This window comes from Acomys russatus, chromosome 19 (assembly GCF_903995435.1).
Source record: "Acomys russatus chromosome 19, mAcoRus1.1, whole genome shotgun sequence".
In the NCBI taxonomy this organism is placed as follows: domain Eukaryota; kingdom Metazoa; phylum Chordata; class Mammalia; order Rodentia; family Muridae; genus Acomys; species Acomys russatus.
In genome coordinates this window covers 46,413,918-46,555,287 of record NC_067155.1, presented here as the reverse complement: position 1 = coordinate 46,555,287, position 141,370 = coordinate 46,413,918, and the positions used below count along the sequence as shown (strand labels likewise).

At 47.6% G+C, this 141,370-nt stretch overlaps 4 protein-coding genes and 1 long non-coding RNA gene across 6 annotated transcripts in view; 4 read left to right on the top strand and 1 right to left on the bottom strand.

Annotated features, from left to right (window-relative positions):
• Positions 1 to 13,792, top strand: part of Rabgef1 (RAB guanine nucleotide exchange factor 1) — a 24,810-nt gene extending 11,018 nt beyond the window's left edge. For both annotated transcript variants that reach the window (XM_051161369.1, XM_051161368.1), the window contains exons 4-8: positions 5,266 to 5,347; positions 6,436 to 6,568; positions 8,793 to 8,884; positions 11,139 to 11,395; positions 12,618 to 13,792. In XM_051161369.1, the coding sequence (XP_051017326.1) occupies positions 5,266 to 5,347; positions 6,436 to 6,568; positions 8,793 to 8,884; positions 11,139 to 11,395; positions 12,618 to 13,016 (963 nt within the window). In that variant the 3' untranslated portion in view covers positions 13,017 to 13,792. The remainder of the gene's footprint in view (positions 1 to 5,265; positions 5,348 to 6,435; positions 6,569 to 8,792; positions 8,885 to 11,138; positions 11,396 to 12,617) is intronic.
• Positions 13,793 to 28,293: 14,501 nt separating this feature from the next.
• Tmem248 (transmembrane protein 248) lies at positions 28,294 to 37,126 on the top strand. The gene is made up of 6 exons (XM_051161375.1): positions 28,294 to 28,494; positions 30,832 to 31,117; positions 33,665 to 33,815; positions 34,927 to 35,110; positions 35,701 to 35,844; positions 36,587 to 37,126. The coding sequence occupies exons 1-6, from the start codon at positions 28,336 to 28,338 to the stop codon at positions 36,605 to 36,607; spliced, it is 945 nt and encodes a 314-aa protein (XP_051017332.1). The 5' UTR covers positions 28,294 to 28,335; the 3' UTR covers positions 36,608 to 37,126.
• On the top strand, positions 30,098 to 30,825 carry LOC127202677 (uncharacterized). The gene is made up of 3 exons (XR_007832353.1): positions 30,098 to 30,481; positions 30,531 to 30,630; positions 30,681 to 30,825. It is a non-coding gene; the product is annotated as an uncharacterized LOC127202677 (long non-coding RNA).
• Positions 37,127 to 41,214: 4,088 nt separating the features above from the next.
• Sbds (SBDS ribosome maturation factor) lies at positions 41,215 to 48,276 on the bottom strand. The gene is made up of 5 exons (XM_051161379.1): positions 48,013 to 48,276; positions 47,057 to 47,186; positions 44,403 to 44,603; positions 43,114 to 43,278; positions 41,215 to 41,928 (listed from the first exon to the last, which is right to left on the bottom strand). The coding sequence occupies exons 1-5, from the start codon at positions 48,138 to 48,140 to the stop codon at positions 41,800 to 41,802; spliced, it is 753 nt and encodes a 250-aa protein (XP_051017336.1). The 5' UTR covers positions 48,141 to 48,276; the 3' UTR covers positions 41,215 to 41,799.
• A 1,659-nt stretch (positions 48,277 to 49,935) lies between these two features.
• Positions 49,936 to 125,494, top strand: LOC127202676 (S-adenosyl-L-methionine-dependent tRNA 4-demethylwyosine synthase TYW1). Its single transcript, XM_051161382.1, has 16 exons — positions 49,936 to 50,014; positions 51,571 to 51,701; positions 55,516 to 55,638; positions 60,152 to 60,253; positions 61,125 to 61,319; positions 62,744 to 63,025; positions 66,593 to 66,715; positions 68,405 to 68,522; positions 70,168 to 70,220; positions 74,219 to 74,337; positions 75,719 to 75,828; positions 87,052 to 87,229; positions 88,555 to 88,690; positions 110,312 to 110,422; positions 119,521 to 119,688; positions 125,146 to 125,494. The coding sequence occupies exons 1-16, from the start codon at positions 50,011 to 50,013 to the stop codon at positions 125,365 to 125,367; spliced, it is 2,175 nt and encodes a 724-aa protein (XP_051017339.1). The 5' UTR covers positions 49,936 to 50,010; the 3' UTR covers positions 125,368 to 125,494.
• The last annotated feature ends 15,876 nt before the right edge of the window (positions 125,495 to 141,370 follow it).

Sequence of the window (141,370 nt, the reverse complement as noted above, 5' to 3'; positions counted from 1 at the left end):
TCAGTGGTATAGAGAGCTCGCCCAGGGCACAAGAGGTCCTAGGTTCAATGCCAGTACTGTGAAAAGAAAGTGGAGAAGGCCACCTGCCAGTGTGGTACATGTCTTTAAACCCAGCCCTCAGGAGGCAGGCAGGTCTCTAAGATCGAGGCTGGCCAGAGCTACACAGAGAAACCCTGTCTCAGAATAAAAAGATAAAAGAAAGAAAGAAAAAGAAAAAGAGGAGGAAAAGGAGAAAAGAAAAATATCACCCCCCCCAAAAGCCAAGTTAACTCTAACCCCAAAAGAAGAAAGAAAGAAAGCAGGGAAGGGGCTGTGTGTTTTTCTCAAAGGATGAAGTTCTGAGTTTAGACTCCACCACCTGAACAAAGACAAACAGCAAAAAGGAGGACAGTGGAGGAGCGTTGCCAAAGAAGCCAGGACTCACAGTGCTTGGTTTCTTTGTTTTTGTTTGTATAAAATTATTTGAACAAAAGAGACTTACTATAAAGAGTTATCTCAAGATGGCTCAGCAGTTACGAGTAAGCCAGTCCTACTCTTTCTGAGGACTGAAAAGTTCAGTTCACAACATCCATGTTGGGGAATTCGCAACTGCTGGTAACTCTAGCTCCAGAGAGTCCAGTGCCCTCTTCTGGCCTCTGCTAGCTCTACACTCATACACATGCCCCTCTGCATACATATTTGTGCACATAATTTAAAGTAAAATAAAATATAGCCAGGTGTGATGGCGCACCCTTTAATTCCAGTACCTGAGAGACAGAGACAGGCAGATTCCTGAGGACAGCCTGGTCTACAGAGTGAGTTCCAAAAGCCAGGGCTATAGAGAGAAACCCTCTCTTTTTTAAAAAAAGGCTTCAGTTAGATGGAATACTGGCTGTGGGTTCAGCAGTATGCATAGTCACCTGTTTAGTGCGGTACCTGTAGTATCCCTTTGTCACCTGACAGAGCTTCATGTCTCAAGAATAATCTTATTTTTTTTCAAATTATTTTTATTTTATTATTTAATGTATATGGCTATTTTGCCTGTATATATGTCTGTGTACCTAGTGCCTTCAGGGCCCACTGAGGTCAGAAGAGATCATTGGTTCCTCCAGAACTGGGGTTAGAGACAGTTGTGAGCTGCTATGGGTAGGTATTGGCAATTGAACCTGGGTCCTCTGGAAAAGCAGCCAGTGCTCTAACCACTGAGCTGTCCCTCTAGCCTGTCAAGAGTCATTTTAAAACATGGTGGAAAGCTGGGATTGTGGCACACACCTTTAATCTCTGCACTTAGGAAGGAGAGGCAGAAGAATTGCATCTCTGTGAGTTGGAGACTAGCCTGATCTACATGAGTTACAAGCCAGCCAGAGCTGCACAGTGAGAACTTGTCTCAAAAAGACAAAAGCAAAGGCATGGAGGAAATCCAAAGAGACAATAGAAAACCGTGTTCTCTAATTTAATGAGGTCCACAGCTTGGTGAAGAATTGTTTTTTTCAAGTCTGTTTATATGAAAGCATGTTTAAACCATGCTATTAGACCGGCTGTGTTGATGTAAGCCTGTATTTTAAACACTTGGGAGGCTGAGGTGAGAGGATTACTTGAGCTCACAAATTTGAGACCAGCTTGGACAAAATAATGAGAGCCTGTCTCAAAACCAAAAATCAAAGTAGGTATGGTGTCATGTAGTTTTAACCTCACCACTTACAAAGCAGATGACAGTGAGCTAGAGGCCAGCCTGGGCTATCCTGTGAGGTATAGGACAGCTTGGACTAAAGAGTGTAAACTACACTTACATGTCCTTTTTCTGAAAGGGTTAACCCCTGTATCTTCACTATCCTCGGCATACATTTCCTGTAGTCTGTTAGTAAAACTCGTGTTTATTTATTTATTTATTGTTTTGTTTTTTGAGACAGGGTTCTCTGTATAGCCTTGGCTGTCCTGGACTCACTTTGTAGACCAGGCTGGCTTGAACTCACAGATTTCCACCTGCCTCTGCCTCCCAAGTGCTGGGATTAAAGGCATGTGCCACCACTGCCCGGCCCAAAGTTTATTTTTAAATCAAACTAATCTTCTGAGCTTCTTGATTCAGGTTTTCTTCTGGGTGCTTGCTTTTGTTGCTGCTTTTTAAGGCAGCAGCTTATGCGGCCTTAGACTTGCTATACAGCTGGAGATGAGTTTGAACCTGGGATCATCCTCCCTTCACCTCATTGTTCAATTCAACTTTTAATTTTGTTATTTAGAGGTTTTATTTTATGTGTATGGGTGTTGTGGCTGCATGGTGGTCTGTGTACCACTTGCTTGACTAGTGTTGCCACAGATCAGAAGAGGGCATTGGATCCCCTGGAACTAGAGTTATAGATAGTTATGAACAACCATGTCGGTGGTGGGAACTGAACCCAGGCCCCTCAAAAGAACAGCCAGTGATCTTTACCACTGAGCCATCTCTAGGCCTATAATTCAGGGTTTAGAACACAGTTCCCATAAGGCTGGAGAGCTGGCTCAGTGGTTAGGAGGGCTTACTGATCTTGTAGAGGGCCCAGGTTCAGTTCTCAGCACTCATGGCTTGGCTGCTCACCACTGTTGGTGGACCTGACACCTTTTGTTTTTTTGCTTCTGAGTGCACCAGCCATGCATGTTGTGCACATGCATATGTGCAGGCAAAGACAAATACTAAATCCTTAAAAAAAAAACAAAAAAAAAAACCCCAATTTCTATATGAGCAGCTACTGTGCTGCCTCATTCTCCTTACTAAGAAAGTGGTCACATGTAACATAGGACTTTTGTCTGTTTGTTGTTGTTAGTTTTGTTTGCTTGGACAGCCTTTTTATTAAATCTGCTACTGCCAGGCATGGTGGCTCATGCCTTGGAAGCACTTGGAAGCCAGAGGCAGAGGGAGCTCTGAGTTCTAGCGTAGTGTGGCGTACATATGGAGTTCCAGGATAGCCTGGGCTACATAAAGAGACTATCTCAAAGAACAAAACAAGGGGCTGGAGAGATGGCTCAGGCGTTAAGAGCACTGAGGTTCAGGTCCCAGCACCCACATGGCAGCTCACAACTCTCTGTAGCTCCCGTTCTGACACCCTCACACAGACGTGCATGCAGGCAAACACCAGTGCACATAAAGTAAAAACAGAAACCAGCTGTTGCTGATGAGTTTGTATTAGTTTACAGCTTGCCTTGTGCTATTGCTTATAGAAGGTGTTTTTCTGTGTTTAGGTGGAGAGATTATAGTTTAACGTGTGGCTGCGTCTTCATTATCTTATGCTTTCCCAGAATAAATAGGAAGATAACGGCCCTCCTGTACTTCAAAAACATTTTACTGAACACTTCACTTTTTCTTTTTTGTTTTGTTTTGTTTTTTTGAGACAGGATTTCTCTGTAGCCCTGGCTGTCCTGAACTCACTTGTAGACCAGGCTGGCCTTGAACTCATAAAGATTCACCTGCCTCTGCCTCCAAGTACTGGGATTAAAGGCATGTGCCACCATGCCTGGCTGAACACTTCACTCTTAATGTATTTATTTATTTTTGAGTCAAGGTCTTGTGTAGCCTACACTGACCTTGAACTCCTGATTCTCCTGCCTCTACCTCCCAGTGCTGAATCACTCATGTACAGCCCTGGTTTACACTGTGCTGGGGACCAGTCCCAGGACTGTTTGTGTTCTAGTTGAGTCCTCTACCCACTGGGGCACATGGCCAGCACCCGCTTCACTATTCTAAACCTAATAGTAGTTTGCCCTATCTGGTCACTGTTAGAAACCAGAAGATGTGTCTGGAACAAACTCCTCACAACAGGCTTTAACTCCTTTTTTTATTTTTTATTTATTTTTAAATTTTTAAATTTTTTTTCGAGACATGGTTTCTCTGTGTAGCCTTGGCCATCCTGGACTCACTTTGTAGACCAGGCTGGCCTTGAACTCACAGTGATCCGCCTGCCTCTGCCTCCCGAGTGCTGGGATTAAAGGTGTGCGCCACCACACCCGGCTCCAGGCTTTAACTCTTGAGGAAGCTGAGAGGAAGTAGCACAGACATAGTTTCAAAATTAGAAGCAGTGTGGTCTCACTGACATGCAGAAGCTGAAAAAGTCAATGTTGGAGTAGAGTGCAGAACAGTGTCTCCAAAGTGTTGGGCAGCGAGGCAGAGGGGTGAGGAAAGGAGGCCAGGCACTAGGGAGTACTTAGATAGCTTAAACCTCCCAGGTTCTTCTTCTTTTAAATTTAGGTTTTTAGGGGGCTGGAGAGATGGCTCAGAGGTTAAGAGCACTGACTGCTCTTCCAAAGGTCATGAGTTCAATTCCCAGCAACCACATGGTGGCTCACAACCATCTCTTCTGGCCTGCAGGCAGAATGCTGTATACATAATAAATAAATAAATCTTTTTAAAAAATAAATTTAGGTTTTAAAAAAAAGTGTGTGTGTGTGTGTGTGTGTGTGTGTGTGTACGCATGCGCGCATGTAGGTTCCCAAAGAGGTCAGCAGAGGGTATGGGAATACAAGAGCTGTCCCTACAAGCTGTTGTGAGTCACTTGGTGTTGGTACTAGAACTTAATCTTGTCCTCTGGAAGAGCAGCTGGTGTTCTTAGCATCTGAGCTGTCTCTCTAGCCTCTCTGATGTTCTTAAGCACAGTAGCAAAACTATGGTTGTTGACAGTTAACGGTTTACTTGTAAAATTACAAGTGGAGAGGAGCTTGGGTGTTCCTGCTACAGCACAGTGGCAGTCTAGGACCACATGCTGGGTGCCTCGGACTGTTGGCCCCACCTTGTATAGATGCACAACTATACCCATGAATTTATTTGATTTTTGGTTTTTCGAGACAGGGTTTCTCTGTGTACCCTTGGCTGTCCTGGACTCACTTTGTAGACCAGGCTGGCTTCGAACTCACAGCGATCCGCCTGCCTCTGCCTCCTGAGTGCTGGGATTAAAGGCATGTGCCACCACGCCCGGCTCTTGTTTTATTTTTTAAGGACAGGGTTTCTCTGTAGTTCTGGCTGTCCTGGAACTTGCCGTGTAGACTGGCCTACACAGCAAGACCCTGTCATGAAAAATTAACAATGGTAACAATGGTGGTGATGATAATGTAAATGAAATAAATGGAGTGTGTACAAATTATATGTACATGCAGTGAAATGTAATGATCATGAGGAGTAGGTTTTTTATCTTGTAGAATATTTGTAAATTGTAAATGCTTTTAGAATCCACTCAATGCAAGGAGTGTGTTTTAGAAACTTGTTTAAATTTAGTGCTCTCAAGTTTTTCAGCTGTTTACCTGTCTCTTGTTTGTTGATTCCAGGATTTAAGCATTGAGGAACAGTCAGAGTGTGCTCAGGATTTTTACCAGAATGTGGCTGACAGAATGCAGACTCGTGGGAAAGGTACTGTGTTGTCAGCCAGCTGTTACGGGGCAGCTGGTCACAGCTCATTAGCTGTGCTCACCTCCTCTTATTGGCTGGCTGGTGCCCATGCCATCTTGCCAAAGTACTGAACTGACATTGGCAGCTGCCCCATACCTAGCAACGCCTTTGAATGCCCCCCCTATGTCTGACCAGGGAAGTCAGGTAGTATTTTGAGTGATGTAATATCTATATTTTGGGTAAAGTGAGGAAGATCAGGAAGGTTTCTATGTGAATTCCCCACCTTGGATCTACCATTTTGGCCATCATTGTTTATGATGACATAACCCTAAGAGAGTTGGAGGCAGAAAACAATTGAGACCCACTGACTTTGAGCTTTGGGTTTGCAGAGATTCTCCGGGACTGGCCTTCTGTTGGCACTATACTGTAGAATGTGTTTTGCGTATGTATGATGTCCATGTGTGTGCTTCAGAGAGAACATGGGAGCTTTTTGGGAAACCCCAGAAGAGTGGAGATTTGCACACTTGGCAGCCTTGGGAACGCCAAGTGTTTTGCCAGTGTAGCAATAGAGAGAGAGAGACCCACAAGGAAGTCTTCCCACTTGGCAGGGCATACACCTGTTAGGTTCCAGTGAAACAGCTTAGCCGATAGCTGGGATTCTGTAAGGTGTAGTTTAAAAGTTGTGAACCACCATGCCTGGTGTATACAGTCCTAGGGTATATATGCGCGCTCAGCAAGCGCTCTACTAATTGGGCCACATCCCCAGCCAAATAGATGGGAAATTCTTTGTTTGTTTGTTTGTTTGGTTTTTTGAGACAGAGTTTTCCTGTGTATCAGCTCTAGCTGTCCTGGAACTCTCTATAGACCAGGCTGGCCTCGAACTCACGAGACCCACCTGCCTCTGCCTCCCAAGTGCTGAGATTAAAGGCGAGCGCCACCATGCCCGGCCTAAATGTGAAGTTTTAATGTGATGTTTGTAGTTTCTTTACTGGGTATGTTTACAGAAATTGTAATAGTCATCATCATCATCATATGCTGTGTGGGACATACTATAGAAAGCCTTGATCTGAAACCCTCCTCTTGAGCTCCTGCCCATCTGTGTACCCCAGTGCCTCCAGAGAAAGTGGAGAAGATAATGGATCAGATCGAGAAGTACATCATGACCCGTCTCTATAAATTCGTGTTCTGCCCAGAGACTACTGATGATGAGAAGAAAGATCTCGCCATTCAAAAGAGGATCAGGTGGTTGCCGTGCCTGTCTTTCCTTTCTCTAGAGTGGAATGATAGCGTGTGGGCAGTAGTGTGTGTGAGCCTCCGTGGGCTTCTCAGCCCGGCTCACGGTAGCCTGCTTCTCTGTCTGACCACAGTTGACTGGAGATAGGACCCGTGTTGGGTATGTGAGATATGCTAGATCACGTTTCAAGGCACCCGAGAACTTGATTTCTTATTTCCTTGTGTTGTCAGGCGGGCAACTGTGACTGTCCCTTTTGGGCAATGGATGTCGTCTTTCCTCCTTCCTGCCCTGCTGGGTGCATTCCCCAGGCATCCCAGCAGGCACATGTTTGCTACGCTGAACAGATGGTGATTGCTGACCCTTTCTTAGGGAATTGGCACAGTGAACTCAGACCCTGAATTCAGTGGCAGTGGGATACTTAGTAACATGCCACCTGTATCAGTTACTTTTTCACTGTTGTGGCAAAATACTTGACAGAAACAACTGAAGAGAGGAATTATTTTGGGTTGGGGTTTAGGAGAGCATATAGCTCATCATGCTGGGGACGGCAGGGCTGTGGCAGGGACATGCAGCTGGGGCTCCCTCTGACTCCCTGGATCAGGAAACCTCTTCTTCTCTCTTTATCCTTTCCAGACTTACTTCATGTGTACATGTATGTGCCTGAGTGTGTGTTATGTGTTCCATAAAGATGAAAGGCGCAGCAATGCAAAGTTTTGGGCATTTGTCAAACGCTCTTTTAAATGATGCTGTGATACAAATAGGAGAGTTGACAGTTGATGGGGCGGAGTTGGTGGAGAGAAGCCATCCAGGAGGGTCAGATTGGCAAGTGCTTGGGATATGTGTAGGTTATGAGGATTAGAGTAGTTTATTTTAGTTTATTGTTAGAGTAGTAGCAGTTTAGATTCTGCCCAGTGTAGTGCTTGCAGCTTTGAATTACGTTTCAGTCTCTTTGTGTCAGTTATTGGCATCCTAGGCCGAACAGATACAATTAGCTGTAACAGTTCCATGTGCACACAGGAGCCCATGGAGGTCAGAAAAGGCATTGGGTCCCTTGGATCTGGAGTTAAAGATGGTTTTGAGCCTCCATGTGGGTGCTGGGAACTGGACTCAGGTCCTCTACAAGAATAGATTGTAGCCAGGCATGGTGGCAACACGCCTGTAATTCCAGCACACAAGGAGGTAGAGGCAAGCAGATCTTTGTGAGTTCCAGGCCAACCTGGTCTATGGAGCAAGTCCAGGAAAGCTAAAGCTACACAAAGAAACCCTGTCTGGGAAAAACAAACAAACAAAAACAAACAAACAAACAAAAAGATGGTGCTCTTAAGCTCTGATCCATCATCTTTCCAGCCTCTTTCCTTTGTCTTTTGAGACAAGAGTTTCATGTAGTTGTGGTTAGCCTTGATCTCCTGATCTTCTTGTCGCATGCTGGATCACAGGGGTGCCCACCTTTATTAGCGAGTCCCTATCCTGTGAGTGGGGCCACTGGAATTTAGGGTAGATCTTATCTCCTTAGTTAATGTGCTCTAACTGCCTTCAGTGGTGAGGCCAGAGGTGTCCTCTAGGGGATTCTACATCAAAAGATTAGCCATCACCTCACCCAAGTGTGACAACAGCTCCAAGTCTGACTCCTAGGTATAGTCTGGAGGCCCCTGTGTCCTTCCCTGGGGAACCCCAAATGAAGTCTAGTACATGGAGCTGCGGCACCAGAAATGACACCGGGCAGATTCACAACAGAGTCCAAGGCCAGGGCCTGGAACTTAGATGATGTTAGATTGAGTGGTAGGTTGAGAGCATTAGCCATGCTGATAGAAAACTCAGCAGCAGAGGCCAGCATAAGGTCAGGGTGAGCCAGGGCGTGACTCAGGTTGTGGGGACGTACGTCATCATCCTCAGAGGCCCCCGCGTATCTTCAACATGGAAGGAAGGCAGGGTGTAACAGTGCAGGACGAGCTGTGGTCTATGAGGACAACAAATAGCAGATTGTCAGTCTTCACAGCAGAGTCTCCTTTGAGCTAAGAGGTTCTGTCCTCTGTTGTGATAGGTACAGAAGCCGAGTGGCATTTTAGGGCTTTATTTCCTAGTGTCAGCTAAGCTCCTTGTATGGTCAAGAATCGTGTGCTTGAACTAGGAGTTGCCTAGTAAGGCAATGGTACCCCTGTTTTCCTTTGATTGAAGGAAGCTCCTGTCTACCTTCTGTTCTTGATCTCTTCCTGACCACCCCTCTCTCTGCAGGGCTCTGCACTGGGTGACACCTCAGATGCTCTGTGTCCCTGTCAATGAGGAAATCCCTGAAGTGTCTGACATGGTGGTGAAAGCGATCACAGGTCAGTGGGGCTGAGAGCTTTACATCTGATGGTCTCCATAGGTTAACATGCTGCTGCAATACAACCCATAGCAAAGCCCTTAACAGCTCTCCTCCCTTCCCTCCTCCCTTCCCCCTTCCCTTCCCTCCTCCTTTCTTTTGTTCATTCACTTAAGACAGGATCTCATTATGTAACCCTGGTTAGCTCGGAACTTGCTGTGGAAGACCAGGCTGACTTCAAACTCAGAGCTGTCTGCCTCTGCCTCTGCTTTCCTGAGTGCTGGGGGCTACACACTATAGCAAGTAAACTCCTTTTCCCCTTCTTGTTTTGTGATCAAGTTCTCTCTGTCTCTCCTTCTCCCTCATTTAAAATTTTTTTCTTTTTCTTTTATTTTATTAATTTATTCTTATTACATCTCAATGAAAAAAATTTTTTTAATTTTTTTTTCTGAGACAGGCCTTCTCTGTGTAGTCCTAGCTGTCCTGGAACTTGCTTTGTAGACCAGACTGGCCTCGAACTCATAGAGATCTGCCTGCCTCTGCCTCCTGAGTGCTGGGATTAAAGGTGTGCGCCACCACTGCCCCACTAAGTTTTCTCTTTTTTACCTGAACTACTTTTGACATATTTATAAAATTATATGTTTACTTTATGTGCATTGGCGTTTTGCTGGCATTATATCTATGGAGGGTGTCAGATCCTGGAGTTACAGACAGCTCTGAGCTGTCATGTGGGTACTGGGAATTAAACCTGCGTCCTTTGGAAGAACATCTAGAGTTCTTAACTGCCGGGCCATTGCTCCAGCCCCTGCTTTTGATATTTAAAAAAAAAATGACTTATTTATTTTTATTTTATGTTCTTGTTTGTTTGCTTGTTTGTTTGTTTGTTTGTTTTTTGAGACAGGGTTTCTCTGTGTCACCCTGGCTGTTCTGGTCTCACTTTGTAAACCAGGCTGGCCTTGAACTCACAGTGATCCACCTGCCTCTGCCTCCTGAATGCTGGGATTAAAGGTGTGCGCCACCACGCCCAGTTACTTTTATTTTATGTGCATTGGTGTTTTGCCTGCATGTATGTCTGTGTGACTTAGGTTACAGACAGTTGTGGACTGCCATGGAAATGTTGGGAACTGAGCCATGGTCCTCTGGAAGAGGATCCAGTGTTCTTAACTGCTGAGCCATCTCTTCAGACCCATGCTTTTGATATATTTTTAAAGTGACATTTCTTTTTTATGTATCCTTCCTATCTATCTATCTATCTATCTATCTATCTATCTATCTATCTATCTATATCTATCTGTCTATGTATCTATGTATAGGGGCCACATACTAGTTGTTGAGTGTGAGGACAAAGGACACTTGTGGGAGTCAGTGCTCTCCTCCCACATTGTGTACCACAGGGCTCAGACTCAGGCTGTCTGGTGTGGCAAGTACTCTTACATACCAACCCATCTTGCTTGTCATTATTTGATCATTGAGCTCAACTAAGGTCAAATACAGCTAGAAATGACAGTGACTACTATTCTTCTCCACTCCAGTCAGCTCTTCTGGCTTTTATGTCTAAGAAAGGGCTTGTCAGTAGTCATATCCCTAAGAAGCAGTGTGCACAGCGAAGACTTTCCAACCTGACTTTAGAGGTATATTAGGAGAGGCGAGTGATGGGCTCAGCTGACTAAGCCTTCTGTTCCCTCCAGTACTGCATTAATTACCTGGGTGTGGTGGTGCATCCTTGCTACATAGGGAACTTGGGGCCAGCCTAGGCTATAAATATAAGCCTCAGTTGCAAAGATAAAAACAAAAAAAGCAAGCAAAAAGAAACAGTGAAACACTTTTTAAAGCCTTGCTACCTCTTCCATTGAGCTCGGGCAACTTGCCCATGGGCTTCTTTCCCACTGTGCCTTCTGCTCTCCACACGATCTTGGATAGTCAGGCAGCAGCACCTCTGATGCTTGCTGACCCACATTGGAGACTGATGGTCTACGACTGGCATGCCTGGTTCATGCCAGTGCTCTGTACGCATGAATCTGTCTTTACTGCTCTGAGGATCTGAGTTCCTCCCATACTAAGTTAACTGCTGGAGGAGTGTGTAGTGGGGACACCTCTGAATCCTAAAGGATTAAAAACACTTAGTCCGGCGCTGCCCTCCCCCTGTTTAAGATGGTCTCGTGCTGTAGCTCTGCTTTAGCGTCCTATGCTGGGATGCCAGGTGTGTAGCACCTGCCTGTCCAGTTGCTTCTCATGTGGTAACTGCCTTGCGGTGGCACTGTCCCTCTTCTACACAGACATCATTGAGATGGACTCAAAGCGTGTGCCTCGGGACAAGTTAGCCTGCATCACAAGATGCAGCAAGCACATCTTCAATGCCATCAAGATTACCAAGAATGAGCCAGCCTCCGCCGATGACTTCCTGCCCACCCTCATCTACATCGTCCTGAAGGGCAACCCCCCTCGCCTGCAGTCCAACATCCAGTACGTCACTCGCTTCTGCAACCCCAGCCGGCTCATGACAGGCGAGGATGGCTACTACTTCACCAACCTGGTAAGATGTGACTCCCGAAGGCAGGAAGAAGACCTGGGAGGGGACTTACCTGAGGGACGTGACAGGTTAGTTTCGGGTCTGTGACAGCTTAGGGCCCCTGAGGATGCGTGTCTCTCAGAGTGGAGGTCTAGGCACAGTCTACCTCGCTGCACTTCTCCAGGAGTCACAGTCATTCAAAGCAGACCATCATCTCTTTGAGGAGCTGAGGTCTGAGGAGAGCATGCTGCCCGGCTCCTGCCGCTTGTTTGCCATCAGCATCACTACAGCCCGTGTGATCCGCAGCAAGGAGGGACCAGCTGGTTCCAGTGCTGCTGCCTTCAGCGTTGCCACCGACACGAGTGGGGGATATTGGGAAAGGGAAGTTCACTAGATGTGGAAGCTGTCAGAGTTTTGAATAAATGTTTCTCATGTAGTAAGTAAGTTGAGCTAGGGTGAGTTCAAGGCAGGTAACAGACCTATGAATGCTCATAGTTAGGGGCAGCTGGGACTAAAGAGACAGCTGGGAGAGATGACAGAGAAGACAGACTGCAGATTAGAGGGCAGAGTCCACTGAGGGACAAGGACGAAGTGGAGCTGTGAAACCACTGGACCAAATTCTGAAACAAAGAGAAAATCTAGTTTCCAGAAAACTGGGCATGTTAGTACATGCCAGCAAGGGAGAGGATGAGGCGGGTAGATCAAAAGCTTTCGTTACATAGCGAGTCCCTGGCTTAAAAAGAGAGCAAGCCAGGCTTGGTGTCCATGCCTATAATCTCAGGACTCTGGAAGCAGAAGTACGAGGACCTAGAACATCAGGAACTCAAGATCATTCTTGGCTGCGTGGTTTAGGGCTAGCCTGGGCTACCAGTTGTCTCAAAGACACAAGAAAGGGCTGGGATATAGCTTGTGGCGGAACACTTGTCTAGCATGCACAAGGTTCTGGGTTCAGACCCCAGTACTGGGAATGGGGAAAGACAAGAATCTCTCTGTAAGCCAGGCATGGTGGCGCACGCATTTAATCCCAGCAGTCTGGGAGGCAGAGGCAGGAAGAACACTGAGTTTGAGGCTAGGCTGGTCTACAAATCAGGCTAGGGCAGCCAAGGCTACACAGAGAAACCCTATCTCAGAATGAATGAATGAATGAATGAATGATGAATACATAAATTAACTAATTAAAGAAGAAAAAGGGAGTCTACATTCACCTTTCTGCCCTGGCTACCACGCTGCTCTCTTTCCTCTGCAGTGCTGTGCTGTGGCTTTCATCGAGAAACTAGATGCTCAGTCTTTGAATTTAAGTCAGGAGGATTTTGACCGATACATGTCTGGCCAGACTTCCCCTCGGAAGCAGGCGTCTGAGAGCTGGTCCCCCGAGGCCTGCTTAGGTGTGCAGCAAATGTATAAGAACCTGGACCTCCTATCTCAGCTGAACGAACGGCAGGAAAGGATCATAAATGAAGCCAAGAAACTTGAAAAAGACTTAATAGACTGGACGGATGGAATTGCCAAGGAGGTTCAGGACATTGTTGAGAAGTACCCACTTGAGATTAAGCCCACAAACCCACCATTAGCAGCCATCGACTCTGAAAATGTGGAGAGTGACAAGCTCCCGCCCCCTCTGCAGCCTCAGGTGTACGCAGGATGATGTCCTGCTCAGCGCTATAGTTATGTGGGGCCAATTCAGGGAGCTGCTACGTTCAGGTCTGGAGTATGAATTAACTGCTTAAAATTTCAAAGTATTTTTAAGGTACAGTTTTAGGGATTGATTTTTTTGTTTTGTTTTTTCTTTTTTCTTTTTTTCTAGCAGGGGAAGCTTAGTAAATAATAATGAACTATTTATTTGAGTTGGTGAAGTAGGTTTGTGTGAATTCCTGTGGATCTTTTATGTCCTCCCTGATTTTCTCCTGGGCTTCCTCTGTGGTTGACACTGTTGCTGGTTTTGAGAAATCCTGCCTTTTAAAGGATAAAGCAGACGCTACAAAGTCTATGTTGAAATGAATTCTATGTTCCCACACTTCCAGTGTGAAATAATTTTGTAATTGTAAAGATAGAAGATAATGTTAATAAGTAAATATGTAAAATTGTAAATATGTAAAAAAAAATAAGGCTGAGGGAGGGATGGTGTCTGCGTGCATGGTATTTCATGTGCTGATTTTTTTCTTTTTAGGTAAAAATGAAATATATTGAATGTTTGTCTTTAGCACCATTTTCTTTGGTTTGTTCCACTAAAATAATTGGGCTTCACCTTTAACATTATGTTAGCGCTAACTACCCTAACTCCGAGGTCCTTTCAGGTACTTGTTATGAAGTTGTGACACCAATTTTTAGGTCACATAAGTATTGTTCTGGGATTGGGAAGGTGGCTTAGTCTGTAAAGTCCTTTCCACACTAGCGTGAGGACCTGAATTCAATGTCCAGCACCCCTGTAAAGTCCTTTCCACACTAGCGTGAGGACCTGAATTCAATGTCCAGCACCCATGTCAAAACCTCACCATGGTGACAGGCCATGGCTACAGGCACTGCTGGGTGGCAGAGACAGGCAGGCTCCTGGGGCTAGCTGAGTAGCAAGCTTTGCCTTACCTTACCATTGGCTTTCAGGTCCCAGTGAGAGACCCTGTCTAAACAAACAAGACAAATGGCTCTTGAGAAATGACCCCCAAGGTTGACCTCTGTCCTTCACATGCCCACATATGTGCCTGGGCACCTCTACACACACATAAGCACACAGAGTTGCTAGTTAGTACGGTTGACTTTGAACTGTGCTTGTAGCATCCTTTCTCTTATTCATCCAATAAACTTCCTCACCGGTTGTGGGGGTTGTTGCTTTTTCAATTTGTTTTGGCTTTTTTATCCTTGGTTGTTTGAGGCAGTCTGTTGCTATGTAACCCAAGCTGGCCTCAAACTTCTCATCCTTCTACCTCAGCCTGTTGGGATTGATGGGTATGCACTACCACAGCTCAGACAAATCATTACCAAATTCTGTGATACAAACACCTGGGTAGAATCAATAGGTTATGTAAACCTCTCTTAGAACTTTCAACCTCAGAACTGACATTGGTGGCCTGAGATTTAGTTGTGATGGCAAGACTGCCCTGTCCATTGTGGGACACTGAGTAGCATTTCTGCTTTCTGTATCCAGTAGATGCCAGCAGCGCCCCACCCCCACCCCCAGTGCTTGTAGGAAAATGGTTGTCATTCGTGTGTAGTGACACATGCGTATGATCCTGGTACTCAGGAGGTGGAGGCAGGAGGATCAGGAGTTCACGTCATCCTTATACACATAGTGAGTCTGAGCCTAGCTTGGGTTGTAGAGATCCTGCCTCAAAGAAAGAAAGAACAAATAAACTTGTGTCTGGACATTTATCAAATGTCTCGTGTGGGGCAGAGCTAGCCTCTGCTAAGAATCACCAGTCTCTTGTCAGCAAGGGGGTTATGCTCCTGCTAGTTAACATGCTGTAACCAAAGACTGTTGCATTGATTATATAGTGTAATGCTACTTAATGCCTCCCTCAGGGAGGCCCTGCAGTGGAGAAACTTCTCTGACCCTGTGCAACTTCTTATAACCAGATCATACCGTGGATGGATGACTCTCCTACATGGTTAGCAGCACCCTTGTGAAATTAGGAGTTCCTCAGGACACAATTCCTGAACAATATCATGACATTCAAGTAGCTGAGAAAGGCTCTCTTCCTTTCTCAACATATTTTCCTAAACGTTTACTGTAAAATACGTAGTATAATAATTTTGGAATAAAACTAGGCCAAGTATATAATTTAAAAATATTTATTTTGTTTTTAATTATGCATATGTCTTTGTGTGTGCAGCACATGTGTGTACAGGTACTTGTGGAGGCCAGAGTTGGAGGCAGTTGGTACGAGCCGCCTGATGTAGATCCTGGGACTCAATCTCAGGTTCTCTGCAAGAACAGTATGCACTGTTAACTGTTGAGCCATCTCTCCAGCGTGAGATATAAAACTTTAGTGCTTTACTTAGGCTGATATTAAATATACAGAACCTGACACATCAACTGTCACTAAAGACAGTGAACAGCTGAATCAGCTGTCCCCAAGTTTACCCAGAAGGCAGTGAATTAGAGTCAGATGCCAGCGAAGGGGCTGAGGAGATGGCTTAGTAGGTGAAATGCTAGCTTAGCAAGCATGAGACCCTCTGATTAGTCCACAGAATCCGTGTTAACATCCTGCGATGGAGGTGCGTCCTTGTAATCTCAGCTTTGAGGAGGTGGAGACAGAAGGGTCCCTGGGCTCACTGGCCAGCCAGCCTGGTCTCCTTGGACAGTTTCAGGCCAGCGGGAGACATTGTCTAACTTCAAAAAACAAGGTGGGTAGCATTTGCCCAGAGGCACTAATTCAGGGTAAATCTCTGGCTTCTGCGCACACATACAACCCATCGGGATCTTCTTTCCCAATAACGGGGGCCCAGGTAATTCCAGTGGCTAGCACACCTTCCTTTTCTTTATTTTCTCTACAATCTAGGTGCTAATCCAGGTCCACATAAGTCTTTAAAATTTCCTGGACACATTCAGTTCATTTAGTGTACATTGTTGAATAGAATAATCATATCAAAGTTGGCGGGGGAGGGGCAGAAGATCAAGAGTTCAAGGTCACTTTGATTCCCAGCACTGTATAAGCAAACAGAAAAATAGTTCAGAGTCAGCCTCGGTTACATGGCCGACCTAGGCTCCAGAACACCTTGTGTCAAAAAACTAAGAGTCAGGTGTGGCGGTGCACGCCTTTAATCCCAGCACTCAGGAGACAGAGGCAGGTGGATCTCTGTGAGTTTGGGGACAGCCTGGTCTACAAAGTGAGTCCAGGACAGCCAAGGACAAGAGAAACCCTGTCTGAAACAAACAACCAACCCTAAAATACCCATCAGCCCCTCACAAAAGCATATTTGGGAGTTTCTTGTAGGTAGTTTCTTGTTCCCTGCGTTTCTGTGGATATGTTGTTGGCCCAGTGTTTGTGATAACGATCCCCTGCCTCAGGTAGAGGGTTGTTATTTATCTGAAGTCAGCATCAGGACAGTGGCCAGAGATTCTGTTTTCTGAACAAGAAAGTGTGGTATTTATGTACTATGAATGTGATTGGAATCAAGTGTTGGGGAAGATGTCCATATCAATAAAGTTTCATGATCCATCCTTCTTCCAAATAGGGTGATGTTTGGTTCCTTACCATAAGCGTACATATAATTACTCATTTGATAAAGGTGGGTCGGGAGGTTTGAAGACAGCCATTGAAGCCTGGTGTTAGTTTTACGTTGCTGTGACAGAAGACCCAACATAACAGCTCGTGGGAGGGAAAGACAGTTTCAGACAGCCTCAGTCTGTTGTGGCAACATGAACATATAGTGAGGCTCCTTACATGGTGGCAGACCAGGAAGCAGCATCTGGAAGTGCTGACCTATAAACCCCACAGCTGTCTCCTAGTGACCCGCTTCCACCCCCATCACCAAGAGGCTCCATGGTCTCTTCAAATGTCTGCATCAACCAGGTAGCAAGTGCTCACACACATCAATCAGCCGTGTGGACATTTCACATTGGTACCTTTCCTCTCACCTGCTGGCTTCTATATGACTACAACTACTAGAGCAGTTTTGGGGCCCTACTAGGCCCACTGGAGAGGTACCCCAACTGTCTCATCTAATGCCCCTACTGACCTAGAAGAAGCCTGGATGTTCACTGCCCCAACTCCATGATAGCAGTTGGGATGACCTCTTCAGAAGGGGTAGGGGGTGAAAAAAACAGGAGGTAGGTAGGATTTGACTAGGCAGTTTAAGACAACACGATCCCGAAGAAGAAAAGTAACCAGTTTCTCCCTTAACTAAAAGCCAGATGCCCTTGGCAGAAGCAGCCTTACCAGGGGTCAGAGATGCCAAGACTCTGTGATCTGGTTCTTTTTTTTTTTTTTTTTTTAAGGGTTATTTATCTATTTTATGTATATGAGTGCTCTGTCTTCATGCACACCAGAAGAGGGATTCAGAGTCTCATTACAGATAGTTGTGAGCTACTATGTGGTTGCTGGGAACTGAACTCAGGACTTCTGGAAGAGCAGCCAGTGCTCTTATAACCACTGAGCCATCTCTCCAGTCCTCTGATCTGGTTCTTAAATGTTCCTAAGATTCTGTTGTTAAAACTTCTTTCTGGGCCGGGCGTGGTGGTGCACGCCTTTAACCCCAGCACTCGGGAGGCAGAGGCAGGCGGATCGCTGTGAGTTCGAGGCCAGCCTGGTCTACAAAGTGAATCCAGGATGGCCAAGGCTACACAGAGAAACCCTGTCTCAAAAAAAACAAAAACAAAAACAAAAACAAAAACAAAAAAACAAAAAACTTCTTTCTGGGAGGAGAGGTAAAGCTCTGTCTGTCTCTAAGGTCTTAATGACAAACCAAGCCAGAATTCCACCAAAGTCCAGTGTTGCCAATGAATTCATTGGGCTTTCTTACAGACTATAGATGAGGGGCCACTAACAGGCTATGGGCACACCTGGAAAGCCTTGCCCAGAAGGGATGAGGGCTCCCATAACCACATAGATGAAGCCCTCACCCAACACCCCAACATGTGGGGAACTGAAGAAGCTCCGAGTACATGTGTATATAGCCATGAGGTCCTGAGTGTGCACGTGGGCACGGCTGTATCAAGGACCAGTGCCTCAGACCCATGGGAATTTGGCAAAGCCTTTCCCCTGGGGTGAGGCTCAGAGGGATGGCAGAGCCTTCCTCTGGTCCATGAATGTGGACAGTATGTGCAAATATGAATGCTATGAAGGATTGGTTAGAGTGTGCAAAAGTGTGCAAAAGGCTCTTAGCAACAGTAGCTTCATCCTCCCAGATGCTAACAGCCCAAGACTGTTTGACTATAGACACCTGAGACTAGCTAATGCCTCCTTCTGTCCCTGTACCTAATAAAGGCACTATGGTCCTGAGTTATTGCTGAAGTTCGGACCACCCCATCAGAGTGCCCACGGCCTATGCTTTTTGTACATGTATTTCTTTTCTTCCCTATTTGCTTTTAGTCAAGTCCCAGAAATGTTGGGTGTTGCCAGCTCTCGTCTTTTCTGGTGCAGGCATGTGTGTGAGTGCTTTGTGTGTATGCGAGCATGTGTGTTAGGGTAGGGTACAAACTTTCAACAAGCCCATCTGGGATGCTGTTTTGCAAGGCAGGGCATAGCCAAATGCTCAAAGATGGCAGTTTCTTGGTTACTCATAACAGGTTAGCTCTTCAGAAGAGGAAGAGTTTCAGTGGCAGGTAAGATTTGTTAACAGAAAACTTCTGGTCTAGAGAACAGAGTCTCTGGCCTCGGTGGACCTAACATTCCATATGGGCCTGGTCAATTGCCTTGCTAAAGGACCATCCCTCAGAAGGCAGGCTTACCTTAAGCCATGCTAAAGAGAGATGGAGCAATTAATTCTTGGTCTTAGGGCCCTCTTCCAGAAGCTCATTGAGACCGCTGTCACCAAATAGTCCCATTCATTTGTCATAATAATTTACTGTTCATAAAACTTAGTCTGGAAAACTTAGTCTGGAGCCAGGCGTGGTGGCGCACGCCTTTAATCCCAGCACTCGGGAGGTAGAGGCAGGCAGATTGCTGTGAGTTCGAGGCCAGCCTGGTCTACAAAGCAAGTCCAGGACAGCCAAGGATACACAGAGAAACCCTGTCTCGAAAAAAAAAAAAAAAAAAAAAAAACCAAAAACTTAGTCTGCATTTTCTGGCTGAATTTAAAGAAAAAAATGTAGAATGGAAGAATTGTGAGGTGTCCCCTCCACCCCCCATCAAAGGCCAGTATTCCATAAACTGTCTTGTTTTTGGTTGGTTGGTTTGTTAGGTGTTTTTGAGACAGTTTTTGTTTGTTTGTTTGTTTGTTTGTTTTTGTTTCTGTTTTAGTAGCCCTGGCTGTCCTGGATGCACTCTGTAGACCAGGTTGGCCTCAAACTCACAGAGATGCGCTTGCCTCTGCCTCCCTGAGTGCTGGGATTACAGGTGTGTGCCACTGGCCCTGACACAGGGACTTTTTCTACACAGCCCTGGCTGTCCTACAACTCACTACCTGGTGAAGCCAGGCTAGTCTTGAACTCACAGAGATCTGCTTGCCTTTGGCTCAAGAGTGCTGGGAGTAAAGGCATGCAAATCAGAAAATGTCAAGGTATCCAAGAAAATTGCCTGCTCAGACCCAGGTAAGAAATGCATGATGGCAAAGTACTCTTTGGTGGCTAGGTTACACTGGAGGCTGGATAAGGGTGAAACACAACACCGGCTTGAAGTGAATGCAGGGTCATAGCTCCACAGCTGTCCTGGGAGACTTCATATAGCTTTCTGGAAGTTTTGGTTGGGGGGATGGTACCAACTTGTCTGTTTGCAAAAAGTACCCAACATAAGACACCACCCAGAGAGGGAATCAGTGTGCGCTGGGCAAAGCATAGAATTTAGAGTGCAAAGAACCTCCATTAAGCCGGGCGTGGTGGCGCATGCCTTTAATCCCAGCACTCGGGAGGCAGAGGCAGGCGGATCGCCGTGAGTTCGAGGCCAACCTGGTCTACAAAGTGAGTCCAGGACAGTCAAGGCTACACAGAGAAACCCTGTCTCGAAAAACCAAAAAAAAAAAAAAAAAAAAAAAAAAGAACCTCCATTAAGTGGACCTTTGGATTGGCTATTGGATGTAAGAAACCCCTTTCTGGCTGGGCGGTGGTGGCACTCGCCTTTAATCCCAGCAGGCGGATCTGTGAGTTCAAGGCCAGTCTGGTCTACAAAGCGAGTCCAGGATGGCCAGGGCTACACAGAGAAACCCTGTTTCAAAAAACAAAAAAACAGCTGGGCGTGGTGGCGCACGCCTTTAATCCCAGCACTCAGGAGGCAGAGGCAGGCGGATCGCTGTGAGTTCAAGGCCAGCCTGGTCTACAAAGTGAGTCCAGGATGGCCAAGGCTACACAGAGAAACCCTGTCTCGAAAAACCAAAAAAAAAAAAAAAAAAAAAAAAAAAAGAAAGAAAGAAAGAAACCCCTTCCTTAGATTTTGCCAACAGGCCTTGTCTAGAAAGAAACACATTCTGCGTCTAAGCACCCTGACCCTTGGCATACTCAGGACAGAAGGAAACAGCCCGTACAATAGGCTTTCCAGCTCGAGGAAACTGGAATGTGCCGTATCTTAAGGCTTTTCTGCTAATATGTTACGCAGCCTCCTCTGTGAAGGACACTCATTCGGTGCAGAAGAGCGCTCTGACCCCTGACACTCTAGGGACACATGGAAACGATCTTTACAACAGGCGATCCTTTTGTTAAGATGTACAGGCTTGTTCCCATATGATTTTCTTCCCGTACTTCCTTGTCTTTGTTCTCCCTGATAATAATCAAGAGAAACATTGGATTTCCTCATAAACATGGTCTGATGACTATGGTGTCTATGTACACTTGCCCTGGAGACACCCTGGATCTCCAGAGATTCTCGCATGAGCCACCATGCTTGCGTTGTTGCCTGGGTCTTAATGGCTGTTTCACTGTTGCCAACCCTGCTCTTCTTTGAGATAGAGTATTTCCTGCTTTTAGCCTGGCATGGTGGCGCATGCCTTTAATTCCAAGCACTTGGGAGGCAGAGGCAGGTGGGTCACTGTGAGTTCAAAGCCAGCCTGGTCTACAAAGCGAGTCCAGGACATCCAGAGTTATACAGAGAAACTCTGTCTCAAGTCCCCCCCCCAGCACCCCCCCTGCAAAGACTAATCATCTGCTTAAGACTTCTTTTCTTCTATGCTTGTTATCTGCCCCCCTCTCCTGATTTCCTTGCGTCCTGGGTACCCTTGCTTTTTGTTTTTAGTTTCTAGTGACAGTGACATAGACAGGCTACAGAAAAAGAATAGGCTGATGTCATCCCATTTTTTTTTTAGCTTTTTTTTTTTTTTTTTTTTGTGTGTGTTCTATATTTGTCTTAGTAACTTCTATTGCTGCGAAGAGACACCATGAGCAGGGAAACTTATAAAAGAAAGTATTTAATGGGGGTGTGCTTACAGCATTCAAACATATGGGGCCTATGGGGGCCGTTCTCAATCAAACCACTACAACATTTGCTAGATTATAGCTATTAAAGAAAAAAAAATAGTGTTGACAGTCAGCCCATGGAAAGGATACCGGAGACCCTCTGCTTCAAAATGTAGCTCTTAGTAGTTACTCCAGTGCTTTAGCTTTAAGCTTCCTTAGCTGAGTTCTGTGTGAGGGCACAAACATGAATTTGATGACGTTTTACTGTGCGTTTCTGCCGTTTTCTATCTGCTACTTGCACTCACTCACAACCAAAAGCATAGCAGTGGTCACTCATTCTCTGGATGGTCCGAGGAACGCGCACACATTGCAGTGTGCACACACAGACAGACATGCACAGGCACAGATCTTGGTCTTATGCTTTCTATAACGCTTAACCTGGGAAGTAACAGAGCCCCTGTAGTTTAACAGTATGTACACTGATAATATTTGCCCTGCTTGCATGTGACCTTGAGGGGCTGGGGAAACAGGAAGTACGGTTCCACATATGCATCTATGGAGAAGCCATCGTCCATTCAGAGTGAGGACTTTTCAGGGCTGCTTTGGGGTCGGTTGTCACCCCCACTTCTGTCAGTCACCCCTCACCCATACTCTGTAAGTAAACCAGATAAACCTCCTGGCTCCCCAGGGTAAAGGGGTGAAATTGAGCTTTGGCTTTTTACTGAGACCATAGGAGAAGAGGATAAATACTGTGCAGTCTTCACCCAAGGAGAACATTCCCACAACAGATGCCAAATCTTTTTGTTAACGTTCCCATATCTCATAGTGTGAAGAAAGCAGGCAGTTGGCAGTGGCCCATACCTTCCATCCCAGCACTTGGGTGGCAGAGGCCTGTGGATCTTTTTGAGTTTGAGACCAGCAAAGGTTACATAGTGAGTTTTAAGCCAGCCAGGGATGCCTAACAAGACCTTATCTCCACCCCACCCCCCCACCCCCCAAGACAGTGTTTCTCTGTTTAGCGCTAGCTGTCCTCACTCTGTAGAACAGGCTGGTCTGGAACTCAAGATATCTGCCTGCCTCTACATCCTGTTAGTGCTGGAATCAAAGGCATGCGCTACCACTGCCCAGCGACATTGTCTTAAAAAAACAAAACAAACAAAACAAAACAAAGCAAAAAGACAAGGCTGGACAAGTTGGTATGTATAACTGATCTTCCAGATTTTCAATAACCATACATAGAGGCCTATATTAATGTGGTTTACAGAGAGGAGGGTTGTTTTTACCTTTCCGTTGCTGTGCTAAAACACCATGGCCAAGGCAATTTGTAGTAAAGAGGTTATTTTGGTTTACGGTTCCTGAGGGTTAGAGCCTGTGATAGCTGGGGAGCCTGGCAGCAATTGGCAGGCATGACGGCTGGAGCCGCAAGCTGAGAGCTGGGACCAGCTGCTTTGGTGCGCTTGCTAGCTTGGTTTGGGTCATGGTACAGTCTTATTTGCAAAAATGAATTGCCTTGTGGGGTTACTTTCATTTTGTTTCTGTGTTTCTTCGTGCAACACTGATTTTTTTTTTTTTTAATTTGATTTTATTTAAAAAGCCACTTCCTCAGCCTCCAAGGGCTGGGGTATGGTTGTATCACCATACACACCAAGACATACTGATGCACTCCTGGACGAAGCAAAACAAGCTCACCGCAATCCGCGAACGCGAGTGATAACATTTCACGCAGCGCCACATTCCCATAACCTTCATCTATTAGCTAAACGAAGACACGCCCCCTCCCTCCCCCCCCGCCCCCCCGCCTCCGCGACCAATTCTGTCCCTGCCGCGCTGCCGTCGCGCGCGGGGTCAGGGGTCACGGCGGCGTTAGTGGTGACGTGGTTTTCTGCCTTCACCCGGAAAGCCCGGCGTTCGCAGCGCGCGGGGCCGGCGTCGCGTCGGCGCGCTCTGGCCAGTCTTCGGGTCGTCTCGGCCCCGAGGAGCCGCTCGCCGTCTCCGGAGCGGCGGGGAGGATGGTGCGGGGCAGCCCGGGGCCCGCCGCGCGCCGCCGCCAGTGAACAGGGCCTGGCCGCGGGAGTCCGCGGAGCCGCCGGTCTGTGGGGCGGTGAGTGGGGGACCGGGTCGGGATCGCGGGCGACCCGGAGCTCGCGGCTGTGCAGGCCGGGACGGTACCCAGGCTCCTCGGTCACCTCAGCTCCGCTCAACCTCCATCTTTAAGCTGGCCCCGGCCTGCTCCATCCTCCGGAGGCCTGAGGCCTGCGGAATCCCGAGCCAGGAGCCAGGGCTTAGTATTATTATTATTATTATTATTAGGTCGTCCGGATACGGCTGGGTGGAAATGCTAGCGTCCTTTGCAGTTTTGGGAGGGGCGTGGGGGGGGGGGAAGGCAAGATCAGTTTTGAAAGATTTTTAAGATGATGTGTTTGTGTCTTGTTTGTGCACGTGAGTGACAAATACCCACAGAATCCAGAAGAGGGCGTTGTAACGCTAGAACTAGGAGTAACAGGCCATTGTTCGATGATGCGGACGCTGAGGACCTAACTCTGGTCCTCTGGAATAGCAGGTGTTCTTACCGCCCCCCCCCCCCCCAGCCATCTCTCCAACCTCCGTTTGTGTGAGTGATTTCTGTGTGTGTGTGTATGTGTGTGTGCGCACGCGCAGGGTTAATTTTTTGACTTTGGGTGGTGGTGATAGCTCTCCCCGTGGAGAGGTGAGAGGGAGCCACCCATCTATACCAACCCAAAACGGAGTAGTGGAATTCTGTGCGTTGTGATTTTATGTGTATCTGAAACAAGGTCGGCCCGGGCTGGCTGGGAATTGGCTATGTAGGGCAAGGTTCACCCCTCAACCACTGATCTTCCAGTTTCAGCCTAGTTCAGGTGTGTGCTGCAGTGCCGAGGCTTGCCAGTGTAATAACGGTATTGTTTTGGTTTGAATCTTCTGGAAACTGGAGCTGGGGGTCTCATGCAACCCTGGCTAGTCCAGACTTACTCTGTAGCTGAAGCTGACCTGGTCCCAGACCTCTCCTGGTGCAGGCATGGCAGATGTGCACCACAGTGCTGGTTAAGCCTGGCAAAAATAGGATGTTTTGAGATAGCCTCACTGTGAAGTTAGTTCAGCCTAGCCTCTAACTCTCTGTGTAGCCTGAAGTTGTGATCCTCCTGCCTCAGCCTCATATTAAGTGTTGGGGAGCTAGGTGTATAGCCCCAGGCCCTGTTCAAAATCAGAATAGTGGTCACCTGTGTGGCAAGGCTGGTAAATACTTAGACATGGGCAGATTCTTACTTGTTTTCATAGGTTAATACGACAGATCAAGGAATGATTTCTGAGCCGGGCGTGGTGGCGCACGCCTTTAATCCCAGCACTCAGGAGGCAGAGGCAGGTGGATCGCTGTGAGTTTGAGGCCAGCCTGGTCTACAAAGTGAGTCCAGGATGGCCAAGGCTACACAGAGAAACCCTGTCTCGAAAAACCAAAAAAAAAAAAAAAAAAAAAAAAAAGGAATGATTTCCACATACCGTAAGGCATGCCGCTCCAGTTCTCTGTCTGGGTCCAGGTGTGGGGTTTAACATTACAGAAATAAACTAAAGCCACATCACAGTTCTGGAACCGCCGCAGGCTGCTGTCCTTTGTCTAAACATTCTCAGGAGCGCATCATCTTATGACACCGTGCTTCCTTTTGACCCTTCTTCCCTTTCTTGTCTGGTCCTGATGGGAGCAGGGAGGCAGTAGAGCACAGTGCAGGGATCATGGGCCTACAGGATGGTTTTTGTCAGTATAGAAAGTCTAGAATTCCAATTATAGGCCAGACCTGGTGGCATATGCCTATAATCCTAGACCCTTGTGAGCTGTCACTGAGGGTGCTGGGATCCTGACCCTTGTCCCCTGGATGATCAGCTGAGCCTTCTTTCCATAGTCACAAAGCTTGATCTTAATTGTGTTTATTAAAGTAAGTGTCTAGAATGACGTAGCTGGTGTGTCTATGGCATGTGGAAATGGTGGTGTGTCTGCAGCATGTGGAAATGGTGGTGTGTCTGCGGCGTGTGGAAATGGTGGTGTGTCTGTGGCGTGTGGAAATGGTGGTGTGTCTGTGGCGTGTGGAAATGGTGGTGTGTCTGCGGCGTGTGGAAATGGTGGTGTGTCTGCAGCGTGTGGAAATGGTGGTGTGTCTGCGGCATGTGGAAATGGTGGTGTGTCTGCAGCGTGTGGAAATGGTGGTGTGTCTGCAGCGTGTGGAAATGGTGGTGTGTCTGCGGCATGTGGAAATGGTGGTGTGTCTGCGGCGTGTGGAAATGGTGGTGTGTCTGCGGCATGTGGAAATGCATTGGCTTGAGTTCCTCTTACTGGCCCTGGTATTGTGTGGTAGTGCAGTGAATGAGAATCCACCTCTGCCACTTACATGTTCGCTTGTATCTTTATATATTACCTAACCTGTTTTGACCAGATTTCTGTAAGATAGGGATACAGATACAAATACTCACCTAGCAGTGCTGGAGAGATTAAAATACCCATCCAATATATGCTAAGCAGTTATTGGTGCACAGTGCAAGGCATATATTTACTTATTTTCTCCTACCTATAATCTAGCAAATGTTGTAGTGGTGGTGTAGCATTGGCTGTCCTGGAACTTGTTCTGTAGACTAGGCTGGCCTCAAACTGACATGTGTTACCACTGCCTGGCAAGGCAGGTTTGTTTTTGAGAGCCTGGAGCCAGCCTAATGTTTCAGACATCCAGGCTACATAGGAATTGTTTCAAGAATTCAGACAAACAAACAAACTGATCTGTCTGTCTGTCTGTCTGTCTTCTCTCTCTCTCTCTCTCTCTCTCTCTCTCTCTCTCTCTCTCTCTCTCTCTCTCTCTCTCTCTTTCTCTCTTTCTCTCTGCCTGCCTCTGCCTCTCAAGTGCTGGGGTTATGGGTATGAGCTTTTCTTTCTCGTTTCTGAATGCATAGAAAAACAGAGTAAAGTAGCACATATATTACCAGAGTAGTTTTCAAAAGTCCTGATCAGGAGCTGGGGTATAGCACTGTTGTTTAGCCTTTGTGAGACTGTGTTCTTCCCCCAAACACCAGGACAAACTCTTCGATCCTCCATCATACCAAAATTAAACAGTGCAGTCAGCATGAAAAAGATTCATCAGATTATTTATGTTAAAAGATTAAAAGGCAAAAATTAATTGGTTAGACATTGCAGATAAGATATTCATTGAAATGTAGTATTTGGCTGAATTCAATAGATAAATGGCAAACAAGAGGCCTTGCGCTAAATCCCCAGAACCAAGGGGGAAAATGCCAGGCATGGTAGCATATGTGTATAGTTGGAGCACTTGGGAGGGAAGCTCAACGTTCAAGGCTAGCTTGGAATACAGAATAAGAAATAACATTAAAGTGAAACTCTGGGAAACTTCTAAGAAAGAATAAGCACTTCCTTACACTAAGCACTTCCTTACACTTAAGAGGTCTTCTGTTGTCGTTAGGGTTTCTGTTGCTGTGATGAAATACCATGATCAAAAGTAACTTGGGGCTGGGTGTGGTGGCGCACGCCTTTAATCCCAGCACTCGGGAGGCAGAGGCAGGCGGATCGCTGTGAGTTTGAGGCCAGCCTGGTCTACAAAGCGAGTCCAGGGCAGCCAGGGCTACACAGAGAGACCATGTCTCGGGGAGGCGGGGGGAGTAACTTGGGGACAAAAGGCTTTATTTAGCTTACATTTCCAGATTGCTGTTCATCTCAAAGGAACTCAAATAGGGCAGGAGCCTGGAGGCAGGAGCTGAGGCAGAGGCCATGGAGGAGGACTGTTTACTGGATTGCTCTTCATAGTTTGCTCAGTCTGGCTTCTTCCAACACCCAGGGCCACCAACCCAGGGGTGCACAGCCCATAGTGAGCTGGGCCCTCCCACATTAATCAACAGTCAAGAAAATGCACTGCAGGTTTGCTCACTGGCCAATGTAATGGGGACATTTTCTCAATTGAGGCTCTCTCTTCTAAAAGAACTGTAGTTCTGCCAAGTTGACATACAGCTAGCCAGCACAGCTTCCCATCAGAAGCCTATGTTTAGTCCTAGATTCTATAGTGGGGTATCATGAAGTATTTTTGTTCAAGTCAGAGGTGAGGCAAGAATGTTATTACAGCTACTGCTGTTGATATTTCATTGAAGGAGTAAGAAAAGAAAAAGATATAAGGATTCGAAAGAAGTACTGCTAATTCTCTTGTTCTCAAACAGTGTCATTATCTACATGACACCCAAGAGAGGTCACAACCAGCTTGGTTAGAATGTAAAGTGTATGCAGAGTGTGTAGGACCAACAGAAATGGAGGGCTTGTGTGTATGTGGGGGTGGGGTGTAGCTCACGGGTAGAGCACCTGCTGAGCCCTTACAAGGCAGATCAGTAGGTAGAAGTCTCATATTTGTATGAACTGAAATGTACTATGTGTGTAAGGGAGTCTCCTGTAGCCCAGCCTGGTCATGCGTGGCCAAGAATAAACTTGAACTCATGATCTTTTTGCCTCTATCTCTCAAGTACTGGCCTTAGATGTGTGCCACCATGCCTGTTTTGTCCAGTGCTGGTCACGGGACCCAAAGATTCGTGTATGCTAGCCAGGCACTTTACCAACTGAGTGAACAGTTCTACCCTTCCCCTCCACTTTCTCTCTCTCTCCTGTCCTCTCCCTCCCTCCCTCTCTTTCCCTCCCTCTCTCTCCCTGTCTCTCTCTTTCTTCCTTATTTATTTATTTGACTGTGTCTCATATATTTCAGGCTGGCTTTGTCTGTAGCTGAGGATGAGCTTTGACTCCTGGTCTCCTGTCTCCTGAGGTCACGGGTGTGCACCACCACACCTGGCTCCTTCTAGTCTTTTAAATGAACTCAATGAGTGGATGTTTTCTCAGCTTTTTGTCTCACAGTGTATGAGAGTGACGGGAGTGCTAGAGCTCCCCAGGACAGACAGGCCACCACTCACCTGCTGGCTTCACTGCAGGTCGCAGCTGGTGAGAAGCATGCTCTGCATTAACCCCCTGGAGAACCTGAAGCTGTACATCAGCAGCCGGCCGCCCCTGGTGGTTTTCATGATCAGTGTCAGCGCCATGGCCATCGCTTTCCTCACCCTGGGCTATTTCTTCAAGATCAAGGAGATTAAGTCCCCAGAAATGGCTGAGGTACAGTATGCTCCTAATTTCTACTTGTGCTGGATGGCCCTTGGAGAGAAGTGGGGGGGAGGGCAGCTCTTTTATTTATTTTGAGGCCTCACTCTGCGGTGCAGGCCACTCTGAAACTTACTGTGTCTTGGTTGACCTGCAATTTGAAGTGTCTTCTTGCCTCAGCTTCCTGCATGCCGGGATTCTGTGCTGTGTACACCACACCTGGAAGGGGTTTGTTTGTTTGGTTTTTGAGACAGGGTCTTGTGTAGTCCAGCTGGCCTCTACCTTTCAAGTATACACAGATATATCCAGCAAAAGACACATATTTGCACAGAATTTCCTGTCCTTTTCTCTGTGTCTGGCTTTGTTAGGGAATATTTAGATAGTTGTTTTAGGTAATACTATGTGTTGGCTCATGTAGGCTGCTTCAGTAGAGAAACATACATTTGGGAGAGTGTATCTATATATAAAACCAACAAGGTTGGAGAGGGCTGGGTGTGGTAGTGCACTCCTGTGATCCCCGCCCTGGGGAGACCGAGGCAGGAGGAGTGTGAGGTCAAGGCTGTCCTGGACGTGTGGTTAGACCTTGTCTCCAGAGAGGGAGACGGTGAGCTAGAGAGCTCAGTTCTTCTGGTGCTCTCTTACAGTAGTGTTCTAAAACTGTGACTGGGACATGTAAGGACACATGCTACCTTTCTGTTTCTCATCTGTACTGATGGCATTCCTTAGCTGAGGGACCCTATTAGCTAGGAAACTAGGGCCCAGGTAGAAGTGGTCAGGGCATGGAGAAGGAGAAGAGGAGTGAGAGCAGTCTGTGGTGACATGTGTGTGAAGAATGGTGATGAACCCATAACCGTGTATGCTAACCTAACATATAAAATTTATTCCTAAGTCCTAAAGAGAGCTAAAGTACACCTTTATATCCATACTTCTTTATTATATTTCTGATTGGCTTATTTGTTTATTTCTAGTGTCTCACTATGCTCTCCAGGGTGGCTTCTCCTGCCTAAGTGCTGGGATTAGATATTTGCATCACCATGCCTGCTTTTTAAAAAAAATTTGTATGTGTGTTTTGCCTGCATGTGTGCCTGTGTCCCACATGCATGCAATGCCCTCAGAGGCCAGAAGAGAGTATTAGACTCCCTGGAATTGGAGGTACAGACAGCTGTGAGCTCTCACACATGAATGTGGTGCACAGCCATAAAAGTAGAGAAACAAACACTCATATATAAATAGAAATACATAAATATTAAAATGAAAAACTGAAGACAAGCTGTTAAATGAATGCGAGTTAGTGATTTTAATGTGTCACCCACCCCTTCTATACAAGCCCCCCAACCTTTCCCCTTCAAAACAGTGTCCTCTGTGTAGCCCTGACTGTTCTGGAACTTACTGTGTAGATCAGGTTGGTCTTGAATTCAAAGGTCCACCTGAGTGTGCACCACCACTGCGCAGCTGATTCCTTTTTTTAAAAGTTTATATGTATGAGGGTTTTCCTGCGTGTACCTATGTACACTATGTGCTCGAGTAGAACAGAAAGGGTACCGGATGCTCTGACCCTGGAGTTGGTGGTGAGCCACTGTCGGTGCTGTGTGTATTGGGAAGTGAACATCGTTTCTTTACAGGAGCAGCTGCTGTTCACTGCTGAGTCGTCTTGACAGCCCTCACCGCCTTTTCTTGTTCTGCATTTATTTACTTTTTTCTTAAATGGATGGATGTTTTGCTCACATGTCTGTGCACCATGTGTGTGTAGTGTCAGAAAGGGGTTTCCACTCCCTTGGGACTACAGTGACAGTTAGCGGTAACTGCCATGTGGGTGCTGGGGATCCCTAGAATGGTGATCTTATCTACTGAGCTATATCTCCAGCCCCCCAAGATCCCTTTTTGAGTTTGACATTGGGCTAGTTGATTTTTCTCTTAATTACAAGATGCTGACTGCTCAGCCACTGTAGCAGGTGCAGTTCAGGTTACCAGGGCAACATAATTCTATCACACTGTTCTGCAGGTGCAGCTCAGGTACCAGGGCAACATAATTCTATCACACTGTTCTGTAGGTGCAGTTCAGGTTACCAGGGCAACATAATTCTATCACACTGTTCTGTAGGTGCAGTTCAGGTTACCAGGGCAACATAATTCTATCATACTGTTCTGCAGGTGCAGCTCAGGTTACCAGGGCAACATAATTCTATCATGCTGTTCTGCAGGTGCAGGATGCTGCTGTGTTGTGATTTGAGATGGCCAACTTCAAGTCACTCTCTTCCTCTCGTGCTGTGTAGTAGTCAAAGGTCACGGCTCTTTCTGCATTGGAGATTCTGGGACCTCATCTCTCTCTCTCTCTGTTTTATTTTGCTGAAGGATTGGAATACTTTCCTGCTGCGGTTTAATGACTTGGACTTGTGTGTATCAGAAAACGAGACACTGAAGCATCTCTCCAATGACACCACGACCCCCGAGAGCACCATGACCATTGGGCAGGCCAGATCGTCCACCCAGCCGCCCCAGTCCCTGGAGGAGTCAGGCCCTATCAATATCTCAGTGGCCATTACCTTGACCCTGGATCCTCTCAGGCCCTTTGGAGGATATTCTCGAAATGTTACACACCTGTACTCCACCATTCTTGGCCATCAGATTGGACTCTCAGGTGTGTGTCAGCTACTTGCAGAGTTGTTAGGCAGCAACTGCGGTAGGTTCAGTGTTCTAGGTTTTCACATGTTTCTCCTCTTGAGACTTGAACTTCATGAAGTCAAGAAGGAACGGTTGCTGTGCATCTTCACTCAGTCGGGTCTCCAGGAATCTCACACAGTCTCTTAGGGTTGTTAAGTCTAGGGAGTCAGGAATTATACTCAGTTTGCCTGTAAGGGAGTCAGCAGTCCAGCCTCATGTTGTTCAAGACACGGTGTGTACATTTATGAATAGGTGTATTGTGCTGGGGTTTGTGATGCATTGTCATTGTTATTGTGTGTGTGTGTGTGTGTGTGTGTGTGTGTACATGTGCTACTGTGAACATGTAGAAGTCTGAGGTCAATTCTCGGTAAATGATTTTCTATATGTAGGTTCTTAGGATTAATCTTAGGTCATCAACAGGCTGATTTGCCCTTGACCCGCTTAGCTGTTGTGCAGGGGATTTTTAATTTTGTTTGTGATGCTGAAATTTGAACCAGGGGCTCATGCATGTGAAAAAACATGCTCTCTCAGGCCTGAACAATTTTTTTTAACTTAAAAGATTTAAAATTAATTATTTTATTATGTTACATAGATGGTAAGTTGCTTACTTGTATGTGTGGCTAATGCACCATGTATATGCCTGGTGCCATGGGGGCCAGAGAGCAGAGGGTCCCCTTAGCACTGTTGCTACAGACAGTTGTGAGCTGCCTGGAGGTGCTGTGAATTGACTCTGGGGTCTCCTTACCCACTGAGCCATCTCTCCAGCCCCAGGTCTGCATATTTAGCAGTGTGCTAGCTTGTAGGAAGAACTAGAAAAAGCCTCAGACCTGGTCCCTTGGAATTTGGGAATTATAGAAGAAGCAAAAATACCAGGAATTGGGCTGGAGGTATAACTCAGTGGCTGGGGCTTGCCTAGCATTTGTAGTTCCCAGTGCTGAGAAAGATAAACAACAACCAAAGTCTATATACTGCCTAGTTTTACCTCAGCCTGACACAAGCTAGAGTCGTCTGTCAAGAGGAAACAGTAATTGAGAAAATGCTCCCCCTAGATTGGCCTGTGGGTAAGCCTGTGGATTTTTTTCCCCTTGTGATTGATAGTTGATGTGGGAGGGTACCAGCTTATTGTGGGTGATATTACTCCTGAGCTGGTGAGCCTGGGTACTAACAAAAAACAAGCTGAGCAAGCCATGAGGAGCAAGCCAGTAAGCAGCACTCCTCCATGGCCTCTGCATCAGTTCCTGTCTCCAGGTTCCTGCCCTGTTTGAGGTCCTGCCCTGGCTTCCCTGAATGGTGAAGTATGCCTTGAGAGATACAAACAAACTAGCCCTTTCCTCAAGTTGCCTTTTTTTCATAGTGTTTTATCACAGCAGTGAAAAGCTAGTTAAGACAGTTCATCATGAATTAACACATATCAGGTGCTTAAAATAGTTCCTGGCAGAGAGGAAATGCTACTTAGGGCCTTGTTAAGTGAATTAGTTACTTTTCTCTTGCTGTGTTAAAACACCATGATCAAAGCAACTTAGAAAGTAATTGGGCTAATGGTTGTAGAGGTTTGAGTTTATGATAGCTGATGGGTGAGCAAAGGCATGGCTGCAGGTGGCTGGAGCAGCAGCTGAGAACTCAAAACTTGACCCACAAGCAGGGGATGGTGAGCACACTGGGAGTGCCAGAGGCTTTTTAAGCTTTAAAGCCCACCCTGTACACACCTCTTAATCCTTCCCAAATAGTTGTACCAACTGGGGACTAGTATCCAAACATTTGAGCCTATGGGGAGCATTACAAAAAATAAATACCATGGAGTATGGACATGCCTGTTTGTATGTGCTAAGCCTGGACACAGTAGACATGGTTTAAGAGGACATGAAAGTAAAAGCTGGGAGAAGCTGGAAAGCTTTGTTCATACTAAAGGCTGGTTGGGCATTGCAAGGATAACCTTTGGTTCTTTGGTTCCCAAAAGCCTTTGTGTAGAAAAGTCCATAAGATGCTAGTGGGGTCCTGCTTGCCTTTGGCTGTTAAGAGTGGAAAGTTGGTGCCATGAGAGTAAGAATACATATCACTCCTGTGTGTTCCAGGATGTAAACAGCCTTTTCCCCTTACGACTTTAGAGCATCTTGATTTAGTACAAGCTTCAGTTTGTAGTCCTGAGACCGTGTCTAAGTCTGGTCGACCCTCTGCTTCTCCTTGTGTGTGTGCAGAGATGCTTGTGTCACATTTCACAGGATACTGGACGTTCTGAGTGAGCAACATTAGTACAGAAAATCACTTCGCTCAAGTTGTCTATCTCTGTTCCTGCCTGGGCTCTGGCATGGCTCCCTAGCGCTGACTGGAAGATAGACTTTTGTGAGGCACTTTGTGGCTGTGTCATCTCAGTGTTCAGATCAGGACTGTGGCTTTCAGAAATCCCATAGGGCAGATATGCAGGCCAGTGGGTGCCTGTTGAGTTTGCCTTGAGACTCATTGGAATACCAGCAAACAGTCTGAATTTTTGCCTGTGTCCACCAATAAACTGCTAATTCTTTTGCAGGCAGGGAAGCCCACGAGGAGGTCAACATCACCTTTACTCTCCCCGCTGCCTGGAACGCTGATGACTGTGCCCTCCATGGCCACTGTGAGCAGGTGGTGTTCACAGCATGCATGACCCTCACAGCTGCCCCTGGAGTCTTCCCTGTCACTGTGTAAGTGTCCTGCATTTGTGGAGGCCAAGAGGACAATTGGCAGGAGTCACTTCTCCCCTGCTGTGTGGGTTCCAGGCACTGAACTCAGGTCGCTAGGCTTGGTGGCAAGCACATTTACCTTCTGAGCCATCTCGTTGTCTTCCAGGATTATTTCGTTTAATTTGAAATTCTAACTTCTCCATATACAACTGTGCTGGATTGGGGTAGAGTGTTTGTTTAGCATTCGTCAAGTCCTGGGTTCCATTTCCCATACAGAAAACTGAGCATGGTGGAGCTGTAGTCCCAGCACTGGAAGGGTGGTGGTGGGAGGATCAGAAAGTCAGGGCATCTTCCTCTATATAATGAGGTTAGGGCTAGCCTGGGGTACATATGAGACCCTGTCTCAATAAAACAAAACCAGAAAGAAGCTGTGCCCCCAACCTACTGCTTCAGTAAGATAGTGAACCATGATGCTGTGGCCACTTTCCAGCCCACCTTTCCTACTAAAAGAGTCATGTGTTGGAAAAGGGCGACCTGTAATTAAAGCTGTCTAAAGTAAAGATTCTCTTCATCTCCGTGACCCAGAATTAATTTTTATTTTGCTTTTTTACAGATGTATTTTTATTGCTTTAAGTTGTATGTATTTGTAGGGGGATATAATACATTAGTACAGTTATTTTACTTTTTAGATTTTGGGGGAATTTGTTTTAAGATGGTCTCGTGTAGCCTAGCTTGGTGTCAAACACTATACAGCAGAAAGTTGGCTTAGAACTCCTGATCTTCCTGCCTCAGGTCCTGGAGTTAGAGGTGTGTAGCCCCATATTTGGTTCCTATTGTGCGTGTTTAAAAAAACCAAGAACGGCACAGCGGTTGGATGTGTGGGCTCCCACCTGCAGTTCCCCACTCCTAGGCCAGCCTCTGCTGTATAGTGAGATCCTGTCTCAGAACACGAGTGATAACAAACAACCCCAAACGTAAGGGCACTTGTCCCAGAGAAATGTGATAATTGTTCAAAACATCTTATTTCTCCTTTCCTCATGTTGCTCTGTTCAGTGTTGCCGGGCGCTGTGTGTGGAGGGAGCCCAAATAAATGTTTCAGGTCACCGAGCTGGTCTCTTCCTCTCCCCTGTAGTCAGCCACCTCACTGTGTCCCCGACACATACAGCAATGCCACACTCTGGTACAAGATCTTCACAACCGCCAGAGATGCCAACACAAAATATGCTCAAGACTACAATCCTTTCTGGTGTTACAAGGGTGCCATCGGAAAAGTCTACCACGCTTTAAATCCCAAACTCACCGTTATTGTTCCAGATGTAAGTGCACTTGGTGGGGTGTGCTCGCTGTGCAGGGGAAGAGTGCTGCAGAGGGAGGATAGCAGACAGCTGCTTTCTGGGATCATGAGGACATGTCGCGAGAACAGGGCTCTGGCAGGTGGGGTGCAGAGGTTGCACAGAAGCTCCATGTCTTCCCATTATGAGAGCTAGTTTGGTGGTTTTGGAAACAAATGGAGGGACTGTGCCTGCTCAAGCTTAAGAATTAGCATTGGGGGTGCTGGAGATGTAACTCAGAGTTGAAGCACTTGTTTAGTGTGTGTGTGTGTGTGTGTGTGTGTGTGTGCATAAGACCATGGGTTCAATTTTTTTCCCCCCGAGACAGGGTGTCTCTGTGAAGCCTTGGCTGTCCTGAACTCACTTTGTAGACCAGACTGGCCTGGAGCTCACAGTGATCCTTCTGCCTCTGCCTCCCGAGTGCTGGCATTAAAGGTGTGCACCACCACGCCTGGGCCATGGGTTCAGTTCTTAGCACCACAAATGATGAAGTTGCTGCAGGCATGGAGGCTGATGTTTGAAAAGTTGTCAGTGACTGACTGCATGTGTCTGGCTTCCTGTTTTTTGTTCACTAGGACGACCGCTCTTTAATAAACCTGCACCTCATGCACACCAGTTACTTCCTTTTTGTGATGGTGATAACGATGTTTTGCTACGCAGTCATCAAAGGCAGGCCCAGCAAATTGCGTCAGAGCAATCCTGAGTTTTGTCCTGAGAAGGTGAGCAGTGGGAGGGTCTGGCTACCTCTGGCAACAGGCCTTTCTTCAGGGTGCCTCTCTGCTCCAGGGCTGTTGTCAGCACTGGAGTCATGCAGTAGAGTGCGTACCAGGGCAGTTAACTTGTCGCTAGGGATGTGGCTTGGTTAGTGGGATGCTTGCCTTGCAAACATGAGGCCATGCTTCAGTCTGCAGCACTGCCTAACCCAGTGGTCGTGCATGCCTGAATTCCAGTACTTGGGAGGTTGAGGCAGGAGGATCATGAGTTTGAGGTCATCCTTAGTCCATAGGGAGTTTTTGGCTCTCCTAGGCTACATGAATCCTTGTCTTAAAAAACCAAATCCAAGGCTAGCACACCTTTAATTCCAGTTCTCAGGAGGCAGAGGCAAAGGAATCCATGAGTTCAAAGCCAGCCTGGTGGTCTATATGGAGTGTTTTAAGCTAGCAAGAGCTACATAATCCTCAAGACCCTGTCTCCAAAATGAATGATTAAGTGAAGAAAGGAATGAATAAATGAGTAAATAAAATGGCTAACTTTCCTAGCGTAAGTGGTTTTGCAGATTGGCAGCTGCTTACAGACTGCGGGGTTGGTTCATCCCTCCCTGAGGTGAGGTGGTTTCCTTAAGGTCTTGTGAAGTCCCTTGCCAAAAGAGAGTAGTTGTTGATAGTCAGCATGCCCGTGTGCTGTCAGACTAGGTGCCAGCAGCTCCCCGTTTGACTCAGTTGTCTGCTTGCTCTCTTGTAGGTGGCTTTGGCTGATGCCTAGTACCACAGCTCCCATTTTCTGAGAGCCCGAGAGCCATGATCGTTGCCTGCTGAACGGCCCGAGCCTGGCCACTCTGTGAATACACGATCTTGCAATGTTGGGTTATTCCAGCCAAAGACATTTCAAGTGCCTGTAACTGATTTGTACATATTTATAAACATTGATCTGGAAATTGGTCCTGTGATGCACGTGCTTTGCCCTGGATGCAGCCTGGACCCGTCACCCTCATTGGGGGGCAGGAGGGCACGGACATGGGGTTCTCCCATGTAGGGCCGGGGGGTGTGGTGGTCTTGCCGGAGCTGAGCAGGTCATGTTCCAGCCCTAGTCGGGCAGAGGTTTGCTGTGGTCCTTGTGTCAGCCCGGCGAGTTCAGTGGTAGAAGCCATTTGCACCTTTGTTAGGACACTGCATTTCAGAAGCCACCATTCCCTCTGTGGCTCTTACATGTCTGTGGCTTACTGACCATAGTAGCAGCAGTAATACCTTTTCAGTTTGCTTGCAAAGAAACTTTTTTTTTTTTTTTAAGAAAAAATAGTCACATTTTACTATTCCCCTAGCTAAGACAGACATGTTCTTCCATCCTAGGCAAAAGTGAGCGAGGTAGAGAAGACATTTCACTTGTTCACCGGCAGCTAGGAACCGAGTGCTCTGCTGCTGTCTGCTCCTCCTGTAGAGAAGTGACTGGCTTCAGAAGTAGCTGTGTAGTAGAGGCACAGGGCACAGTGAGGGCTAACTTCACAAGGCAGGGCATGCTACTGAAAGAACGAATGCAGGTTTGGTCTAACAGTCACAAACAAGCCTTTGTTTTAAAGGAAATGTGTGTTTCAAAAAAAATTTTTTTTCTGCACTTATTTTGTACAGCACACATCTCCAGAAGGAAAACGACCATTATGACAGGTGTAATATGGAAAGGATGCTGGGGAGATCTGAAGGAAGGCATGAGGGTCTGATGGCTGTTCACTGAGCAAAACCAGAAACATTTTACTTAGGACATTTTTGATCATTTGGTTCCTCTGTCCCTTTGCCCTCGTTTCCATTGAAAAAGTCACTTACGATCTCTTCCACTTGTTTTTTGTTTTCTGTCAGCACCTGCCTTAACAGTTTCCATGCAGTGTTCTCTAAAGCAGTGTTCCAGACTTGCTGGGTGTGGAAGCTTAGCCTTCTGGAGGCTGAGACAGGAGAATCTTGAGTTCAAAGCTAGCCTGGGCTACATACTGATACACCATCTCTTAAAACAAGGAAAAATGCTTACGTATGTCAGCACTTTTGTTCCCTAAATGTAGGTCTGTAGTCTGTCTCAATTGGACTTAACTTGCTGTGTTCTGAAACTTACTAGCCTAGAGAATTTTACCTCAGACACTCTTAAATGAAAAAAAAAATTTTTTTAATTGAAGATTGTTAAAGTAATCACTGTAGTTATGTGATGCACTAGGGTTGGTTTTTTGTTTGTTTTTAAACCAGTGGTCAGTTGCTTACAAGACGGCGAATGTGTGAATTTAATTTAGTCTCCCCTGAGACTTTGAGACCCTTGTCAGGCAGGATGGTGTAAATGTGCCCTGGGGACCATCAGGCTTCAGATTCCGCTGCTACTGAGTAATAAAACCCAGTGGAGTAAGACCAGTAAGAAGGGTCACTTTCCCTGGTCTGCTCACCCAGCTGTGCTCCTCGGTCACCCTTGTCTTGATGACAGGCAGTGGCTGGGATCTGTAGTGGGCGGAAGGAAGACCACCACAAGGCCTGGGGAGAGGAAGTGCCAAAAATGCTTGGGACATGACTCACCCTGAGGCCAGATACATACCATAAAACCAGTGTTCGATGTAGCAGGTACACGGAGGATGGCTGGGGAAGGAGGCTGTGGTGGAGCTTATGGGCCTGACATCTGGGCCTGGTCCTCAGCCGCTCCTTGCTGGTAACCCTCAGGATTGGAATGGCAGACTGGGCCACTGGAGACCTCTGACCCCAGCAGCACTGGCTTGTCCTCAGGTGTCTCAGGCTGGGGCTGCAGTCAGAAGTCAGTGACTTCTAGTGAAATGGCTGTTTCAGATCATATTGATCTCTTTCCTTTTGTCCTTTCACCGTATGGTATGACTTGAATCAGTTTTGATTCTCTTTGTAAGTTCTCACCGTTTGGAACCTGGTGTTTCTGTTGTGTTCTTGGCAGTGCCTAGGCACCCAGCCTCCTGTGTCCTGACCCTCCTGCAGGCACTGTGGGACTCTAGGGCAGCAGGTCCATCTCCCGTCCCTTGCTGCATGATGGTCACTAGCTGATCTGTGATGGCGTCCCTCCCTCATTGATTTTCTGTGTTTGAAGTATGTGCATATGTGCTTTACAGAATAAAAGATCTGGATTGACTTGGTTTGTCGTCTTTCCTCCAGCCTGATAGGTGGTGTTTGAACAAAAAGTGCAGGCAAGGAGCACGTCCAGGGTTTGCAGGTTATTTTAAAGTAGTCCCTGCCATGAAGATGAAGGGTGACCAGTGTTTCCTACTCAGGTGACCTCAACAAATCTATGTGTCTTTGTCCAAAGGGTATAAAACCTTGTGCCGTGTGAGACCAATGACCTGACCAAAACTCTACCAGAAGACATTAGCAAGAGCCAGGGCTGTGGCTCAGTGGGAGAGCTGTTGCTGCGAATGCCCCAGTGGGGGCTGGGGGGATGTGGAACAGGTTTCTGGGATTCTCAGCGCACAGGATACATGCCAATTACGTAAGTCCTTAGTGTGCCCTTAGCCACTATTAACAACAGTAGGCTATGGGCTGGATAGCTCAGTGCTTAGGAGCTCTTGTTTTGTTGAGACAGGGTTTCTCTGTAGCCCTGCTTTCCCAGACTTGCTTTGTAGATCCACCTACCTCTGCCTCCCCAGGGTTGAGATTTAAGTCTAGTGCTTGGCGCGCTCTTGATTTTCCTTACAGGGACTTGAGTTCAATTTCTAGCAACCACATTGGGTTCATGGCTGTAACCCAGCTCCAGGGGATTTAGACGCCCTCTTTTAGCTGTGGAGCAAGTGTGTGCATGTGCACAGTTTCTTATTGGAAGCAGTAGCCCACTGTGCAGATCAGGCCAGACCCAAAGTGCAGGTCCTGTCTTTGCCTTCTTCCTTTCTGCTGGAACACTGTGCTTGGAATGCTTTGTGCTCCTACCATTTTCTTGTGTGTTCATCCTTATCTCTTGAAACGGGTCCTTGGAAAAATAAACACATCTCCCCTTAGTATCATAAGGAGATCTTGCCTTAGAGCTGACTTGGTGGTTAGGTATTGTTTTGTTTCCTCACACTCAGGAAAGCAACGATTACCAGAAACGAGAAGTGACCGCTATGCTGTGGTGATGCCCCCTGTGGTCTCAGCACTGAGGATAGTGAGGTAGGACCAAGGATTCAAGGCCAGGCTGGGCTACACAAGTCTTGTCTTAAAAAAAAAAAAAGTTGTAGTCGGGCATGGTCGTGTATACATTACCTCAGAGGCAGGTGAATCTCTTGAGTTCCAGGCCAGCCTGGTCTACAAAGTTGAGTCCAGTACAGCCAGGCTACACAGAGAAACCCTCTAAAAACTAGGTCTCACTATGTAGCCTAGGTGGCCAGAACACTTAAGTAGATCAGGCTGCCTGCCAAATCAGAGATTGGGTCTATCCCTGTCTCCTGAGTGCTGGGATTAAAGCCATGTGCCGCCATGCCTGCCCCCGTCCCCCAAGTTACATTTATCACTGTGTGTGTGTGTGTGTGTGTGTGTGTGGTGGTGGGTGGGTTCATGTATGCCACAGTGCATGAATGGAAGTTACAACTGGCAGAAGTCAACTGTTCTCACCTACCATGTGGGTCCTGGGGGTAGGACTCAGGTCATTACGGGGGTATGGGCCTGAGAACCTAATTAAAAACAAAAACTCAGAAAGAAACACCCTATTTGTGAAAGCTGGCCTTTTGCCTCTGAAAACTAAATTTCTTGTGCTATGTTAGTTGGTTATAGATGAATTAACTCTAAAAACAGGGGTTGGGCATGGGCTTATAATCCCAGTATTCAGGAGGCTGAGGCAGGAGTATGAATTCTGAATGGGAAGGAAAAAAAAATTAAAAGCAAACCCAAAACTGTTGAAGTGTTTGGACATCTATTTATTAATTTATTTGAAACAAGGTTTCTCTCTGAAGCCCAGGCTGTCCTGGAGCTCACTCTGTAACTAGGCTGGCTTGAACTCAGAGCTAGGATTAAAGACCTTTGTTTGATTAAGACCCTCAAAACACAAAGAAACCAATTAACACCCCCTACCCTAAATTGTGATGGCTAGTCAACTTGACAGGATGGGAGCAAACCTCTGGTCACATCTGTGAGTCTCCAGATTGGGTTTGCCATCTATGGGCTGGGCTCCTGGACTGACTAGAAAGGGAGCCACATTCACCTCTCTGCTTCCTGACTGCAGGTGCACTATGACCAGCCAGCTGCGTCATGATGCTGCCACCATGCCATATCTGCTACGATGGACAGTGACTCCTCAAACTGTCAGCCAAAGTAAAACCTCCCCTTAAGATTGTTTTCAGGCATTTCATCACATCAGTGAGAATAGTACTTTACACAAAAAACAGTACAATAAGGAGGCTGTCTAGAAATGCAAGACAGAGCTTAATAAAAATAAGTTTTATTGATTATGTATAATTTTAGCTATACTAACATATATTATAAACTTTTAAGAATTAGTATTAAATGACTTTATATATTTTACCAAGAATAATCTAAGTCAGTTGTGGTACCATGTTTGTTGAAAATTATAAATTCAAATTCTCCCTAGTCATTATACATGTAAATGTAGGGAACTGGGAAGTCCTCTCTGAGTGCACACCTTAGACCTGGGCTTCCTTATGCAGAAACACCACTTCTTCCCAGCAGCACTCCCCTTAGCAGACCGCTCTCCAGGCATCTGCACACATGGCTCTACCTTCTTATCCACAACGCTGTCTCTGCTCTTCCCTTTGGAACTAGAAAGGCAGACATAGCAGTGAAGAGCTGTTCTGTTCTGGACTCTGTATTTTGGGCTTTTTGTTTTTGCTGGAAACCCTGATTTACAACAAACACTCAGGTACCTAGGCAAATGTTTATCACAAGACATAAGTGGCACGTTGCTTGAGCAGGGCTCTGGCAGATCACAGAAACAGACTGCTGCTGGGAACAGACGTCCGCTGCGTGCTCCAGCTGAGGAGCAGGAGGGGGTCATTCGAACTTCTCATCTCCTTCCTCCACGTCCTTCAGACTGAGCACTTCCAGAGACCCCTTGCCTTTGGTTTCCTTCTTTATTAGCTCATCAATTTCTCTGAAGCAGCCTGGGTCGATGAGGCATACCTGCAGTGATTAACACAGCTGGTTTCCAAGGGCAGCTGGCTAACAGCATGGAGTAAGCGCAGTTGTAATGCCCAGGGCGGGGCGATGGCTGTGTGCCAGGTCTGCTCACACGGTGGAGGCCAGGGCAGCAGGCTGGGTCTGGAGTTTGGCCTTTGGGAAAGGCACTCCGCCCTGTTTGAGGACTCAGTCACCTGGTTGGTGCTGCAGCTCAGTGAGAGCCAGCGCTGCCTAGCACTAAGACCCTGGGTTCAATCCCTATTCAAGACATATCCAGATCCCCCAGCTGCTTTATACATATGGGGCCCTCCAGGCTGAAATCAAACATTAGAATTTTACACGTGAGGGACAGTCACTTCCACCTGTGAAACAGAGTTAGATGCTGACTGTGTCACAGGCTGTCTCTCTCCGAGGGAGCCACCTGTGACTCAGCAGCAAAGCCTCTCACCACTGATGCTTAAAATATGTTCTGGGATACAGAAAGCTGGTAACTTCTAGCCTCAAGTTTACTGTGCAGGTGCGGATGACCTTGAACTCAAGATCCTCCTGCCTCTACTTCTGGAGTGCTAGGATGCTCCGCTTTTATTATTAGTTGCCTCAAAATAGAAGACCCAGTATAAAGTACTTAAAAGAAAGCGAACATGGCTAATGTAATTCTATTATGAATTTGACTACAAAGCAAGTAAGAAAATCTTGTGACTGCTTAACTGCAGTGTCCTCCTACTTATACCTTTGTTTGTCTCACCTACAACTTCTAAATAGTATTATATGGCTTAACTATGACATGTCCCCAACAGGCTCCTGTGTTCAAAGTTTTATCCCCAGCTGGTGGTGCTATTTTGCCCAGCCTGGGACCTTTAGGAGGTGAGGTCTGCGTGGAGGAAGTGATCTCAGGGGCCTGTCTCTGCAGGGGCACACCTGGTCTCCAGTTCCCCCATGCCCTCTCCTTCCTCTTCTGCCCAATTGAGGCCAAGCAGTCATGGACTGAATCCTCTCAGACTGAGCCAAAAATAAACCTTTCATCTGTTCTCTCAAGTAGTTGGGCTTGGGTCATAGCTATGCAAAAGTAATAAATACAGTGTTTAGGATCAGAAAATAAGCTAGTCTGGTAGAATGAAGCCAAGAACGTGGTAAGGTTATAACCCTGGGGGCTAGGCTGCCGCTCGCTCCCCGCCTCCATCATTTTACCATCTCCAGCTGCTGGCTGTAGTCCTCGCTCTCCACCACCTTCACCAGCGGTTTCAGCTTCTCCTTCAGCTTCTTTCCCTCATTGACTGGCAGGATGAAGCGCAAGCGCATGTGGGCTCGCTCTATCTTTATCTTCTCTTTCAGCTGCTTTATCACCTCCAGAGCCTGTCGGGACATAATGTGGAGTGCTTGTCAGTCATCTTTGTGCTGCACTAACTCATGCCCACAGGGACAAACCAGTCTCCCCACTGCTGCATCTTGCCAATCGCTTCATGGCTAAGACACAAAGCAATCCTAGAAAAACCTAGAAGAAGATGTGAAATGAAAATAAAATAATTCTTCACTGTGGAAGAAAGCACTGTCAAAAGCTGGGAATGTAGTTTAGTGGTAAAGCATTTCCCTGGCATGCATGAGGGCCTGGGCTCCGCCCTCAGCACTATAAACCGTTGAGAAAACGTGGGGCGTGGTGATTACATTTGCAAACACATGTGAACTTCTCTAGAACAGACAAAATGTCTTCCCAGCTCTGTTGGAAAATTTCAGAGATTTCTGTCAAGAGATTTCTAAGCCCACTCTAAGCTGTGTGTGTACCTAGAGGACCTGAGCCACATCTGAGTTGTATTAATTCTACAACAGTGTGAGACCAGAGACATGTTCCGTGGGAAACTGGACCAGAGCATCCCACAAGCCACCTAGAAGGAGCTTCCCCACTTTGTGTGCACCTCTGCCTGAGGAACTGTCATTGGGTGACGCACGCTTTTAATCCCAGCACTTGGGAGGCAGAGGCAGGTGGATCCCTGTGAGTTCAAGGCCAGCCTGGTCTACAAAGCGAGTCCAGGACAGCCAAGGCTACATACACAGAGAAACCTTGTCTCGGAAAAAAAAAGTGACTTGACTTTCTGGGACAGGGCCTCAGCCTCCCAAGTGCTTGAAATACAGGCATTCAGCAGCACTTCCGGCCTGAGAGGGCGGAGTTGTCTGAAATATGTCATCAATAGGAATAGTCAAGAGTTCACGTGACTCAAAATCCAGGTTTTGTCTTTAAAAGGTTTTGGTTGGACAGGGAATGAGAGTTCTGTGTACATTTGTGTTTCATCACAAAAAAGAGGCAGGGCTAAGGCTGTGGCTCAGCTGGTAGAGTGCTTGCCCGGTGTGCAGAAAGCCCTGGTCCCACCTCCAGCACAACAGCCAGGCTTAGAAGCATATGCTTCCGACCCGAGAGCAGGAGGCAGGAGCGTCAGACGTTTCCATGGCCACACGCTCTGATGATGTCACCGCCGAGCACCCACCTGCTGCTTAGTGCTCTTGTTGGGCTTCACGGAATAGTGGATGTCCTTCATAGCCCTCTCGATGAGGATGACGGTGTAGGGCCTCTTGGTTTCCGGGTTGACACACTTGTCTGCAACAATGGTTGCAATATCCCTAAACATCTGCTCCAGCTGCGTGTGCCGTTCTTTATCCGACACTTGAACCTCTCCTTTAGTCAAAATCTAAGTGGCAGAGCATACAGAAAGTGCCCGTCAGTTTTAGTTAACTTCTTTACTATACAGATCTAGTAAGCAGGGGGGAAATGCAGTTGGGTAACTGCGGCTGCTAACGCAGAACCACGTGCTGCCTAAAAGGAGTCCCACGGTCAGGCTTCCTGAGGGCCAGGCAGAGAAAGCCCACTTAGAGCAGCAGCTCTCAGCCTGTGGGCCGAGAGCCCTCTGGGGGCCGCGTATCAGATATTTACCTTACGGGTCATAACAGTAGCAAAAGTACAGTTATGCAGTAGCTACGAAAATAATTCTATGGTTGGGGGTCACCACAACATGAGGACCTGTATTAAAGAATTAGGAAGGTTGGGTATAGCTATAGCGCATGCCTTGCAGGCTACTAAAGTTACTGGGTTGAAGTCTCAGAACCGCCACCACCACAAAACAAAACCAAAAAACCACAGGCAGGTGCGGTGACACACGCCTTTAATCCCAGCACTCAGGAGTCAGAGACAGGTGGGTCTCAATGACGTTGAGGCCAGCCTGGTCTATAAAGCAAATTGCAGGCCAGCCAGAGCTATACAGTAAGATTTTGCTTTAAAAAAAATCATCTGGGGTTGGGGTGGAATGGGGAATAACGGTAAGGTAAATGAGGCAGGTGATTTGTTAGAAAAGTTAATTTCTAAAGTTTGATTAAAAAAAAAAAATATCCACATGCTGGATATGGCAGCACCCTTTGTCTCCAAAAACAAATCTAGGAGTTTGTCCTATTCCAGGATTGGTACTCTACTCATTGTTAAGATGGAGAACCAGAGCCAGGTGGTGGTGGCGCATGCTGTTAATCCCAGCACCCAGGAGGCAGAGGCAGGTGGATCTCTCTCAATGAGGCTAGCCTGGTCTACAGAGCAAGTTCTCGGAAAGCCAGAGCTACAGAGAACAGAGAACTCCTGTCCCCCCCCCCCAAACAAAACAAGCTGGGCATGGTGGCGGATCTCTGTGAGTTCGAGGCCAGCCTGGTCTACAGAGCAGGTCTATGACAGCCAAGGCTACACAGAGGAACCCTGTCTCTAAAAAAACAAAAAAACCTCAAAAACCAAACCTAAAAAAAGCCAACAGCAACAAAACAAAGATGGCAAATCAGGCAGTCATGTGGCTCCTAAGGACGTGCTGAAGGATGGGTCCAGTGTTAAGGCCTTAAAGAAGTGTGCAACTTTCAATGCCTCAAGTTGGCAGAATATTTACTGCTTCCCCAGCCTTACCTAAAACGGACAGAAATACTCTGGGAACCATCAACAGAGTTACAGAAAAGCCACTGAAGACTGAGAAAACAACGACTCTCGCTGTGAAAAAGTTCGTAGAGGAAAATGCTCAGGCACAGAGCCCTGCTCCTGCTTCCGAGGATGCCTGGCCAGGAACACAAAGTTCTTTCCCGTCAACCCTCTACATCTGTTCAGTTTCAACCTGCTTAAAGAGGACCAGACTCCCGATCTCCCCGTGAGTGGGGGAAGGCTCAGGATCCAGAACAGAGGGAGGACTTGACAAGCTCCTGCACCTGTGCCCCCTCTCCTGTGAAGATGCTCTTTGCACCACAGGAATCTACTTCCCAGCAGCGTCCTCCCAACATACCCTCCACCTTGGATCTTGAATGACTGGTATTTCTTGGAATAAAAACAGCATTAAAAAAAAAATCTCAAGTTTGTGTTAAAGTGACACTGGAGGGATGGAGAGAGGGCACAGTGGTAAAGAGTGCTCTGGGGTGGGGGTGGGCGGGAGCAAATCCCATGTCATTGTTTTATGTAAGGAACCTTAAGGTGGCAGAGCTACTGGTACTAAAAGCCTTCCATCCTGGACTACCTGTCCCTAGATGACAGTAGTGAAGACACTATGCACTAGGGTAAAGGCAGGGATTCTGAGGTCTGTGTGACAGCTGCTTTACTAATTTCAGTATTTGTAGATTAGCTTCTTGATTTTTGTTCCAGGAAAATGACCATAGTTAAGTTTCTTTGCTTTGTGATAGTATTGGGAGTCCTGGGTTCCTGTCTTTTTGTTTTGTTTTGTTTTGTTTTTTCCAGGCAGGGTTTCTCTGTGTAGCCTTGGCTGTCCTGGACTCGCTTTGTAGACCAGGCTGGCCTCGAACTCACAGCGATCCGCCTGTCTCTCTGGGTTCCTGTCTTAATCATCCATCTTATATTGGCTGTGGGTGAGGCGGCATGATGCTGCTGGACTTCCACGCCAACACAGCTGCCCAAAGAGTTTGATGTCAGCTAGGGCTACACAGTGAGAGCATGTGTCAAAAAGAAAAATTATCAAACACACCATACAGACCTCCCAAATCTTACAACAACATAAACTGGGGGGGGGGGGGGGCGAATGCTAAAACAACAAACAAGAACTCATCAAGAACAACCGTGGTCCTGATGTTGCCGATGATCATGAGACTATGTATGGCTGTAGCTGGCGGAACCTACCTGTTTGCAGATCTCCGTCTGGTCGTCTGTTCCGAATGCACTGATGAGGTCTTCCTTCTTGGCAACCTGACCTTTGGAAACATTTACAAACACTGAGTGGGTCTGCAGAACTTCATCAAGGTCTTTTTCCCTTGAAAGGGCAGGAGAGAAAGTCCTGTATGAATCCACTGGTCAGTTGGAAATCCACTCATTTAAATACAAGATGGCAACGAGATAAATGGCAAGGGCTGAAAGCTAGGCGTGGTGTGTGCCATCCACAATCCCAGCATTCAGGAGGCAGAGACAGGGAAAGTGGGAGTTCAAGGCCAGCCTGACATATAGAACTATATAGTGTGTTCTGCGCTATCTGAAACAATCTCAAACTCAGGACCGTATCTGTTCTCTCCCACTTCATCAGGGAAGGAAAACAGGACACGTCATTGTTTTATGTGGGGAAACCCAGGGTGTGGTGGGGAGTGGCGCTGAAGGCTTCCATCCAGGAATGTCTGTCCCTAGGTGGCAGTAGTTTAGACACTATGCACTTTGGTAAAACTGGGGATTCTGAGAGGTGTGTGTGACATCTGCTCTACTCAGTATTTGTAGGATTAGCTTCCTGATTTTCATTCCAGGAAAATGACCATAGTAAGTTTCTTTTCTTTGTGATAGTATTTGGAGTCTCGGGTTCCTAACTTAATCATCAATCCAAGAAGCCCAGCGACAAGGTCTCTCTCTCTCACACACACTATTTCGAAGCTTGCCTGGAATTCGCAGCAATCCTTCTGCCTCAGCGTCCTGAGTGCTGGGATTACCAGGCCGAGCTATGACAATTTCTATTAGGCAAGTTTTTATGACACCAACAAAATCCCAAACCAGGCCTGAAAGGTATCCATGGCTCTCATAGGCCGGGCTTAGGGAGGCCAGGCCTCGGGGTCGGGTCGGGGGCCGGTCCGATAGGCTCCGGGCACAGGGTTACTCACACGCCACTTCGCCAGCCGACGACCTTGTTTTTATAGCAGGCGATTTCGAAGCGCTTCCCTGCCCGTTTCATCCGCACCACGGCCACATTGGTCAGTCGGATCTGGTTGGTAGGGGTGAAGATCGACATGGTGGCTGCTCACAGACCTCGAGCTCGCAGGGGTTCCAAGTGTTCGGCTGAAACGACCCCGCGGCGCGCGGACCCTTAACGCCCAAAAAGTGCGCGACTCTTCCTGGACCTACTCACGAGTAGCAGCCACTGCGCACTAAAACTGCCCTACTGCGCCTGCGTCAGGCGGTTCACGAGCCCCCGGCCAGGAAAAGAGAGCAACCACGCCTGCGCGGTGTGGCTTTTAACGCCATCTATGTCCGCCCTACAAGGAAGGCGGTCGGCGATGATGTCATTTACATGCGCCAGTAATTCCTATAGGCTCGTGAGTAGAGTTTGATGTCCAAGTAAGTGGAAACACCGGGTGCTAGTTGAGTTTGCAGAGTTAAGACACTGCACTCATTCTAGCTTGTTTTGTTTTGTTTTTCGAGACAGGGTTTCTCTGTGTAGCCTTGGCTGTCCTGGGTTCGCTTTGTAGACCAGGCTGGCCTCGAATTCACAGCGATCCACCTGCCTCTGCCTCCTGAGTGCTGGGATCAAAGGCGTTCTCCACCACGCCCGACTTCATTCTAATTTTTAAGGAGAATTTTAGAAGGGAAAAAAGTGCAATGAGCTTCCGTCATGTTGTTCTATAATTATCAACCTCCATCTATTCTTATTTTGTCCTCCCTCTTTTTATTATATTATTTTACAGCAAATTACCAGGTATGATGGCTATCGCTTTGTAATCTCAGAATTCTTTAAGAACAGTCAGGATACCAAGAGTTCAAGGCCATTCTCGCCAACACAGTGAGTTCGAGGCCAGCCTGGGCTACTTGAGACCTGTTTCGTTATCATCCTCCTCAAAGCAATCACGGTCTTATCCTTAAATACTTTAGTATACACCCCTAGCAGACACTCGTCTGACCATCAGTCCACGTTCTACTTCTCCAATCTAAACAATGGCTGTTACAGTCACTTGTTGCAGTTAAGATGCAAATGAACCGACACATAACACACCTACACTGCAGACTATGGTCATCATCAGTTTTTGTTTTGTTTTGTTCTTGAAACAAAAGTTTCACTATGTAGCTAAGACTGGCCACTAACTCATGAGCAACCCTTCTGCCTCAGTCTCAAATATTGGGATTAGAAGCATGCGCTAGTACGCCTAGATGTCCTGGGTGGTTTTTGTTTTTAATTTCTTTCTTTCTTTCTTTCTTTTTAAATCCCAGCACTCGGGAGGCAGAGGCAGGCGGATCATTGTGAGTTCGAGGCCAGCCTGGTCTACAAACCAAGTCCAGGGTAGCTAAGGCTACACAGAGGAACTCTGTCTCGAAAAACAAAAACAAAGCAAAACAAAACAAATCTATTGGCTCGGCGTAGTGGCCTATGCACCCGGGAAGCAGAGGCAGACTAATCGCTTTGTTTGAAGCCTCCCTCTGCCTCCAGAGTGCTAGGATTAACAGTCTACACCATCAAGCCAGGTTTTCATTCATTTCTTGATAATACTTTCCTCTGTCCCGCTCTTTGCCCTCTGAGCCAATCCAAATAGAGCCCGAAGCACGCTCGGTTTTGCATCTCCTGCTCCTGACCGAGCTTCCCACAAGCCCGCCCCTTTCCACTCTGAGCCAATCCGAGAAGTACAGGAAGTTTTCTAGCATCTTTCCCAGGTTACGATTGAGGCTTCCCCCTTGATCCCGCCCCATTTTTCATATGAACCAATCAGAGAGGATCTTGGAGCTTACGCTAGCGCCGTCTTTCTGCTGGGCCCGCCTCTGTCCTCTGTGGCCAATGCGGGCGGGCTTGCCGGCAGCATGGCTTCCCTGGTTCTGTAAACGCGACCCTCCGTATCGTAGTCCCGCGCTCTCCGCGTTTCCTGGCGACCTGCGGGCCTCGGGCTCCGCAGAGGATGGGTGAGGCCGGGCTGGCCAGGGGCAGGGGCGGGCAGGAGGAAACTGCTTCCCTCCCCACGGAAGGGCCATAGGTTGTACTTGGTGTTTTCCTTTTTTTCCCCCCTCCGTCGTTTTATTATATTTTTGCTTGTTTTTCTTTTTAAAGGGCTTTGTTTTGTATCCCAGGGTGATTCAGAGCTTATTGTGTAGCTGAGGAGAGTTTGGGCCTCGCCATATAGCTCAGGAATGGAACTCACTTGCGTAGCAACCGCCTTGACACTCAGTATATAGCCGAGGCTCACCTGGAACTCACTACCCAGGCGGATTAGGAAATTGCTATGTACCCTAAACGGGCCTGGAACTTGTCATGGTAGCTCAGGCCAGGCTCAAAATAAAACGTTCTTCCTGCCTGTTAGCAAGAGGCAGTCACTCCGGCGAGCAGAGAGGACCATTCTGTGCTCTTGACTTGGTTTTTGCCTTTCTGAGACTAAGGGATATGTTTTGAAGGAAACTGGCCTAGCCTCAGGAAAAAAAAAAGTTTGGCTCCCTACTTCCAAATGTTTTGATACTCCTCGGTCTATTGAACAGCACCTAAACTTTAGGTTTCAAGTCCTTTGACATTTCTTTCAGCTTCAGTGTTAAGGCAAACCTGATTTAAAAAAAAAAAAAAAAAAAAAAAAAAAAAAAAAAGGCCTGGTGTGGGCTGGAGAGATGGTTCAGTGGTTTTCAGTGGTTAAGAACACTTGTACCAGGCTGGAGAGATGGCTCAGGGGTTAAGTGCACTGACCACTCTTCCAAAGGTCTCGAGTTCAATTCCCAGCAACCACATGGTGGCTCACCACCATTTATAACGAGATCTGGTGCCCTCTTCTGGTGTACATAAACCAAACCAAACCAAACCAAACCCACTTTCACCCACAACCACCTTTAACTGCAGCCTCAAGGGATCCAGTGCCTCTGGCCTCCAAGGGTCGTTGCATATATGTACATGTGCACATACACACATCCTACATGTAACTAAAAGCAATAAAGAGAAACCCTTTTTAAAAAGGCAGGGGGCTTGCATGGCAGCACGTGCCTTTAATCGCAGCACTTGGGAAGCAGAGGCAGGTGGCCAGCCTGGTCTTCATAATGAGTTCTGGGACAGCCAGAGCAACAGAGACAGTCTTCTCTGTCTCTCAGAGAGAGGGGGTGGGGGACAGGTATGGTGCTGTTTGGATACTGAGGTAGGAGAGTTGTAAGTTTTTGAGGGTGGCCTGGTATCCAAAACAAGACTTTGTTTTAGCCAAAACAAAAACCAAAAAAACCCAGCCATCTCATTTTCTGAGGTTGCCGAATATGAAGTGTGCTGTCCTTAAATCACTCTTTGTTGTTTTAGTTTTGTTTGCTTCTCTTTAGAAAGGACCTCGTTTCGTGTCCCAGATTGACTCAGAACCCCCTGTGTAGCTCAGCAGAGTTTGGGCCTCGCCCTGTAGCTCAGGTCTGGAATTCACCTTGCATAGCACTGCGGCAGCCATACCATGGGCATCTTTGCGTGCGGCTGCCGGCGCTGCCACATCTGTGTGTTTTAAACTCAGGCCCTCCTCTGGACGTGTGGGACTTCTCCTCGCCTTTGCTGTCGCTATGGATGAACAGGTTCTACATCTATCTGGGCTGTGCTCTGGGAGTGACCCTCTGGGTCTGTGTCCAGATCATCATCAAGAAACAGGTAATTGGGGTAGTTTTCTCTCTCTACCTCTCCCCTTAAAATTTCATTTTTTAACTAGCTGCATATGTGAGTGCAGTGCCTGGAGAGGCCAGAAGAGGGCATTGGATCTTTCATTTAGTTTTTATTTTTTAATTTAATTTATTTCTTATTTTTAAAAAAGGTTTATTTATTTATTATTATGTACACAGTGCTCTGCCTGCATGTACACCTACATGTCAGAAGAGGGCACTATATCACATCATTGATGGTTGTGAGCCACTATGCGGATGCTAGGAATTGAACTCAGGACCATTGGAAGACCAGTCAGTGCTCTTAACCTCCGAGCCATCTCTCCAGCCTGCACTGGATCTTTGAGTGTAGGGGTTTATACAACTGTAGCTCCTAGCCCAGTTCCTCTGCTCAGTCCTGCTGACCAGACACAGTGCGCGATTGGTCTGTGCTACCATCCCAGAGTACCTCTGCTTATAACTGGATATGGGTGCTGGGGACCAACAGGAGTCCTCTGCAAAAGGAGAGCCATCTCTCTGCCACCTAATCTAATTTTTTGAGACAGAGTCTCTCGTTTAACCTGGAGTTTGCTCACTGGGCCACAGTGGCTGGCCAGTGAACCAGTAATCTTCTTTTCTTTCTTTCTTTTTTTTTTTTTTCCCTTTCCCAGCACTGGGATTACAGGTATGTGTCAGCATTCCCAGTTTATTTGGGTACTGGGGTTTGAACTCAGGTCCTCTGCCATGGACCACCCTAGTCGGGTCTAGGGGCCCCTGGGACGAGGGTCCTCGAAAACTTGGTGGGCAAGGGTTTGGTGGTGACAAACAGAGACAAATACAGAGGCAGTTTGAATCTGAGTATATTTTGCAGGCAAGCAGTCTAGATTATTATACACGTTTCGAAACGGAGTGCACTGTGGTTACATTTTCCATGGAGTGGATTCAAAGGGGTCAGTGAAGCAATCAGGCATATAGAATACACAGGACAAAGTACATAGCAATAACATCATTGTTTCTAAGACATTAACTTGGCACAGGCAGATATTACATTCTTGGGTTGAACCCTGGACCGGAGACAGTCCTTAGTAAAATTAACTTTTTGCTGTTAGTCAACGCCTGACACCTTTTTCCCATTGATGACTACCCATCCGTCCCCTCCCTCACACACTCCTGTATAGGGGAGAGGTGGACGAGGTGTAGTAGCCAATCCATAGGGTCCTCTATATCTAGGAGGGCACCAAAGATTGCCCTTTGATACATATGCCACGCCATATAGAGTTTTGTATTATAGGACTTAAAATTCCGCTTTTACTTTCACTCTTGTCCGAGTTACTTTTTCCTTGAATGGGTTCTGCCTTTGGTAAAGACCCTTCATTTAATTGAGGGGATTTTTAAACCGCCTCCTTTTGCCGTAATTAATTGAAAAAGTTCTCCATTGTTTTCTCCTCCCTCTTCTTCTTCTTCTTCTTCTTCTTCTTCTTCTTCTTCTTCTTCTTCTTCTTCTTCTTCTTCTTCTTCATTATTTACCTTTATTTTACATGCATTGGTGTTTTGCCTGCATGTATGTCTATGTGAGAGTGGCAGATCTTGGAGTTACAGAAGCCTTAGGTCCGTGGAACAGCAATGTCACGCGGACTCTACTGGAGGTGGCATGGCAGTCCTCGTGCGGCAAGCACTGTGCTGATTGATCACTATCCCCTCCCATCTTTCTAATTAATTTATGTCTGTGAGTCTTTTGCCTACATGTAGGTCTGTGCCCTCCGAGGTCAGAAGAGGGCATCAGGTCTCTTGGAATTGGAGTTATAGATGCTTGTACACCGCCATGGGGGTTCTGGGAACCGAACTTGGGTCCTCTGCAGGAGCGACCAGTGCTTGAAGCCATCTCTCCAGGTCCCACTTCATCGTTTTCAATGGGGTAGTATTTAGGTATCATTTTACAGAGACTTTATAGTACAGGTTTTTCAAAGGTTTCATAAGACTTCAGAAAAGCTAAAAAGGAACTTTTAGGGCTTTTTTCATTGAGTGTGTGAGTATGTGTGCGCACGCATGTCTGTAAGTGTGTGTGTGTGTTGGGGGGACAACACAACCTGGAGGAGTTGCTTCCGTCCTTCCATCATGTAGGTTCCAGAGATTGCGCCCCCAGGCGTGAGGCTTGGCCGCAGGGGCCTCTGCCCACTTCCCCATCTAGGTCGTGAGATAGAGCTCTGTTATGTAGCCCTGGCTGACCTGCTGCACACCTAGAGGCAGCTAGCCTTAAACTTGGGGCGGTCCTCCTGTTTCCGCCTCCCAAGTGCTGAGATTACGAGCAAGCATCTCCATGCCCAATGCTCAGGGCATTAAATTACATTTTTGTTTGTCTAGATTTTTTTTTTAATGCCTTCATTTTTACCCTTAAGATTTAAGAGACTAGGACTAGAGAGATGGCTCAGAGGTTAAGAGCACTGACTGCTCTTCCAGAGGTCCTGAGTTCAATTCCCAGCAACCACATGGTGGCTCACACCCATCTATAATGAGATCTGGTGCCCTCTTCTGGCCTGCAAGTGTATGTACAGGCAGAGAAGTGTATACATAATAAATAAATAAATAAATCTTAAAAAAAAAAATTCAAAGAGACTATGTTATAGTGGACTAAGAAACGAGAGGATTTTTACAGTGGAATTTTAACCTACAAAGAGGAAAAACAGCCAGGTGTGGTGGTGCATGCCTTTCATCCCAGCACTCAGGAGGCAGAGGCAGGTGGATCTCTGTGAGTTTGAGGTCGGTCTGGTCTACAGAGTGAATTCAACAACAGCTAGGGCTATGTAGAGAGACCCTGTATCAAAACAAACGGCTGGAGAGGTGGCTCAGAGATTAAGAGCACTGGCTGCTCTTCCAGAGGTCCTGAGTTCAGTTCCCAGCAACTACATGGTGGCTCGTAACCACCTATAATGAGATCTGTGCCCTCATCTGGCGGGCAGGTATACATGCAGGCAGAGCACTGTATACATAATAATAAATAAATCTTAAAAAAAAAAAACAAACCCAAACAAACAAAAAATGTGTACACTCATGTGGCATCCTCTGTAACAGCTGTTTTCATCAGAGCCACTGTGGCTGTTTGCAGGAGACCTCCTGGGATCAGGCTTGGTGACTTTTGCAGCCCCCCTCCTCCCAGGAGGAGAGGTGTCTAGCTTCCCCTAACCTCATTTCTCTTGGCCAGTCATCTGTGATTCTGTTCTAATTGCCCGTAACCTCGAGCTCTTGGAAGGGGCTAGAGTCTACAGAGTGCGGGTGGTCACCTGAGCAGAGCACTCCATCTCTGCAGCTGGCTGGGGCTTTGCGGTGGTGCAGCTGCTTTGACGTTACCCAGGCTGGACTCTGGTAGAATGGTTTGTTGTCAGAGCCCTCTAAGGAGGGGTGGACAGCGTGGACATCTCCCGAAGGAAGGAGGTCCTGCAGCTGTGTGGGTCCATCTGTCCCGGATCCAGTCTTCCATACATGCCAAGGATAGGCTATGGCTTTCCTCTCAGGGAACGGGCACCATGCCATCTGCAAAAGGTGGGTGCTGCCTTTTAAGGACCCACTTAGACCAAGAGGATGAGTTGAGGGGTACACCCCGAAAGGTGAAGAGAGCCACACGCAGGGTCAGAATCTGTGCTACTTTTCATACGTTCCGAAATGAGGGAAGGGTTGAGTCTTTTTTGTTTTGTTTTGTTTTGTTTTTGAGACAAGGTTTCTCTGTGTAACTCTGGCTGCCCTGGAACTCTGTGGACCAGGCTGGCCTCGAACTCACCTGCCTCAGAGACTGAGTCTTGATGGATTCTCTTCTATTATTGTCTGTCTTCAAGGTCACTCGCTCCCAGGAGAAAAGTGTCCCAGGCACTCTGGACAGCGCCCTCCCACTTAAGAAGAAGCAGACACATGTGTGTGGAGTGAAGATTTTCTATGGATCACAGACAGGTACTGCCAAGGTGAGTGAGCTTTGTACCGTGCCTTTCCTTTGGTTTTCCAGCATTTGAAGAACATTCCAGAAGCCCTCCTTTAGCAGTGAGTTTCATCGGTCCCTCCACCCTTCTCTCTTTGTTCCTTTCTGGAATGGTGGCTGGCACCCTGCTGTCGGGCCCAGTGTTGTAGTTCCATCATCTGCGTCCTCCATTGGGGCTTTCAGGCACTGCTGCATGCTGGGCGGGGAAGGGTGGATCTGAGCTGCCACAGGTAGGGCCTGCAGGATCCTGGTCCAGCGGGCCTCTCTCAGGATCCTAGTGCTCTCTCAGTTCTCACAGTGAAACAGTGTGTGTGTGTGTGTGTGTGTGTTTCTAAGGGAGCGGGAAGGGGTTTCCAGGGTAGGTGCATATCATTGTCTGGGGCTGAAATGCTGGGGCTCCTTTATTGGCATGGAAAGGAACTCCAGGTGCTAGGCTAAGTGGCTACAGAGGCAGTGGTCCTGAGACCACATTCCCCAGGGCATACGGGCACAGAACAGGGAGGAAGCCATCCTTACTCCTGCCTGTCTCGAGATTGAGATTTTCAGGGTTTGAACACGTCTTGACCTCACTCCAGCTCTATGCTGCTTTCCCTGGTGGCACATTGTGTGCAGGACACAGTGTCTGTGGGTTCTGCTCATGAAGGGCCCTGAGGCCCATGTCTGCCTCTGGAGCTGGAGAATGGAGATTCTGCTGTGGGGATAGGAGGTGGACTTAAGGCCCATCCAACCATGTGACATTGTGACATGACATTGTAATCTTACATGTGAGAACCTCACCATTGAGGTAGGAAAAGTTGCAAACACTTTGGTGACAAAGTAAGTTTCATTTTTTATTTAAAAAAAAAATTTTTTTTTTTTGGTTGTTGGGTTTATGGCTTCCTTGGGTTGCCTGTGGCTTTTGGCTGTTGGTTGGATGTGCTAGCCACTAGTGGAAAGTGAGTTGTGGCGATGGTGTCAGAGATGGGCCACTTCTCTGGCAAGTTCACACATCTACTTAATGCGTTCAGTGGATTAAAGGCAGGGAAAGTAGACCTTAAAGTGGATTCCAACTGGAGCCGGGTGGACCAGCCCACTGCTGTCTCTCCTTGGGCCCACATGTTCCTTGCTTCCCAGGAATGAGGCTCACAACTGTTGAGTGCTTTCTAAGAAAAGACTGAGTAAGGCTGCCGTGAAAATGAATCATTAAAAAAGCAAACACAATAGAACAAAAACCCAAGGCCTTTTATTGTGTGTGCTGCTAAAGAGGGTTCTCCCGCCCTCTTGTGGATGTTACCCAGAATAGCTGTTTTGTTTGAGACAGTCTCCTGTGGCCTGCTTGGAATAATACTTTTATCATTATTGCTTCATTTTAAAGACTACTTATTTGCTTAGTGTGTGTGTGATCATGTATTCAGGCATACGTGTGGAGGCCAGAGGACAACTTGCAGAATTCAGTTCTCTCCCTCCATGTGGGTCCAGGAGGGGTGTGTTAAACTGAGGGCATCAGACGGCAGTTAGTGCCTTTACCCACTGAGCCATGCTGCGTGGGTGTTTCGCCTGCATATATGTCTGTTGCACGCCCGGTGCCCTTGGAGGTCAGAGGAGGGTGTCGGGTCACCTAGGACTGGAGTTACACATGGATGTGAGCCTTCATGGGTGCTGGATTTGAACCTAGGTCCTCTGGAAGAGCAGTCGGTACTCTTAACTGCTGAGCTATCTCTCCAGCCTCTCATTATTACTTTGTCAATGGGGGCAGAATTGGCTGTGGCCGTGGAGAGATGGCCCTGCAGTTAAGAGCATGTGCTGCTCCTGCAGAGGACCCAGGCGCCACTCCCACTCTCTTTTCATACACACGTGTACTGACCTCTATGTAGAGTGAGCACACAGCCTTGGCCCCAGCCTGTGCGCTCTCACTCATCTGAGTTGCCTTCTTCCACGGTGCTCACCACCGCCTGACACGCTCTACTGACTTCTTTCTGTCCACCAAGCCAGAAGCTTCTCCAGGAGCGGGCTGTGTCTGTCTCGTTTACGCATGTGTAGTGTTGCCCAGAAGCGAGGCTGGCTGGATGCGAGTGCCCAGCCAGTGAAGTGGTTATCACTAACCCTTAGGGACCCCAGGCCCCACGTCGTGGGGCTGCAGAAAAGGGGAGGATGCTTTTCTCCAGTGTCAGAAGCTGCCTGGAAAGTTCAGCTTTGCTTAAGCAATCGGCTCATGAGCTTCGGGACAGCTGACAGTGTTACACGGGTGAAGGGTGACCGCCGCCTGGGCTCTGACATCTGTGTGCGTCTTCTAATAGTCAGTATAATACCTTGGGTTTCTGTTTCCTGCCTCCTGTTGTTGCTGTAGCTGACTCCAACCCGGAGTCTCCCTGGGTTCTGTCAAGCAAAACTTCTCCTCCAGGGCTTCCTCCCGTCTGTCAGCTAGCTTCTCATGCCCTCCCTCCCCCACCAGCTGTGTTTGTGTGCATGTGTGTGCACTAGCACACGTGCATGTGGTAGCCAGAGGACAGGCTCTATAGAGGGCACAGGTTCCTCGTGCTCATAGGCCAGCACTAGGGAGACAGGGAATGGCAGGCGGGCGGGGCTGGGGCGGGGCTGGGGCGGGTGTGGCTAACAGCTGGGGGCCTCTGTGCTGTCTGTAGGGCCTGGCCACTCCTGACCCCAGAATATTGTTGATCCCAGACTCTTCCTCCCTAGAGAGCCTTATCTTGAGCGTTATTTCACAATCAGCAGAACCCATCTTTATGGAAGAGGCCATAAGTGTTTTGAAAAGAGTTTCAGCATGGTCATGTCTTAAGCGCTTTGTTATACACACAGGATGGAGTTAATTATCATCAGGGAAGTTTTTTTTTTCCAAAATATTGCCATGCATAAATGAACTACCTGGGGTCGGAGTCTAGAAGTTTGAGCCAGCACCAGCTACTGCGTCATGTTGAGGTGAATTCCCTTCTTGTCTCACTTGTGTTGACACTCTGCCAGCCCTGGTGTTTGTAGACATCCTCCCCCCCCCCCCCGCCGCCACCCCCAAACCTTGGATGTTGTTCTTCATGTGCTGTCTTCCTTGTGTTTTTGAGACAGGGTCTCTCATCGGCTTGGGACTCTCCAAATAGGCTAGGCTGGCCAGCCAGTGAGACTCAGGGAGCAACCTGTCTCTGATTTTTGGACACTGGGATTATGACTACATAGTATCATGCCTGGTTTTAGCTGCTGCTGCTGCTTCTCCTGCTGCTGCTCCTGCTGCTTCTCCTGCTGCTTCTCCTGCTGCTTCTCCTTCTCCTTCTTCTTCTTCTTCTTCTTCTTAATTTAAACTTTATTTATATAGGTTTTTCAAGACAAGGTTTCTCTGTGTGGCCCTGGCTGTCCTGGACTTGCTTTGTAGACCAGGCTGGCCTTGAACTCAGAGATCCCTCTGCCTTCTAAATGCTGGGATTGCAAGATGTGCGCCAGTGCGCCCAGCCAACATTATTTATTTGTGTGTGTGTCTGTAGATCTACATGTGCCACAGTCTACAAGTGGAGGTCAGAAGATCAACTTGGATGCTTGTGATCGTTTTCCGCTTTGTTTGAGAATGGGTCTCTGTTGTTTAAGGCTATGCACTCCAGGCTGCTTAGCATCCTAGCATCTGGGGGTTCTCCCGTCTCTATGCCCACACTCTATGTAGGAGTGTGGGAATTCCAGTGTGTGCTGTTATGTCTGGCTTTACACGGATCCTCGGGATCTGAACTCAGGGCTCAGCCTCATGTGGCGTGCATGCGCTTTAGCCACTGAACTACCTCCCCGGTCTAGCTGCTCTTAAAAAAAAAAAAAAAAAAACCAAAACAAACCCTTTATTGTATTTACTTAGTGCATGTGTGTGCGTCAACTCATGTGTGTGTTCAGAGAACAACTTGTGGGAGTTGGTTTTACCCTTCCAGCATGCGAGTCCCAGGAATCCCTAGATCATCAAGGTTGGGGACAATGAGCTTCCTCACCAGCCCCCAGCGTCTCTGCTTCCATTCTCTTCATGATGTTTCTGTTTCTACGGAGGCACAGCACCAAAGCCGGTGTGGATTTAGTACAGTGCACTCCCATATAGACTCAGTGCCTCATCTCTGTACTGGGCTCAAGAACACGCTAAACATAATGGTAAAAATAAGAATGTTCATTGTGGGGCTGGCGAGATGGCTCAGAGGTTAAGAGCACTGACTGCTCTTCCAGAGGTCCTGAGTTCAATTCCCAGCAACCACACGGTGACTCACAACCATCTATAATGTGATCTGGTGCCCTCTGCTGGCCTGCAGGTGTACATGCAGGCAGAATACTGTATACATAATAATAAATAAATCTTCAAAAAGAAGAAAAGGATGTTCATGGTGATGACCTAGTAAGAATAAGAATGTTCCCTGTGATGACCTGAGGATAAAGTTGCTGGAGAAGCATCCGCCACAAGGGGCGCTGTGCTCCCTTGCCAGCTGTAGCAGCCTGCAGCCTGCTTTCCTTACTTGGCACTCTGAAGAGTTTATTATTTCCCCTCCTTTCAGGGATTTGCAGCGATTCTTGCCAAGGCAGTCACCTCTCTGGACCTGCCTGTAGCTGTTATTAATCTGAAGGAGTATGACCCCGACGACAGCCTGATTGGAGAGGTAGGTAGTTGTCATTTTTTTTTTTTTTTTCAGTGAAAACTCCCAAGTTGAAGCTGCAGAGGTGGCTCATCAATTAAGACCCTGTGTGGCTCTTGCGGAGGATCCATGTCTGGTTTTCAGCACCCACATCGGGTGGCTCCCAGCTGCCCATAACTCCAACTCCAGGGGATGGGACGCCCTCTTCTGGCCTCCTTGGACACTTGCACTCATGTGCACACCGCCCCCTGCCCCCAGGTGCACATGTACACAATTAAAATCCAAGTTAAATGACCATCTGCTCTGTGGGGTGAGTAGACTCTCCAGAATAAAGGAAATGTTCATGTTGAACCGTTTCACCTGGGAGCTTTTCCACTGTGACTCAGACACTGTTATTTGTGTTTTGGGTCAAAGTCCTGCCCTGTAGCCTGGCTTCACCTCAGACTCGCAGCAGTCCTACTGCCTTTGCCTCCTGAGTGCGCTGGGATTCCCATGTACCGCTGCGCTCAGCTCCAATGCCAGCATTCAGACGAGCAAACTTCACTCAGATAGTCGATACCCTGTAGATTACTATTTTTTTAAAGATTTATTATGCCTTTTTATTTTTGACTATCAGTATTTGCCTGCTTGTCTGTAAGTACACCATGCACGTGCCTGGAGCCCATGGAGGCCATCAGAGGGCGTAGTTCTATCCCCCGGAACTGGACTTAGAGCTGGTTCTGATCCACCACGTGGGTTCTGGGCATAGAACCTGGGTCCTGTAAAAGCAGCAGGCGCTCGTAAGCACTGAGTCATCTCTCCAGCAGGTGCTCTTAACCACTCAGTCCTTGCCTTGGGTGTTCTCAGAACTATTTCTATTTCTATATCCTTCTGACGCAAATGCTGTCTTATTTAGATCACTAATAAACATGTGTGCGTCTTCCTGGTTGCTACGTACACGGACGGCCGCCCTACAGAGAGTGCAGAGTGGTTTTGCAAGTGGTTAGAGGAAGCGGCTAATGATTTCCGCTTTGGCAAAACCTACCTGAAGGGTCTGAGGTATGCAGTGTTCGGCCTGGGAGACTCTGCCTACCGGAGCTACTTCAACAAGGTGGGTGTGTGGTGAGTTATAGGACTAGGACTTTTTTTAACTAAAGGACAGACAGACAGGCAGACAAGGTCTCATACACATTATGTGTGTGACAACTGACCTATAGACTTTGCTGTTTAATAACTGTTGTTATTATCTAATTTTTATTTTATGTGTGTGTGTTTTGCCTGCATGGATGTGTGTGTACCACTTGTGTGCCTGGCCTCTGCAGAGGTCCGAAGAAGGTGTTGGATATCTTGGAACCAGAGTGACAGACTTGTGAGCTGCCATGTGGGTGCTGGGTATTGAATGTGGGTCCTTTGGAAGAACAGCCAGTTCTCTTAAGTGCTTTCCAGCCCCAATAGTAATAGATTGTTACATTGAGATTGTTCCTTTATGGTGCTGGTCATGGAACCTAGGGCCTTGGGCATGCTAAACAAGCACCCTGCTGCTGAGCCACGCCCCAGCCCCTCACTGGGGATTTTAAGCAGGGGCTCTACCACTGAGCCACACCCCAGCCCCTCACTGGGGGATTCTAGGCAGGTGCTCTACCACTGAGCCACACCCCAGCCCCTCACTGGGGGATTCTAGGCAGGTGCTCTATCACTGAGCCACACCCCAGCCCCTCACTGGGGGATTCTAGGCAGGTGCTCTACCACTGAGCCACACCCCAGCCTCTCACTGGGGGATTCTAGGCAAGTGCTCTACCACTGAGTTACACCCCAGTCCCTCACTAGGGGATTCTAGGCCGTTGCTCTGCCGCTGAGCCACACCCCAGCCCCTCACTGGGGGATCCTAGACAGGTGCTCTACCACTGAGCCACACACCCAGCCCCTCACTGGGGATTTTAAGCAGGGGCTCTACCACAGAGCCATACCCCAGCCCCTCAGTGGGGGATTCTAGGCAGGTGCTCTGCCGCTGAGACACACCCCCAGCCCCTCACTGGGGGATTCTAGGCAGGTGTTTTGCCACTCAGCTCCATGCCCAGCCAGGATGGTCTTGAACTTCTGAGCCTCCTGCCTTCATCTCAGAGTTCCAAGAATGCAGATGTGTGTGCCACTGCACCTGCTTTATGCAGTGCTGAGGACTGAGCCCTGGGTCTCTGTCATTGAGTTATATCTCCAACCTTTTGATTTTGGGACAAAGTCTCCTAAGTTGCCCAGGCTGGCCTTGAACTTAGTATGCAGTCTAGGGAAGCCTTGGACCTGAGCTCTTCTCATCTCTAGCTCCTGAGTAGGTAGGCTGACAGGCTTGGGCCACCAGCTTGGCCCTTGAAGATTGTGATTTGGACCCATGCTGTGCTCCTCAGAAGCTCCCGAGCAGTGGCCCTGAGTCTCTGCAGTGCAGCCTTGGAGCCTGTTACAGAGGACGGATCGATGTTTAGTTGTGTATTGTTGGGCTGTGGTTTTTCTTTCAGTCTCTCTCCCTCTCTCTCCTTCCTGAAGGTCAGCACAAATGTTGATAAATGGCTCTGGATGCTCGGTGCCCAGCGGATGATGACCCGAGGGGTGGGCGACTTCAACGCAGCTCAGAGCAAACATGGCAGCATCGAGGCCGACTTCACATCCTGGAAGACCAAATTCATCTCCCGGCTGCAGGCCCTGCAGAGAGGGGAGAAAAAGGCCTGCAGCAAAGACTGCAAGAGAGGGAAATGCGAATCAGCGCAGCCCGGCCCAGGAGAGAGGCAGCCTCACCTGCAAGGTGGATTGCAGCCTAGGGATGCTGAGGTATGTGCTTACACATGCATATGCACACACATACACACACACACACACACACACACGGGGGGGGGGGGGGAGAGCTAGATGTTCATCCCCTCCCTCCCCTTCCTTCTGCCTACCCTCCCTTCTCCATCCTCCCTCCCCTTCCTCCTCCCTCTTCCCACCTCCTTCCTGCTTTTCCCCTTCTTGCTTCTCTTCCTCCCCTGCTGCCCTCTCTCTCTGTTCCTTCTCTTCTTCTTACCCCACCCTGCCCCGCCCCCTGCCCCGCCCCGCCCCCGTCCTCCATCCTTCTTTCCGTTTTCCTTTTCTGAGTCTCCCTTTCTCCTTTGTTCGACAGGGTCTGGCAGGGTAGCCCAGGCTGGCCTGGAACTCATTACGTAGCTGAAGCTAGCCTCAGTTTCCAAGCACTGAGCCCTGACACTCATTCTCATCCCTTTCACTGCTGCATTGCTGAATCAGGTCAAGAAATGGATGCTAAGGGGCTGGAGAGATGGCTCAGTGGTTAAGAGCACTGTCTGCTCTTCCAGAGGACCTGAGTTCAATTCCCAGCACCCACATGGTGGCTCACAACCATCTATAATGTGATCTGAGGCCCTCTTCTGGCCTGCAGATGTAAATGCAGGTAGAATACTCATACATAAAAATAAATAAATAAATAAATAAAAATTTTTTTTTTTTTTTGATTTTCAGACAGGGTTTCTCTATGTATCCTTGGCTGTCTTAGACTCGCTTTGTAGACCAGGCTGACCTCGAACTCACAGTGATCCACCTGCCTCTGCCTCCCGAGTGCTGGGATTAAAGGAGTGCGCCACCACCGCCCGGCTAAATAAATCTTTTTTTTAAAGAAAGAAAGAAATGACAGCTGAGACGTTCATCTCAGGCTGAATGTTATCTCCCCGGGTCCCACCCTCCCTGACCCCAATGGCTGTTGCTCACTGTTGCTGGAGCAGCAGGTCACCCTGAGTTCACTTGTCTCCTCCTGCAGCCTCTAAACTTTACTTTTTGATGATTCTTCAGATTTCCACTTAGAATTGTCTTCAGGCTGTACAGTGCCTGCTCTTGTCACAGCTGGGATCTTCTGGCCGGCCACCTGGCCACACTTGGTTTCCCAGTCTGCTGGGGATTTCTCAGCTGCTCATTGTTCTGTGTTTCATCTGCTACCAACTTAGGTGACTTTGCCCATCCACCCTTTTTTTTTTTTTTCAAGGTTTATTTATTTATTTATTTATTGTATATCAGTGCTTTATCTGCCAAAGAAGGCATCAGATCACATATGGTTATGAGCCACCATTCGGTTGCTGGGAATTGAACTCAGGACCTCTGAAAGAGCAAGTGGTGCTCTTAACTACCGAGCCATCTCTCCAGCCCCTGCCCATCCACCCTTACAGCTGTATTTTCCTGTAATGTTTGGTCAGTTCCATGCCGGCGGCAGCCTGCTGTGGCTACTTACCCCTTTTAGCCACAGTGTGAGCATCTGTCATACCTGTACCCCCGTGTTGCTGTAAGAGATTGTTTCATATTAATTTTCTAACCCTAGTGGCTTCCATGAATTATATTTACCTTTTTCCTTTTTTAAAGCTTTGTTTTTTAAATAAATTGACGTGTATGGGTCTTTTGCCTGCAAGCACATTTGTGCACTCCATGGCATGCAGTGCCTGTGGAGGCCGGAAGGAGGCATGGGGTCCCCTAGAACTGGAGTCCCAGACCACTGGGGCTACCGTGTGCATACTAGGACGGGAACCACGGTTTTCTTCAAGAGCAGCCAGTGCTTGTAAGGACTGAGCCATCTCCTGAGCCCTGCATTCCTTCTGTACTGAAGACAGGTTTTAAATTTTCTGAAGGTCACAGAGCCAAGTTAACGGCAGTTCTGATTAGATTTTATGTGAAGATGAAATGAGGTCCTTTGAGAGGCAGTAAGTTCGTTTCTGTCAGAGAGGAGCTTCTGAGCATGAGATACAGAGAAACTCAAGATGGCCAGCTAAGTGTCGCGCCAGCTAAATGCCACCTGCCGCCAATTCAAAAATCTTAATTAAGTTGATGAATTTTGAGACAGGGTCTCCTGTAGCTCAGGTGGCTCATTGATACCTACTGAGGCTGGCCTTGAACTTGTGATCTTCCTGCTTCCACCTTCTGTGTGCTGGGCTAGGCGTGCATCACCGTGGCGTGGTTACCCTGTGCTGGGGTGGAGCCCAGGGCTCTGTCCACATCGCCACTCTTATTTTTTCTCTAAGGGCTGGGTCCTGGCTGTGCGCATTCCTCTCCATGCTGGCACAGCAGCAGCTGTGTTGAGAGCAGCAGAGCTGTATACCCGAGGCTGGGATTGATGATTTTGCCAGAATATTCACTTTCGGCCCTTTCCACAGCACTGAATTGAAGTCACCTCACTGTACTTGCCTGCAGAGATGAGTCACAGGCACATGACATTTAACTCTGAGATATGGTCTGTGCAGTGAGGGTTGCAGGCTGTTCCAGTGTTGTATGGACATCACCAAATAAGCTAAAAAAGAAACAGAGAGGGCTGTGCGGCTACAGGCAGTATTGGCTCATGGGGCCACTGCCACAGGGTATGGCCCATTGTTGGGTGACATTTTTTGTGACACATTACTGTTCTGTCATCTAGAAGCAATCAAGTCTCTGCCCCCACCCCAAATGTCTTGTGTATGTATGTGTTTGCACATGTGCACACATCCCACAGCATGTGTGCAGAGGTCAGACTTGTAGAAGTCAGTTCTCTCTTTTCACACATATGATCCAGGATATAGAGCCAAGGCTGTCAGGCTTTGTGGCAGGCCCCTTTATTCACTGCACCATCTTGCCAGCCCCATCTTGGCTTTCAGAGCCGAGGACTGAACTAGCCTCAAGCCTGTTCCTGCCTTCTGCCTGGCACTGTCTTCCCCTGAGCATTGTTCACTGTTTTCCAATAGGAGGTTTGCTGAGGTATTAGTTTTTGTCAGTCTGTGATTTTTTTTTTTTTTTAATGTTTTTGGATTATGAGTGTCTGCAAGTAGTTTTGTGCACCGTGTGGATGCAGTATCCATGAAGTCCAGAAGAGGGAGCCATATGCCCTAGAACCGATGTCAGAGATAGTTGTGAGCTGCCATGCCGGTGCTGGTAACTGAGCCATCTCTCCAGACCCACTCTGTGATGCCTTTCCACAGGGATCTCTTTGACACCGATCTAAGTAGGCTTATATCTTAAAAAAAAAAAAAATACTATAAAAGTGGGGCTAGCAAGATGTCTCAGCAGGTAAAGGTACTTGCCACCAAGCTTGATGACCTAAGTTCCATCCTTGGAACCCACGTAGAGGAAAGTACATCATGGCATTTGTACACGTGCGCGTGCGCATAAAATAACAACAACAACAAAAAAAGCAGCAAAGAAAAACCATACAAAGCACTGTAGAAGTGGTTCGCGGTGTGGCAGTGGCAGAATACCTGCCCAGCATAGTGACAGGCCGGGCACTCCATCCTCAGCAAGACAAAGTCAACCAAATACAGTAAAATAGTGGGGGACCCTGTGCAGGTGGGGGTGAGAGCTGGCTTCCTGTGAGGTTCTGAAGGCCCTGCCTTGCAGGAAGAGGAGCCCTGCGAGAGCAGCAGTGAGGACGAGTCTGGGGCCCAGGATTCTCAGAGCCTGAATTCCGTGGTCGACGTCGAGGACCTGGGCAACATCATGAACCCCACGAAGAAGGAAAAGGTACTGTTCTTTTTGGGGATACTGCAGGTGGCCCTGTGGTCCATTTTCCTCTTAGGTTCCGGTGAGGTACAGTTCTGGCTGGAAGGGAAGGCTTCATGTGTTTTTGTACATATGTATGTATGTATGTACTTTGTGTGTTACATGTGTGTAGGGGCCCATACACCACACAGCAAGAGGACAACTATGCCTAGTCAGTGAGGAATGACACATTTTTCTTTGCTCTTCATCTGGTGGCCAGTAGAGGTCGCTAGAGAACGTAGGAATGAAAAACTTTGCTGTTAGTTTGCAAAATGAGATGTTGGGCCTTGAAGCTGCCAGCTTAACAGTATTCAGCTTTCTTACCAAAGTCCCCAGGTAGGGAGGCTGTGTGTAGTTCCCATGAAGGCCCTCAGGTGGGGAGGGCGTGTGTAGTTCCCATGAAGGCCCTCAGGTGGGGAGGGCGTGTGTAGTTCTCATGAAGGCCCTCAGGTGGGGAGGGCGTGTGTAGTTCCCATGAAGGCCCTCAGGTGGGGAGGGCGTGTGTAGTTTCCCATGAAGGCCCTCAGGTGGGGAGGGCTGTGTGTAGTTCTCATGAAGGCCCTCAGGTGGGGAGGGCTGTGTGTAGTTCTCATGAAGGCCCTCAGGTGGGGAGGGCTGTGTGTAGTTCTCATCTTTGGTAAGACCTGAAAGCAAGTCGCCGGGGGTTTTTTTCTTTCTTCATTTTATGTATATATGAGAACATGAGAACACATGACTTTGGTTTTTTCTTTGTTTTTTAATAACATTTGGAAGCCCCAGTAGCAGAGGCCTGCTTCTCATTCGCTGTGCATTGTGACTATATGTCGGCATTTGGAATGCTGACTTTGAGGATGAAGGGACCTTAATTGTGGTCTGTTGTCTCACTACAGAAGTCACCGTTAACTGCCCATTCTCCTTCTGGGCTTCACTGCCCTTGAATCCCCATCTACCGCCCTCCTATGTTCCCTGCCCCCCCACGCCACTCTCCCTCTCCCTCCCCCCTTTGCCCCCTTTCTCCCTTCTCTCCTTCTTTTCTCTGCCTTCTTTCTCACCTGGGTAGTGGTAGTGTGCACCTCCCACTAGGAGGTGTAGTTTATTTTTTTAAATTATTATTGTTTGTTTTTCAAGACAGGGTTTCTGTGTGTAGCCCTGGCTGACCTGGAGCTCACTCTGTAGAACAGACTGGCCTCAGCTCAGAGATCCGCTTGCCTCTGCCTCTGCTTGCACTACCACTGCCTGGCCTGGAACTGAAGTTTGTTTAATACTTGCACTCTGCCCCCTTTTCAGGTCTGATTGTTAAAAACATTTGACCTTGGGGCAGGCAGGATGGCTCAGTTGGTAAAGCGCCTTGCGCTCAAGGCTGCCTGCCTGATTTCAGTCCCTGGGGTGCACACAGCAGGGAAAAGAACCAGCTCCCAAGCGTCGTCCTCTGACTGCCACACACATACATGCTAATTAAATAAGTATAATAAAAATTAAATGCTTTTTAAAGAGATGAACTGTTGATTTAGGTTAGGTTTTTATAGTTGTTTTGTTTGCATATTTATTTATTGGCCCTTGTGGTGTGTCTTGTGGTCACTGCCTCTCCGGAAGCGAGATCACCCTGTGGGATGTTGGGTCTCAGCCTGCGTTGCATGACCCAGAGACTTCGTTGTTTCCAGTTCTGAATTGTATTTTCTCAATTCAACACAGAGAGAAAAGGCTCCCCAGGGGCAGGAAGCTGTGGTGCAGAGGAACACGGAGAAGAAAGAGGGCAGCGAAGGAAGGCCTATGATAACGCCCGCTCTGCGAGAGGCCCTAACGAAACAAGGTGACCACCTGCCGGGCCTGGGACCTTCTTGCTCACCAGGGCTCTGGCTTGATGCCCAGGGTGGGAAGCGCAGGACAGGGTTGTCATAGGAGACAGGTCTCTCTGGCTAGTGTGGCAGTGGGGTCACAGCGTGTGCCAGTGAGAACTCGGGGCATTGGGGCCTGAGGCAAACAATAAGGGAGGAAGTGTTTCTCCAGCTTAGTTTCATATGCTTAGTCTGTGGGGTCCGCACTCAGGGACCCCGCGTTTCTGGGTCTGTAGTGAGATAGGGCCACTGGGCATCAGGACTGCATGGGAAGTAGAGAGTTGGAGACAGGAAGCAGTTGTGCCTCCAGCCACTCCTCTGTGACCTGCTTCCTCCAACCAACCCATCTTCCACAGTGCTCCTGCCTTCTATAAACTATTCCCTCTTGAATCCATCAGAGGAACATCCATTTCTTCAGAGTCCTCAGGTCTGATGCTCTCTAGACATACCTGGGTGTCAGTCAGTCCAGTGGTGCTGACAACCGAGACTGATCATCGCCTGGGGAAGAGAGAGCTGCCTGAGGATATTCAGTCCCCCCCTCCACCTGCTCTCTCTGTCTTTCTCAGGCTTTCTTTTGGGTCTTGGGTATTCCAGGCTGGTCTCAAATTTACTGTGCAATTGAGGATGACCTTGAGCTTCTGGTCTTTCTGCCTGCCCCTCCCAAGTGCTGAGACTACCCACTTATTCATCATGCTTGGCTTTTATGGTGCTGGGGATCAAACCCAGGCTCTTCTTTTTCCTGTGTGTTTGTTTGGACACCACCTTGAGCAGGTGGTCCTAGACTGTGTGTAGATATCAGGTGAGCATTAGGCTGCAGCTGAGCCATCAAGCCGAGTTCCCTCAACTCTCCAGTGATGGACTGCGACCTGAAAGTATTAAGACAGATAAACCCTTTGTTCCTGTATGTTGCTTTGGGCTGAGTGAGTGTTTGATCAGGACACAGGAGGGAGACCAAGACAGCCGGGTTTGTTTGCCACACTGCTCAGCCTCAGGCCTTACTGCTGAGACTGGCTCCTGAGACCACAGAGCTCCTGGAACCAAAAGCTCCCTACGTGGCATTGGATTAGTTTTTTGTTTGAGCCTCTGTCATTAGAGACATACACATTTTATTTAATTCTTACTATGTAGCCCTGGCTGGCCTGAAACTCACTATGTAGACTAGGTGGGCCTCAAGGTCTGCCCACTTTTTGTTTGTTTGGTTATTGGTTTTGGTTTTTAGACAGGATCTTATGTAACCCAGCCTGGCCTCAAACTTCAGAATGACTCTGAACGCCTGGTGTTTCGCTCTCCATCTGCTGGGCGCTGAGACTACAAGTCCTGCTTCAGCATGGATAGAGTTTTCAGCATTCTCTCGTAGTCTGGCTGGTGGCTCACAGCCTGCCATCTTAGCACTTTCTGAGGCTGAGGAAGGAACACTGCTGCTACTTAGTGAGACTTAGTCACAAAAGAAACGACAGCAACAAGCCAAAAAAGGGGGGAAGCTTTCTCATCTCAGCAAATCAACAGGGTCACTGAATGCTATAATCGAGTAAAGAAAAGTGGTTTTGCTGAGTTCCGTGTCACTTTTGCTATGAGACTTTGGGGCTCATTTCTCTTTCTATTGTATGCTTTTCCATGTAGGGTACCAGTTGATTGGCAGCCACTCTGGTGTGAAGCTTTGCAGGTGGACAAAGGTATTTATTGTTTTTATTAATATTATTTTTCTTTTCTGCAACTTATTTATTTTCCCACTTCCGTTTATTTTGTGTTACGTGTGTGTACATGTGTGTGCACAGCTGGTGCTCTGACCACCACTCTATTCTCTCCTTTGCCCTTGTCGGCTCTGGGGATCGAACTCAGGTCTTCAAGCTTGGCAGCAGAACTTTTACCCTCTGAGCCATGCCACTGGCTCCCTCATGGTTCACAACATCGCTGTTGAGATACACTTTACATGCAAGACGACTCCCTCAGCTAGTTATTCATAGGGTTGTCACGGCTGTGATCACAGTCTAACTTCAGGATGTTTCTCTGAAAGAAAGTCCAGCTGTTAGTCTCCCGGCTTTCATGAGCCGTTGGTCTGCCTTTTGTCTCTATATTAAGTGGCTGATTAGACATATCAGATGCCTGGACTCATAGGGGTGGCCCATTGTGCCTGCTTTCTGTTACTTGGTGTGGAGTTTTTGTGACACAGCTGCTGGGCACCATGAATCAGTATTTGATTCCTCACTGTGGCTAATGGCATTGTATGCCACACTTTGTCTAGTCATTGAGCAGTTGACGGACACTGGGTTGCTTGTATATTTTGGATGTTATGAATGATGCCTCTGGGGACATCACTCCATGTACAGGATGTTGTGTGATGCACACTTCCAAGTGTCAATAGTGGACCATGGTAACTTGGTTTTTGTTTTTCCAATGAATTGTCTATTTTTCAAAGTGGTTGTACCATTTTCTTTTCTCACCAACAATGTTGTGAGTCCTAGTTCCCCTCACCTCTCTCCACAGTCCCCTGCCCCCTTTATAGGGTCTATCTATGTAACTCAGCTGGTCTCCCCACACCCTTTAGAGGGTCTATCTATGTAACCCAGCTGGTCTCAAATTCATGATCCTCTTGACTCAGCCTATTGATTTTTTTTTTTTGAGACAGGGTTACATGTAGCCCAGGCTGGCCTTCAACTCATTAAGTAGCCGAGGCTGGCCTTGAGCTCCTGATTCTCATTCCTCCACCTCCCAAGTGCTGGGACGACACATGCAGAACTACACCTGGTTTGTGTGGTCCTGGGGCTCGAACCCTGGGCCTCATTGATGCTGGGTGAGCACTGCTCCCACTGAGCTACTACATCCTGAAGAGACTGTTTAGTTCCAACTCCTTCCTCTTCCTTCTTCCTAAGGTACAAATATCCTAAGACATTTTTCCTCTGACATTTCTGCTCTGGGTGACAGCAGGCTCAGCCCTGAAAATTGGCTAATGCATTCCACATGTTGCATTCCCACATTTCTTTTTTCCAGTCCAGTGATTTTCAGTGATGTCAGACTCAGTGCCTCTGTGCGTAGCCAGTAATAAGCAGTGTCCCTTTTACCATTGCTAAATTCAATTTTCAGATAGTAAATCACATGCATAATTTTGAAAATTGGTGTTTCATCCAATCTGTAATGAAATGGAGGAGGAAGCACTTTATGTTAAATATGTATTTCCGTGCAAAAATGCTGTGATGCTTCAGTGGGAGATGGCTTGGTGAAGGGACCACTGCTGTGCCTAGATCTGCCGCTCCACTTCCTCCTCCTCTTCCTCTTGTACTTCCTCTTCTTTCTCCTCTTACCCCTCCTCTTTCTTCTCTCCCCTTTTTTCTCCTCCTCTTCCTCTTGCTCTTCCTCCCCCTGCTCCCCCTCCCCCTGCTGTGTCGTGCTGAGCATGAAGCCAGGGCCTTGCAATGGCCCGGGAAGCCTTTTATCACGGAGCGACATCCTCAGCCCTTCTACTTTAAGCAGCTACATTTTGTTTTGAAGAAGATTAGAAGCTACTCTGCACGGGAAACAATGAAGTGCCAGGCTTATTTACGTATGGTGAGTCAAAGAGGGGAGCAGCCCTTACTGAAGTAGAGCCAGGAAAGTGAGACAGGGGGCTGCACACAACAAGGACCTAGGCCTCATTTAGAAGTCGGGATTGGTATGGAGTCCTGAGATGTCCGGGGTTGGGATGGAATGACACAGAAGATAGGCTTTATGTCTTGAAATCCCACATCTTATTTAGACTCATGTTTTGTTTTTAATTTATTTATGCTTATTTTAATTTTAAAGTGTGTGTTTTAATGTTAGTATGTATACATGAGTGTAGTGCCCTCAGTGTCCAGAAGAGGGCGCTGGGTCCTCGGGGGCTGGAGTTACAGATGGTTGTGAGCTACTTGGTGTGGGTGCTGGGAACTGGACTTGGGACTCCTGTAGGAGCACCATGTGCTGCTAACTGTGGAGCCAGCTCTCCAGCCCTGTTCCTAACTTGTAGTGAGACTTGGAGATGGTCTCCTTCATCCCATTCCTACTGGAATAGGTGATGTATTGGAAACAGGAATAATAGGAAGGGCTAGGCAGACTTGTGGGGACAGTTTCAGAGGAAGTGATAGGCAACCCTAAATCAGCTTAAACACATGATTACCACAAGATAGATTTTTTGATTGTTTGTTTTTGGATTTTTTGAGATAGGGTCTCTCTGTGTAGCCTTGGCTGTCACTTTGTAGACCAGGCTGGCCTCGAACTCACAGTGATCCACCTGCCTCTGCCCCCGAGTGCTGGGATTAAAGGCGTGTGCCACCACGCACTGCTCCACAGGATAGATTTTTATACATTCATTTTATTCATGAGAATTAGTAGCAATATATGTGATGCCCGCAGTAATTTTTAGAACAGATTATATTAACAAGCATTCTACAGGCAGTTTTTTCCATTTTGTTTATTGCCTGTTTTAGATACAGGGTCTCACTCTGTGGCCCAGGCTGGCCCTGACCCTCTGATCCCTCTGAGGCCTGGGATAGTAGGCACACACCACCACCCCTGGCCAGCTGGAAGTCCAGCTGCACCTGAGCTGTGTTGCCCGGAGCTGCCTGTAACTTTGCTGCTGTTATGAGTCGTAGTATAGATACCTGATACCCAGGGTGTCTGATAGGCAACTCCTGTGGCATCACCACCTGCAGGTTCAGAGCCACTGGTCTAGAGTCTCCTCGATGAGCGAATGCTCAGGGCGTGGCAGAAAAATCACCTGTCACAGCAAGGACCTGAGAAAGTCATAACTCGGACAGCAACAGAGAACCGGCTGCTGTCGACAGCAGCTGAGCCAGTGGATGGAACTGGGTGAACGCTTGGAGCGGCTCCCGCAGTCAGCCGTAGCTGATCTTCACACAGACCAAAGAATGACGCAGCGCAGTAAAGAGCTAAAAAAAACAGCCAAGCAGCCCAATTCAACAGAAAAGCAACGGAGAAAATAAAACAATGTCGCGAGGGCTTGGCAGCCAAGCAGGGGTGGCAGGCTCTGTCCTCTGACCCCAGCAGATCGATGACACAGTTTGCACCCGGGACCAGTCAATAGATTTACCCATTCTGAACTACAGGAATCAAAGTAGATTAGACACAAAACAAACAAAACTCAAAGTGAAGCCTCGGGGGTTCGGGCGCTAATTAGACACTCAGTCAGCATCTCTGCCGCTGGAGCATCAGGATGAAACCAGGAAAGAGTGGCGCTGTAGCAGCATGGTCACGTGCTGCTAACAGTGGGGACACATGCTGGGAAAAGCACAAGTAAAACTTACTTGTGTAGAGGTCAGAGGACAGCTTGGAGGTGTTGGTTCACCTTCCACCATGTGGGTCATGGGTTGTCAGCCATGCTTTTAGCTACTGAGCCATCCCCTGCCTACAGTGTCATCTTAAAAACAATGCCTTTGGGCCAATGAAATGGCTCAGAGGGTAAGGGGCTTGCCGTGTAAGCCTGGTGACCTGAGTTCAGTCTCTGGGGCCCACATAGAGGTGGAAGAAAGAGTCTCAGTTCCACAGAGTTGTCTTTGGACCTTCACATGCTGTGGCCCGCCTGAGCCAGCGCGCACCCCTCACATACTATAAGAAGAAAACGAAAGCGTGCAAACAAGGCAACAGTGCCCAGCTGTTGAGTCTCTTATTCATACGATGGTGTGTTTCCTCCTTGTCACAGTCGATGCTGCGGGGCAGAGGAGGCTGCTACAAACACACATTCTACGGCATTGAGAGCCACCGCTGCATGGAAGCCACCCCGAGCTTGGCGTGTGCGAACAAATGCATCTTCTGCTGGCGGTAAGTGGAGACGCAGCGCGGTGACCGACGCTGAGCTCTGTCCGGGCCTGTTGCGTGCAGTACACTCTCCAGAAGGACGTCAGCCTGCATAGTCCTGTCATGAGTCTGTTGACTGAATTAGTTGTTAAAAGTTGTAACTGGAGGCTGGAGATTGGCTCGGTGATTAAGAACACTCATTGCAGCTGGGCGTAGTGGCGCATGCCGTAATCCCTGCAGAGGCAGGCAGATCGCTGCGAGTTCAAGGCCAGTCTGGTCTACAAAGGGAGTCCAGGACATCCAAGGCTATACAGAAACCCTGTCTTGGAAAGCCCCCCCACTCCCCCCAAAAAAGAACAGTCATTGCTCTTAGAGAGGACCGAGTTTAGCTCCCACCGCTCAGGTCAGGCAGTTCACATTGCCTGGAACTCCAGCCTTAGGGGATCCGACACCCTCTTCTGGCCTCTGGGGCCATTGGCACATACGTTTACATAAGCACATAGAGACACACACAGGGAAAAAAATCACAGCTGGAAGCAGTGAGGCCCATGTGTTCTATGTATTCAAAGGAAATGGAAGGAAAAAGAAATGGCCAAGGGGTAGGAAGGGCTGTGGGTGTGGTTCAGTAGGTAGAGCGCTTGTCTTTCATGCGCTAAGCCCGGGTTCCATTCCCAACACTGCGTCAGCCACACGTGGTGGTCTGCACTATAATGCCGGCACTGGGGATATGGGGGCTGGAGGATCCGAAGCTAAAGGCTATCCTCAGCTACCTAGGGAATTTGAGGCCAACCTGGGCTATATGAGAGTCAGAAAGAGAAGCCACACCTACTCTTGGTGTGCTTAGTATAGGTTGTGGTTTCCAAACCTTGAGCACTTCTGCTCTCCTCATGTGGCTTAGGAATCGTCAGTTCACGTTGGGAATGAGCTGCCCACAGGTCACCTCACGCTTGTGTCTGTATTCAGTTAAGGTGACTGAACACAGGAAAGAGGAGCTGGAGAGGTGGCTCGGCAGTTAGAGGCATTTATTTCTTTTCAAAAGACCAGAGTTTGGTTTTCTGCACCATCTTTGGGCAGCTCCAGGGATCTGCTGCCCTCTTCTGGGCTCTTTGGGTACCTGAACATAGGGGCCCACATACCCACAGACATACCCATAAGGAAGTAATAAGGTATTTTTTTTAAAAATCAGCTTCCTGTGTTTGGTCAGCCTGAACCTGAGGTTGACTCTGAGCCAAGAGCAGAGCAGGATGCGGAGGGACCTCTCCTCTCTGCCTTGTGCCGTGACTGGAAATACAGGGAATCCCTCGAACAGTGGAGCTTTATGGGGACACGAGCTCTGACTTTATTATATTGAGTGAATTCTGTGACTTCACAAAGGAGGCCATAGCGCCCTGCATTGCCTTTACAGGCACCACACCAATCCTGTGGGCACCGAGTGGCGGTGGAAGATGGACCAGCCAGAACTCATCTTGAAGGAAGCTGTGGAGAACCACCGGCACATGATTAAACAGTTCAAAGGTATTCGCCTGCTTGTTTCCTTCTTACAGGACAGGGTCTTATTTGTGGCAGGCTGTCCTTAAACCTGCTGTGTAGCGGAGGGTGGCCTGGGACCTCTGTTTCCAGAGTCCTGGGATCACAGGTGTACATCGCCACCTGGTTTTACCCTGTGCTGGGGATAGAAGCCAGGGTCTGGTAAATGCTACGTGAACCGTCCACCAGCAGGGCCACATCCTCTCTGAAAAGGCACAGCCTGGGTCAGAATGGCTTCCTGGCCTCTTCCAGTGGAGTTTGTCTCTACAGTGGTCCATGAGAGGGAAGGCTGTTTGTTTCAGTACAACTCAGTAGCCAGTGTTGTGTCAGACTTCAGAGTCTGACCTCAGGTAGTTAATTTTAGGCATACTTAAGCACAGCACAGTTTGGCAGAACGTTTCCCGGTGATAGTGAATTCAACCTTGTTTGCACAACAAAGCTTATGAAGTGATTGTGTGGAAAGTCTCAGTAAAGTACAGGTGACTTCTTCCTTTAAGATGGACTCTGGATTAGGTGATGAACATGCCGCAGATACGGCTCTGCAGGAGGATCTGGCCACGAAAGGTCACCGGGCTATTAACCACGTCTGTTCCCAGCCTTCTGGGCAGACACAGGTTATTCATCCCTCCCTTTGAAGAGACAACTGTGAGCACGAGGGCCTCCACGTTTCCTACACTACTGTACACTCCTTGTGTGGAAGCAAATCCATGATGGAAGGGGGGTGTGTGTGTGCATGCACGCGCGTATTTTAGCATTTGTATTTCTATTCGATGGAAGAATTAAAAACTCCAGCTCAAGCTTAGCCCTGGTGTGAGGTGCACTGGAGACATCTTGCCATCATTCCTCACCGCCTCTGCTCTTGCTTCTTGGTGAGCACAAGGTTGTTGTGTGAACCAACCTGATGCTTCAGTCTGTGGAGAATTCTTAGATACAGTTAGTTGTGGGGCTAGAGAGACGGGCTCAGCAGGTTAGAGTGCGTGCTACTAACGTTCTGTTCCCCCCACCCACTTCAGGTGGCTTACAGCCCCGTCACCCCAGCTCTTGGGATGTGGGGCCACCTTCCGGCCCCCGCAGGCACTTAGTGCGCTCATGTGCACACACCCCGATTCCCGCAGACACACGCTGTACTCACAGTTAAAAATAAAAATTAGCTAGATGTGGTGGCACACACCTTGAAGCCCAGCCCTCAGGAGGTGGAGGCAGGTGGATCTCTGCGAATTTAAAGGCCAGGCTGCATAGGGCATTCGAGGCCACCTTACATAGAGAGTCCTTGCCTAAAAACACAAAATAGTAATAACCATTAAAAAAAAAAACAAACCAAAAACCTCATGCAATCAGCGAGGTAGAGTTGGCTGGGAAAGGGTTTCTGAGTGACCGCCCCACGAGAAGCTGGGTGCTCTTAGTAAATGCCTTCCACCCCCCACGGCCCGCGGCACAGGCGCTGCCCTTCACTCTCTAGTCTCAGCTCTTCTGCCACACTCTTATATTTGGCTTCACTGGAAAGCTCTGGCTCCAGTCTCCACCATGAGTCAGAACCATCTGGGGCTGCTCAGACGCCGACTGCTGCTCCTTCCCGGAGAGGAAGTCTAGCGAGCCGGGGCCTGTGAATGCGCAGCTCTTCTCTCGGCCCGCTTTCTCTCCCCTTCTTTCTGTCGTGGAGATATAAGGGTCTTGCAGGGGACCTCAGGCTGGCCTGGATCTGCTCCTCCTGCGTCAGCAGGCTCCAGTCCCCACACAGTTCTGTGACAGGGAGGGGAGGGAACGGCAGGTCAGCCCAAGAGGGAACCACTGTAACCTTGAGGACAGCTGAAAGGTGACCCGTTTCCAACAGAGGCACCAGTGTTCACTCCATGATTTAAAGGTGCCGCAGTAGGAGAGGGAAGCTGAAAGCGCAGCCGTGGGAGAACGCCCAATCGGGCCTCCAGCTGACCACTTTGACTTCCCTAGTCAGTCTCCACAGGGCGCTGTGAGCACTTGACCGCTCCCTCCCTCCCTCCCTATCTGCTTTGTATACTTTTACTTTGGCTTGCTATATACTTAAATTCTCTTAAAACAGAAAGCATAGCCACTAGCATAGATTGTACGGTACAGACCCGTGAACGAGTCGTCAGCAATACAGTGAGATTTGTTAAGTCTATGTGGCCCTGGTTCCTTCAGCACCAAAGACATATCTTTTTATAGGTAGCTTAAAAAAAAAAAGCCAATAAAAGCTCTTTTGTTACATGAATATCTCTATAGGCTGGGTTTGGTGGAACTTGGAGGCTGGAGGCAGGCAGATCTCTGTGAGTTGGAGGCTAGCCTGGTCTGTAGTAAGTTTCAGGCTAGCCCAAGCTATGTAGTGAGTCCTGACTCAAACAAATCAAAACATAAATCTTTAGAAGCCCTAGTCATTGTTTTTCTCAAAATCAGGATTTGTGGGGTTTTTTTTTTTTTTTTTTCAGTGTGGCGGGGTGTTGAGACAGTGTTTCTCTATGTAGTTGTGGCTTGCTCTGCAGCCCAGGCTGGTCTTTGAACTTGTAAGAGATCCACCTTCCACTGCCTTCCAGAGCGCTGGGATTAAAGGCTTGTGCTGTCACCACCTGGATGATTATTGTGTCTTTTGTGTATTCTCGGGTGACTCTTTATTCAATGCATTTAAAAAATGTACTTTGTTTTATATGTTTGGGTGGTTGTGCCTGCACGTCTAGCTGCTCGCCGTGAGCTTGCAGTACCCGAAGAGGCCAGAGGAGCGAACCTTCTTCCAATTCCAGTCAGGCAACCTGGAATAGCTGCAGTTAGGGTATGGGCAACCAAACCCAGATTCTGCAACAGCCACAAGTGTTTCTAACCACTGAACCATCTCTCTAGCTCTGCTATGAGTTTTCAAAAGTTTTATTTCTGTGTGTGTGTGTGTGTGTGTGTGTGTGTGTGTGTGTGTGTGTGTGTGTTATGTTCATAAAGGCCAGAAGGTGTCCAATCCCTCATAATTCTAGTTATAGGTATTTGTGAGTCACTGACTATGGGTGCTTGGATTTGAAGTTGGTCCTCATGATAAAGCAGCAGATGCTCTTAATGGCTGAGCCATCTCTCTAGCCTTTGTTGTCTCCACCCCCGAGAGGGTCTTGTGTAGCTCCAGCTGGCCTTGGATTCAGCATGTAGCCAAGGATGACCTTGAACTCCTGAACCTTCTGCCTCCACCTCAAAGGGCTGGGGTTATGTTATAAGCCACCACACCCAGGTTATATGTGCTGGGCATGGAGGGCAGGGCTTCGTGCGTGCTTACCACACCTCTGCGGCACTGTGCGGCACTGACCACGCCTCTGCGGCACTGTGCGGCTCTGACCACGCCTCTGCGGCACTGTGCGGCTCTGACCACGCCTCTGCGGCACTGTGCGGCTCTGACCACGCCTCTGCGGCACTGTGCGGCTCTGACCACGCCTCTGCGGCACTGTGCGGCTCTGACCACGCCTCTGCGGCACTGTGCGGCTCTGACCACGCCTCTGCGGCACTGTGCGGCTCTGACCACGCCTCTGCGGCACTGTGCGGCACTCACCACGCCTCTGCGGCATTGTGCGGCACTCACCACGCCTCTGCGGCACTGTGCGGCATGATTATGACACTGAGCTTCATCTTTATATTGTACTAAGTTTCTGTTTGTTTTCGTGTCTGAAGAGTCAACTGAACCCATAATTGATGAAATAGTGGCCAAGGATGTGTGTTTCCTAGCTGTCTGTGCTGCAGTGTTCTTAAAAATGACCTATGTCCCCAGGGAGATGGAGAAGCAGCCTTAAGTGGCATTGTCTGCTTGTTTGAGGGCGGACTCCACACGAGATGTCCTCGGTACAGAGTCTGAGTTTTGATAGTTATTTTCCTGAAAGGAGCACTTTTACACTTGAAATGGAAATAAGTCACGAGTGAAATAAGACACAAGTAAGTGATGAAAGAGACTCTTCGGCAGTACAGCCCTTGGACGAGGTCTGTGGTCCCTTTGTTCTCTCTGCACTGTGGCTTGAGGCCTGAGCTCTGTGTAGAAGCGAGTGTCTGGACAGAACTCTGCCAGGCTGGTCGGGCTGTTACTGACTAGGTGATACCTCCTGCTTCCCTCATGGCTCCATGTACATCCTGGCTGGCTTCGAACTCAGAGATCCTCCTGCCTCTGCCTCCTGAGTGCCGGGATCAAAAGTATGTGCCACCATGTTCTGCTCCTGCAATAGTGAGGCTTTCCATAGCAGGACTAATGGATGTTTGTGAATCGAACTTTAGCAAAGCCCGTTGGAGGGTGGGGTGGCGCGAGGGATGCAAGTGGAAACCAGAGGACAAACTTGTGGAGACCTTCTCTTCCTCCCTTTACAGGAGCTGTGGGGTTTAAATGCAGGTTGCCAAGCTCCCCACTTGCTGAGCCATCTTGTTAGCTCTAATTGTTGTGAGATAGGATCTCATTATGCAGCTCTGCCTGGCTGGGTTTCACTGTGTAGACCAGTCTGGCCTTGAACTCAGTGATCTGCCTTCCTGTGCCTTCCGAGTGTTGGGACTAGAGTTTGCCCCAGTTTGCTTTACTTATTGATTTGATAAGGACTTAGTATGCAGGCCAGGCTGCCCTTGAAGTCCATCCTCCTGCACCAGCTTTCCACTGGGATTCCAGACAGGTACTGTAGTACTCAGCCCCACAGCCTGCTCTTAGCCTCTAAAGATGAAACTCTAGGTCTTGTTTGGAGCCCAAGGAGGGGCCTGGGGTCTGAGCTCTGGCCTCCCTGGGTCTGAATCGTCCCTGGAGACCCCGCAGCGCATGGCTTCCCATCCACACCAAAAGGAAATGTGTGTTTCTCATCTCCTTGTTAGAGCGTGAGCAGCTCCTTCCTAAGGTCAACGGCAGCGTTTGAAGTCGATTGGGAGACATCAGGATAGATTTATTGGCTGGGCTCGCGTCTGCACTGGCTCATCCCAGCAGGAGGCTGAGGCAGAGGATGGTGACGTTGAGACCCTGTCTCATAAAGCAGAGGTGGGTGGGAGGGAACAGAGAAAGAGAGAAAAGGAAAGACAGGGAGCATCTATCCATGTCATTTAGGCATTTTCTGATTAATTTGGTATCTGTATGTTGTAACCAGAGTGCTTAGAGACTGTTCTAGTTGCGCTTTCTCCTCCTTTCCCTTTTTCCTCCCCCTTTTTTTCCTTCTCCTCTGTAAATTGCAAAGTACATACATGTCCATTCTTTTTTTCTCTCCTGAGAAAGAGTTTCTCTGTGTAGCCCTGACTGTCCCGGAACTCACTCTGTAGACCAGGCTGGCCTTGAACTCACAGCAGTCCACCTGCCTCTGCTTCCCGAGTGCTGGGATTACAGGCGTGCGCCATACGCCCGGCTTTGTATGTTTATTCTTGAAGTCCTTTTGGTCTTTGCTGCTACAACGGGCACCTCCACCCTGCCTTGTCTTAGAGCTGCATTCTTAGGTGGTCAGTGACTGTCAGCCTGTGGGTGTGGCTCAGGCGACATCGCCTGCCTGGCAGGGTGGTGCACACTTATAATCCCAGCCTTGGGAAGAGGAAGACAGTAGGATCAGGAGTTCAAGGTCATCCTTGGCTACATACTATGTTTAAGACCAGCCTGGGCTTCAGGTGGCCCTATCTCAAACAAAAGAAACCAAAAAACCAAAATACCAAAATCAACCAAACAACAACAAAAAGAAAGTCCTTTATCCTAGCTTGAGGGTCCTTTGTTTTCTAGAGTGCCTGCCCACCCTCCCATGGGGCTAGCTCACTCATCTCATGATTCTGTTTTTGAGGACAGGATGGAGCATGGGTCTCATTGCCTGTTGTCTTGGCTTTCTAACATTAGCCAGCCTAGAGTGGTTTTGAAGCTATTCTATGATTTTTTCCCCCCTCAAATGCGCTCTCAGTTCGGTGGGCAGTCATTGTCTCTTCAGCCCTTCAGCCCAGTCATTAAGATGCCTTTCTTCTCACAGCATCCATTATGCACAAGCACAATTAACTGTATATTGATCAAAAGTGGGTCAGAACGTCACTGCCACTCAGCATCGTTTCACATGTGCCCTGCCCCCTGCCCAACACCACCCTGGCAGGCACAGAGAAGCAGTCCAGGGACCCAAGTGGGCACCTGAGTTGTTAAGATGTTGTGGTGCCAGGCGTGGAGGTGCACACCTGCAATCCTAGCCCTCGGGGAGGCAGAAGCACACAGATTTCCGTGAGTTGAAGGCCAGCCTGGTCTACAAAGCCAGTCCATGATAGCCAAGGCTACACAGAGAAACAAACCCTGTCTCAAAAAAAAAAAAAAAAAAAAAAAACCAAAGCAGGAAAGAATGTCAAGAATGTCATGAGTCTTGATGACACAGACGAAATAGACATTTGTTGCTAGTGTTCCTGTTTGTACTTGGAGACACAGAAGGCTTGCTGAACTGGTGTGGGCACACAGAGAACACTTGTGGCTTCTTTTCCTTTCTGCTCTGTGTATGAGAGGTTTGCCTGCATGTTTATATGTGCACCATATGCATGCCTGGTGCCCGCCAAGGCCAGGAAAGAGCATCAGTCACCTGGAACTGGAGTCACAGAGGGTTTTGAGCAGCCATGACAGTGCTTAGACCAAACCCGGGTTCTCTGTGGGAGCAGCAAGTGTTCTTACCCACCGAGCCATCTCTTTAGTCCCTATTTCTGAAACTGACTTATGAAAGTGGTGAGAGTGACAAAACGAAAACCTGAAGTTGTAGGAACTGAGGAAATAATTCAAAGCTTGTTATACATGCTCGAGGCCCCGAGTTCAATTCCCAGAGTACACAGGAGAAATCAGGGCATCATGGCATGTGCATGTATGCCAGGGCTGAGGGGACAGGCAAGTGAATTCTCAGGGCTCTCTGCCAGCTGGCTTTGCTTCTGTGATGATCTACAGGCTGGGGAGAAACCCGGCTCCAGCAAGATGGATGTTGCCTGAGGCCTAAGGAGGTTGTCCTCCGGTCTCTACACAGAGCATTGAGCACGCACCAATACAAACACTTGCACACACCTGACATTGTGACATCTCCATCAAACGTTTGTCACAGCTGTCGTTCTCAGCCAGGTTTCTAGCCAGGACCTGTGTCACTATGGTAACAAAGAAGGGGATGTTTCCTAGTTGGTTAGCTTGACTTGAGTTGTGGAGGTTCTTCAGCCAGGCATGTTGAGGCTCACCTACAGTCCTGGTGCTCAGGAGGCTGAGGCAGGAGGAGAGTAGGTTCCAGCACATCCTAGCAGCTTGGAGTTCACAGTGAGTCCCGCCTCAAGCAACAGAAAAGAAATAGGAATATTGTATGTGGAGAGCATGTTGTTGCGGCAAGTTTGTGTGCCGTCTGCTTTACTAAATGTTAGGCTAAACCCCGAAGCCCTGCTTCCCTTGGCACCTTTCCGTGAGTTAAAGTTTGCTCCTTAGTTTGTCTGATGACAGCTCTCAGGATGATTCAGAAGCCACCCAGGATAAGAGAAATGGCACAGAAGTTGCTTAGCAACAGCAAAGCCAGGAAAACTGGATTGTGTGCATGTGTCATGTATATGCTTGCCATGTGTTTGTGCTTGTGTATATGTGTCCATGATCTCTGTGTGTGTGTCTATTCCCAAAGCGGTCCTCTTTCCTAGAACCCACATTTGAACAGTGCTTATACATTTAGCTGTCTGACAGACGGTTCACTTCCTGTCTCACTTTGAATATGGGATGTAATTTTCCTTCTCCAGCTCACTCCCAGGGGGTTCTGTTGGTTATTTTGTATGTTTTGTTGCTTCCTTTGTCTCTGTTCGTCAGAGCCACTTACTCTAAACTGCTCCTCGGGACACCTTGCATATACCCAGTCAGCAGAAAACGGTGCTGGTGATGCTTTCCGGACAGACTCAGCTGGAGCTCGCTTCACACTAGCCGCCATCCCAGTCCCTCAGCTGTCCCCATCTTCATTTGTGTGTGTGTGTGTGTGTGTGTGTGTGTATGTGTGTGTGTGTTTTGTGTGTGTGTTGGATCGTCTCATGTAGCCCAGGCTGGCCTCCACTCAGCATGTAGCTAATGATAACCTTACACTTGTTTCCTTCTGCCTCCTCCCACGCGCTCGTCTTGCAGGTGTGCCCCCATGCCTGCGAGGCAAGAACTCGCCAACTGAGCCACACTCCTAACCTCTAATTTAATTCTTTCTTGTTCACACTCTCCCTCTCCGCTTACCATGTTAAGTATTAAGGGAAGAAGCGCTGGGACATACCAAACTGGCCTTGTAGTAGAGTCAGAATTTGAGTCCAGTGCCTCTGCCTAGCCTACCCGCCCCACCCAGGGTCTAGTTAGCACGCCATTGTCCCTCATTTAGAGCTGGGGGCTGGCGAGGCAGTTCAGGGCAACCCACCCCTCTCTCTTCTGCTGCTTATGTGGAATTTAAAGCTAATCGGGACTGTTAGGCAGAGTGCTAGGTTGTCTTGGCAACACAGACTGAGTTTAAGGATCAAGTTTTATTTAAAACTTGGATGTGAGTTAAATCTTAGATTCGATAACGCAAGGAAAAAACTTCACTCAGAAATACTGAGGGGAAGTACACATGCTGAGTGTCAGGAACAGAAAGATGGCAGCTGTCATTTTCAGACTTTTTAAACTGCTTGTGATGGTTAGATGGGGGCGGTGTTTACTTGAGTGTTTATATTTCCAGGAACATTCTATGGTCTTTTTTATCGTTGGGATGATAGTGACATTACTCACTGATTTTGTGTGTGTGTGTGTGTGTGTGTGTGTGTTTGAGGCACAGGTGTTGACTGTTTGTTGGAAGGAGGCTGACAGTTTGGGGAGTGTGTGGTGTGGGGATGTGTGGCCCAGAAGGGCCAAGGATCTCTGAACAAGTCCGGCCATGCGGTGTGAGGACAGGGGTGAGGAGGGACGGGGCTTGAGTCCTTGTCAGTTGGGCAGCTTCCATTGTGGTAGCACAAGTCAGTAGGACTTGCTGAAGGAGGCGGAGGCAGGAGGATCACGAATTTGAGACTAGCCCGGGCTACACATGTTTTCCCCTTGTCCCCCTCTGCCTTGCTCCATTTTTCAAACTCACATGCCTGTGTTCTTTTTCTTCTACCTGTTCTTCATGCCCGCTGCCCAGCAGCACCTGCCTACTCATGTCCAATGCACACTCACTCCCACCATCTCTCCGTGACTTGGAACACTCCCAGGCAGGCGTGGTTGCCTTTCCTCAGGCCCTGCCCACCATGGGTTTTTTGTTTGAGACAGGGTCTCAAGCAGGCTGCCTGGCCCGTCTCTGCCTCTCCAGTGCCACCCAAGGAACCACCACCCACACCCTGTTTGTTGTGTTGTGTTTTGTTTTGTTTTGCTTTTTTGAGACAGGGTCTTGTTATGTAGTTCTGGCTCTCCTGGAATGTAGTGTGTTGATCAGGTTGGCCTTGAACTCACAGAGTTCTGCTCTGCCTCCTGAGTACTGTAATTAAAGGGCTGGGCCAATTCACCTGGCCTTTAAAAAAGTTTTTTTATTTAAATAATTTATTCAGATTTCATCTTAATTGTTATTATTATTTTTTCAAACAAGGGTCCCCAGGTTCAAACTCAGGTCCTCATGTTTGCTTAGCACATATTTTATTGGCTGAGCCATTTCTTCATCTAATCATGATTAGTTGATTGTGATATTCAGTAAACTAGGATCAAGGTTTGTTGGGGTCTGGTCTGGTGCTTTGTATGTGTTAATGCCCCCCACCCCCCAGAGTCTTACTGCAGACCGTCACATGCCCCAAGTATTGCTCTTTAACCTTGCCTCACTGTTGGACTAAAAGAAAGCTGGTACCTGGGCAGGGCTGCAGAAGGTAGGTGTGGCAAAGGTTTGTGAGCCTTGAGAGAGGGATCTTGGGAAAAAGAAGCAGCCGGGACCAGAGGAGGAGGAAGGAGGAGAATGGCCTTGGGATAGGAAAAGAGCCACACGGGGCCAGAGCAGGAACTCTGAAAAGACAGCGCAAACGAACAACCTTAGTAAGGATCTTGGGATGATGGATGGGAGGCAGCCCAGATAGAAATCACTAGAACAGATGGCATGGGATGGAGGCTGGGGGATTAGGGGTTAATACCTGCCCAGCTCCAGATAAAATAAGGCTTATTCTAAAACACAGCAGGTATCTGTCTTTTTTGTTATGTTAAGTGGGTAAATAATACTGCATAATAGTGCCGTAATAATTATAAGCCTAATAGTAAACATTTATTAGGCTATACCTATTAAATTAATAGCAGCAAAGGTATTGTAATAGATCTTAGTGAGTGGGTCTCATAGGAAAGATAATTTTTTTGAGACTGGGCTTTACTATGTAGGCCGGCCTTGAACTTAAAGTTCAACTTTAAGTTCCACTGTCTCCCGAGTGTCATGGAAATCTTTACACATATTTTTGACTTTAATCCTAACAACAATTGAGGTAGGTACTATTCACAGTCTCTCTCTCTCTCTCTCTCTCTCTCTCTCTCTCTCTTGCTCTCTCTCTCTTTTTCTCTCCCCCCCCCCCTGTGTGTGTGTGTGTGTGTGTGTGTGTGTGTGTGTGTGTGTGTGTGAAGGTCACTGCAGGGTGCTGGGTGTCTGCTCTATCATTGCTCCTCCCCATTCCTTTGAGACAGAGTCTCTCCCAGCCCCCAGCAATCTTCCTGTGTCTATCCCCTTCGGTGCTGAGGGTTATAGAGGTGTGCATGGCCATGCCCAGCTTCATCCCTCAGTGCTGCGGCCTGAGCCCAGGCTCTTAATGGTTGTGAAACAAGAGCTTTTGCCCACTCTGCTGTCCCTCCAGTCCCCCACAATCATGTGTTAAGGAAATAAAGTCTCAAGGCTAAAGAGGTGTTTTACTGTTAAGAGCACTTGCTGCTCTTGCAGAGGACCTCAGTCAGTTTCAGCATCCCCATGGCAGCTCACCATCCATTAACTCCTGCTCCAGGGGATCTAATGCCCTCTTCTGGTCTCCCTGGGCACTGCATGAGTGTGCTGCATGCAGGCAAAATACCCACACACAACGTGAAAAAGAAGAAGAGAATTACGTTTTAAGGGAGGTGTGGAGGCCCGCTCCTATAATCTCAGCTCTGGGGAGGCTAAGACAGGAATATTACTGAGAGTTTCAGCCAGCCTGGGCCACAGACTGAACTCCTGTTACAAAAAATTAAAAAAGGGTTTCCCCTCAAAAATCAGAGCATCATTGCTGGACGTGGAAGTGGCACTCTCCGGGTGTGCCCCGCTCTGACTTTGTTCTCTGCTGCTCTCTCAGGCGTGCCAGGGCTCAAGGCAGAGCGATTTGCGGAGGGGATGGAAGTCAAGCACTGTGCACTGTCGCTCGTGGGCGAGCCGATCATGTACCCAGAGATCAACAGGCTTCTGAAGCTGCTCCACCAGCAGGGCATCTCCAGTTTCCTCGTGACCAACGCGCAGTTCCCTGAGGAAATCAGGTGAGGCTACAGGCGGCACGGCGGCCAATAGTGATTTACTTCCTGGTAGGCAGGGAACGGTGGAAGGTAGACCTGACTCCTGGTCCAGTCCTCACTGTTTAGCTGAGACTGGCCGCCATGTGGGACTTGAGCCATCTCACTGGCCCTGTGTGTTCACACAACCTTTGGACATTTTGACATTGAGGACTAGGTTTAAGGTTGTACCCCCAAATATTGCACTTTTCCATCATTCTGAGTGGTGATGCTGAATTCTCAGGCACAGGAATTATGATAAAGTTAAAAAAAATATACTTTTATTTGTGTGTGCACCATGTGTGTTGAGGCACCCTCAAAGGCCAGCAGAGGGTAATGGGTCTCCTAGAGCTGGCGTCGTGGGCAGTTGTGAGCCATTTGATGTGGGTGCTGGGAAGCAGCCCAGGTCTTCTGCAAGAGCTGCAAGAGCTCTTAACTGCTCAACCATCTCTGTATAGCCTTCTTTATTGACGACTGCCGTGTTGTGTGCAGAGGAGGGGGTCAGGTTGAGAGCCTCGTGACCTGTCCTGTTACAGAGGCAAGGTCTGGGCGGAAATAGGGTCCCCAGGTCCTAGGAGTTTCTGCAGGGCCCCTTTGCTGGTGTCTAGCCTGTAGAGTGAGCTCTGTCACCCCCAGAGACTGACCCTCTTTCTTCACTGTCTGCTTCGAGGTGAGATGGGGCGACTTCCTTGACTCTCTATCTCTGATGCTTAGCACAGCGTCACTGGCCAGAACTTCTGGTTTCTGTGTGCAGTGGATGTTTGTTCAGTTCGTCTGGCCTTTGGGAATTGCTGTCCATCATCCTGAGTGGCTGTGCACACACAGGAAAAAGGTCATGCCAGTTCCTGCTATGATCAGGAAGGGCTCCAACCAAGCACTGGGTGTCTGAAGCCACGAGAGATGCAATGGCCTGCCTAACCTGCCGTGCCGTGGCTGTGGGTCTCAAGCTAGGTTTCATCTCATCTATCATCCGTTAAAATCTAGTGTTCGAAGATGGACCAGTTTCAGATAATTAATGTTTTCAGTTAATTAGGCTGCATGTCCAGGCATTTAAAAAACAATCAGGGACTTCCTGTTGTATCACATTATGAAATCATCATGGGCTGGGGCTATAGCTCAGTCACAGACTGTGTTCCTAACTGCCCATGCCCATGGCTTCCACCCCCAGCTCTGCCAAAATGAAAGCAAGAGTTGCTTTAGACACGTGGGCAAAGTGGACGCTTCTAGATAATCTCTTACTGACTGTACATTTCTACTGTGAAGTTCCTAATGTAGGCATTATTTTCTCTTTTCTTTCATTTTTCATTACCAAGGAACCTCATACCAGTCACTCAGCTGTACGTGAGCGTGGACGCTAGCACCAAAGACAGCCTGAAGAAGATTGACCGGCCGCTCTTCAAGGATTTCTGGCAGCGGTTCCTAGATAGTTTGAAAGCCTTAGCTGCAAAGGTAAGAGTTGTGATGTCATCCTAAAAATAAGTAAATAAGGAAGAGACATGAACTATGTTTGCTCCATTTTTTCTTTAAAATACAGAAAGATTACAATGTTTATTATTATTTTTTTAATTTTTAAAAAAGATCTATGTGTGTGTTTTCCCTGTATATGTACTGTGTGCATGCCTAGTACCCCAGGGGTCAGGAGAGGGCATTAGATCCCTTGGCCGTGTGGGTAATAGGTACTAAATCCAGGTTCTCTGCAAGAGCAGCTAGTGCTCCAGACTGCTGAGCCATCTCTTAGAGGCCAGCGGAGGGCACCAGATGCCCCTGAGCTGGAGGTAACAGGCAGCTGTGGGCTTCCCCATGTGGGCACTGGAGTCCATACTTGTGTCTTGTGCAAGAGCAGCAAATGTGGTTAACCGCTGAGCCCTCCCCTGTCTCACATCTTCAGAGGTTTTTGTTTGTTTTGATTTGTTTTGTTTTTAGAGACAGTGTTTCTCTGTGTAGCTCTGGCTGTCCTAGAGTGTGTGTGCTCTGTAGACCTGGCTAGCCTTGAACTCAGAGATCCGCCTGCCTCTGCCCCTGCCTTTGCTGGGATTAAAGGCATACACCACCACCACCTGGCCACATCTTCAGTTTCTAAAAATTAATTTATTATCATTATTGTTACTGAGAGGGGTGCAGAGAGTGCTATGTGTGTCCCAGCATTTGGGAGTTGGTTCTCTCCTTCCACTTTATTGAGAAAGGGTTTCTCTTATTGCTTCTGCTATTGAGTAGTCCAGGCTAGCTCACTCATAGTCGAGGCTAGCTCCCCTCCACCTCTGGTGGCTCTCCTGTCTCCACCTCTTCCGTCTGTAGGAGTGCTGGGATTGCCCTCCACTGCATTCAGCATCTCCATATGGCTTCTGGGATTGACTTCATCGTGCCGATTTCACCTGTGGAGCCATCTCTCTCTCTTCCTGGCTTACTTACTTTCTCACTTAGAAAATCTTCAGACTTTTAAGGGCAAGGATCATTTTTCATCTGATTCCCAGGTTTCTCTTGACTGTGCTGGCTCTGTGTCCTTTTTTGTGTTATCTGCTTGTCATGCACTTAAGAGAAACATGTCCACAAGGTTCAAAATGCAGTGTGCTGGGAGGCAGCCTGGGGACTGCCTGCCTGCGATGGCAGCAGATAATCTGGGTTTAAGTAGAAGGTTAATTTCCAGAAAGTTCTGCAATCAAGCATGAGCTCATAGGTAATTCATAAGTAACTTATGAGTGTGAACTCATAAGGAACTGTCAGCCTGTGAGCTCATAAGGAACTGAGTGTGAACTCATAGGTAACCGAGTGTCAGCATGTGAGCTCATAGGTAACCGAGTGTCAGGGTGTGAGCTCATAGGTAACCTAATGTCAGTGTGTGAGCTCATAGGTAACTGAGTGTCAGGGTGTGAGCTCATAGGTAACCGAGTGCCAGGGTGTGAGCTCATAGGTAACCGAGTGTCAGGGTGTGAGCTCATAGGTAACCTAATGTCAGTGTGTGAGCTCATAGGTAACTGAGTGTCAGGGTGTGAGCTCATGGGTAACCGAGTGCCAGGGTGTGAGCTCATAGGTAACCGAGTGCCAGGGTGTGAGCTCATAGGTAACCGAGTGTCAGCGTGTGAGCTCATAGGTACCCGAGTGTCAGGGTGTGAGCTCATAGGTACCCGAGTGTCAGCGTGTGAGCTCATGGGTACCCGAGTGTCAGGGTGTGAGCTCATAGGTAACTGAGTGTCAGCAGGTGAGCTCATAGGTACCCGAGTGTCAGGGTGTGAGCTCATAGGTAACTGAGTGTCAGGGTGTGAGCTCATAGGTAGCCGAGTGCCAGGGTGTGAGCTCATAGGTAACCGAGTGTCAGGTTGTGAGCTCATGGGTAATCGAGTGTCAGGGTGTGAGCTCATGGGTAACCGAGTGCCAGGGTGTGAGCTCATGGGTAACCGAGTGCCAGGGTGTGAGCTCATGGGTAACCGAGTGCCAGGGTGTGAGCTCATAGGTAACCGAGTGCCAGGGTGTGAGCTCATAGGTAACCGAGTGTCAGCGTGTGAGCTCATAGGTACCCGAGTGTCAGGGTGTGAGCTCATAGGTAACCGAGTGTCAGCAGGTGAGCTCATAGGTAACCGAGTGTCAGCATGTGAGCTCATGAGGAACTGAGTGTCAGTGTGTGAGCTCATAGGTAACCGAGTGTCAGCACGTGAGCTCAAAAGGAACTGAGTGTGAGCTCATAAGGAACTAACTGTGAGCTCATAAGGAACTGAGTGTTAGGGTGTGAGCTCATAAGGAACTAAGTGTGAACTCATAAGGAACTGAGTGTGAGCTCATAAGGAACTGAGTGTCAGAGTGTGAGCTCATAAGGATTCAGTGTGAACTCATAAGGAACTGAGTGTGAGCTCATAAGGAACTGAGTGTGAACTAATAAGGAACTGAGTGTGAGCTCATAAGGAACTGAGTGTCAGCGTGTGAGCTCATAGGTAACTGAGTGTCAGTGTGTGAGCTCATAAGGAACTGAGTGTGAGCTCATAAGGAACTGAGTGTGAACTAATAAGGAACTGAGTGTGAGCTCATAAGGAACTGAGTGTCAGCGTGTGAGCTCATAGGTAACTGAGTGTCAGTGTGTGAGCTCATAAGGAACTGAGTGTCAAATGTGAGTAATGCATAATTAATTAGAAATCCCAGGACCTGAATTTAGTGTCTTGGGGCTGGGGAGATGGCTGAGAGGTTAAAGAGCCTGAGCTCTTAAAGAGCATGTGAGTTCAATTCCAGCACCCATGTCAGGAGGCCCACAACCACCTACCACCTGCAGCTCTAGTTCCATAAGATCTGATACCTTCTTCTGGTTCCTGTAGGCACCTGCATTCACACACACACACACACACACACACACACACACACACACACACACACACACACACAGAGTCATACAAACATACATGTAAAGAAATAATAACACAAAGCTTTTAAAAAGTTTTAAGGGCCCTTGTGTGTACTTTTTTTTTTTTTTTTCACTGTAGTGCGGGGAATTGAAGCTGAGACCACATACATCCTAGGCAGGTCTGTTGTCAATGGATTTTATACCCCAGGTATCTGTCCCTCTGTGAATTCAAGGCCAGCTAGGGAAACAGACTGAGACCTTGTCCCACCAAACAAACAAAACAAAAAACAATACCCCAAACCCAACAGCAAACGTTAGCTCAGAAAACTGTAGATGTTAGGGCGGCGTTGTGGAGTCATGTCAATCACTTGTTCAGGGGGTGCTTGTCATATGAATGGGGTATTCTGTACTAATTAATATCTGTGTTTATGCGTGTTCAGATATACGTGTGTGTGCAAGTCAGAGGTCAAGCTTAGGTGTTATCCCTCAGGTGCCGTCCCATGCCTAGGCCTGCCTCTATGACACTAGGATTGCAAGCATGTGTCACCACAGCCAGCTTGTATGTGTGGTCTGGGGGAGCAAACTCAGGTCTCTCTGCTTGTACAAGCATTTTATGGCATCTTTCCAACCCTGTGCCTAGTATGTAAACAAACTAATGTTTGCACATGGCCCACAATTCACACTTAAATGAACATTTAATAGTTGACCTTCCTGTCTCTGACTGGGAAAATGTTACAGGCAGAATATGGAAATTGGGGGCTAGTAAAGGAAATTACAAAGAAGTAAGTAAAGAAATGTGATGTAGCCTCCCCTGCTCACTCCCTCTCTCTCTGTGGTGTTTCGAGACAGGGTTTCTCTGTGTATCCTTGGCCATCTTGGACTCACTTTGTAGACCAGGCTGGCCTCAAACTCACAGTGATCCATCTACCTCTGCCTCCCGAGTGCTGGGATTAAAGGCGTGCACCACTGCCTTGCTGTAATCTTTCTTTTTAAAGATTTATTGGTGTGTGTGTGTGTGTGTGCGTGTGTGCATGTGTGCGTGTGTGCGCGTGCGCGCCACACATGTTGGGTTGGCTGCAGAGACCAGAAGAGGACATCAGATCTGCTGGTGCTGGTGCTGGAGCTGCAGGCAGTTGTGAGCTGCCTGACCTGGGAGCTGGGAGCTGAACTCCAGCCCCATGGTTGACCCTGAGTGTCAGTTTGATTGGATGAGAGACTCCAGGAGAAGAAGGTATAGTTCAAATGCAGTGCAGCGCTGGCGGGGTCAGTGAGGACGGACCCAGGGACAGGTGGGTCCTGGAGCCTCTGCCTAGCTGAAGGAAGGGTTCATCTCTTTCTGGTGGCGTTGGGGGTGGTGAGAAGAAGGGGGTGGGGTCTGTGTGGAGGAGCTAGGTCACAGGATATGTGTTCCGAGGACTGCCTAGCCTTTTCTGTGCTCATTCTCTCCCTCTCCCTGTTTCTTTCTGCTCCCCGTCAGCTTTGAGGGGAGCCCTTCTGCCACTTGGGATACTTACAGAGACTGTGTCTTAAAACAAAGCAAACTCCTTACCAAAGTCCCAACGTAAAATAGCCATATTTTGTAATTGTTACTGTTCTTTGAAAGTTTGCTTATTGTTTTATGATGGTTGGTTATACAGCACTGGAAAATTGATTAGAGAAATTTCTATATCTTGATAAGCCAAGATGACTAGAAACCAGCATAACAGAGGGTGACTTTCAGGAAACAATACTTTCTGTGGTTTTGGTTTGGTAAGCTGTCTTTTCTCTATGCCAATTATATATTGAGGTCAGCCCCAAGAAGACTGGGGCTCGAACAGCAGTGCAGCTATCTAAAAATGAGAAATGGTGTTCAAGATCTGTCTGTCCAGAAGGTAACAGAGTTTTACGTTGTGCGCCTTCTTAGACTTTGGCTCACGTATCATGTGAAGACTCTTAGCATCCACATAGCTTCCAAGTGCCCTCCAAATGCAGGCAGCTCCGCACAGACCCTCAGCCTGGGGGTTGTTGCGTTTCCAGTGGAACATGAGTTTAATATCCAAACTTGACTTGCATACAAATCCTTCAACACAGTGTTTTAAATGGATGTTTGCAAGGGCAAAATTTATGTTTATTTTCTGCGAACTGTGTGTAGGAAATGAATGGTCTCTCAGAGCCAGTCGATGGACCGCCGGAGTCAGGTGAGGGCCATAGCCAGGCTACTGTCTTCTGCCTAGCAGCCGCTGCTAACCTTTATGACATTTATTTATTTGTTTGTTTTTTCGAGACAGGGTTTCTCTGTGTAGCCTTGGCCATCCTGGACTTGCTTTGTACTCTAGACTGGCCTCGAACTCACAGAGATCCTCCTGCCTCTGCCTCCCGAGTGCTGGGATTAAAGTTGTGCGTCACCACACCTGGCACCCTTTATGACCTTTTGATGTTAGGCCTGGAAGCGTTGTTTTCCACATCCAGCTCTATGCCGTAGTTATCTTATGTACAGGGATCCTACCTTTCAGTTTTAAGAAGTTCTTCAGAGGCATTCAGTCAATATATAACCTATTTTAATTTTCCCAGTTGATTGATTGACTATCAAGGTCTCAAGTAGTTAAGACTGGCTTTGAATTTTCCCATGTACTGACCCTCACAGAAGCTTGGGTTTTGGGTGCATATATTGATGTAATCATAATGTATAATATACAAAACCCTCTTTTTAACCAAATTGTTTTTCTTACGATAGAATCTTGTCATATTAGTTCTTGGTAAAAATGGATTGTCCTCTTCTAACATTTATAGATTTTTTTTCCCCTTGTGGTTCATTGTTTATTTGCTTTTGTTTTTGTTTTTATTGATGACAATGGAGATTGAACTCAGGGCCTCCCACATGCTGAGCATACTCTGCGTCAGAGCTGTCTGTCCGTAAACAAATGCTAGTACTCCAACCACGCGAGCTGCCGCCTCACTGCAGCTAGGTATTGAGTGCTAATACCTAGTGAGGATGAGCAGTGCGCACAGCCCCTGTCCCCTGGCGAGACAGAGTGGGAGAGAGAGGGTCATTTGTAGGTTGTTTACGACCCAGCATGATTTCTTATTGGCAAGGTCAAGAAAAGTGCTAGCAAGCAGAGCTTAAGCCTTTGCATTTCAGAAACTCAGCTTAGTTTAAAAAAAAAAAAAAAAAACTTGTATGTGTGTGCCTTTGTGTGAATGTATGCCATGTGGGTGCAGGTGCCCAGGGAGGCCAGGGGAGTGCATCAGGCTCCCAGGAGCTGGAGTTACAGGCAGTTGGGAGCTGCTCTATGTACGTGCTGCCTGGGTATCGAGAAGTGAATTACTGCCGGGCATGGTGGCGCACGCCTTTAATCCTGGCACTCAGGAGGCAGAGGCAGGAGGATCTCTGTGAGTTCGAGGCCAGCCTGGTCTACAAAGTGAGTCCAGGACTGCCAAGGCTAACGCAGGGAAACCCTGTCTCAAAACAAACAAGCAAACAACCCCCCCCCCACCTCCAAAGAAGTGGGTGTGGTGGTGCATACCTTTCATCTCAGCATTCAGGGAGGCAGAGACCAAGGTCACACAGACAAACTCGTGAGGTGAAGAGAAGGGGGAGAAGGGCCGTGAACTGCACCAGAAAGGCTTTTCATGTTCTCGGCAATGCTGGCAACTGATTGATATATATATATATCTTGTCACTTGTCACTTGTCACTTGTCACTTGTCAGAGGTCAGAGAACAACTTTTCTGAGTTGGTTCTCTCCTTCCATGTGGGGGCTCGGCAGCAAGTGCCTTTTTTTTTTACCCTTGAGGCTATCTTTTTTTTTTTTTTTTTTTTTTTTTTTTGGTTTTTCGAGACAGGGTTTCTCTGTGTAGTCTTGGCTGTCCTGGACTCACTTTGTAGACCAGGCTGGCCTCGGACTCACAGCGATCCGCCTGCCTCTGCCTCCCGAGTGCTGGGATTAAAGGCGTGCGCCACCACGCCCGGCTCCCTTGAGGCTATCTTGCTGACCTCAGAGGCTTGGTTTTTTGGTGGTTTTGTTTTGTTTTGTTTTCATTTTTCTTTTTTTGTCTTTCCTCTGAGCTCTCTTCATAACCTTCCTTTCTTTGCAGGTGGGCTCCTTCAAGGCTGCTCATCTCCGGCCTGCATTAGACTTTGAGCCCAGCCGTCCTCATTCTGGAGATTAGAATCGAACTCTCTTATGAGAATCATCACGTTTGATTTATTAAAAGCAGAGTTTAGGGGGAAAGGGAAATTAAAGAGAATGATCAGGAGCTAATGTCTTTGGCTGGTTGAAGCCAGAAGGAAGGAAGCACTTTCTCAAATTGACATCTGAAAAAGCTTTATTAGCGCTTTCGGGAAATGAAGATGCTAGAGACCATTTGAGGGTCTGTTTGATTTATGGCGATTTAAAGATAACTTGCACGTCTGATGAGGGCCTTCAAGAAGGCACCACGTGTGGGAAAAACTCATTCTCCTTCATAGGAGTAAGAGAATTAGTCCATTAGTCCTCGAGGCACTGGGTTGGAATAAATACCATTTATATCCAGCGTTTTGTTCCGTTCCTAAATCCAGCCGCACAGTGGGGGAAAATGGTTGTACCTGGGACCAGCCAGAGATGTTCAGTTGCACATAAAGAGCAATCTTTGGAGTTGATGCTGTGCTGGGATGGAGGCCAGGGCTTTGTGCATGCTGGGCAAGCACTGAGCTGCAGCCCTGGCCCTCACATGGTTACAACCTCCGCAGCCTCCTCGAGCCTCCCCTTTCTTCCCCAGGGTGGAGCAAGGCCTGCTTTGCTTGTGTTCTCTGGGGATGGCAGGACTGCGGGTGCCGACAGGAGACCTCCTGATTCTTCTGAGGGTGCAGCTCAGAACCTCCCAGAGCTCTAGCCCGTGGCATTGCCGCCTGCTCTCCACTTAGTGTTCTGTGTTTGTTGTGGTGGTGAAACCATCCAACCCACACAAAGTACATTTCAGTTCCCGAAGACGCAGTTGGAACACACTGCACACCTTTTTGATAGGTTGTGTGTGTGTGTGTGTGTGTGTGTGTGTGTGTACATGCATATGGGTATGTTCATTTCTCTACTTAATTTATTTTTATGCTGAGGATGGAACTCAGGGCTTTGTGAATGTTAGGCGAGTGAGTGCTCTACCACTGAGCCACACTCCTGTCCCCTTCACTGGGGGATTCTAGGCAAGTGCCAACCATATACCATCCCCCAGCCCCTCACTGGGGGATTATACTTAAAAGTTCTACTGCTGAGCCATCCTGCGGTCCTAACAATATGGTTTTTTAAAACCTTTTGTTATGCAAATAATTTTATCTTATTTTTTACATAGACATGCACTGTCTCCTTTTTTTTTTTTTTTTTTTTTTAAAGTTGTTTGTTTGAGACAGGGTTTCCACATCAGGGTCCTCCCATTCTTACCCGAGGACTGGAATCAGAGCATGTGCCACCATGTCTGGTCATTTCCTTCTTAAAGCTTTCCAAGCCTGTCACCTTAGGAAAGCGATCTCCAGGAAGGCACGGTCACAGTGCCCGTGCTGCTGTGGTGCTCTCTGTCTTTCTTCTCGGAGACTCGATTTGCTATGTGTCTGATTCATCTTGAAAAGCCAGGCTCACCAGTCTGTCCCCACAGGCACAGCTCACTAATAAACATTATAGGCTTACTTCGGGGACCGAGCCATCCTCTAATAAGTATTAGCTTTAAATTTGTGTGTGCACGTGTGAGTGCAATGCCGCAGAGGCCAGAAGGGACGTTAGATCCCTCTAGCTGGAATTACGTATGGTTGTGGGCTGCCTGATGTGGGTGCTAGATTGAACTTGGGTCTTCTGCCACAGCAGTATGCACTTTTAGCTGCTTAGCCATTGATCCAGCCCCTCTTTTAAAAGTTTTATTTAATTACTGTTATTACTATTTCTTATTATTTTATGTGTCTGTAGCTGAGTGCCACAGGATGACCTTGCACAATTGCTCCTTTGCTTTTACCTCTAGATCCTGGGGTTGGAACACTGGGCTCTAGGCTCATTTATTTGGCAAGTGTGTTTGACTGCCGAGCCATCTCCCTGGCCCTGACCTTCCTCTTGCAGGTTCAGTTTGCTGTCATTTCTGATTTTGCTTTAAAACACCAGACACGAGGAACAGTCATGTCCCCACAGGCACACCTCACTAATAAATGTTCCAGAGAGGGAGCTTGGTAAACTTGATTCAAGGACCAAGTCACCTTTAATCAGTCTCTTTTGTTTTTGAGATCCAGGCTTAAGCACATGATTTAAGTTAAAGAATCTAAACATTCCTGAACGCCAACATTTTCCCCTTAAACAATCTAGTTGTGTAAGGGGTTGCTTTCTTACTCTTTGGAACTCACTCTGGGGCTGGCTCAAGCAGTCTTTCTGGACCTAGATCGGGTGTCGAGTTTATTGGCTCAATCTGAGGGACATGTGTGGTTACCAGTCACCCAGCATTCTTGCCAGTTGACCCTGCTGTGGTAGTCTGGGGCAGCCTTGATGCTTGTGTGAGTGTCTCTCTCATACTGTGTTCTGTGTGCTTCGGGTCCAGCTGCTTCTGTCCACCCGAGTTTACTTCAGGGATGATGCATGGGCGGTGTCCCTGGGAATACTGCCAGGGGATTTACAGCTCCAGTGATGGGAGCTGGTGCAGCACCTGGGTGGGGCTGCACCATGAGCCTCCACTGACTGATTCTGGCGGCACTGCTCTCTGACCTCTATATGGTGCTCTGTGTCCCAGGACAGCTCTGTCACCTTGTGGCAGTGATCTTCAGTCCAGAGTGCCCACACTCACCTGTTATTATATTTTTTTCATAAATTCAATATGAAAATCCTTGCCTGTCAATAAACATTCCTCTAGAACAGGTTTTTTCCAAAGTTTTGGTGGGAATGAGAGTCTAAGAAAACAAACTTACTCAACCTTAGCTCACCCTCCCTTTCCAAGAATCCCACTATGGTGGCTCATATTGAATGTGAGTTTGGCAGGAGACTTGCCTTTGGAGGGATTCTCTTGATTAGCTTGAGGTGGGAGGAGATGCACCATTCCTGCAGCCTGGTCTGGAGTACACAGAAAGGAGAAAGTGAGCTGAGAACACATGGGAACATGCATTGCTCTTTCCTGTTTGACTGCAGATGCAGTGTGGCCAGCTGCCTCTTGTTCCAGCTGCTGCACCTTCCCCGGCGGGGTGGACTGTGTGCCCTTGAACCTTGAGCCAAGACAAGCCCTTCCTTCCTTAGGCTGCTTTTGTCAGGATATTTTACCACAGCTAAAGGACAAGAAACTAGCCCACCTGGCTACACCGAGCCCTGTTTTCCATAGGAATATCAGTCTTAGCTATGCTGGGGTTCACAGATATCACCAGAAATATTGCCACAGGTGTTAGCTGAACGGCCACACTGTAGATCAGTAGGCTGTTGCTTGGCGTTGGCATCTTGAGACTGATGGGCTCCGCTGAATAGTCTCACTCCTCAGCATTTGTCTGCAAATGAATTTTTAAAAATGCAGCTACCAGATCACCACAGTTTGATATTTTCTAGCTTCTTTAATCACGTTGCCTTGTTACTCTCCAGAAAGCCTGTGCTGAGTCACAGTCCCACCATGAGGGAATGAGTGTCTGTCTGGGGAGCGTTGAGGACTGCTATTTAAAAGACACAACCCGTGCCAATTTGATAATCCAAAATGGTACCTCATTACTGCTTTAATTTACCTCCCTTTGATTACTAGTAAGCCGCTGCAATATTTTAGGCGGCCGTTTTCATCTTGTTTTGACACCACCTCAACTAGTTTGTCTTGAATTGCAACTGTCACGATAAATCACTGGAATTAAGAGCTGTAGCCTGGGCCGTAATAACCTCATCTGGAATGTGCAGCTTAATTAGAAGCAGCAGACTTCCAACACGTAGTTGCATGGCTTTCAACATTTTATTATGGCTACATAAAAAGCCGGAGAGCAGAGGCCGCTGTAACATATAGCCAGCCCCAGCCTTTGTCAGACACGTGTCAGTATTGAAAGTTCTTGTTTGGTCAGCCTCCTGCTTTAGACAGTGGAGGGGACACTGGAAAATTTTTATTTTAAAAGTTTTTTTTTTTTTTTTTAATTTAACATTCATTAATTTATCTCTCTGTGTATTTGTGTGGGGGTGTGGGCATGTCAAGACACGTACCTGGAGATCAGAGGACCACTTGTAAGAGTCAGTTCTCTCTTTCCATCATGCAGTTCCAGGGCTCGAACTCAGGTTCTCAGGCTTGACAGTAAGTGCTTTTACCCCATGAACCATGCCAGTGGTTCTGGAATATTTTAAATCACTTAACAGGATTAATAGTATTTAATTCATGAGTATGTCTGTATTTAACACCTAATGGCTTAAGACCTTGACTGCAGGGGCTGGAAAGACAGCCAGCATGAACTCTGGACAGTCATGCTGCCTATAACTGCAGCCCCAGGGGGGTCCAATGCTGTCTTCTGGCCTCCCTGGGTACCTGCACACACACACACACACACACACACACACACACACACACACACACACACACGTATGCATCCACACATGCAGGCACACACGCATGCTCGTTTGCTCGCACATGTGCACGTCACCTCAGCTCCACACGCCCAGAGCCACAGTGAGGGGACTGTGTGCAGATGATGCTGTAGGAAGGGAGAAAACATAGTTCTATAAACTCACATCTACAGAGTCCCAGCTATAATAGTGAAGACAGAGCCCAGCGTCCAGGTAGAGCTCTGCTGACGGGCACGCGCCTGACACTGGCTGAGGTGGCGGTGCACTTTGTTTAATTGCACTTCAAGGTTTCTGTTGTTGGTTACAAGGCAGACTGTAATTATTCAGACATAAAATCCATTTTTAGTTCAAGGCTATGGGAGAACAAGTAGAGGACCCCATTCAGCCTTTGGGCCAGAATTTATTGATCCTTGCATTAGAGTGTTGACCTACATTTGTAATTTTTTTTTACGCGGGTCTCTTGGGTCAGTAGTCCAGACTGGCCTTGAATTCACCCTGTGGCCTAGGCAGGCTTGAATTTGAGATTGTCCTCCTTTTGTCTTCCAAATGTGTGGGTCTTTTAATTTTTTTTCCCAGTGGTAGTTTACAATTGATGTACTTTGTAAGATTTACTTGCGAGTACATAGTGTTAGATGCCACTGCTAAATGATAATTTTTTAATTTTCAAAAATTATTACAGCTATGTAGGAATTAGTTTTATGATTAATTCTTTGTTTTTCAAGTCATGTGGATCTTTTAAGTGTATGTGAGTGTGTATGTGTGTGTGCTGGCACACGCATTCCATAGTACGCAAGAAACAGCACACATGTAGAGGACAGCTTGCAAGAGTTGGTTGTCCTTCCACCATGTGGGTCCCGGGCATCAGAGAGGCTGGTGGCCAGCACTTGTCCCTGCTGAGCCCTCTCGCCGGCCTGTGCCCTCCTTTAGTTTCTCCTGTAGGACCAGCTTTGTTGTGTGATGTGACCTCTGGGAAAGTCCCAGCACTAACTTGCTTTTGTCTTCTGGACTTAGGAGGAACATTCGGTGTCTCACCGTTGCATTTCACTGTTGACTTTTCACAGCTACTCATCATCGGTCTAGAGAAAGTGGTGTTTGTTCCCAGGGCCCTAGGGTTTTAGGATTGTAACTGTTGAGTTCACCTGCGTCTTCTCATCCTGTCCTGTTCTTCTGCCACTGTGGTGACTGGCGCTGATTTTCAAATACCAAGCCCCGTTCCATCTCTGAAATAGGCTTCAGGTGGTCACTGTGTATCTCTTTTGTGTTAATTAGGTTAAACAACAACAACAAAAAAATCATTAAAAAACTTCATTCCTTCCCATTTCACACATGTATGCACTGTATTCATATTTCACACCCACTTCCTCTCTTACTCCCCTCGCACTCCCAGTGAACCCCTCCTTCCCAAGAAGTCCTTTCATGCCTTTGTTTTTGTTTTTCCCTTCCGAGTTAAGGCTGCTCAGATGAACTGAACTGCAGGTCCCGTTTACCAGCTCTGTCTTTGGCAGGAGCATTATGGTGGTCTAAGTCCACGGTGCTCCTCCCGTGGCCCGCAGGGGCTAAGGACTACAGTCGGACTCCATGGATGCTTACGGCAGCACTCCCATTTTCTCCTCCTCTGATCAGCCTTAGAAAACAGTTTTGCAAGTACTCCATCATTCTGAGTCCGTTTGTAAGCTGATGGCAAGCATCCCATAATGCTCTGCTGTCACCTCCCTGGCCTCCTGTGTTTGTTTATGTTGTTCTCTGCTTGTTTGTTCCATTCACCGCAATAGATTTTTGTAATACTTTTCCCAGTTATTTTTTAAAATGTTAATTCAGTTTTTAAAAGCCATACGTTTATATTCTCTGTCTGTCTTTCTCCCCCGCGCCGCCGCCCCCCCCCCCCCCCCCGTGTGTGCGTGTGCATATGTGCATGTAGGTTAGAGGACAGCTTGTGGGAGGGAGTTGTCTCCCCACCATCACCACTGCATGGGTCACCACTGCATGGGTCACGGGGATTGCAGTCGGGCTGCTGGGCTGGCAGCAGGTGCCTACAGTTCGCTGCGCTGGCTCCTTGGCCACTTAGTCAGCTTTTCTGTGGGTAACTCTTGACATTGCTGCTAATCTCATTTTCTGACCGCTTCCTCTCCACTTCACCCTCTGAGTTTCTTTTTCCCCGGTGTCTATGCTGCTGTTTACATTTATTTATGTATTTTGTGTGTGAGTTTGTGTTGTGTGTGCCTGCACATGCGTGTTTGCACTTGTGTGCACAAGCAGCCATGGTGCATGTGGTGATGTCAGAGGTCAGCTTTTCTCTTTACATTATTGAGAAGGGCTCTCTTATTGTTGCCAGTGGGCAGTATACTCCAGGAAAACTAACCCTTAAGCTCCCAGCTGATCCTCTTACCTCTGTCTTCCCTCTCTCAGTAGGAGTGCTGTGATTACAGATGTGAGCCACCACATCTGGCTGGGTTTTTTTGTTTTGTTTTGTTGTTTTTGTTTGATTGTTTTTTGAGACAGGGTTTCTCTGTGTAGTCTTGTCTGTCCTGGACTTGCTTGCTTTGTAGACCAGGCTGGCCTTGAACTCACAGTGATCTGCCTCCTGAGTGCTGGGATTAAAGGTGTTCATCACCATGCCTGGCTTCACATCTGGCTTTTTCCATGGGTTCTATAGATAGAATTCAACTTGCCACAATTACATGGCAAGTGACTTAAAGGAAAAAGGGCCTAACAGTTCAAGGTGCAGAACAGCAGGGGATGACAGGGAAGTCAAGGCAGCAAGCGCTTGAAGCAGTCAGTCACATGGCATCCAGAGTCAGGAACAGAGCAGTGAATGCACGCTGCTGCTCAGCATCCTCTGGACCAGCCAGAAAGTGGTCACAGTGAAGGCTTGGCCTTCCTACATCAGTAAATGTAGTTAAGATTGTCCCTCAGCTGGGCACGGTGGCACACACCTTTAATCCCAGCACTCGGGAAACAGAGGCAGGTGGATCCCTGTGAGTTTGAGGCCAGCTTGATCTACAATGCGAGTCCAAGATAGCCAAGGCTACACAGAAACCTTGTCTTGAAAAACCATCTCCCACATGATTCCGAGTTCTGTCAAGTTGGCATTAACTAGCATGGGCAACATGAAATGTTGACGCAAAGTAAATACATAAAAATACACCCTGAAGTCGTCTCCTGCTGTTTAATTCACATGTCTTCTTGTAAGGGTCATCTGTTGATAGCTCTTTCGTCTTTGAGGGTAAGATGGCCAAGCCTACTTGGGGCTCCATGCCAGACTTAAGGAAGATGGAGACCATATTTTTTTTGCTATTTTTTTGTGTATGGGCATTTTGCCTGAGTGTATGTCTATGCACTACGTTCTGGTACCTACGGAGGCCAGGAAAAGATGCCCTATTCCCTGGAGCTGGAGTTACGGATGGCCATGAGCTGCCATGTGGGTGCTGGGGATCAGACCTGGCTGCCCTGCCAGTGCTCCTTTGTGCTGAGCCATCTCTCCAGCCCCAGGGATGATATTCTTCAAGATTGACAATTCAGCCACATAGAACCCACCATAGGTCATCAGTCTGGACCTTTCTTCCCCATGACAAGAAAGAAATGTTTTTACAGAGACAAAGCTCCTATTTTAGTAAAGAAAGACAAAAGATCAATACATACTAAGAAGTTAGATATGAGCTGCAAATTACCCACAGAGCAAGCACTTGGGAGGGAAGAAAGAAGCTAATGAAACAGAAGAGCATCCACAGAAGAGAGGTGATTATAAAAACCAGAGTTGGCTCTTAACAAAAAGCCCATAGGACTGCAAAATCAGCCAATGAGACGAGACAAGACAAATGTGCAGTATTAAGTGTGAAAAGGGAGCGTTGCTGAACTTAGTTACTGTCCTTTTGCAGTGAAGGAACACCATGACCAGGGCAGCTTATAAAAGAATGTAACTGGGGGCTTGCTTGCAGTTTCAGAGGGTGAGTCCCATGGCCATCATGCCAGGGAGCGTGACTGCAGGCATGCAGGCAGGCAGGCATGCGCTGTAGCTGTAGCTGAGAGACTGGCCCTTGTATGGGCTTTTGAAACCTCAAAGCTCCACCCCACCCCCACCTCCTCCAACAAGGCCACACTTCCTAATCCTTCCCAAAACAGTTCCACCAAGTTAGGAACAGTTATTCAAATATATGAGCCTATGGGGGCCCGTCCTCACCCAAACCACCACACTGGACATTTTGAGATGTTGAAAATCAAACAAGGGCTAGGGAGATGGCTCAGTGGGCCAAGCACTTGCCACGCGCAATCCCTAGTAATCCTGAGAGCTCAGGTGGAGCCAGGCTTAGCAGTGTGCAGCTTCGGTCAGTGCCGCCATGCTGACATGGGTCGGCCGGCCTGGCTTAGGCAGCAGGGAGCAACCAAGGAAATGCCATCTCAAACAAGGTGAAGGCGGGCATTCTGGGTTGTCCTCTGGCCTCCACACATGTCCTGTGGCGTGTCTATGCCTGCCTGCATGCGTGCTCACAAACTTGTGTACACATACGCCATGCATATACTCAGAAAAGAAAGAAAAGATGTTTTGAATGACTTTGCATCAGTTAGATGAAATGTACAAATTCTTGGGAAACAAAGCTAGGAAAAAATAGCACAAAAGCAAACCAGGAGACTGTGAGTCTGTACTGGCTAGGTTTTTACCAGCTTGACGTATGCGGGGGTCCCCTGGGTAGAAGGAACCTGAATTGAGAAACTGCTCCCATTAGATTGTAGGCAAGTAGTCCTAGTTAGTAGGCAGGGGCTCAGGAGGCAAGCCTCTGGGCCATTTTCTTAAATAGTGAATTTCTGGGGATAAGCCCCACACACTGAGGGTGGTGCCACCCTGTCCTGGCCTTTATAAGAAAGCCGGCTGAGCAAGCCAGTAAGCAGTGTCCCTCCATGAGCTCTGCCTCGGTTCCTGCCTCCAGTTCTTGCCCTGATTTCCTTCCATGATGGACTGTGACCTGTCAGCCAAGCAAACCCTTTCCTCCCCAGGCTGCTTTTGGTCATGGGGTTGTATCACAGCAACCAAAAGCTAACTAAAAACAGGGTTTATAAATAGTTTGATTTTATTATTTATTTACTTATTGAGACAGAGTCTCACTCTGGAGCCCTGGTTGGCCTGGAACTCACTGTGTAGACCAGATTAGCCTTAAACCAAAGAGATCCACTTGCCTCTTCCTTCCAAGTGCTGGGATTAAAGGTGTGCACCACCACAACCAGCCTATTTTAATTTTGTGTGTGCGTGTGTACGTACATGGGAGTGCAGTGCCCCTGGAGTTCAGACCCCGTGGGGAGTTGCAGGTGGTTGTGATCTGCCTTCTGGGTTCTCTGCACAAGCGCTTGTAACCACTGAGCCATAACCACTGAGCCAGCTCTCTAGCCTTCTGGTTTTATAATTTAAAGACCTGTCCAAAGAGAGTTCCAGGCCCAGATGGCTTCACGGTTGACTCAGCAGTTAGTCCCAGCAAGGACTAACACCAGCTCTCCACAGCATCTCCAGCTCAGGGTTCATCATCAGCCATCACTTTTGGCATAAGCAGTGGCTCTGCTGGGTGTGCCAGTGAGATGGTTCAGTGGGTACTGTCTCCTTAAGTTGCTCTCTGATCTCTGCAGCATGCTGTGGTGTGTGCATGCATTGGACACATTTAATAGATTTGGTTTTTTAGGTTAACAGAGGGTGTTGCATATTTCTGGAAGGAGCTAGTTGGATCCTAAACATGAACATTAAACAAATGGCCAAGGACAGTCAAGACTCCATTAATGGACACAAGAATACCTGCTCTAACAGGACTTCTTGGCTTTTGCTCCATTGGCCTTTTCATTGAATAATTGTAACACTGTGTGTGTATGTGTGTCTGTTGGGGGCAGCTGTGTTCTTGTGATTATATTGAGCTCAGCAGCAGCTCTGGCCTTTGCCCACTAGATGTCAGTAGCACCCCCACTTGGGGACTCTGCAAAGGGTTCTCAAGGTATGACCCTGTGGAAAGAAGTTTCAAAGTTAAAACAGAATATCCCCAGGGCTGCAGAGTTGGCCCCTGGTTGAAAACCACCATTGCTACTGGACAGCAACAGTTAACACTGTGCAGCTGGAAGGGATCTGGTGTAGATGTGGACTTTATTATATTTATTACAATAGAAGATCAGTGGGGAATATGAGTTTAGTCACGTATTTAAAAAAAAAAAAGATGTTTATTATGTGTGTCTCTGTGCATGTGAGTTCTGAGGCCAAAGGAGGGTGTAGGATTCCCATGATCTGGAGTTACAAGCAGCGATAAACCAGCCAGTTTGGGTGTGGGGCACAGAACTCAGGTCATCTATAAGAACAGCGAACACTTTTTGTTGTTGTTGTTTGAGACAAGGTTTCTCTTGTAGTCCTGCCTGTCCTGGACTCACTCTGTAGACCAGGCTGGTCTTGAACTCACAGAGATCTCCCTGCCTCTGCCTCCCCGAGTGCTGGCATTACCATTGTATGAGTCAGGGTCTCATGTAGTGCAGGCTTGCCTCAAACTTACTATGTATCTTAGGGTGACCTTGAACTCCTCATTCTCCCACCACCATCTCTCCAGTGCTGGGATGACAGACATGTGCCACCATGCCTGGGTCGTGTGGTGCTGGGGATGGACACTGGGGCCTCACTGTAGGGAAAGCGAGCACTCTAGCCCCAGAGTCAAATCCTCGGTCATATTTCGTGTATTTTCTCTCAGTTTACAAGGTTTAGCAGATAGACAGACAGACAGACACAGAGACAGAGCAAGCATACAAGCAAGCCCAATTCCTAGGGTTCCTATTACTGAGGTCGCATCTGGGATCACCGGCTTCACCACTGTTCACTCAGCCACTCTGGACCTGGATTCGTGTTTGTCAAGTGAAGAGAACAGTCACAGGTTCCTAAGACTCCTCCTGAAGCTCAGACAGATGCTGGGATCTCGGAAAGACACAGGACACTTGGAACATCTGCACAGCAAGTGCTGTCTTCTGTCGCTCCCGTCTCCCTTGGTTGTAGCCTCTCCAGGTTCTTTGTTTAAAGGGCTTGTAACTCCCTCTAGGAGCTAATCTCAGTTTATAAATCCATCCTCTGTGGAGGCAGAGTTTTGTCTAGGTCTCTCAGAAAAGAATCATTGGGTTTTTAATAGAGATGTTTAAATGGAATATTCTCTTCCTTCTATTCTGTAAATGGTCTTTGCTGGCGTGGAACCGTTCCTCTGTTAGGGCTGGCTTAGTTCAGTTTTGGTGTGTAAGTATGTGATGTATGTATGTGTGTGTGTTTTTGTGAGTGTGTGAGAGGGGTGCAAGTGCTGTGATACGTGGAGGCCAGGGGAGGATGTCCTGCTGTGTCACTCTCTACCTTATTACCCTGTGACAGGTTCTCACACTGAATCTGGAGTGAGGCTGCCACCAGTGACGCAGTGATCCTCCTACCTCTGTCACCCACGAGCCCCCAATGCTAGGGTCCCAGGTGTGTGTGGCCATGCCTGGCTTTTTATTTGAGTTCTGGGGGTCTGAACTTTGGTTCTTGTGCTTGTACCCCGTGCACTCTCACACTGAGCCATCTCGGCTCTGCCATGGGGGAGGGGGGAACAGATCCCTGGACTTGGCAGGATTTATTTCTGCAAGGCTTAGTCCTTAGTGCTACAGGATTAAGTGCTAAGTGCTACAACAAGCAAGCAAACAAGGAAACAAACAAAAAACCACAACCATCCAGCAACTAAACAAAAGCTATTTTTTTGTTTGTTTGGAAACAGGGTTGCACTGTATAGCCCAGCTAGCCCAGCACTCATTGTGTAGCTCAGGCTGGCCTGATATTTGCAGTCTAGCCCAGGCTTTAAACTTGCAGCATTCTTGCCAAGGCCATCCAAGCGCTGGGCTTACTGGATTAATATTTAAAAGCATGCACAACTACCCTGTCTCACAAAGATAGGAATTGAACATACTGAGGGTGCATGGGTGCTCTGGATCCCATCCTATCTGGGTTATTTTAACTCGCTGTTGTGCTAGGCTAGGAGAGCTGGTGGGTTTTGCTTGGTAATTGGCCACTTTCTTTGAATCTGACTTTTTTTTTTTTAAGTTGGTAGCTTTCCAAGAATTCAATTATATTACTTACAATTTAATGCTTTTGTGTACAGTTCAGTCATTTTTTGCCTTGGCTTCCTTGATTTGATATAGCTTTCAGGAAAACTTTAAAACAACAAGATATACAGCCTTTTTGTGAGTCTAATTGGGAATATCTCTTTTATTTTTAAATTATATGTATGTGTGTGTGTTTGTGTGCATTAGAGAGAGAGTGCAGGTGTCCATGACGGCCAGAAGAGGGCATCAGATGCCCGGAACCTGGAATTCCAGGTGATTCTGAGCTGTTGGGCATGGTTACTGGGAACTGAGCTCTGGTCTCTGCGAGCAGAATGTGCTCTTCACTGCCCAGCATCTCTTCAGCCCAGCTCTGTATGTATTCGATTTGGTGTTAGAAGCTGGGTAGCTATTTAAAGGAAATTTAGAATTTCCTGTCTTGCCTGGTAAAATGCCTTTCTAAAGAACTAAGTAGATAGGAAGGAAATGCTTTTGATGTGCCTGACAAATGCTCTTCACTGTGTATCTCTAAGCTTGTTCCGTGAAAGCTCTCAAGTGTGCAGGGTCCAGGAGCATGCGGCCTTTTATCCGGGTACCCAGAAAGCGGAGGCGGAAGCTCAAGGCCGTGCTTGGTTAGCCTGGGCTGCAGGAGGCTTGCCTTAAAAAAGAAGTGTGTTTTTTCTTTTTATGAATTACGCTTTTTCTGGTCCCCCAAACACAGAAGTAGGGAGCATGCAATACTTTCTTTTCTCTTGATTATTTTGAGTCCTTGCTAGGGCTCCTGGGAACTTGCTGCACATTGTCCCCTGTGCTTCCTAGGTTTGGCCTCCCTCAAGGGCAAAATCTCAGCCTTTGATTTGGATTTTAAGCTGTCAGTAATGGTCTTCTGAGGGCTTCCAGAAAGTCTTTGAATCTTATCCACTTATTTCAGGCCCCGGAAGGTAGCAGAGTCTCGGGTTGTCGGTCTGTCACAGTCTTTATGACTGTGATCCTTATGCTTTTGGAAAAAGCCTGCACCAATTTGGGTTTTGTGGTAGACGCTGGCGACTACTTGTGAGCATGACTTCGCTGGCAAAAAGAAATGCCAGAGATTATAAATGACAGGAAAGCCGGAAAGAAGGGAGTGATAATTCATGTTTACTCACAGTCCGCAGGATTGTTGTCTGAGCTGTTATCTGTGTTAACTTTCCCTCATCTAATAGGATTTAATCAACTTCTTGCTTTCTTTTTAAAGTTTTTATTAGTATTATAAATGTACTTAATAATGAGCCTCCTCTTGGCATTTTCATACATGTATATAATGCCTTCAGCTCATGTTTACTCTCTATTACCTTCCTCCATTCTCCTCCCCCCATAATCTTCTTCCTTTTCCTAACTAGTCTCCCGTTTATTTTAATGCCTTGTGTGTGTGTGTGTGTGTGTGTGTGTGTGTGTGTGTGTGTGTGTTACGTAGACAACTTGCAGGGACTGGTTCTTACCCACCACTGTGTGGGGCCCAGAGATTGAACTCAGATTGTGAGGATTGGCAGCAAGCACCTTCCTTCACTGAGCCATCTTGCTAGCCCCTGTGCTCACATTAAAGCCAGTTCAGTTTGTGTGTGTGTGTGTGTGTGTGTGTGTGTGTGTGTGTGTGTGTGTGTATGTGTGTGTGTTAGTGACTAACATGGTTCTAGATACTGGGGGTAGGGATGAGGGTATGAGGAAGACATGTGCTGATATCTGTGCCTTTGTAAGGAGTGTAAGGATCTTTTTATCACTGATGTTTTCTTTCCACCTGTCTGCAAAATGTAATTTCAAAGGCTGGCGAGATAGATGACCCTGGGGGTAAGAGGACTTGCTGCTCTCCCAGAGGCCCAGGGTTCCTTTCTCAGCACCCATGGGCAGGGGCAGGGTCAGGGTCTGATGCCCTCTTCTGGCCTCAGAAGGCACAGTTCTCATGAACTACAAACCCACACGCGGACATACCATGTGCACAAAGTTAATTAAAGATAAAATCTTTATAAGTGTCCTGTGCTCTACCAGCTGAGCTAGCTGAGCAGTCTGTGTCCTTTTAAAAAGTAACTTCAGTTTGTAGATGTGCACAGGGCCTTTCCCTGACCTGGGTTCCCTGTGAGTCAAGGGTATTGGCCAGTGTTCTTTCTTGGGTGAATCTGTAACCTGTGCTCGGGTGAAAGCCAAGTTGTTTTCCCTGTTTCAGCAACAACGAACAGTCTACAGACTGACACTTGTCAAGTGTTGGAACGTGGATGAACTTCAGGCCTACGCTGAGCTGGTGTCCTTGGGGAACCCCGACTTCATAGAGGTCAAGGTAAGTTCTGTTGGCGTGCGCGCGTGCACACACACAATTTAAAATTTTTTATTTTTTAGAGTGGTAAATACGTTTAATTATGGGACTGGCTGGGTTATAAAGATCAGCTATTTCTTCGGTTTATTTTTACATCACTGCCACACACAGCATAGTCAGTTTATACTGTCATGTTAGACATTTGATATTGGGATTAAGAAAAACAATCTTAAGAGCTTTTCCTAAGATAGGAGGTAGACAGTACCAGACAAGCTGTGGTGTGAGCTATGCTGAGCTGAGAAGGTGGTGCTCAGTGAGTAGTCAGACTCCTACTGTGGATAGCTAAAGCTATTTCAGGTGTAGGCGGTAGTTTAGGGAGCCCCGCCCGCCTGTCACCTTTAACAGACTAGTCTGGGCCTGGGCTGGGTTCAGCTCTGCTGCCCTAATCCCTAAGCTGTGTGGGTTAAAAGGTAAGCTCTCTTATTCGTTCATTTACTTTTCCCCCCCCCCCTTTCTTTCTTTTTTGTTTCTGTTTCTGAAATAGGGTCTCCTTCTGTAGTCCAGGCTATCCTGGATCTCACTGTGTAGCCCAGACTTGTGGGCCAGAGCCTGGCGTATACAGTAGCAAACATTGAGGCCCTTCCTCAAGCAAGGTGGAAAGCAAGGACTGACCCCCACCTTGAACAAAAATATTGAAAAATAATAATAGCAGCAGCTATGCATAGTGGCATAGGCATGCAACCCCAGCGCCCAGGGTCACAAGTTCAAAGTCACCTTTGACTACACAGTGAGTTTGAGGTAAGCCTGGGCTACCTAAGACATTGTCTCAGGAAAAAAAGAGAAAGAAAGAAAGAATGTATATACATGTGTGTGTGGTGTATATGAAAACACACACACACACACACATACTCTCTCTCTCTCTCTCTCTCTCTCTCTCTCTCTCTCTCTCTCTCTCTCTCTCTCTCTCTCTCTGTCTCTGCCCTGAAGTCTTCGGCTAACTGGTGGTGGACGTGGAAGGTGGAAATGGTTCGCTGAGGTAGAGAGAACCACGGGCAAGTGGGAGAGACATTCTCTGAGTTCCTTGTCACCATATTAATTACATGTAGGATATTTTTCAAATATTCAAGTATAAGTTTTTAGAGGCCTCCGTTTGAGGGTTAAGGCAGGGCTGGAAGTAGCAGTTTGGAACCCTGCCTGTGAGGTGGAGTGTCGAGAGACTCCCTGGGTCCCCCAAGGTGACTGCATGGTAGAAGCTGTGAGGTGGAGTGTCGAGAGACTCCCTGGGGTCCCCCAAGGTGACTGCATGGTAGAAGAAAACCCCCATCTTTGAAAGCCAGCTCTTGCCTTCTCAGTGTGGAGTTTTGAAACTGAATATTCTCTGAGTCTCAAGAGGGAAAGGTGTAGCATTTCATTGCTTTAGAGCTTGGTGCTCTGTAGGAGGGGCGGGAGGTGGCACCCAGGTGGCACCCAGGCTCCTGCTCAGCTCCCTGTAGGAGGGGCGGGAGGTGGCACCCAGGCTCCTGCTCTCTGAGACATTATCATTTTATCTCTGGTCAGACCAAAGACGCTCTTTGATTTTGAAATTGCTCTTAAGTTCAAAAGGTTTCTCTTGGCAGAAGTTTTAATGACGCACAAATATAAACTGTCTGTCTGAAAATATATATCCCAGTTCAGGGAGAGCTCGCCAACAGCAGGGATTAGTGGCGTTTTAATTCATGGCTTAGCTATTAAAAATGCTGCCACAAATTATATGGTAGTAAAATCTGTTTTTATTGTGCTTGGCTGGATTGTGGGCCCTCTTCTCTCCCGCTTCCCACCCCCCCACTTCTCTCCCGCTTCCCTCCTTCCCTCCCACTCTCCCCTCTCCCTCTTTATCTTTCTACTTTTGCCCTTTTTTTCTGGAATCATGTTTCCTATAGTGAACATTTTACAGTTTGGGAAAAAAAGGACAAATATTATTATAAATTTCTTTTTAGCAGAGTCATCTGTAGACATTATACTATGAAGCCAAGAATGAACTTGAACCTTTGATCTTCTTGTTTCCACTCCCCATGTGCTGGGATTACAGCCATGTCCACCACGGCATTAGTGGTAGGAACTTACTGGTGGTCGTAACTGCTCTTTTTTAAAGATGGCTACTTGTTAGAGAATTTCCCTGCTGCGTTTTTTGCATGTTTGGCGCCTGTTCACATGACTCAGAAATAGAGAAAGTGGTGTCACAAGCTCGTGGTCTCTTTCAAACAACGTCCCACTTTTTGTTTTATTCCACACACAGCAGTATTGCGGGCATCACTTGCACCAGCCTCACTGAAGCACTCCAGGGGAAGCTGATAGAGAGGACTGGTGGTGTGGATTTGATACTGAAGTCTATAAAAGTAAAATGAGCTGCCTCGAGAGACTGGATCATTTAAAATTCTTAGAGAAATGTATGGCCTAGCAAGAGTGAAGATCTGCATGTGTTGGGAGGACAGAGGACAGTTTTCAGGAGTCAGTTCTCTCCTTCCACTGTGTGGACTCTAGAGTCAAGTTAAAGTTGACCGACTTGGTGGCCAATGCCTTTACCCACTGAGCCATGCCATCAGCCTCATTTACCACATCTTCCTTACCTGTTCATCCTGACGGACCCCTACGCTGATTCCACATGCTGGCTGTTTCAAATAGTGCGGCAGTGGCATGGTCACGTGGCTGTCTCTGTGGTACCCTGGCATTCTCCCTGGGACTCTACAAGGGGCAGGCTGGCCATGGGCATGCTCTCCTGCAAGACAGACAGATCAGTTAGAGCATCACACCACCAAGCCGACTCCCTGGCTCTTCCCTCGCGCCTTATTTGGAAGCAGGGTTTGGTAAGTTGCCCAGGCCGCCTTTGAACTCATCCTGTAGTCCAGGCTTCCCTTGTCTCCTGGTCCTCTGCCTCATCGCCTCTGGGCTGGCATTACAGGCATCGCTGTCTCTTGAAACCCAGAGACTGAAACGGGGTTGAGGGCGTGGCTTACTCGCAGAGTGCTTGCCTAGGCACCTATGAAGCCCTGGGTTCTCTAGCCCCAGCATTTAAAGCAAGCAAAGATATGAAAGAGTTAATGTCTGAAAAGGTGACCTCTTCGCTGTGGTGGCAGCTGGGAGGCTGAGACAGAGTTGTTGAGGCCAGCCTGGGCTACAGGGTGGTATTCAGGGTAAGGAGCAAAACGAAAACAGTGGAAGAGGCTGGAGAGGTGGCGCACTGGTTCAGAGTGCGTACCGTTCTTGCAGAAGACCCGGTTCCCAGCACCAACATTTGGCAGCTCACTTTCAATTCCAGTTCCAGGGGGTCTGACACCAATTTTTAGCATCTGTAGGCACTACACTCAGGTATACACAGTCACACATCTGCATAATTAAAAATAAAAACTTGGAAATAAAATAAAAATAAAAGCTAAGGAAACACTAGGAAGGGGAAGGGAAGAGAAGGAGGGGTCTTTAAAACTCCTCTGCTGAGAACCAGTATAACAGGCTGAGACAACCCCCCTCCTCCAGGTGAAGTGTGTTTAAGCTACTAGATGAACCACTTCAGCGAGCATCGCTGATATGTCAGGTCTGTAAATGGAACCCTCAGGGCCTGAGGACAAGAGGTGTGTGCGTCATATTCCATTGGTTCCGGAGGGAGGACCAGCACTACAGGGTCACCCTCAGCCACAGGGGTTCTAGGGTAGGAGAGCCTAGAATCTCAAAAAAGCCAAACCAAGGGCCAGGGACAACAGGTAAAGATGCTCGCCACCACGCCTGATGACCTGAGCTGAAACCCGGGTAGCCACATAGAGCCACCTCCAACGAGTTGTCCTCTGACCTCCACCTACGCATAAACCATACATACATACATACATACATACATACATACATACATACTTACATACATACATACATACATACCAACAAAGAGTAGAAACATGTATGTTTCTGGATGTGTTCCAAATGTGGCCCCTATTCAGATCTTTCTAGCATTTAGTCTTGTTTTACTGACTGATCCAGATTAAGAAATGTTGTCTTTCTTTTCCTGCCTTCTTTGTCCTTTCATTTTATTTATGAGGGTGACTGGGGAATGAACTGCAGGTTTGGTTTTCACAACTTAAACTTTTATTCATTTTTTAAAATTACACTGTATATTCATGAGTCTCCCCATCCTGAGCATGGCAGCACACAAAGGCCAGCCCAGGGCCTTCAGGGATCCGGCACAGTCGCTCAGGCTTGGCAGGAAGCACCTGGCTTGCCGAGCCATCTTGCTCATATGTTTGATACACACGTTGATACATGTTCGCCATGTACCAGAGTGTAGCCTTTCCAGTTGAATTATCTGTCCTAAAATAAGGACGACACTAGCTTTTATTCTCTGAGGCAGGTGTCTGGCTATGTAGCCCAAGCTAGTCTGGAATCTCTGCCCTGCCTCAGCCTGCCAAGTGCTGGGATTGTAAGTGTGCACCGCCCCACCTGCCTTAAACCAATAGCCATTCAAGAGGTCTGCTTGAGAAGTCAGTGGGCTAATCTGTGCCTGGATCCAGTGAATGGTTAGACTGCCTTCCATCAGGCACTTTATAGAGAGTAAATCAGTAGACGTTATCTCTTCATTATATTGATTTCCTCTTCTTTCGTTGCCAGTGTGGTAAAATTTTTTTTTCTTTTATATTCCCTGTAAATTAGCGTGCATTTTAGCCTCATTAGGCTTGAATGGGGCTTCACTTGTGAGCCCGAGACTCTCAGCTCTCATTATCTACCTGCATGTTGGTAAGAATGTGCCCCATGTTACAAACACCTGCTGCACTGCAAAGTGAAATCACAGAACCCATTCGAGAGAAGCCCTGTGTTTGTGTCCTCTGCTGAGTCTAGGAAGTGCTTGACACTTGTAGTCAGGTGGTTTTTATTGTAAAGCCACCCTCTGTTAGCACTGTCCCCAGGGCTCAAAGCTAGCTGAGCACACCCAGCAGTGAGATTCGGAGTCTTCCCCTCACTGCCCACATGTGGGGTAAGTAAGGGCCAAGGTCGGGAGTGTGTTTATCTCATTGCTACATCCACAAACTCCACAAGGAGCCACTTACAAGGGGGCAGGGATGCTTTTGGGTGTGTGCTGTAGTCTGAGGAGACATTTGTAGTCAGGCGTCAAGGGGAAGGCGTGATGTGGAGCGTGAGCTGCTGGTTTACATCTGGTTGGATCAGTTAGCAGAAAGATAAATACTATCGTTCTGATGGCTTTCTCCTATGTTCCTTTTTTACTTAACCTTAATCTACTTGTTTGTTTATTCATCTATCTATCTATCTATCTATCTATCTATCTATCTAGAAAGGATCTTGCTGTGTAGCGCTGCCTGGCATTCCTAAATTTACGGAGCCTGTCTCTGCCTTCGAAGTGTTGGAATTAAAGATGTGTGCCACCATCCACAACGTTTGTCTAAAAAAAAAAAAAAAAAAATTCAGTATATATGTGAGAGAGAGAGAAGGGGGGAGGGAGAGATTGATTGATTCATCTGGAAGTGTGTTTCCCACCCTCAAGACAGTGCAGTGTGGCAAGATGGAGCCTAAAAATGAGGCAGATTAAAGTTGCGTGCAGTACCCAGCTTCTTTCAGAGCATCAAACAGTTTATACTCTGAGGGTTAAGAAAGGTCACCAGAGTAACGTTCTCATGAGTTCAAGCTGTACATAAACACAAGTTCAAGCCACACATGGCGGAAACATGCTCTTACACAGATATAAAAAACAACAATAGCCAGTTGTTGTAAATACTGTGAAGTGAGCTCACTCCCGTGTGCCACACCTGGTAGGGGCACAAACACACATTCCAAGAAAAATTCTGTGTTTATGAAGAAACTGAGGTCACAAGACTCTGTTTTCTTGTCATTTTCTCATGTGCACTCAGAATTCCCCTCACAGGACTCCATTCTTGGACATGTTCTGACATTAAGGACTGGTTCTAGGAGTCAGTTTTCTCCGATAACGTGTGACTTGGGGATCAAACTTGGTCACCAAGCATGGTGACAAAGCACTTTTCCCTGCTGAGCCATCTTGGCGGGCCTTCCTTTTTTCTTTTTATTTAGTTTGGGTCCTCAGCCCATGGGGGGCAAGGATGATGCCACCCACCTTCAGGTCTTTGCCCCTCGGGTAACCCTTTATGGTAAGGCCTTCACAGACACACCCCAGGGCCATCTTGGAGGTGGTTGTAGATCCCGGCAAGTTGAAAGAAATGCATGGTTGTTCAACAGTTGGTTCCTAGTCATTAGAGAGTAGACAGTTTAGGGCAGGGCTGGTGCTGCGCTGCTATGGTGCTTTCCTAGCACACACTAAGCCCTGCACAAGCCAGGATTGCTGGGCCATGCCTGTAAGCCTAGCATGTGGGAGGGGAGGCCAGAAGGCTAGAAGTTTAGGGTCATCCTTGGCTACATAGTGAAATGGAGGCCAGCCTGGGCTACATGAGACAAACACAGAAGGTTTTAATGACTTTCAGCACACAGTCCATCTTCACAGTGAGTCCCCTTTAGCATCTCATGATGTGTTATTGCTAATAATAAATTATTAAAATTTCTCCCTCCATCATAGTTATAACATATGATCTCGTCTGAGAGCTCTGCTTTGGGCGCTTTTAAATATTAACAAGGAGTTCCTTTGAGATAGCTTTTCCACGCAGTTGTATAACTTGAAATATCTAGGCAGCATTGAAATCTGACCTGTCTTTACACCCGTTTCCTGTATTTTTGTACATTCGGGTTAGTAGTACAGTTAATTTTTTTCCAGCTTGATTTTTCCTAATGGTATCTTAAACTGTGTTACCACTTGCTCTCTCTAAAATCCACCGAAGCTTAGCCTAATGAATTCTCCAAATCTCTGAGCAAACAGAAGCTATTTTCCCATTTATTCTGAGGGGCTGTGGGTGGTTGACACTCAGAGAAGGGCATCTGGGTGGAGTGTCCGCTGTACCTGTGAACAGCCATCCACAGTGACGGCCATCTGCAGCAACAGCCATCTGCAATGACGGTCATCTGCAGTAAGAGGTCATCTGCAGCAAGCAGCCATCTGCAGTGATGGTCATCTGCAGCAACAGCCATCTGCAGCGAGCAGCCGTCTGCAGTGAACAGTCATCTGCAGTAAGAGGTCATCTGCAGCGAGCGGCCATCTGCGGTGATGGTCATCTGCAGTGAATGGCCATCTGCAGTGATGGTCATTTGCAGTAAGAGGTCATCTGCAGCGAGCGGCCATCTGCAGTGAGCAGCCATCTGCGGTGACAGCCATCTGCAGTGAGGGTTTGTAGAGCTCATCTGAGGCTCAGGCCAAGTCCCCACTCTGCCATCTGTAGGGGCAGGTCACCTAAAGCTCATTTGTAGGATTGGCTTTTTTAAAAAATACGATGCAGTTCTTCCTCCTACAGAGTATGTGTTGTGGTGAGTGTGTGTGTGTGTGTGTGTGTGTGTGTGTGTGTGTGTGTGTGTGTGTGTGAGTGAGAGAGAGAGATATGTGTCTATGTGTTTGAATGTCTGTGTTGGTGTGCAGTTTGTAAGCAGTGCACATGCCCTTCAGTTTCAGTTACTGCCTGTGTCTACAATAGTGAAGCTAGCTGCTGAGAGAGTCCAGTTCCGAGCTGGCTCTCCTGGCCATGGCTGTGGTCCCAGCACTCAGGAACAGAGTCAGGATCTTCAGGAGCTCAAGCTCACCCAGTTATGTGGGGCCAGGGAGCTGTGTGACCAGGGAGCCTGCCTGGAGCAATGGTGAGGGCTAGGCACGTCCAAACCCTGACAGCCTCATCCTGAGACCAGCAGAAGGCGGTTCCTCAGGCTCTTACTGCTGACCAAGACGCTGCATTGCACCCTCCCGCCCGGCTACGCTCCAGCTCGGTGTGCTGTGGGGACCAGGGGGAGCAGGTATGGGGCAGCAAGGTTGCAGATAAGCCTGAGGCTAGCCTGGGTACGTGAGCATCTCACAACCAAAGCAAAAAGGGTTGCTCTGCAGAGGCCTGAGATGTACCTTCTTATTAGAGAAAGAATCATTTCCCCTCTGCAGTTTACCAAGAGGAGGACTGAGGAGACCTGGGGGACATGTCTGGGTTTCCAGGGCTCAAGAATTAGAAGCCAATCTAGTAGGAATTTACATGTTGGTAAAATAAGTAAGGCTTGTATGTAAATCCACAAGTGTTTCTCCTTTGGTGTGATATTCTATTTATTTGTTTTTAATTCGTTTACTTTTGATATTAGGAATACAATTGCATCATTTCCCCTGTCATCCCCACAAGCTCTCACACACACCCTTCCTTGCTCACTTGCAGCTTCATGGCCTCTGCTTTCAGGAATTGTTGCTGCATGAATATAAATGTGTACATACATATCCTGCATGATTTCCTCAGTCTACATAATGTATAATACCACACTTAGTGGGGCAGCAGAGATGGCTCAGCAGTTAAGAGCTTTTGCTGCCCCTGCAGAGGACCCGCGTTTAGCTCCAGTTCCAAGCCATCCGTGCCCGTTTCTGGATTCCACAAGTGCTAAGCTTGCATGTGGTGGTGCACATAAATGCATGCATTCCTGCAAATGCTCTTATGTGTGAGATATAAATAAATTTTTTAAAAAATTATGCTCAAAGCTTATCACAAGTTTGATATGGTTATACACACCTGTAATCCCAGTGCATGGGTAGAGGCAGGAGGATTACTACAAATTCTAGGACAGCCTGTGCCACATAGATTCTGTCTGAAAAGATAGTTATTTCATTATAGAGTTTCAGTGGGATCTGAATCAATACTCTTCACATAGCTGTGAGAAAATATAACATGCAAAAGCAGTTTAAGGGAGGAAAAGTTCGCATCATGGTGGGAAAGGCGTGGCGGCAGGAGCGTGAGGTGGCTGGTCACATGGCAACCACAGGCAGGAAGCAGAGAAAGAGAGATGGATGCTGGGGCTCCAGCCTAGGACCCCCAGCCCATGCATGGTGCTGCCCATATTCAATGTGGGTCCCACCTCAGTTAACTCTTCCTGGAGATGCTCTCATAGACTTGTCCAGGGTGTGTCTCCTAGGTGATCTCAAATCCAGTCAAATTGATCGTGAAATGTGACCACCACAAGCTGCCCTCCGCAGAATGGTCTGTGACTAACGACCCTGACTGCTGTCCTTTCCACAGGGCGTGACCTACTGTGGCGAGAGTGCAGCCAGCAGCCTCACCATGGCCAATGTGCCCTGGCATGAGGAAGTTGTCCGGTTTGTCCACGAGCTGGTGGATCTGCTTCCTGACTATGAAATCGCATGTGAACATGAGCACTCCAACTGCCTCCTGATTGGACACAAAAAGGTAAGTGGTGTGCTTCTGCCCCATCGCTTTTCCCTTTCTTCTGTTTCCTCTCTAGCCCCCTTACTTGATCACAATGGATGTCTACTTGTCCACTGTCTTTCCTAATACAAACACTAAGAAAGCCCTGAACAAAGTAGAGAGCACTATTTCGTTGTTTTGAGTTTAAAGATTTACTTTTATTTTTAATTATGTATGTGCATGTCTGTGTGTGTGGTATGTGCATGTGAGTGCAGTGCCCTCGGAGGCCTGAAGAGGGTGTCACATCCCCTAGAGTGGAGTACAGGGGGCTCTGTCTAAGTTCACAATTGGGTAAATCGCCTTAAACCATCAAGTTTAAAGACACCAAACACAAAATAATCTGGGGCCACAGAGAGGACTCATTGGATAAAAAGCACTTGTCACCAGTCTTGAGAATTGGCTCTTGGGACCCACGGAGTGGGTGGAGGGAGCTGACTCCTGTAAGTTAGCCTCTGACCTCACACATGAGCACCCTCTCCCCTCAATGAATAAATGTAATATAGATTTAGAAAGCATTGTTAATTAAAGTAAAGGAGAGAGATCCTGGCCCAGGTGTTGGCACTTGGGTAGTGGGTTTGGACCATAGCTAATGTGTCATCTTACGTCGATTCCTTTAGAGCATTAATAATGATAAAAATCCTGTGCTGTCACTTCGTTTATGGGACTCACACCTCTGTGTGAAAGGTGAGAAAATAGCTAGATGATGTTGCTTGATTTTTTTTTCCCCCTTCATAGCAGGTGCTCACTCCTGTGCATCTGCCCTCATGCTGGTCCTGTCTAGCACAGCCTGGCTGTTTAGTCAGGGCCATATATACCTCACTACACTGTGTCATAAGATCATCCATGACCTTTTGAGTTTGTTTATTATTCTGCGTAGATTTACTCTACCCTTCATGTGGGGGTGTGAGGAGGCCCTGAAGTCAGATGACCTCCCCCTCAGGACACTTCCTCTCACATCTTGAGATCTGAGGCTTTGTTTCCCTGTTGACACAGCTGTCTTCTGACACACTTTGTGTCAGTCATGCTAAATGGTGCCCTTTTAGCTTCTGCTTTTTGCGTGAAACAGTTTGACTTTTCTTAGCTACTTTTATCTCAGCTTGTCTTGAGGCATGTAGAAATTCTGTTTGATCCTGGAGGCCTAGAGGCTCAGCATAAATAGTTTGAGTCACCTATACTCTGGATGGACATCATCTATCTGTGTACCCCACACCCCACATTCATTGGGATTGACGTTCCAGTCCCCCAGTGTGACTGTCGTAGAGATGGGGATTCTAAGGGTTGGATGAAGTCATGGGAACAGGGCCCTGATCTGACGGGTCAGCATCCTGAAGGAGACACTGAACTGCCTGCACACTGGGAGTAGCCCACGTTGGCCCGCTGAGAAGGCATCCTTTGCCAGCCAGGAAGACGGCCCTATTCAGAGACCTGATCATGGGCTTTGGCCTCCAAAATGTGTCTGTTCCTGAGCTGCCCAGACTGAGGTCCCTTGTTAGAGTGACCCAAGACCACTAGTGCATCCATGTCCTGTCACAGCAGCTTGTCCTCCAGTTATGTCCTCAGAGACTGGGAGTCAGAATTGTCATCCCATCTGTGCAAGTGGCTTCTTCCATTCTGTTCAGTTTGGACCAGTGCACAGTGTCAGAAGACCATCAGCATGGCCTCCCACACCCACATTTTCACACTACCTGGTTTGTTGTGTTTTGAGAGAGAGAGAGAGAGAGAGAGAGAGAGAGAGTATACAGAGACTCAATTCTAAAGGTTTTTTTTGTTGTTTTTGTTTTTTCAAAACAGAGTTTCTCTGTGTAGCCTTGGCTGTCCTGGAAGTCGCTTTGTAGACTAGGCTGGCTTCGAACTCAGAGATCTGCCTACCTCTGCCTCCCCAAATGCTGGGATTTTTTTTTTTTTTTTTTTTTTAAATGTAGGCTAGTCTAAAAAAATAGGTTTATGGGTTCTAATCCAGTGGCTCTCAACCTTCCTAATGTTGTGAAGCTTTAATGCTGGTCCTCATGTTGTGGTGACCCACAACCATAAAATTATTTTCATTGCTACTTCATAACTGTAATTCCACTACTGTTACGAATCATAACATAAATATCTGATATACAGGATATCTGATATGTGACCCCTGTGAAAGGGTTGTTTGACTCACAAAGGGATCATGACCCACAGGTTGAAAACCATCAGCCTGGTTTACAAAATGAGTTCCAGGATAGTCAGGACAACATGCCGATAAACTGTCTTGAAAAACAAAAACAAAACAACAACAACAACAAAAAACCACACACACACACACACACACAAAGGAAAGAAAAAGAAAAGAAAAGAAAAATATCCTTTTGCTTTTCTGAGACTGACTACCCATGACAAGGAATCCTTTATTTCTTATTTTTTGTTTGCTTTAAAAAAAGATTTACTTGCCAGGTGTGGTGGTGCATCCACTTGGGAGGCAGAGGCAGGCGGATCAGTGTGAGTTCAAGGCCAGCCTGTTCGGTCTACAAAGAGAGTTCCAAGACAGTCTTACACAGAGAAACCTTGTCTCAACAAAAACAAAACAAAACAAACAAACAAGCAAAAAATCCTTTTTTCTCCCCTGCAAGACAGTGTTTCTCTTTGTACCCTTGGCTGTCCTGGACTTGCTTTGTAGACCAGGCTGGCCTTGAACTCACAGAGCTCCTCCTGCCTCTGCCTCCCCAGTGCTGGATTTAAAGGCGTGTGCCACTGAGCCAAGTGACTTTGAACTCTTACTCTTTCTGCCTCTGCCTCCTGAGTGCTGAGGTTGCACGTGTGTGCCATCATGCCTGCCTGGAAAGAGCTGCGTGTCCCAGGACTGAGGACAGCTGTGTGCTGTGCGCCTTGGAAGAGAGTAAGAGTGGCAGGCCAGGCCTCCACCTGGACGGCGCAGGCAGCCTCGGGGCTCCACTTCAAACCCTGGACCTGGAAGAGGGAGGCTGGTAGTTCATCAACAGACTAATTACGCTCTTACGTGCATTTGGCCCTGTCTACTAGAAAGCTCTTAACTGTTTAACATAGACCACTTTTTCTTAGCTGTAACTGGAAACTGTTGCCTCAATTGATTCAAAGAATTATTAGGCTTTTGTTATGTTTTCAAAGATTTATTTGCATTGTGTGTGTGTGTGCGTGTGTGCACACGCGCTCCTGTGTTCACTCTCATGCAACTCAGAGGTTAGAGGAGGGCGTCAGATCCCCCATTGCTACAGTTATAGGTGGCTATGAACCACCCGACACGGGTGCTGGGACCCAAATGTGTGTCCTCTGCATGAGCAGTGCGAGGTCCGAAGCACTGAGCCCCGTCTCCAGCCCTGCTGTTATTTTGAGGCAGGCTCTCACTGTGTAGCCCAGGCTGCCTAGTTCCTCGAGCCTCAGTCTTCTCAGCGCTGTGACAGAAACACTTGTCTATTTACAAGTCACCCGCCGACATTAGTTTTACCCAAGTGATGCCACATCGAGCCCTGGAATGAAAAGCCCTTTCCACAGAGCGAGTTTCCTTGGCCTCTCCTCGCTTGCTTCTGTGCTCTCTTCATCCCCAGCCATTATTCCACAGCGACTTTTGAGAAGCAATTTACTTAAGAGAGTACAAATTGGATTATTCCCCATTATTGAATTGAAATTCTTAACGAGGCTTTCTGCTAATGAGATATTGTATGCACGTCAGGATGCAAAGGCTTGCTTGAGTCATTTAGCAGCTCAGAATTAGAAGCCATTGATTAAGGCTTTACTCAAGCAAAGTTTAGCAATAAGAAGCCCTCCACACCGCTCTGCTAGCAGAGTGAAAACACACCAGATAAAAAGCAGCCACAGCAGGAAGAGCTCGAATCAGCTTGACCATGAACTCTCCGGAACACCAGACACGTAGCTCTCTGCAGCTGTCTGCAGTCACCTAGCTCTAGAACTCCACTGCCAATTTTAGGGAGTAGTCTCCCTCCTTTTCCAGAAATATAGCCTCACTCTGTAGCCCAGGCTGACCTGTGCGCCTCCCCCTCCCCCCTATTTATATAAGTTCTTTTTCTTTTTTTTTAAAGGCTTTAATTTTTCTTCTTGTTTTTTGAGATTATAATTAACTTCATATTCTTCCCCCTTTCTCCTTCAAACCCTTCCACACACCCCTCCTTACAGCCTTCCAAGTTCATGGCCTCTCTCTTCATTAATTGTTGTTACATGCCTATGTGTGTGTGTGTGTGTATATATATATATCCATATATATATGTGTGTGTGTGTGTGTGTGTGTGTGTGTGTATGTGTGTGTGTGTGTGTATATATGTGTGTGTGTGTGTGTGTGTATATATGTGTGTGTGTGTGTGTGTGTGTGTATATATATATCCATATATATATACATATATGTGTGTGTGTGTGTGTATACATGTACGACCTGCTCTGGCCTCTGGTTTTTCTGCCTCAGTCTCCCAGGGTCTGAGGCTCCAGGCCTGGGCCACCATGCCCAGCTCAGGAACTAGTACTTGTCAACAGTTGTTAATGTGTGTGGCACGGAGCAGTCTTCAGGGACACAAGCCTATAAAACTGTAACACGATAGGAAAATCAGGGCTTATTAACAGGTTGAAGCATGTGTGTGCGCGAGTGTGTGTGTCGGGGTCACAGGTAGCTCAGGCTGGCCTTGAACTTCTGATCATCCCAATTCTACCTCTGGAGTGGTGGGATAGCTGATGTGCGGTACCATGTCTAGTTTGCGGGATGCTGGGAACAAAACCCAAAGCTTTTTACGTGTTTTGGGGAGCCTGCTACCAGCAAAGCTATATTCTTGACCTCCTCACTCTGGGGACTTTTAGACATTTATTTGATCTTTAAAAAAAACACATTTGTATTTATGTATGTTGGGGGTGGGTTTACCCATGTCGGTCAGAAGAGGGCATTGAATCTACCAGAGCTGGAGTTAAAGGAAGTTGTGAGCTACCTAACACAGGTGCTGGGAACAAATTCTAGTTTTCTGGGAAAACAGTATATGCTCTTAACCACTGAGCCATCTTTCCAGTCCACAGTAATGCTATGTGTCTTAGTCAGGGCTTCTCTTACTGTGATGAAACACCAGGACCAAAAGCAACTTGGAGAGGAAAGAGTTTATTTCAGCGTACTGCTTGTCGTCAGTCCATCACTGGAACCTGGAGACAGGAACTGATTCAGAGGCCATGGAGGGATGCTGCTTACTGGCTTGCTCCTCATGGCTTGCTCACTCAGCCTGCCCTCTTATACCACCCGGACCAGCAGCCTGGGGATGGCAGCACCCGTGGTGAGCTGGGCACATCCACAGTAAGCATCAATTGAGAAAACGCACCCCAGGGCCATCTGGTGGGGGCGGTTTCTCAGTTGAGGTTCTCTAGGCAGCACGCTGCTGTGAGCCCAATGGAGGAGCTGGAACTTTCTGCTTTATACAGCTTTACTTCTCACCTGCCAACTTTTCTTTGCAGTTTAAGATTGATGGAGAGTGGTGGACGTGGATCGATTACGGCCGCTTCCAGGAGCTCGTCCTACAGCACGAAGAGAGTGGAGGCTCAAAGACGTTCAGCGCCAGCGACTACATGGCCAGAACCCCGCAGTGGGCACTGTTCGGTGCCAGGGAAAGAGGCTTTGATCCCAAAGACACGAGATACCAGAGGAAGAACAAAACGAAGGACATTTCCGGATGTTGAGCTTATCTGAGTTAAAAATCTCCAAAGATAAAAGCTGCCTGGCTCCACAGGGTCCTCAAGCCCCATCACAGTCCCCAGGGCCAAACTTCAGAGCCGTGTCTCACAGAGACTGACACCACCAGCCAACCGTACCACTGAGGCCGCACCCATACTTTGAGGGCTGGGCACTGGGCTCAAGGCCTTTCAGAACTCAGGCCCTTTCCTGACCTGATTTCTGAGACAGTGATGGGGACAGTAACCTTTGGATCTTTAATAGTTTTGAATTTTGTGTTAGTGATTTTCCTAAGTGCTATCCCTGGGTGTTACCCATGGAATAAAGTACCTTTGCCTCTCTCTTCTTCCCGAGTTCGTGGCTTTCCCCACCTTCTTGTCTTTCCTTTAGATCTCTTCTGCTTAGGTAGTGTGGGCTGGCATCCACTCACAGCAGCGCTCCTGCCTCAGCTCACTGAGAGGTGGGATCGTGGGCCAGCACCACCAGGCAGGCTCTCTGAGCTGTGAGTGATCACCTAGTATGTTTAGCTTATAGTGCCCCAGGCTAAACCTTTCTGCTCCTTCCAAGGTAAGGAGTCTACCCCTTCCTCCATCTTAGAGTCACACCTCCTGAAGAGGATTGGTCAGTTTTCAAAGGTGTGTGCGTGCGTGTGTGTGTGTGTGTGCGTGCGTGTGTGTGTGTGTGTGTGTGTGTGTGTGTGTGTGCGCGCGCGCGCGCGCGCGTGCACGCATGTGTCCATGGAGGCCAGAGTGTGGTGTCAGATCCTCTGGAACTAGAGTTACAGGTAGGTGGTTGTGAGCTGGCCAACACGGGCACTGGGAACTGAACTCAGCTTCTCTGAAAGAATGGCACCTCGCTTAACTGCTGAACCATCTCTCCAGCCCCAAATGTTTTTTATTTGGTTTTCCAAATATTTTAAGATACTAAATCAATCACATATTCACAACTTCTGTGGGAATTGTTTTAGACCTTAAGCCAGCCTAGGTTTAGTTGTGTCCCAGGCAGGTTACCACAGCAGGTAACATGGGCCAGATGAGAGTCCAAGCCCCTTCCGGGAGAGATGCTGCTACTCAGTGTGTCATCAGTCCAGCCAACATGCATGGGATGGGGTCTCTCCTTGTCTTTCTTTCTGTGTGCGCATGGGACACACAAACATGCATGCACACACGCACACACACCTCTGCCTCCTCTCCGTGTCCCTCTGTCACTGTTTAGTTTTCTGTTCTTTTTAACCCTTTGATTTCTTGAGACAGAGTCTCATGTAGCCCAGGCCGACCTCAAATTCACTTTGTAGCTGAGGATAGTTTTGAACTTCTGACTCTCCTGCCTCTGACTCCTTAGTGCTGGGATTGTAAGTGTGCATCACTGTCCCTGGCTTCAAAGTTTTTTTTGTTTTTTGTTTTTTTTTAAGCCAGAAACATCTTAATCAAGTAATTGAAGTTATTTTAAAATTCTTTTATCCAAAACTTAGTAATCTCTCCTAAAGATCCAGGATACAGTTATTCATTTATGTCCTCAGATTAAAGATTCTTCTGTTCTTTGAGTTCTATAAGATCCTTCCTCAGAAGCCCCAGGGCCAGCTAGCCTGAGTATACATGTGACAAATGAGGAAGCCGGTCTCAACATGGGCCCAAGCCAAGGTTTCCTCCGACCTTCACACTTACACAGGTACGCCTTTAGTCACGTACATAGACACAGGCACATGTACACACGCTCTCAGAGATTTAAAGAAAAGTAGAGGGTACTGGAAGGCTGGCTGAGCAGTTGAGATTGTATACTGCCCTTGTAGAAGACCTGCGTTTGGTTCCTTGAGCCTGTATCAGGAAACTCACAACCACCTGTAACTCCAGCTCCCAGAGTTCTGGCCCCTGGAGGTGCTCCCCGCATGCAGGGAATATAGACTCATACATGCACACACGTGTGCATAAATAAATCTTAAAAATAAAATTAGGGGCATGCAAAGGTGGCTGAGCTGCTTAAGGTGCTTGTCCCCAAGGGCGGTGACCCGAGTTGGTTCCTCTGTGTGGTGGAAGGGGAGGACTGACTCCTGCAAGCTGTCCTCTGACCACGTGTGCAACCAGCCACACAGCCACACACATGCACATACACACAAAATCATTAAATGAACATTCTATAGAACTTAGAAGTCTAGATATCTAAATGAAGGAAATAAACAGATCATATATTCGGAGGTAGGTGTAACTGACTGTGCTGGGACTTAGATTTGGGTTGCACTGAGTGACACGTTCCATCATGAAACAGGTTACCCTCATTTTTATAGTCAGAAGAAAAGGGGTGTCATACATAAATGCATTCAACGGTTAACAGTGGAAGGGACAGCAGGTTAGACCAGTGACACCTGGGCATGTCCCAGATTTCACACGTTGTACACTCAATGTTTTGATTGGGAGAAGGCAAGAGTGCCCTAACCTGGATACGTTTTGAGAAGGTTTTCTATCAGGAGATTGTCAGGTAAGAGTCAGATGTTAAGGTCATTGGCTATTACGTGGCTAGAGAGAGCACGAGAGGCTCTTCAGTGTGTACCTACAGCGTCCCCCACGCTTCCCGTGTGCTTCTCAGCCAAGGCCATGCTGTCTGCAGGATCTCAGGCATCTATGTGCTAGTGTCACACAGCATCAGCTCACTAATGCATACTGGTGTGCATTGCATGTGTGTGTGTTGTATGCACGCATGGGTGTGCAGGTATGCTCACCTGTGCACATGCACAGTCCAGTGGAAGACTACTCTTACTTTCAACATTATTTCCTTGAGGCAGTGTCCCTTACTGAGCCTAGAACAAGCCTGGTGTCCAGGAAAGCCGTATTTTTACCCCTGTATCCGGCATTGGGGTTACAGGCACATTTGTACTCCTAGCTTTTTACCTGGCCTCTGGGCATTCAAACTTGTGTCCCCATGCCATGTAACAAGTGTTCTTACCCACTGAGCCACCTCCCAACCCCTATCTTTGTTTTATTTTTGATACAAGGTCTCACACACCATCTAGGCTGTCTTGGACCTCACTGTATAGCCCAGGATGTCCCTCTGTCTGTGCCTCTGCCTCCTGAGGGCTGGGGTTACTGGTGTGAGCGCCCATACTTTGCATTCAATTGAGCTATTAGACAGACAGACAGACAGACAGACACACACACACACACACACACACACACACACACACAAAGATAATAAACATAAGGCTAGAAAGATAAATGGCTCAGTGACCAAGAGGGCTTCATGCTCTGGGAGGGAACCGGATTTCAGTTGCCAGCACCCACTCAGGTGGCTTACAACCGCCTGCAACTTCAGCTCCAAGGAATCTGACACATTCGTTTGGCTTCTGTAAGCACCTGCACACATGGACACATGTACACTGCCATGCACACACGCACACATGCATACTTTTTAAAAAGGTCTTTTAAAAAAGACAGAATTGGAAGAAGGAAAAAAAAAAAACCCAAACCATTCTTTAGAATACTGTATATCCAAGGGTCTGTTGCAGAACTCAGCAAAGGGAAGGGGAACACGCTTTCTTTTCCTTCACCCTCCCTCTTTCCTTCCTCCCTTTTTCCCTTTCGCCCTTTTTTGCTGAAGCAAAGATGTAGTCTGTCAAGAGAAGGTTTTGGATGGGAGTCAGCTGGCACAGTGCCGAGCAGGGTGACGTGAGTGTGGCTGCCAGCACTCTCGCTCTTCCATCCAGACAAGGTCTTGTTACGTAGCCCAGGCTAGCCTCCATCTCCCTATCCAGCCTAGACAAAGCTTTCTTGAGAGACTGGCATATTTGTTGTAGTCTTTGTACCTAATAGTCCACGTTATTCATTCCAACAAATATGTGCCTAATACTGTCTTTGCTCTAATTTACTGGGAGTCTGTTGTTAACTCCCAGGGTAACAGAAGAACAGTTCTCACTCTTGTGATGTGACTTTTGTGGAAGACAGACAGTCACAGAAGTGAATAGTGAACATCAAACAGTGGCTGGTGAGGGCCACTGAGGCAGCAGGGTCTCCGGGTCACTGGGTACCTGGAGGCACCAGCTGGTGGGAGGCAGGACAGCTGCTAGGAAGACTTGTGTGCTGTGATACAGCTATAACCTAAGCGAAGAACCCTGTAGAGGGAGGAACATGTGTGGGAAGGGCTGGGGTCCACCCGAATACCTCGAGCTGAAAGATGATGTAGAATATGCTGGAAAGGGGGCCGGGGCAATGGTTCAGTGGGTAAGAGAGCTTGCCTTGCAAGCGTAGGACATGAGTTCAGTTCCCAACACCCACATAAGGAGCTGAGCATGACTGTGCATCCCACTTTTTGGTCTGTATAACCCAAATGCTATGGGAGGCTGAGACTGCAGGCTAGCCGGAGCTTGATGGCTGCCAGCCTGGTTGAATTAGTTACTTTTCTGTTGTTCTGATAAAACACCACGACCAAGGCACCTTATAGAAGGAAGGGTTTATTTGGGCTTACAGTTGCAGAGGGATCCAAGTCCATGATGGAGGTGGGGTGGGTGGGGGTGGGGAGACCATGACAGCAGGTAGGCGTGGCAGCTGGAGCAGGAAGCTGGGAGCTCATACTTTGAGCAAACCGGAAACGGCGTAAGCTCGTCCCGGAAGCATAGTTCCTTCAGCAAGGCTGCACCCCTAGATATCCCCTCAAACAGCGTAGAGCGTCGACATGGAAATGCATGCAGGCAAAACACCCATAGACATAAAAGTAAAGATATAAAAAAGTACCGAACCCTTTCCAAACAGCTGTACCAACCGGGGAATAGTGTTCAGATGCCAAGGCTATGGGGGCACATTTCTTATTTGAACCACTACACTTGCTGAAGGTTTTTTTTTTTTTTTTTTTTTTTGAGCATCCCTGTCAAGGGAATAAGGTGGGAGGAGTGACAGTGCAGGACACCCAGTGGCCTCTGGTCTCTGCCACACACACACACACACACACACACACACACACCCCACAGAGAGAATGGGGGTGGCAGAAGAGCCAGCCAAGCCTAGAGAGTGTAATGGTTGATGAGTCAGGGAGATGGAGGCCAGGCCTGGGCCCTCAAAACAATTATGCAAAAGGACAACTTGCTCTGATTTGCATTTTAATAAGATCACTGGAGCTGCAGGTTTGAAAATGGCTTGGAGAGGCCAAAAGAGAAAGACATGAGTTGGTAAGCATTTTCATAGAACAGTCTAGAAATAATGGCCGCCTGGGGTGTGCCTCTGTCTGTTGGTGCGTGGGGCGTGACATTTGCACAAGTGGGTTGTAGAGCTGTGGAGGGATTTGAGAGAGATCTTATGAGGTAATGCTTAGTGGGTGCAGCTGCAGGCTGGTCAGGTGAGGTGGGGCGTTCAAAGGTCAGTGTTGGCCCACCATGCCCTGGGCTGTGAACAGAATAGAGGATGGTTGCGCTTGCTGGGCTCTCAAGGGTAAAGGTCAAGAGCACACTCAGGTGTGGAGAGAACCTACGGGGGGTGGGGGACAGAAATATATCAATCATCGTGGTAGGAGTTACCATCAAAACCTAGGGAAGGGGCCTGGAGAGATGGCTCAGCACTGAAGAGCCCAAACTGCTTGTGGAGAAGACCCACTTCTGGTAGCTCACAGTCACCTGGAACTCCAGTTGTAGAGAACTTGAGGTCTTCTGGTCTCCACGGGCAACTGAGAAAGGTTGACATCCCCTAAACAGAGGATGTATCATGAAAGCAGAGATACCAGGCATAGGAAATGGGGTTACCAGGAAATGAGATCAGAGGGACACCCCCTGTAGCTGGTGAGGCTCAGCAAGGAAGGACATCCATCCATGCAACGTGAATTCCACAAGGACACATGAGTGTGTGAGCATGTGCAGGCTAGGGGACAACCTCAGCTGCTGTTCCTTAAGTGCCATCTCTACCACTGAGCCACACTCACAACCCTCAACTGGGGGATTCTAGACAAGTGTTCTATCATTGAATCACACCCAGAACCTTCCTGGGGGATTCTAGGCAAATGCTTTCTCACTGACTAACCCATGCTCCTAGCTCTGTGATTTGATTTGTAGTGAAAAATTTAGACATTTTCAAATGATCATCCCTACTCGCTGACTTTTGGGCAGCTCTCCTGGGACCCCTTTCTCAGCCTGACCTGGTGGCCAAACCCTATTTCTCACCTCTCGATCTTTTTGTCCTAGGGGAGAGGGTGCAGGTGACATTTTGTTCTTGTCACTGGCCTGTCTGGGTCTGTCTCTGGCTAAATCAGAGTGTGGGCCATTAGACAGAGTCCTTCATGGCTCTTTGTTTAAAAGCCTATTATATTAATTTCCAAACCTTTTAGTGGAGGCAGAACAGCAGCTGCAGCCTCACGCTCTGTCTGCCTCCTGATTATGACAATTCATGACTCAGAGCCACAGACTGACCATCCCTTTGGCCACCACATCCTGTCCCACTCTGCTCAGCGTCCCCTCCAATAGAGTCAGCGTGTTGTTCCCAGGGGACAGGAAATGCTGATGTAATGACTTCTATTACTGATATTGCCCTGGTAGTTGGGGGTGCCAAGGTTGTCTGCAGTCATGGGGAGAGAAATGAAGGGAAGAGCTGAAACTTCTTGAAAGCAACTCCACATCCCCGTGCGCTCACTTCACTGGACTCTGTTTACCTGCGCTAAGGTGTTTAATTTGACAAGAAAGTCAGAGAATACCTTCCCCATTACCACACCACTCAAAACACATCTAGACATAAAGTACTGTGTTCACATCACCTAAATACATTCTCTCATTAACCAACCATTTTCTTACTCTAATAGAAACCCAACAGCCACTCTGTGAGCTCCAGTGTGGTAAAGAGGAGGATGTGGGTAGCCTTGTGCCCAACAACTGGGCACAAAGACAAATGTCTGCTTCCCTAGGGTCACCGGTTCCTCTACCACCCTCCTCCTACAGGGGAAACTCTTTCAGGTTCTTCATGAGCCCTGACATGTGTCTCATATGCTTAGGTGGCTTTCATAATATCTCTCTCTCTCTCTCTCTCTCTCTCTCTCTCAAAGATGTTTTTGTTTATGTATATAGGTACTTGGTCTGCATTTACATTTGTATACTAGAAGAGGGCATCAAACAGTTGAGAGCTGCCATGTGGGTGCTGGGAATTGAACTCAGGACCTTTGGAAGAGCAGTGAGTGCTCTTAACCACTGAGCCATCTCTCCAGCCTTGGAACAGTCTCTCTTAACTAAAGGAAACTCATTGTTTACTTTGTTTTATGGGATCCTGAAGTTGGAACCCAGAGCCTGGTGCATGAGACATAATGAGGTGTTGCAGTTTGTTGGTGTTGCCTCCTGCATTGGTCAGTGTTCTGTTACTATAACAAGTACTTGGTACAATTAGCTTATAAAGAAGAAAGGTTTATTTGGGCTCACAGTTGTGGAGGTCTCGGATCACAGTCATTTAGCGATAACCCTATTGTGTGGGACCTGTGATAAAGCAGAACATCATGGCAGAAAGTCAGGAGGCAGCAAAACTAGAGCCCAGTGTTGAGCCAGGGGCCAAAGAGAAGAAGAGGGGGAATCGGGTTGTGCCAGCAAAGAATACAATTCCCCAAAGACCTAAAGGCTTTCTCTAGGCCCCACTTCTTTAAGTTTCTACCAACTTCCAATAGTGCCATGTTAAGGATTAAGACTTGGGGGACATATTAATATTGTTGAATTGTTGTGGGTGAAACAGAAACAGAAACAAAGAAGGCTCCTGGTTTCAAGGGTATCAGTCCATCAATGGCAGGGAAGGCATGGCAGAGCAGTGCAGCTTACGGAGGTAGGAGCATGAGGTAGAAGCTGTTCACACCATGATGGACCAGGAAGGGGAGAGAGAATCAGGAGCCAGGGTCTTAATATAACCTTCTGAGATCTCTTCTCCAGTGACTCCAGCCCACTGACCTCCCTCCCCCCCCCCCCCCCCCCCCCTGCCCCCGCCTGCCTCGGTTGGACCCACTTCCTAAAGGCTTCACAGCCTCCTGAAACAGCGCCACCTGCTGAGGAACAAGTGAGTAAACTACGAGCCTGTGGGGGGATATTTCATTTTCAAACCATAATGGAGGACACTGACCATCTAATTTGTAACACCTCTCTTCCTATCCCAGACAGAAGTCTGGAACTCATTGAGAAGGCTAAGCTGACAGACCAGTGAGGCCCAGGCCTGTCTCAGCCTCCCTGCACTGGGGTTATAAGCACACACCAAGATGGCTGGCTTTTATTTTTCTCTTCACACGGTCTTGGGAATCGAACTCAGGTCCTCATGATTGCAAGGTAATCACTTTTGTAAAAGGAACTTTTATTCCCCTGTTTCACTGTTGTCTGGGAGTATTACCACCTCCTTCTGCTAACCTGGAAGCTTCTAGCCTCTGTACAATCTAACCTTGGCCTATAAGGTTTTCAGCCTCTGAGACTTACTGCTTAATGAGCTCGCCCTTTCTTGTTCTTACTGAGCTCTGGGCTGGCTAGTTCAACTCAGCTGTTCTGGCTCAAACTCCTCTCCCAGCTGACTTATTCAATTTGACTTCTCCCTCAGCCTCTGAATTGCTCTGCTTGGCCTCAAACTAATTCCAACAATCTGTTCTAAGCTCCTTATCTCATTCTCATTCTCTGGCTTTCCTGTCTTCACCTGAGTTCTCTCTCTCTCTCTGTAAAACTCTCCCAGTGAAAAACTGCCCCCTGCCTCTGCATTGCCCTGTAAGTAGCTTCCCTTTCCTCTCTCTTTTTCATGAGAGTGGGGTATATCCTATTCTATTAAATTTTCCCCTGATTTGTCACTTTTTCTGCCACTCAATTAGACATCACTTTCAAACATGGGTGCTTCCTTCTACAAACTAACTCTACCTTCATTGTTTGGGATTAAAGGCGTGTACCACCATGTCTCGACCTAAGTTTTTCTTTACCTGAAACTTGCTCTATACCAGGCCGGCCTTGAACTCAGATCTGCTTGCCTCTGTCTCCTGGATTAAAGGTGCATTTGTATTCCAGCCAGATCACAGAGACCTAGAAAGTCTTTGGATGTGATCTCTTACCAGAGCAGCCATGTTCTGAATTAAAATTCACACTTTACTGTGTCATGTTTTCCAGCCTACTTTATAGTACTCTCTGTGTATTCTCTCATGATATGTAAGGTCAGCAGGCCTTGGACTGATCGTGCCACTTTAGAGTGGTCAGCACCAATTTAGAGTGATCATGTCAATACTTTACATTTGTGGCCCCTGATATCCACAATTTGACCAATTGCTATAACATCCTCCTTGATGCCCCCTTAGGAACCCACACGCTTTCTCCCTGTCCCTCTCTTGTAAACTTGGCTGTTCAGTTTATTGTGGACAATGGTATATGAGCTTGTATAAATATTCTAGAGGATTCTCCAAAGTGCACTACTGTCAGCAGCACACATTTTGTCAGGTGGTGGCGCACGCCGTTAATCCCAGCACTCGGGAGGCAGATTTCTGTGAGTTCAAGGCCAGCCTGGTCTACAGAGTGCATTCCAGGACAGCTAAGGCTACACAGAGAAACCCTGTCTCACACATACACACACACAACTTTTTTTATTTATGTGTGTGTAGGTTTGTGTGCTGTGGTATGAGAGGAGGCCTGAGGACAGTCTCAGGTGTTCACCCTCGCCTTCCATCTTGAAGCGGCCTCTCTAACTGTTCACCATGTGTACCCCAGGATAGCTGGCTCATGAACTTGCACAGAGTCTCCTGTCTTTGCCTCCCACATCTCCACAGGGGGCTGGTATTATAGGTGAATACTATTTTTAATAAGATTTCTTTATTATTTATATAGTATTCTGCCTGCAAGTATGTCTGCATGCCAGAAGAGGACACCAGATCTCATTGTAGATGGTTATGAACCACCATGTGGTTGCTGGGAATTGAACTCAGGACCATTTAGAAGAACAGCCAGTGCTCTTAACCTCTGAACCATCTCTCCAGCCCCCTATAGGTGAATACTATTGCATGGTTCTGGGGTCAGAATTCAAGTCACCAGGTTTGCACAGCAGGTGCTTGACCCACTGAGCCATCTTCCGAGCTCTAGTTTTGGCTTTTGATAGGGTCTCATGAAACCTCAGTTGACCTTGAACTCCCTTTGTAGTAAGGATGATCTTGAACTCTCTATCCTCTTGCCTCATGTTCCAAGCACTAAGACTAGAGCTGTGCATCCCTAAGTCTAGTTGGGTGTGGTGCTAAGATGGAACACAGCGCCTTGTGCCTGCTGGCGAGCAATGTTTTAGCACAAAAACAGACTTGAAGTGTTTTGTTTATTAATGTGGGGTGCATGTTTGAATACATGTGGATTCTGAGAGAGTCAGTTTTCTCCTTCTGGGTTCTGGACTCAGGTCCGGTTTACACAGCTAGTGTTTCCCGCCCTGAGCCATCTCAATAGCTCTCTATAGATGCTGAGAGCCAAACTCCAGCACTCATGACCATGCAGCAAGCACCCCTGTTCACTGAGCCATCTCTCAAGGCCCCAAAGACTGACTTTGAATGCCCCCCGAAAACCAAAGACCTAAGGCGTTGTTGACCCACTTCTAATCTGCGGAATCTTCTGTGCATCCTTCTCCAGGTGCCTTTTGGGAACGTTTGCTTTTGGTAGTAACCATCACCATGTCTTCATTGTTTTTATGACCTCAAAGCTGTGGAGCTGTCCCACTGTGCAGCTACTTATCCGTTGCTGGGATGGGTACCCTGACGAAAGCTGCTTAAGGAAGAAAGAGTCTCGGTTGACTTATGCCTCCCCTGTCCCTTTTCCAGCTGGGGGTGGCCGCGGGAGCCAGAGTGCTGACGAGACCCATTTTGGAAAGATTGATCTAAGTAGAATCGGAACTTGGGGGCACTCCATGCAGTTGGGGGGTCAGGGGTTCCCTAGTGAGAAGAGGACGTTTACATAAAATCAAACAAATTGGAAGATGCCGCTTCCCAGACTCTGACCTCTATGTGGCATTTACAATGGCTCACAGCTATATATACGTATGTAGCTCTTATATACATATATACAACTATGGCTAAGTACAAGAAAACAAGCAAATGAGATAATGAGACAATTACAGACCCCAAGGTAAAGAATGTGAGTGGTATTCATATAGCGCCAATCGTCCACGGATAATATTTACATGGGCACTGAATAAACATTGCTTCAGCCAAAAATGATGATGTGAGAGAATGAGGGAAAGAGTGTGAGCTCTAAATTGTCCTTTGATTCACTAATTGGTCAATAGCTGGTATCAGAGACGTCAAGAAACAAGGGTGAGTGCGGCCTGGAGGTGGTGGTGCATGGCTTTAATCCCAGCATGTGGGAGGTAGAGACAGGGGGATGATCGGGAATTCAAGGCTATCCTCAGCTGCACCCTGAGCTGCACCCACCCTGAGCCTCATGAAAGCCTTTCTCAAGAATAAATAGGAAATTGTATATGAGTAACACAGCTAGAAGAAGCTAGTGGAGTTGGGGAGGGGTGTTGATTTTAATACTTCTATTATTTTTATTTTGAAATAAATTATTGCTGTGATTGCGTGTATGAAACAACACTTGCCTGTATGCAGGTGCACGTGTGGAGGTCAGAGGTTAGCCCTCGGGATTTCTCCTCTGCCGTGATGAGAAGAGTCTGGCTTGCTTCTGCCATGTAGCAACTCCAAGCTAATTGGCCCGTGAGCTTCCCTGGGATTCTCCCATCTTCATCTTCCATTCATTACGGAGTGCTGGGATGGGGGGGGTTACAGAAGCCCACCGCTGTATCAGGATGTTTACAGCTTCTTTTGTGGGTTCCAGGGACTGAACTCAGGTCATCAGGAGTTCGGGACAAGTGCCTTTGCCTGGTGAGCCATCTCCCTGCCCTGCCTTTTTATTTTATTTTATTTTATTCTATTTTTCTTCTACTTAAATTAGTTATTTTTCCATGCACTATATTCTGATTAAAGTTTCCCCTCCCTTAACTCCTCCCAGATTCTCCTCACCTCCCCTTTCATCCAAATCCATACCTTTTCTTTCTTTCACTCTCTTGTTAGAAAGCAAACAGGCTGTTTTTGTGGGACTCCTAACAAGAGCTTTTGCCTGCCTGTGGGACCCTTGTCCTCCTACTGGGTTGCCTCTTCCAGTTTTCCTACGAGGGGAGATGCCTAATGCTATTGCAACTTGCTATGCCATGTTTGGTTGGCTTCCCTTAACCAGCCACTCACTGCCTGCTCAATTCTCCCTACCCAGATCCACCTCTCTTCTCTCCTCTCCTCTTCTCTCCTCTCCTCTCCTCTCCTCTCCTCTCTTCTCCCCTCTCCTTTCCTCTGTGCCCCGGTGGAGCTGGTCTTGGGGAGCTTCACCATCCCTAGGAGGCCTGCCCTGGAGAGAAGAGGTGGGATGGGGGAGGGACTGGGAGGAGAGGAGGGAGGGGAAACTGCAGTCACGAAGTAATAGATGAGAGAATGAATTAAAAATTAAAAATGAGGTAAAACAAAACCAACAAACTGGAATAGGACAAAACAAACAAACAGAAGAAAATGAGCATAAGAAACACACACAGATGCAGAGACACCCATGTTCACACGTGCAGAAATCTCATAAAACCCGGAACATAATATATATGAAAAAAAAAAAAAAAAAAGCCCTGACAAAGAGCCTTCAAAGATGTCACTGAGTTTGTTTTCTGGTGGCCGTCGACTGCTGGGCCTAGGGCCTGCCATCAGGAGTGGTCTGCAGCCTCAGTGAGACTCCGTTGGAGAAAAGCTATTTTTCCTTTGTGAGTGGTTATCACTTGGAGGGAGCTCCTGGGTTAGGGATAGGGCTTGTGTCCGCTTCCTCTCTCAGCACTGGGGCCACATCTGGAGCAGACCTATGCGGGCCCTGTGCGTGCTGTCATGGCCTCTGTGAGTTCCTAGGTGTTGTGGTTCTGTTGTGTCTAGAAGGCCTTGGTCCACTTATATTTAGAAGGCCTTGTTTCCTTGGTGCCCTCCTTCCCCTCTGGCTCCTACAGTCTTTCATCTTCCTCTTCCATGGGTTTCCTGAACCCTTAGGGAAGGAATTTGGACTGACACCATACCTTAATTTTAAATTAAAAAAAAAAAAAGTAAGCTGGGCGTGGTGGAGCATATCTTTAATCCCAACACTCTGGGAGGCAGAGGCAAGCGGATCGCTGTGAGTTTGAGGCCAGCCTGGTCTACATAGCGAGTCCAGGAGGTCCCGAGTTCAATTTCCAGTAACCACATGGTGGCTCACAACCATCTATAATGAGATCTGGTGCCCCCTTCTGGTGTTCAGGTGTACATGCAGACAGAACATTCATACACATAAAATTAATTAAAAATATATAGATCGGGCATGGTGGCGCACGCCTTTAATCCCAGCACCAGAGAGGCAGAGGCAGGTGGATTGCTACAGAGTGAGTCTAGGACAGCCAAGGTGACATAGAGAAACCCTGTCTTGGAAAAAAAATACATGTATGTATAATTGTCAGTAGAGACCTGGTAATTTGATTTATGTACATGTATGTACTTAGTATTCATTTATATGTATTTGCATAGTAGAACTAGAAAGCATGTGACTGTCTAACAGTGTCTGGAGGCATGGCTTATTGGGAGAGTGCTTGCCTAATGTATACACGGTCCTGGGTTTCGCCCCCAACACTGCAAAACTAATAAATAAATAAACTGGTGTTTAGTTATTTAAAAAAAAAAAACAAGCTATACTCTGTGTATTGTGTTAGTTTAAAACTGTTTAGTTATTTAGGATGTGCGTGTGGAAGTCAACCGGTTCCCTCCTTCCGCTGTGTGGGTCTCAGGGACCAAGTTCAGGTTGCCAAGAGGCGTCACCCACGAGCCATCTTCCTGACACTTGCTCCACATCTCAGCCCTAAGACTTTCTGAATGAGGCTCTAAAACCCACCAGTTCTATCACATTTCATGTGAGCGAGAAAAAAAAAAAAAAAAAAACAAACAAACCAAAAAAAAAAAAAAAAAAAACCACCCTCAGAAACAGAACATCAAAGAAAAGGAAATATTCACTTAAAAACACATACACATACATTTTATTTATTTATTTACTTTTATATTTATTTTATTTTATTTTATTTTTTGAGACAGGGTTTCTCTGTGTAGCCCTGGCTGTCTTGGAACTCACTCTGTAGACCAGGCTGGCCTCCAACTCAGAGATTCACCTGCCTCTGCCTCCCGAGTGCTGGGATTAAAGCACATGCATTTTAAAATCTGGGCTCTGCAACTAAGAGAGCTCATCTTGTCTCCGTCCCTCTGACTCTGGCTTACTTCCCTTGACACTGTCATTTCCAGTCCCACCCACTTCCCTGCAAATGTGATTTCATTTCTCCCTGTGGCTGAATAAAACTCCCGTGTGTCCATGCATCTACCACGTGACCTCTCTGTCGACTGATGGCGTCTAGACTGGTACTGACTCTTGGCTTTCGTGTGCAGGGCAGCAGTGGACATGGATGTGCAGGTGTCTTCATGGTCTGCTGACTTAAGGTTCTTCTAGTATATTCCTAGCAATGGTGTAGCTGGGTCATATGCAGTTCTAACTTCAGTGTTTTTTTGTTTTTTTGTTTTTTTCTTTTGAGAAACCTCCATATTGATTTCCATAGTAACTGCATAAGTCTATGGATAACATATTTTTTTTTTTTAAGATTTTTTATTTCCTTTTAAATAACATGTGTGGGTTTATGGACATTGAGTATAACGAGGCTAGAAGGGGGCATCAGATGTCCTGGCACTGGAGGCTACAAGTGGCTGTGAGCTGCCCAATGTGGGTGCTGGGAATGGAACTCCGTGGAGTGCAGCAGCAACCACTCTTAGCAGCTGAGCCATCGCATCGGCCCCCAGAGGATATAATATCCTGACCTTCCTACTCTAAGGTTATATGATTTCTTCTAATTGCACAGTAGAAAAATAAATTTCAATTATTTATGAGCGTGGAACTCCAATAAATCCTGAGGTCTTAAGTACTTGGTAGTTAGTGATTAAAAAGTAATTCTAATGTCTACGAAAAATAATTGGAAAATATAATGGATCCCGTTCAGGACTCACGGGTACCATCTTAGAATATTCACTCCTGTCTTCTGTAGTTTGGTTACTGAATGGCTTACAGTATTCTTGGGTGCTCTAAAGCACTCATTCTTTGTGTGTGTGTGGGATGGGTGTGTGGTGGGAGGGCCTGTTCCTGTGTGTGCATGTACATTTAGAGGGCAGAGGTCAACCCCTAATTCTGTTCCTCACCGGATGTCTGCCTTCGCTTTTTTGTTTTGTTTTAAGCCCCAGGGCTTCACAAAGACTCTGCCTCCCCAGCACTGGGCTTACAAATGTGGGAGACCATGCCGAGCCTTGTACACGGGTGCTGGTGTTGAACTCAGCACCTCATGTTTATGTAGCAAGCAGTTTGCTGATTGAGCCATCTTGCTGAAACAATACAGCTCTTGTGTGTGTGTGTGTGTGCGTGCGCGCGTGCGCGCACACGCACACGCGCGTGTGCCGTGACATCATCTTTGGAGCAATTCTACGAGCTAGCTATCATCATTTCTTCCTGCAGAGAGAGGATTCAAGGTTCAGAGGAGTTGGAGGATGTGCTCAGAGGAGCACAAAAGAGAAGAGATAAAATCAAGTAGCTAAGGCTAGAGTGACAGGTGGTTGTCGGTCACTCGCTATGGATGCCGGGAAGGAACTCAGGTCTTCTAGAAGACTAGGAAGTGATTGCGCCAGTGGAGCCATCTCCCCAGCTCCTTGTTTCATCCTTTCTAGTAGAGATGACTCCATACAAACGTCTGTGCTTCCTGGAGGTCTCCCATCTGCCGGAATCCCAGATCCTCAGGGTTCTTGTTGTGGCCCCTACAGGATTTACAACATTTCTGGAGGATTTCATTTTACTCCATCAACACATGAGGTCTTTCTTTAGCCGAGAGAAGGCATGACCCCTGTTTCAGTCTTCAGCCTTTGTCTCTCTCTTTCTCTTTTATTACTATTCTTATTTGTTATTAATCCAGCTGTTTGACATGGGGTTTTGCTATGTCTCGTGGGCTGGCCTGGGACTTAGGATCT

Coding starts and splice junctions, on each gene's coding strand:
- Tmem248 (XM_051161375.1), top strand. CDS start 28,336: ATGCTCTGCATTAACCCCCTGGAGAACCTGAAGCTGTACATCAGCAGC. Junction 28,495..30,831: donor AGTCCCCAGAAATGGCTGAG/GTACAGTATGCT, acceptor ATTTTGCTGAAG/GATTGGAATACTTTCCTGCT. Junction 35,845..36,586: donor CTGAGTTTTGTCCTGAGAAG/GTGAGCAGTGGG, acceptor GCTCTCTTGTAG/GTGGCTTTGGCTGATGCCTA.
- Sbds (XM_051161379.1), bottom strand. CDS start 48,140: ATGTCGATCTTCACCCCTACCAACCAGATCCGACTGACCAATGTGGCC. Junction 43,279..44,402: donor ACAAGAGCACTAAGCAGCAG/GTGGGTGCTCGG, acceptor ATGTCCCGACAG/GCTCTGGAGGTGATAAAGCA. Junction 41,929..43,113: donor ACAGCCAGCAGCTGGAGATG/GTAAAATGATGG, acceptor TAATCACTGCAG/GTATGCCTCATCGACCCAGG.
- LOC127202676 (XM_051161382.1), top strand. Junction 70,221..74,218: donor AGCTTTGCAGGTGGACAAAG/GTATTTATTGTT, acceptor TCCTTGTCACAG/TCGATGCTGCGGGGCAGAGG. Junction 74,338..75,718: donor AAATGCATCTTCTGCTGGCG/GTAAGTGGAGAC, acceptor TTGCCTTTACAG/GCACCACACCAATCCTGTGG.